The 124,605-nt window shown below is 40.2% G+C and overlaps 11 protein-coding genes and 2 long non-coding RNA genes across 17 annotated transcripts in view; 5 read left to right on the forward strand and 8 right to left on the reverse strand.

The window, feature by feature from the left end:
- LOC119908704 (cytochrome P450 2K1-like) overlaps positions 1-997 on the forward strand; it is a 4,066-nt gene extending 3,069 nt beyond the window's left edge. Inside the window, exon 9 of the mRNA XM_038726544.1 lies at positions 1-997. This exon is cut by the window's left edge and continues 223 nt beyond it. The gene's annotated coding sequence lies outside the window, so the exon portion shown is untranslated.
- Positions 998-7,037: 6,040 nt separating this feature from the next.
- Positions 7,038-14,633, reverse strand: LOC119908717. Of its 2 annotated transcripts, none has more exons than XM_038726565.1 (7): positions 14,513-14,633; positions 12,233-12,547; positions 9,801-10,094; positions 9,481-9,606; positions 9,180-9,205; positions 8,424-8,492; positions 7,038-7,584 (listed from the first exon to the last, which is right to left on the reverse strand). In XM_038726565.1, exons 1-7 carry the CDS (start codon positions 14,556-14,558, stop codon positions 7,540-7,542), a joined length of 921 nt encoding a protein of 306 aa, XP_038582493.1. In that variant the 5' UTR covers positions 14,559-14,633; the 3' UTR covers positions 7,038-7,539. The 2 variants fall into 2 exon arrangements, with proteins under 2 accessions (XP_038582493.1, XP_038582494.1); XM_038726566.1 differs by having other exon boundaries at positions 12,233-12,544; positions 14,513-14,631.
- A 7,609-nt stretch (positions 14,634-22,242) lies between these two features.
- Positions 22,243-23,205, forward strand: LOC119908749. The gene is made up of 2 exons (XR_005445332.1): positions 22,243-22,300; positions 22,380-23,205. It is a non-coding gene; the product is annotated as an uncharacterized LOC119908749 (long non-coding RNA).
- A 703-nt stretch (positions 23,206-23,908) lies between these two features.
- LOC119908720 lies at positions 23,909-26,769 on the reverse strand. The gene is made up of 5 exons (XM_038726570.1): positions 25,950-26,769; positions 24,867-25,190; positions 24,496-24,606; positions 24,351-24,382; positions 23,909-24,220 (listed from the first exon to the last, which is right to left on the reverse strand). Exons 1-5 carry the CDS (start codon positions 26,308-26,310, stop codon positions 24,152-24,154), a joined length of 897 nt encoding a protein of 298 aa, XP_038582498.1. The 5' UTR covers positions 26,311-26,769; the 3' UTR covers positions 23,909-24,151.
- Positions 26,770-31,976: 5,207 nt separating this feature from the next.
- On the reverse strand, positions 31,977-34,229 carry LOC119908757. The gene is made up of 2 exons (XR_005445340.1): positions 34,146-34,229; positions 31,977-32,491 (listed from the first exon to the last, which is right to left on the reverse strand). It is a non-coding gene; the product is annotated as an uncharacterized LOC119908757 (long non-coding RNA).
- An 893-nt stretch (positions 34,230-35,122) lies between these two features.
- Positions 35,123-51,176, reverse strand: LOC119908719 (butyrophilin subfamily 3 member A1-like). 2 transcript variants are annotated; one of them, XM_038726569.1, is made up of 6 exons: positions 51,060-51,176; positions 50,015-50,326; positions 38,243-38,575; positions 37,830-37,943; positions 37,705-37,736; positions 35,123-37,572 (listed from the first exon to the last, which is right to left on the reverse strand). In XM_038726569.1, the coding sequence occupies exons 1-6, from the start codon at positions 51,103-51,105 to the stop codon at positions 37,501-37,503; spliced, it is 909 nt and encodes a 302-aa protein (XP_038582497.1). In that variant the 5' UTR covers positions 51,106-51,176; the 3' UTR covers positions 35,123-37,500. The 2 variants fall into 2 exon arrangements, with proteins under 2 accessions (XP_038582497.1, XP_038582496.1); XM_038726568.1 differs by having other exon boundaries at positions 50,015-50,329.
- Positions 51,177-60,503: 9,327 nt separating this feature from the next.
- Positions 60,504-66,527, reverse strand: LOC119908724. The gene is made up of 6 exons (XM_038726575.1): positions 66,332-66,527; positions 62,993-63,307; positions 61,681-61,977; positions 61,092-61,202; positions 60,967-60,998; positions 60,504-60,840 (listed from the first exon to the last, which is right to left on the reverse strand). Exons 1-6 carry the CDS (start codon positions 66,375-66,377, stop codon positions 60,772-60,774), a joined length of 870 nt encoding a protein of 289 aa, XP_038582503.1. The 5' UTR covers positions 66,378-66,527; the 3' UTR covers positions 60,504-60,771.
- Positions 66,528-68,013: 1,486 nt separating this feature from the next.
- Positions 68,014-71,845, reverse strand: LOC119908725. The gene is made up of 6 exons (XM_038726576.1): positions 71,749-71,845; positions 71,112-71,426; positions 70,445-70,741; positions 69,883-69,975; positions 69,759-69,790; positions 68,014-69,629 (listed from the first exon to the last, which is right to left on the reverse strand). Exons 1-6 carry the CDS (start codon positions 71,792-71,794, stop codon positions 69,561-69,563), a joined length of 852 nt encoding a protein of 283 aa, XP_038582504.1. The 5' UTR covers positions 71,795-71,845; the 3' UTR covers positions 68,014-69,560.
- An 8,861-nt stretch (positions 71,846-80,706) lies between these two features.
- Positions 80,707-97,767, reverse strand: flvcr1 (FLVCR heme transporter 1). Its single transcript, XM_038726538.1, has 10 exons — positions 96,728-97,767; positions 96,264-96,408; positions 93,024-93,164; positions 89,137-89,204; positions 88,079-88,182; positions 86,854-86,964; positions 83,833-83,938; positions 83,599-83,710; positions 83,440-83,507; positions 80,707-81,303 (listed from the first exon to the last, which is right to left on the reverse strand). The coding sequence occupies exons 1-10, from the start codon at positions 97,436-97,438 to the stop codon at positions 81,205-81,207; spliced, it is 1,665 nt and encodes a 554-aa protein (XP_038582466.1). The 5' UTR covers positions 97,439-97,767; the 3' UTR covers positions 80,707-81,204.
- Positions 97,768-99,872: 2,105 nt separating this feature from the next.
- On the forward strand, positions 99,873-101,174 carry LOC119908741 (spermatogenesis-associated protein 45-like). The gene is made up of 2 exons (XM_038726597.1): positions 99,873-100,369; positions 101,037-101,174. The coding sequence occupies exons 1-2, from the start codon at positions 100,129-100,131 to the stop codon at positions 101,054-101,056; spliced, it is 261 nt and encodes an 86-aa protein (XP_038582525.1). The 5' UTR covers positions 99,873-100,128; the 3' UTR covers positions 101,057-101,174.
- tatdn3 (TatD DNase domain containing 3) lies at positions 101,120-109,812 on the reverse strand. 2 transcript variants are annotated; one of them, XM_038726579.1, is made up of 10 exons: positions 109,652-109,811; positions 109,313-109,345; positions 108,460-108,533; positions 107,815-107,899; positions 107,077-107,139; positions 104,939-105,048; positions 103,448-103,503; positions 103,246-103,358; positions 102,055-102,135; positions 101,120-101,946 (listed from the first exon to the last, which is right to left on the reverse strand). In XM_038726579.1, the coding sequence occupies exons 1-10, from the start codon at positions 109,706-109,708 to the stop codon at positions 101,812-101,814; spliced, it is 807 nt and encodes a 268-aa protein (XP_038582507.1). In that variant the 5' UTR covers positions 109,709-109,811; the 3' UTR covers positions 101,120-101,811. The 2 variants fall into 2 exon arrangements, with proteins under 2 accessions (XP_038582507.1, XP_038582508.1); XM_038726580.1 differs by having other exon boundaries at positions 101,813-101,946; positions 102,059-102,135; positions 109,652-109,812.
- Positions 109,813-109,875: 63 nt separating this feature from the next.
- nsl1 (NSL1 component of MIS12 kinetochore complex) lies at positions 109,876-115,548 on the forward strand. 2 transcript variants are annotated; one of them, XM_038726582.1, is made up of 6 exons: positions 109,876-110,101; positions 112,271-112,343; positions 112,447-112,577; positions 112,909-112,963; positions 114,457-114,524; positions 114,640-115,548. In XM_038726582.1, the coding sequence occupies exons 1-6, from the start codon at positions 109,913-109,915 to the stop codon at positions 114,886-114,888; spliced, it is 765 nt and encodes a 254-aa protein (XP_038582510.1). In that variant the 5' UTR covers positions 109,876-109,912; the 3' UTR covers positions 114,889-115,548. The 2 variants fall into 2 exon arrangements, with proteins under 2 accessions (XP_038582510.1, XP_038582509.1); XM_038726581.1 differs by having other exon boundaries at positions 109,877-110,101; positions 112,444-112,577.
- Positions 115,549-116,131: 583 nt separating this feature from the next.
- On the forward strand, positions 116,132-120,010 carry batf3 (basic leucine zipper transcription factor, ATF-like 3). The gene is made up of 4 exons (XM_038726596.1): positions 116,132-116,326; positions 116,717-116,821; positions 119,121-119,165; positions 119,456-120,010. Exons 1-4 carry the CDS (start codon positions 116,255-116,257, stop codon positions 119,597-119,599), a joined length of 366 nt encoding a protein of 121 aa, XP_038582524.1. The 5' UTR covers positions 116,132-116,254; the 3' UTR covers positions 119,600-120,010.
- Positions 120,011-124,605: the final 4,595 nt, after the last annotated feature.

Below are 124,605 nucleotides of genomic sequence, written 5' to 3' on the forward strand. Positions count from 1 at the left end.
CTTTGTATCTTATGTACTTTGTATCTTGTTACTTTACATTTTACTGAGTATATTCTTCTTAATATATAAAGTTAAATGTGAAATTCCCAGAATACAACGCAGAAACTGTTCAACATTTTGGAAATACTCTTATTTGCTTTCTTTCTGAGACAAAGATTGGAAAAAGATACCACTGTATCATGACAGTGCAGAGCTCGAGTCAGAAGATGGTTAGCATAGCTTGGATTAAACACTAAAAGCACAAAGAAACAGCTTGTCTAGCTCTGTCAAAACTATATATACTATGTTGACTTAAAAATTGAGAATAGTTGAGAGCTGGAAGCTTGTTGTGGAGTTGTTCTTCCCTCCAAATGACAAAAAAGTAATGCATCTTAGCCTACACAATTTAAATCAAGGCTTGACAGTGCAATAGCATCAATTGTCAACTGGCAGACAAATCTGTTCCCTGCTATGTGTCCTGCATAGATACTCTGATCAGGACACGTAATGTTGTTGTTTAATGTTCAATATGTTTACACAACAAAAACATTACATGTCAGTCAGTACATGACTTAATTTCATCATAATGTTTTTGTTTAAATATATTAAGCATTGAATGACAACATTATTTACATCAAATGATGCCTAAATGAGCTGAATGTAATTTCTTCATTTACCACATTTCAAAAGAGGCAGAGTGGCAGCCCAAACAAATGCTGGTAAAAAAGTTAAATTCAAAACCGGCTTACAATGATAGAATACTAGTCTATGAATAAATTTAACTTGGTTTGTAAAACATGGCAGAACCAAAAAGATGGAAGATAGTGAGTGAATGCAGAAACATACAGAATTTGGCTGTGACTTCTTATATTGATAATATGTAAAGTATGTGAAGCTTACTGTAAAGTCACTTAATACCAGATATGCCATTGTAGAAAGGTCAACACAGGGATAATATTATATTATTATAGTCGACAGGGCTTGAAATATGACCTAAAATAAACTGGTGGACTTTGGAGTGTTTTTCTTTTCTTTTTGTAATGATTCTCTACTTGCTGGTAGCATTTCTCATTTGCATACTGCCAACATTTTTCACACAGTCCTGCTGAATAATACAACCTATCTGTTGGCACTTTCATGACACAGAAATATAGAAGATCAATCACATAATAGACAACACTTGCTAACTTCCTCTCAAAATATAAAAATAATCATGTAGACTCATAATGATGTAAAAGTATATGTTAATAATGCATAAAAAATAACAATCATCAAATCAACCCCTTTTCAAAAAGCTTTAAAATAGTATTTATATGATCATGCCTCCCATTGGTCCTAATATGACAGTTGAAGAAAAGGTATATGACAGATAGAATGACCCTTTGTGTGTCGGTGGTTGTGTCGTCAGAGTTGGATTCTGACAAGCTTCACATTCACTGATTAATATAGACAAAACAAAAAAAAAGCAAAGGTACATTGCATAATTTTAACTTCACATTATATGTTTATTAGTAGAGGTCAAAATAAACTGGTAAAAACTACAAATGTTGTTTTTGATCCAGAAAGCTTTGTTGGAATAACTTCCGGTAGCGAAAACACATGGCAAACAGCCAACTGGTGGCAAAGTGAAGAGAACATAACGTTGATCACATATAGATCAAAGATCATTTAGATGCAGCTGAAAACATTACAAGGACACTGATAACACTTCAAAAAATGTTAATTATTACTTTTTGTTTAACACAATAAAATGTACGATACACAATTTGCACAATAATCTTAGGAAGAGTACATTTGTTTAATGTCTTGTGTTTTATAATGAGTTTGTGTTTTTTTTTATTTACTGGTTATAAAAAGTATCTGAAAGTTTCAGAGCTACTTGCACTGATGAAAGCAACAGGAAAAATGATGTAAGAGCTCTGGCACAACAGGAAGGAACATGAAACTGCCTCTTCTTCATTTTTTAAAACTGCAACACAAGACACATCTCAGCTGCTCACATGCAATGATTGGCATGTTTATTTATAATATCACACGTTGGAGAGTCCCAGTGTGCAAAAGGACAAAAAAAGTCATGTGCAGCTAAATTATAATTTTACAAAATATAAATAGCACAGTACAAGTACTCACCACCCTAACTAACCACACAATGGATGACCAGAATAACATAACTGCTAACTTTGGGCAGTCATTCTCAAAGTGTAAAGTAAATAACAATTCCAGGTTTATTACATCAAATGGTTGTGTAAAGTACAGTGGCTAACTCTGCCAGGTTTTATGATATAACTTTCATTTTGCAGTGATTACATTATTAACATGTATGGAGAAACACAGCAATGTCTCTGCCTGGCTTCCAGTATTTACATCCTGTAGTGGCATACTGTAGAAACTTTTGATGGAGGTTGTGTCTGCACACATGTGCACTGTTCTAATAGCCTACTAAAAATGTCTCAGTTATCAGTGCAGAGCAGCATGATTCTCTTTTAGCAGTTACCTGTTCAACAAACACCTGCACATGAATAATTATAGGTTACTGTATGTCCTGCTCAGAGGAACAGGATCATTTCTACTGGCACAATGCTGCTATTATCTGCATTTATATGTATTGATTCTGATTGGGAATTCTTTAGTGAATAGCCCAGAATATGATCATGTTGTCTTGGGATTTATTAGGCTAAATGTTTCAGGGAAATTTAAATGATGTAAGTTGAGGCTCAGTTTCAGGCTTTCAGTTTATTTCCTCTTCTGATATCCTTTAACATTAGTGTAGAGTTTAAAAAGTTAAAACAAAGCTGACATTTTTTACCTAATGAATTTCTGTTTTCTTTAAAATATAAACTGCTGGATTTTAGGCCAGATGATTGCATCAGAATGTTGATTAAACCATTGTTTGTATCCTCTTTGTAATGTGAAGAAAACTGACACGTACCTCTTTGTTTAAGGACGGTTTTGTTTTAACTGTTTCATTGACATTTAAGATAGGGTGTCAACCATCTGTAGACAAGCCCTGTTGTTCTCTATGATTAGTTTAGAGCAAAAGACTGTTTATTCCTGTAGATTGAAGGGGGGTTTCACGTCTGGGATCGGTGCTCTTTTGCCTGATCAAAGGTAACCCTGAATACAATAATGGTACACCCTTCCTAATTGGGTGACGAAGAAACCAACCAAACCACCAATGACTATGGACTTAAGCCATGTGGAGGAAAAAGGACCCGCCCACATACCTGGTGGATATAAACAACTCATTTTGTGAGAATCGGGACTGAAAGGTGTAAATCTGAAAGGAGAACCAACTTTTCAGTCCACTGCAGTGTTGTTTGTTTGTTCTGCCATCTCTTTATTCACTCATTTTTGTAATTAAATCTTTTGTTAATTTTGATTTGGACCTGCAGCCTCTCCTTTCTCAAGCCTACTGCACAGGCCTACATTTAATTTATGCAAGTCACATCACTGGTCACCGATTGATCACTGCCTTCCATCATATCAATCCGATGTTTTTTTTAGCGCAGCGGCTCTCATTCATACTTTCATCAGCTGATTTTACTCGCGGAGCCTCCGGCTGCTTTCATCAGATGCAATAGTTGAGGTCGGCTGGACGAGCGGATTTATTTTCCTTTGCTTGTTTCATTACAGACTAGTTAGTGACTTGTCCGATAACATGTTTTATTGGCGTCTATTTGGACTAAACACAGGAATGACCAGCCTCACATGAGACTGAATAGAAATTGTCTCCATAATAAAGGTTGATGGGAGAAATAAAAGAAAGACTAATAAATAAATAAAGTTGTGTGGGGGGCTTTTGTTGTTCAGACCTACAATGAACAGTGAATCATAAAACAAATCAAATATAGCCTAACTCTTTGCAGTGATGCACTTGTATAGCCTACATTATGTTATCTGTCATAATGGATCAGATCAGTCTGATCAGCTGCAGCGTCCAATCAATATAACGGCAACTCAATAAGGGGGGCTGTCGGTCAGTAAAAGACTTCCGCGAAGGATGCATTAGTGTATCTTCGCTCATAGCTCCTCAGAGATCGCTCCTCGATCCTCGCTCCTCTGGGTGCAAATTAGAGCCTTGGGACGGTCTGCAAGATGGTGGAGTGGAACAACTTCCGGTTCAAGCGAGGAGCGAGGAAACGACAAGAGACTTGAGAAGCAACCACAGACAGCACACAGTACAGAGGCCCAACACCAAGACCTCTCGTGGCCGTCACAATGGTGATCACCTTAATGCTTTATGGGGCATATGGATTGTAGGATATAGCGTTAATATATACGGTCTAAGGATTGTACTGATTATAAAGCTGTTTAAGGCAAAGTTGCAACTTTGGGTTATATAAATAAAAATGAGTTGACAATCTTAAGGTACAAAACAAAGAAAACAAAAGAAAAAATTTTACTTAACTACGGATTTAAAAAAAGGACACATTCCAGCTAAAAAAAATCAGCATTTTTAGGCACATCTTGGCACAAACAGTTGATTTTACCATGATAATCAATAGACAGATGCTTAAAAACCTTCTTCAGATAGGTGGCCTGTCATCTTTATTCTTTTATCAACAGACTGTTAAGCAGGGACAATCTTGATCTTGATATGTTCAAGGATACTCAGATTTCACCTTTGAAATGCATGACACAAATCAAGCATAGCGTTCGTTCAGGCAGCCAACGAAGTCAAGCTCAGCTCTTTCCAGCATATCAGCAGATGGCAGACAACTTCAGCAGCACCTCAGCTGACAGCTCAGCTGATTCCTCTCTTAGCATTTACTGTCAAATTGCATACAAGGTGCCTATTTAAGCTGCTGTAGCGTACCTGCCTGTCCTCGCTGCTTCCTATGCAAAAGCTCAAAACCCACCGCCACCGCAGCTCCACCTGTCAGGCTGTATCTGATAGCGATGCACAACAATTATTGATCCGATAAGTATTGGCCGATCGGGCACATCTCATTATCAGAAGCATACTGGGGAATGAATTTTTCAGAATAGAATCAAACATGCTAACATGCGCCGCCGCATTGTTGCGCTCTTGGCGTCATTTTGCTTTGTGCTGAAAGAGCCACACGGACACAGTTCAGGCAGTTAGCTCCTGTGCTCCTTCTCTCTGTCTCTGCGTGATTCACTGCAGGGAACAATGTGCAGATTGAATCTACATGGCAATCTAAGCTTAGCAGTTAGACTACAGACAGCTTTTATTTAGCTCGTTGTACATCTAGCTTTGCCAAGCTAGTGTTAGCGCGGTGTGCTTTTAAACATAGAGGATGAGAAATATGGACAGTGCGGATCAAATAACTTCTTCCAGATGTTATGCTCGTTTAAAGGATGTATCGACAAAGTTGTCTTTTTCTCTTGAGGTTTTGTTGCACATACTGCGTGGTGAGGGTGGCTGTCGTCAACTCGAGTAGCTTGGAGTTACCTTCACTTCAACATGTCCACGACCTATCTCTGCGCTTGCCACTGTTTGTGCTTGTGAGCCCACATGTGTGTTCATGTGCGGGAGGCAACACAAAGCAGCGGAGGCTGCAGCCTGTTAATAAACAGTATGGTCTTTTACGGTTCGGTACGGTTTAACACCATGCTTCAGTGCCCATCTAGCATCTGATTAAAAATGTAAATCGCAAATGCCTGCTCTGTTCTGTACAGGGGTTCTTTACTGCTGGGTGTGTTGAAGGAGCAGTGGACACATGCCTTTGGTGAGACCCAGGTTCAACTCCCACTGTGACACCCACCAATGTGTCCCTGAGTAAGACACTTAACCCCTAGTTGCTCCAGAGACGTGCAACCTCTGACATAAAATAGCAATTGTTTTCGATGAAAGCGTCAGCTAAATGAAAAACTGTAAATGTAATGCTGCTCTCTGCCTTGGGATTTCCATGGATGGGCAGGGAGGTACTCTCCGTACCCTAATGGTTTTTCCACATAGGCATGTGGAAGGGCAGAGAGGTGTGCTCTCCCCGCCTCATGGCTTTCCGCGTAGGCGCGGATGGGCAGGGAGATCCCAGAACAGAGCCATACCGCCAAATATAACTACAATGCCGCAATATCTGTCTTTGATGTCTTTGATGAAAGTTGTCCTGACTGAATTATGTATATTCACATCATCAAATTTCCCAGTGTCATATTTGCTTGATTGTCTTCTTGATTTAATTTTCCTACAACAGAGCTTATAGATGCATTGCATTTTAACAGCTGACTCTCAAATGTTGGATGTCACAGTATCATTGAACTCACCACCAAGGAGATTCAAAATGGCCCCTGTTTCCAGTTGCATTGTAACTTAACCAAAATTATAATTTTTATATGCTATTAAGAGTTAAAAGTTAAAGAGTTAAGAGTTATCTAGATCAGTGGTTTCCAACCTGGGGTCCCTACAACCCTCTAGGCGGTACCAAAGATCACAGTGGGTGCCCAAAGCTTTATCTGGTTTGAGGTTGTCAAAAAGCTTTGATTTGCACATAATAATTTATACAAAAAAATGTATACCATTACTACTACTTAGTAGGCCAAACTTTGGTGACCTCTCAACCTGTGATCCTTGCTGTCCATCAGTTTCATCAGGTCATCTAGCTGCTAGCCAGCTCATCCCCGTTTTTTTTTCCTGCAGCCAGAGCATCACATATATGACATATGATTGGTGCTGATGACGCCTCAGCCTCACCAATCAAAAAGAAAGAGTTACCTTAACTTTGGTTTTATTAAAGGACAGGACAAGTCTCGGCCAGAATGAGGTGAGAAGCTAGCTAATGACAGCATGAAGCCAAGCAAAATTAAACGATACTAAGAGGCAAAACACAGGGAGACTGTTGGTGAAGGCCAGGACTTCTCGGGGAGGGAGGGTGCTAAGAAAAAAAAAGACTGGGAACCACCAGATAATAGTCACTTTGGTTTGCACTCTGTAGAAGAATGGAAACCATGTAGATGCCCTGTGAATCAGCAAACAGTGATGTAAAGCATATGTAATGCAGTTTTGATTGCTTTTAATCACTGCAAGATTTAGAGAATAATGTGACGAGTTAGAATAAGAATAAAAAATAAAAACATACAACACAACGAAGAACAATATCTATTCAAATCTTTTACTAGATATCATAGCAGTGCTTATGTAATATAACACACATTTACAACAAAATAAAATGTCTCAACTGGCAAAATAACATTAAAACAATAAGTTAGGTTTACTCCCATAAAACCCAAAATGGGGGTACAAATAAAATTTGCTATCACAGTAAAGTTTGAACATTAAGGGTGCGATTCTGTTTACTGAACATCTGGACTTGACTGAAATATTTGGAAAAACTCAAACACAAGAAGACTGTAAAGCACTGCAGCTTTTTCTTTGCTTATGAAGATGCAATCTATAGCAGTAACAACTTATAAGTTCACCTGAGCAACAGAAACAGTCCAACAGAAACTCAAAACAACTACTCAACGTAGGTGCAAATCCATCTGTCCACTGCACAACAAAACAGAAAACACTTTAATACGACATTATGAGAAGTCCTCTAATTTCTTTTGATTTTCTGACATAGCTGTAGCTGGGATCATTGTCTGCTTCTGTCTTCACTGGAGTCTGATTGCAGAATAAGTCACCTCCTCCACCTCGACCTGCGTAACAATAACCGGAGAGCTGTCTATTTTCTGTTGGTTTATATTTACATCAGGACAGTATTTGAATAAAAAAGTTTTTCAGGGACTTGGCAAAAGTATATGGACACCTAAACAAACTCATACACCCATGTTGGACATCTTATAAAATCATGGGCACTAATACGTTACCCAGTTCATCTTAAAGGTGTTGAATGGGGCTGAGGTCAGAGATCTGTGCAGGCTATTCAAGTTCTTATACTGGGAAAAAACTGGGAAATTATTTCTTTATGCTGGCTATGCAAAAGGCCATTTTCATGCTGAAACAATAGCCAAAAAAAATGTAAACATGCATTTGTCTGAAATAAATGTTTAGGCTGTAGATTTCGATTTAACAAAAATGCAGGTACATCTCAAAAAATTTTAACATCGTGAAAAAGTTGGCTTTCTTCTGTAATTTAATTTAAAAAGTGAAGCTTTCATCTTAATTTATTACACATAGTGAAATATTTCAAGCTTTTAATAAAAATAATAAAAATGATTACGGCTTACAGCTCATGGAAATCAAAACTACTGTATCTCAAATTGTTAGAATTTTAGAATAAAGAATTTATAATACAAAAATGTCAGCTAATTAACCCAGAACACCTGCAAAGGTTTCCTGAGCTTTTAATCTCTCAGTCTGGTTCTGGTGTTCACAATGAACTTTTCAACGATATTTAAAACACATACTTTTGACCATATTTGCACATTATCAGTTAATAGAATACACGATTGTACTCCAAAGCAAATTCAAGATTAAGTCATAACTGAAGTATAAAAACCAAGCTGAGTAAATACAGGTGTATAAAGTCACTCACCTTTTTCTCCAGAGAGGCCTGCTGATTATGGCTAACAGTCACATACGTCAGATTGCTCTCCAGCTCATCCTGATTGAAAACAGCACAGTGGGTTATAAAATACAACAGAGAGTACACACTATTGGCCTGGACAGTATTTATCACATGTGGTAGTGTTTCTCAACCTTACATTAAAATGCATATAAGCACAACTTAACTTCGCTTTTATAGAGCAGTCTCTACATGAAATACAGTTTCTTGCCAACAGTGGCAGCAGTGAGCACAGACATTCATCACTGTAATTTGCCATTTTGGATTTTACATGAACTTAACTGGGTTTAATAGAATTCACCTGAATTCGCCTGAACTGTTTATTGTTACTTTATGTACATCAACATCAGTGAGAAATCCTGGATTAATATGTAATGGAAATTTATGAGAATGAAATGCCAGTGATGGTGCTATAGCCGTTCAGGACGAGGATACATAACTGCAAAAAAATAACTGCAAAGCAAATACGTGGATTTACTTCACTAAAAGGAAGTAAATATGCAGATTGCAATTGATTTCAATCAAACTAAAGCATGATTATAAATGCAAGTTAGTAATCTACGGGGTGAGGAAAGGGAAACACATCGCGTCATTTACTGTTTGTCATCAGTGGAAAAATGTTGTAACAGAGGTGCATTAAATATTGTAAACATATGTATGTTTTGGAAGTAATTCAATTGATATTTATCTAGTGACTGTGTCACATACAACATATGTTTTACTCACAGGCTGTTGGATTGGTTTTTGAACATCTGGAACAAAAGATAAAATTTCTAAGATTAGTCTTCCAGCACTGTATCATCATTCATCAAGTACATCCCATATAATACGTGGAGTGAAAACCAGTAAACCCACATTTTAGTCAGAAATCCAAAACAGAAATACCATGTACTGGCATTTTAAAATGAATAGTTGTCTTTACACTGTTAAATAATTTCACCATCAAATCTCATTTAATATTTAACCCATAACGTGTATCCCGTGTATAAAATTTTAACTAATACTGTTTTTGCTCTGTTTTACTGACCCTCTGTCACTTTTGCCTCTTTGACTCTCTTCCTGTATTTTATGAAAACAGCAGCGATGATAACCAGCACTACCACCATCCCGACCACTGCACCAATTATGATGTAGGGCTGATCAGGTGAAGGATCTGTGGTCAGAGGATACCAGTTAGCCAAACAAATGAAATTCATAACAAAATATGCAATCAACTTGTTTAATGACTCATTACTTGATTACAAGTGACTTACAGGATTTAAATGTAAATAATCAGTACAGTCGGTCAAATTTAGACTTTTATGTTATCTTAATTTGACTGTTCTGGCATATCTCCTCTTATCCTACCTGTGAAGACAGGTGTGTAGTCAGCCTCTATCTCTACATTGTTCTCCTTAACAAACTGGCAGGTGTATCTCCTGTTGTGGCCACTCTGACGTTTCACAGACAGAAAGGAAACACAGTTCTTCTGTCCGAGGAGCTTGTACCCGACACCTTCACCAAGCAACACAGTTCCTGTCTCATCCATCCAGCGGATGCTGTTCTGTTCACAAGGAGGGAGGTCGCTGTATCTCAACAGAGAGCACTCTAATGTGATGTTACCGTCCCTCTTTGGATCAGCGTCTGGTGGTGATGGAGAGACTGAGAGAAAACAAGTGAACACTATTAACTCAGCAAAAAAAATGTTTTACGCCTGCAGGAAAGTCACGGACTTTACTACAGAACCCTGACAAGTTTTTCTGTTCATCTTCTGTGATCATTGTTCTGCAGAGTTAATAAAATCAAGGAAGATTGAACCACATAGAATCAAGACATTTCAGTGGCATTTCAACAAGCCAATGAATAAATAAAATGAAAAAAGGAAACCTGTGACGATAATTTATCATCAAAGTGATATGGTATAATGGTATATCATGTCATCATCATTTATCATGTTATGGTTAAAGTTGTTATTGTTAGTTGCAGCAGTTACAGTACAGTACTTTTCTTATTTCTTATTTTTCATTTGCAAAATGTCATTCTAACAACAGCAGCAGTTATTATACACATGATCTGAGGAAGGTTTGTGTCTGTGCATCTGTCATTCAACTACTCCCCTTTTCAGGGCTTTTACAAAAACACATGGAAAATGAGAGAAAATTAAAAATGTCCTTGTGTTGTCCTGTTAAATTATTTACATTATATGCTTGGTTATGTTGCTGCAGGACTGTGAACACACCCCGAGAGTCACGTCATATGGTAGCACAGGTTGGATGACATTAATTTAAGAAACCAAAACTCAAAGTTGTATTGTCATCCAAATGTAAAATAATTGTCACTGCTGGCTGGTAACTGTGTTAAGTATATAGATAATGTTTTTTTCTCAACTGGTTTTAAACGTTTGAATAATGTTAAGTTGGTTAACATGTTCGGTTCAGTTGCTGAAGTTGGCTTTTTACTTTTATTTACCATACTAGCATTGTCTCTTCAAATGCAATTACGGTAAAATGGACACTAAACGGTACCTTTAGCGTCAAATAACTACGCTTTGTCACCCTTTCTCAAATCGGGCTCAGCTCACAGTGGGTTGTCATTGGCTTTGTTAGTAAATGGGCTAACATGTGATGTAATAAACTGATTTATACCACAGCTGTGTTTATGTTCTTATTGTGACACATTCTTTAGAAAATCAATTAACTTATATATTTGCACACCTATGAAATAGTCCCAGTCTTTGACCTTATTACACTTGCATATCAATACACCAAGTTTGTTGGTAAAGTTTAAATAAAGTGTGGCGTCGACAGACGTACAGAGAGCAACATGTTGAAACAGTACTGTAACACTGCATTTGGGATTTCAAGGACCACAGTGTTGACTTGGCTCTGAATTATCATGCGATTTGGACAAAAAGAAAGAGTTAAAAGTCCACTTCCTGTGTCCCCTATGTGGCACTAGAGACCACCTGCAAATTACACATTGTGTCCCAATAGAGGAATTTTGGATCATACTGTGAAAATGTAAGTTGCGTGATGATTGTCACAAAGAGCTTACTTCCTGTTGCCAGTAAGTGGCACTTTGACTATAAATTAATATTGGCATGAAGATGTGTTCAGGGCGGGGCTGTTATCAACCATACAGCTTGGTACAGATTTGAGCATGTACAGTAAAGTTACGACTTCCTCTTTAATGACGAATCATTGACGACATGTCACGAACATGTTATTGGATTAAACTCACAGATAGCACAATTTTTCATTGTTAATGCCTTTAGATTGCACCGTGAAAATCTAAACGTTTTGGGCCCTAAAAGTACAATGACAATAAAAGAAGTTATATGAATGCAAATCAGACTTTCATAGAGAGGAACATATTTCATTTCATTTCATTTCATTTATTCATTTAAGGACAGTGCACATTAATAAACATTTCTGTAAATGTGCCAGTGTTAGCCAGCAGGCTAATTTTCAACTGTAGTCCATTATATTAGTGTATGATGTGATCTCTGTCTGTCATACCAGCTAGATTATCACTGAAAATGTCCTGGAAAAGAGTGGGAACCCTGAACCGGTAAAATCATCTCTGCCCACCGTAATCACCAAACTAACATATCACCCTGCTCGCTCACTGGCTGGGTTTGGGAGACTCCCAAGTAGCATTGCAAGTAGACAATGGACAGGAAAAAAGGAGCAGGCTGCAGCTGGAATGAGGCTGAACATAGTACAGTGCAACATTTTTGTGCCAAAAAGCAGAATAACCTCTTGATAATCTCAGTGAATTTTAAATGAAATGAGACTCACTTGTCAGAACACTGAGATGTACAAATGAGTCATGATCAGAGTGCGTCCCGTGCCGACAAGTGTAGAGACCAGCATCCTCAGCAGTGATGTTGTAAATGACCAGAGAGCATCTTTTGTCCAGATCCCGCCTGGCGGCTTGGGGTGAGGTCTGCAGAACTTTTCCATTCGCAACCTCACTGAAAGTTTCAGATAAATCTCTGCTGTAAAGCCATGAAACACTGGAGCATGTTGTGTCAGAGGATGATGCAGTGGCACAGGGCAGAATGACATCATGTCCAGCTATTTTGTAGAAAGTGGGTTCTCCATAGATGCCTGCTGAAAAGAAAAGAATACCTGTTGTGTTAAAATCATCTGCATGGAGACTAAACACTTAACTTGAGGATTGTATTTGATTGTAAGAAAAAAAGATTGTTCAGTTCTGGACAGGAATTTTACATTTACACATAGAGGAAACATGTCACCCTCTGCCATCTAGTGGTTTTGTTTATAAGAGAGATCTATTTTCATGTACACTCACCTAAAGGATTATTAGGAACACCTGTTCAATTTCTCATTAATGCAATTATCTAATCAATCAATCACATGGCAGTTGCTTCAATGCATTTAGGGGTGTGGTCCTGGTCAAGACAATCTCCTGAACTCCAAACTGAATGTCAGAATGGGAAAGAAAGGTGATTTAAGCAATTTTGAGCGTGTCATGGTTGTTGGTGCCAGACGGGCCGGTCTGAGTATTTCACAATCTGCTCAGTTACTGGGATTTTCACGCACAACCATTTCTAGGGTTTACAAAGAATGGTGTGAAAAGGGAAAAACATCCAGTATGCGGCAGTCCTGTGGGCGAAAATGCCTTGTTGATGCTAGAGGTCAGAGGAGAATGGGCCGACTGATTCAAGCTGATAGAAGAGCAACTTTGACTGAAATAACCACTCGTTACAACCGAGGTATGCAGCAAAGCATTTGTGAAGCCACAACACGCACAACCTTGAGGCGGATGGGCTACAACAGCAGAAGACCCCACCGGGTACCACTCATCTCCACTACAAATAGGAAAAAGAGGCTACAATTTGCAAGAGCTCACCAAAATTGGACAGTTGAAGACTGGAAAAATGTTGCCTGGTCTGATGAGTCTCGATTTCTGTTGAGACATTCAGATGGTAGAGTCAGAATTTGGCGTAAACAGAATGAGAACATGGATCCATCATGCCTTGTTACCACTGTGCAGGCTGGTGGTGGTGGTGTAATGGTGTGGGGGATGTTTTCTTGGCACACTTTAGGCCCCTTAGTGCCAATTGGGCATCGTTTAAATGCCACGGCCTACCTGAGCATTGTTTCTGACCATGTCCATCCCTTTATGGCCACCATGTACCCATCCTCTGATGGCTACTTCCAGCAGGATTATGCACCATGTCACAAAGCTCGAATCATTTCAAATTGGTTTCTTGAACATGACGATGAGTTCACTGTACTAAAATGTCCCCCCACAGTCACCAGATCTCAACCTAATAGAGCATCTTTGGGATGTGGTGGAACGGGAGCTTCGTGCCCCGGATGTGCATCCCACAAATCTCCATCAACTGCAAGATGCTATCCTATATATGGGCCAACATTTCTAAAGAATGCTTTCAGCACCTTGTTGAATCAATGCCACGTAGAATTAAGGCAGTTCTGAAGGCGAAAGGGATCAAACACAGTATTAGTATGGTGTTCCTAATAATCCTTTAGGTGAGTGTATGTTTCACTTAATTAGTGAACCTCTGGCTCTTTGGGATAACACCTACCTCTACTGTTGAAACCACAAAAAAAACCACACAAACTTGATCAGAATAAACAACGATTGATTCAGATCAAATAAAATCCGCCGATCTGTTATTACCATTTTTCCTTATCCCGTTTTGTTTTGTGTGCATTTGTATTATTTATCTGCACTGATTACTAACTGCATCAGGTTATCATGTAAACACTTACATATTCTGTTAAGAGTTTAAAGAAACCACACAGAGAACAGAGTCTTGTCTGTCCTTCTGTATGTCTGTAAATCTGCACATTGAAAAAATATACCTAAAAATAAGTGATTCATAATTACAATCCTGCTCTTGTCTCACATGTTTATTAGAGGCTACAAGGTTATCAAAGTTTATCAAAGTGGTTTATAAAGCAGGAAATGTGTGGCGTGTTTCTGGTTCATTTTATGACACAAGCTTTTATCTAAAAGTAGCTAATGAAAAAGTGACATTTCTGTAAAATTGTTATTAACATTTTAATAAGAAAACAGATCTTTACCTTCAAACTGAAGCACAAAAATAAGGATAATTTCCAGTAGAGACATTCTGTGTCCATTCCCTGTCGGCAGATGGACGGGTCGTGAGACTCTTCTGCTGCACGTCTGTATGTAATGGTGCTGTTTCCCCTTTGTGGTTGATCTAAAATAACTTGAGAAACAAAACCAACCAGCCATCCTGTCATCAGTTCCAGAGAGTCAGAGTTTCATCACTTCTATGAACCACCTAAATCGACTGCACGAAACAAGAAGAAGATACTTGTGTTACACAAACTACACTTGTCAATTACACACAAACTCCATTTTAATCCTTTTTTTAGCTGATGATAGTTCCTTTATGTATGTATCATGTTAAAATACATAATTAATTAATCCTGGTTTATTCCACTGAAACAAAATTAACTTTCTAGGATGTTGCTCACAGGACAGAGTATGTACTCAGAGTACTCTGTCATTTCGGTGGCGTAATCAAAAGGAAGTGATATTTCTGGTAAGAAACCAAAAAACAGAATTACAAGACTACTTGTTAACTGTGCAGTCCTTAATGCTCAATTACCATTTATTGCTCAGACCTGATGTTTATTATTGACATTATTGTTAAAATGTGGCCCATATCACACTGAAACTGTCCACAGCCTGCAAGTAACCCGCATGCGCAGAAAAATGCTGTCACGCGTAAGTAAACAAGGAGCCACAGAGGTTATCTCTGGTTAGCTTTTACTTTCTAACCCTCCCAATTTTCACTACAGACTCGTGTATTTCATCATCCTCTCCAGGTTTCCTCACGGGGTTACATTTCTCCTGATTTCTGACAAATGTTCACAACTTTCTTTCACTTTCATATGAGGTCCAAATCAGATACAGGTCCGATATCTTCAAATGCGATCTCATCTCCTTATTTACTTGAAAAAATATCTTTATTAGCAAAGACAATGAACAATCACAAGAGTCGTCATTAATACAAATACAGACAAAAATGCCTCTGGGCGTGGCAGGGCTGAAATCATGAATGAAACTACTCCAATCCTATTGGCGGTAGCGTGTGACGGCGTAACTAGAGGTGTATATAAAAGCACGCCGGCACACCAGACACATTAGCTTTTTTCTATTCAGCAGGCACTCTGGCATGTTCGAGACTACTCAGGAAAAAAAAAAGCAACCACGAGAGGAAGTTTTCTTACCTGGAAGGAGAAGCAGAGGAGATGGCAGTTCAGGCAGTGTGTTTTTCCATGCTCGCACTACATCACTACATCCCATAGTGTCGTCACCGACGCAGTGTCTCGTTCCCCTTCTCGGGGAACAAGGGTTACATACGTAACCCGAGACGTTTTATGTCACTTTCCTGGCAGTGTGGGCGTGCCTATCTCTGGCTACTCACACAGCTGGTCGTATCATCAATCCAGCTGTATTTAAGGAGTCAGCCACACATCCAGTCACCGCTGGATGTATTATGAATCATCTTTGGAGAGCAGCCCTGGAAACTCAGTCCCAGAACTCAACTCACTCTGCTCATGTCTCCCGTAAGACAGTGTGTGGACCTCCACTCTCCAAGCCTGTCAGCCAGCCACCCTCTCGATCTGCCAGCACCACAATTTACTCTTTGTCAAATAAACCGTTGAAAGAAGTCTCTCTTGTCCGATCTGCTTCTGGGTTCCCCTCTGAATCCTGACAAAAAGTTTGAAGGAATGTAGTTGTTAGTGAGAGTGGGGTGCCACACTGACCTCGGAGTCAGGCAGGTTAGAGTCCAAGCATCCAGGGCACCCCACATTCCCCACAGAGCTTAAAGGACCCAAGACCACATGCCCCATCACAGGGGAGAACGGCAGAGAGTCGCATTGGGGAGCTTTCGCAGCCACGGAGCAAGGAGCAAGACCACGGGAGAACCAGGGGAAACAGCCCCCGGCCCAGCCAGAGGCCACCCCCCAAGTGCAGGAAGAACCAGTGGCACCCGGGCACAGTGAAAGTGGTGGACTGACAGAAAGACAAAGACATCCCTACAGCTATGCAGCTAGCGTGGCTAAACACAACATTGTCCTGTTGTGTTTCCCGACAAAGCGTGATCTAATACAATGATTCCCAAAGTGTGGTGCGTGAGCTGCCTCTAGGGGGTGCGTGACAGGAAAAATTTAATGGTGGTGTGGTGTAACAACTACTACAGCAAATATTTTGTATTGGAATTTCTCATGAAATAAAAAAGTTGAATTGAAAACTTTCCTTTGTAAGTTTAATTTAAAACTAAAAACGTTATTATTAATAGTTAGCTCATGGGGAATGGCTACTCGCACACCTCTGTCCCTCTCCCTCTCTCTCATACTGAGCCACCTGCACTGGACTAACAAATCCTTATACGGATCTTCTTTTAGTCTATGTTATCTGTTTATGAGGCTATAACAGGGTGCAATTTGTAAGAAAACAGCAGAGGGAATTTTTGAAACGTTTTCTTTTTGTCATGAAAATTCCCTTCACTGAATATTTTTATCATTATCATCCAAGGTTCACATTTTTTCAAGTCTGTCTTAAGACAATGCTCACATGCACAAATGTACACTTAAACAGTTTTTACGCTGCTGTAATCATTCCTCCGGTCCATACTTGCAGTGAAGAGATCCCTTCCTAATGTACACTCAAGGCTGAAGATAATTTGAGGCTTCAGGAGTTTGAATTAGACAAATAAAGTGAGTATCAACCAAACTAACAGTCTTTTTTGGTACAAAATGTTGCTCTTTTGTGTTACTATCCCTCCACCAGCTCAGTTTTATACAAAGAACATTGTAACTTAGGAAGTTACCTGCTTAATATGTCTGAGACTGCTTCAGCATCATATTAGCTTCAGTTTAACTTCAGAATGCATTTCTGAACAGATTGAGGACTGTGGATTTCTTGGCTACAAAAAACTGTTTCAGTGTACATATGGGCATGTAAATGTTGTAATGAAATAGACTTGAAAGTCAGTTACTTAACTCCTGCTGTGCACCTGCAGTAAAAATGTGGTGTCTGTAGCCATATGCTGTATTAGCAAAACCTTGTCACACTCACATGATCAATACTCAGTCAATCACATGAGTGCTGATCGTTGCAAAGGCAAAATAAATTGTCTTATTGTACGGAAGTGGTGTCAGCTCTGGTTCTTCCGGTACCTGGGTTTCCTGCAGGTTCCTCCCACACTGCAAAGACAGAAATCAACATTTCATGCAAATGTGAAAACAAGTGTGAATGGTTGTCAAAAAAGCTCAACTGGTTTGGGGTATTAAGTAAGCTCATGACGCTCTTCTACAGCTCCATGGTAGTCAGTCATCCCTTTGTATTTTATTAGGTTACAACATACAGTCACAGTGTAAGATAATTTGTGTTAAACTGTTTGATCTCACGTTTTCCGTAAGAGAGTAATTTCAGATCTTATTTCAGTGTCCCATATATGTAACTGCTGGGGTGTATTTTCTTTAACCAATGAAGGTTGGATTGAATGAGAATGGGTAAACACACTTGGTTTTATGTTGCCATCTAATGTTTTCATGTAATTTATAATGTATTATGTACCTTAGTCTGTGAGTCAAGTCTGTGTGTTGTATGTTTTGCCCGGCTGCTAAAACTAATTTACTTTCAGAGATAAAGTTAAAGTGAAAATGTTAAAAAAAAAAATTTTTAAATGGTGCCTGGAAATACAAGAAAATAACCAACAATGGTCATCCAGATTACGATTAAAATATTGCTAAAGGGGGCTGCATGGTGGTGCAGTGGTGCAGTGGTTAGCACTGTCACCGCACAGCAAGAAGGTTGTGGGTTCAAACCCCTGTTGCCCCGGCCTTTCTGTGTGGAGTTTGCATGTTCTCCCCGTGTCATGGATAGAATAGATTCCATTATGACGAAGCATTGGAGTCTAAACATCTGATGGATTAGTTGTTCTGGGTTAAGGCCAGCTAAAGATGACCTTAAAGGGAAACCTACAGGCACAAGGGGAAAGACAGAAACATAAAAAGGATCAAAAGATGTCTTGCTTCAGATTTTGTGTTGGCATTTGACATGTTCACATGTTGGTGACTGTGTCTCCTCAGTCAGGCTCAATAAACCATGCTATGTTTAGTCTTCATCAGTCTCTAAAACTTCTTCCCACCTGAACCTACAATATTTTTTTAACAAGCTCCAGATAAAACCTCTTGAATGTCTGGATCTTTCTGGATCAGCTGAAGAGTCTTAACAGACTTTTTTCGAGCAGCCTGATAATAAGGAATTGCAGTAATCCAGCCTAGAAGTAACAAATGCATGGACTAGTTTTTCTGCATCATTTTTTCAGGATGTTCATGATTTTCGCAATATTACGTAGGTGAAAAAAGCCGGTCCTTGAAATTAGCTTAATGTGAGACTTAAACGACATGTCCTGATCAAAGATAACTCCAAGATTCCTCACAGTGGTGCTGGAGGCCAGGGCGATCCCATCAAGGGAAACTATATCTTTAGATAATGCATCATGGAGGTGCTTAGGCCCCAGAACAATAACTTCAGTTTTATCTGAGTTTAACATTAGAAAATTACAGGTCATCCAGGTTTTAACATCCTGAAGGCACATTTGAAGTTTAGCTAACTGATGAGTTTCATCTGGCTTGATCGATAGATATAACTGAGTATCATCTGCATAACAATGAAAGCTTATGGAATGTTTCCTGATAATATTGCCTAAAGGAAGCATATACAGTGGGTACGGAAAGTATTCAGACCCCTTTAAATTTTTCACTCTTTGTTTCATTGCAGCCATTTTCCAAAAATCAAAAAAGTTCATTTTATTTCTCAGTAATGTACACTCAGCACCCCATCTTGACAGAAAAAAACAGAAATGTAGAAATTTTTGCAAATTTATTAAAAAAGAAAAACTGAGATATCACATGGTCATAAGTATTCAGACCCTTTGCTCAGTATTTAGTAGAAGCACCCTTTTGATCTAATACAGCCATGAGTCGTTTTGGGAAAGATGCAACAAGTTTTTCACATCTGGATTTGGGTATCCTCTGCCATTCCTCCTTGCAGATCCTCTCCAGTTCTGTCAGGTTGGATGGTAAACGTTGGTGGACAGCCATTTTCAGGTCTCTCCAGAGATGCTCAATTGGGTTTAAGTCAGGGCTCTGGCTGGGCCATTCAAGAACAGCCACGGAGTTGTTGTGAAGCCACTCCTTCGTTATTTTAGCGGTGTGCTCTCATTGTCTTGTTGAAAGGTAAACCTTCGGCCCAGTCTGAGGTCCAGAGCACTCTGGAAAAGGTTTTCGTCCAGGATATCCCTGTACTTGGCCGCATTCATCTTTCCCTCGATTGCAACCAGTCGTCCTGTCCCTGCAGCTGAAAAACACCCCCACAGCATGATGCTGCCACCACCATGCTTCACTGTTGAGACTGTATTGGACAGGTGATGAGCAGTGCCTGGTTTTCTCCACACATACCGCTTAGAATTAAGGCCAAAAAGTTCTATCTTGGTCTCATCAGACCAGAGGATCTTATTTATCACCCTCTTGGAGTCCTTCAGGTGTTTTTTAGCAAACTCCATGCGGGCTTTCATGTGTCTTGCACTGAGGAGAGGCTTCCGTCGGGCCACTCTGCCATAAAGCCCCGACTGGTGGATTGCTGCAGTGATGGTTGACTTACTACAACTTTCTCCCATCTCCCGACTGCATCTCTGGAGCTTCTTCTTTACCTCTCTCACCAAGGCTCTTCTCCCCCGATAGCTCAGTTTGGCCGGACGGCCAGCTCTAGGAAGGGTTCTGGTCGTCCCAAACGTCTTCCATTTGAGGATTATGGAGGCCACTGTGCTCTTAGGAACCTTAAGTGCAGCAGAAATTTTTTTGTAACCTTGGCCAGATCTGTGCCTTGCCACAATTCTGTCTCTGAGCTCTTCAGGCAGTTCCTTTGACCTCATGATTCTCATTTGCTCTGACATGCACTGTGAGCTGTAAGGTCTTATATAGACAGGTGTGTGGCTTTCCTAATCAAGTCCAATCAGTATAATCAAACACAGCTGGACTCAAATGAAGGTGTAGAACCATCTCAAGGATGATCAGAAGAAATAGACAGCACCTGAGTTAAATATGTGTCACGGCAAAGGGTCTGAATACTTGACCATGACCATGTGATATTTCAGTTTTTCTTTTTTAATAAATTTGCAAAAATTTCTACATTTCTGTTTTTTTATGTCAAGATGAGGTGCTGAGTGTACATTACTGAGAAATAAAATGAACTTTTTTGATTTTTGGAAAATGGCTGCAATGAAACAAAGAGTGAAAAATTTAAAGGGGTCTGAATACTTTCCGTACCCACTGTATAAAGTGAAGAGGATTGGTCCGAGGGCAGATCCTTGAGGAACTCCATGACTAACTTTGGCATGCATGGAGGACTCATCGTTAACATGTACAAACTGAAATCGATTTGATAAATAGGACTTAAACCAGCTTAGAGCGGTTCCTTTAATGCCAATGAAATGGTCCAGTCTCTGCAATAGGATCTGATGGTCAATGGTATCAAATGCAGCACTAAGATCTAATAAAACCAGTACAGAGACAAGTATTTGTCTGATGCAATAAGGAGGTCGTCAGTAATTTTCACCAGTGCTGTCTCTGTGCTATGATGAGCTCTAAATCCTGACTGAAAATCCTCAAATAAACTATTGCTCTGTAGAAAGTCACACAGCTGTTTAGCAACTGCTTTCTCCAGAACCTTAGAGAGAAATGGAAGGTTAGATATAGGTCTATAGTTGGCTAAAACATCCGGATCAAGTTTGGGCTTTTTCAGAAGAGGTTTAATTACAGCTACTTTAAAGTACTGTGGTACATAGCCTGTTGATAAAGATAGATTGATGATATCTAGTATAGAGGTGCTGACTAGGGGTAAAACATCTTTAAGCAACCTAGTCAGGATGGGGTCTAAGAGGCAGGTTGATGGTTTAGATGAAGAAATTATTGAAGTTAGTTGGTAAAGATTGAGGGAAGCAAAACAGTCTAAACATATATCTGGTTCTACAGCTGTTTCTAAGGTTCCTGAGTTAAGAGATAAGTTGGTGCCAGTTGAGGGCAGGTCTTGGTGAATTTTGTCTCTAATAACTAGAATTTTATCATTAAAGAAGCTCATGAAGTCGTAACTACTGAGAGCTATGGGAATACTTGGCTCAATAGAGCTGTGACTCTCTGTCAGCCTGGCTACAGTGCTGAAAGGAAACCTGGGGTTGTTCCTATTCCTATTTTATGGTATCATTGTTAACATAATAGCAGTTCATTGTAACACAACGTATCCTGTCACTTGAGATATGTTGTGTTGCAATACAAATGTGCACAACAGGAGTACTTTGTTTACATTGGCCTTCCAGACAAAAGAGTGAAATAAGGTTACATGAAGTCTTTTTCTACATGTTAAAACATATAAAGGCCTCTGCAATATTTATGAACATGTATGTTTTTTTATTTATAAAGGGTGTTAGTTATGGTGGTTTAAAGAAGCCACACGCAGATGAATTATTTCTTCAAGACAAACTCTTTAGCAGCCTATCTGGTTTTAACTGCAAAGTTCAGATGGTTACAAACGGACTACAGCTGTTATTACACATAAAGTAAATATAGTGAAGGATCTAAAAACCTACATTTTATGTGATAGGCAGGCTTTTTGCCTAGTAAGGCCATGGGCGGCTATAGCCTCTCAGTGAAGCTCCACCCCCCTGTCTCTAGAAGCAGGCACACACCTGTGCCGCTTTGGGAGTTGATTTATCGAGCGCACCCAGGATCTCTCTGTAGGCATTGTGTCCCAGTGTGGCTAGAGAGCAGGTATGTTTTGTAGGAGTTATGAGTCAAGGCTGACAATGTTTTTAACTTGTGAACATGTTTTAATTTGTTTTAATCACAGGTATTTTAAGTCACCTGTTGTCCAGACCTCATCAGCTGAATAGCCTGTTGTGCTAAAGGTTCACCACAGAGAAGGAAGTGGTTAACGCTGAGGTAAAAAGATTTTGTCTAATAGTTATGCAAGTTTACTAGTTAAGCGAGGTGGAGTCAGAGCTGGGTTGACTACTTACTGCATTGTGTGAGGTAAATATTGTCAGGTATTTAGCAAGTATGTTTTGGCAGTATGTGTTAAGACAACGGAACTAATTAAATTCTTGTAATTTTAGGGTTGTATAGCCATTGCTGTTTTGCCTGCCTGATCAACTGCTGCTATTTGTGTTTGAATTGTTATGTCTATTTTATGAGAATTGTTACAGGATGGGCCCCTGTGAATGTGATTGCCAACTGCCGGGGTCTGCTAGGGGTGTGGCGGTTGTCCCTGTTTTTGGCTGTACGATTTTCCTCAGCTTCTAAGCCATTCCCCCCACCCCCCACCCCCTTTTTAGTGTTCTGCCAGACAGACAGGGTGGTGGATTGTGGGAACCCCTTTCCCCTTCAATGCATGTGGTGGTGGGTATGACAGCTGAGTGTGCATGCTTTACTTAGTTTTATTGTGACATTTGTGTGTGTCTTGCTGTGTCTAGGTGGCTGCGTGCCGGTGTGAGTGGTGTCAAAGCACCTGGGTGGCCCACAGGTAACCCCGCACCGGCAGGTCTGGTCCCTGTAGATGCTGAGGCGTTTTTAACAATGTGCTTTTATCCCTTAGCATCTCTGGCAGTATTGGCATCCACATCTTATTTGTTTTTATTGTTGTGCTTGTGCAGCGAATAAAATTGCCCAAAGCCTGATCTTTTTAATTGTTTAAATAAATCTTCCTTCTGGTCGAAACTCACGTCTTTGAACTTTATTAATTGTGGGAAACCCATGGCAATTGGGGAGTGACTATTTGGGGATTTGAACCCCTCACTATTTGACTTGGTTACTTATAACTTAAATTAATGTATCTTTCAAAGGAGATGGCCAATCTGTTAGCACTCAGCTATAGAGTATACAGTCAGATGCACAAAAATAGCTAGACACACATGATGGACTTGAATACTGATAGGTCTGACATCAGACGATCAACATGTATCTGATTTATAAAAAAAAAAAACTTAAATGTGACATTTGTCACATTTAACAAAAATAACAGGAGCACATTCACTGAAAATCACTTAAAATTCAGTTAATCCATTTATGTGGCTTCTTTATTACAAAAACACTTACAAGCATTCTTAACACCTTTTATAAAAAATAGGCAAATAGTTGCCTACAGTATTTAGACATCCAGCAGACCATTTGAGTTGTGTTTCCATCCACCTGATGAATGTGTCCAACATCCACTCTTTTAGCTGTTTGCTATCCACCAACTCTTGAGAAAAATATCTTGCTCTTTAGCTGATAAATGTGTTCTGTCTTTCTGCTGTTTGGTGCTAAACTGTTAGCTAAATCAGACTAAACAGAGCTGTATAAATGCAAAGCATGTGATATCACATTTTTACAATACAAGTAGTCATTTGTTCCTTTTATTAATCTAAAAACACTGACATTGTGAATGTTTTCTCACCTTAAGCTACAGAACATCTGCTTGTTGGTGGCATGAAAACAGATCGACAGAAATTCTTTACATTTAAAGAGTAAAAAGAACAAGCAAAGTATCTTAAACATAAAACAATTTTAACTCAAAGCTTCGATCACTCAGGAAAAATGATATTTGACTTTGTGGTGAGTTTAAGTTGGTGTGGAAGTTGTCGATCACTGCAGTCTAGTAGCAGCAGAATGTGCATTCACATTTTCATACTGGACTTCTGCATCATTATTTACCTGTGAAATAAAGCACAACAAACATATTCTGAAAAAAAAAAAAAACTGTTTCAAGAGAACAAACTGTTGATGTTTCTACCAGAGAGTAAAAAGTGAGTTAATTTTTCATAATAGTTATTTTTAAACTCACATTGTTCTCATTTTCCAGTGGATTTGTTTTCCCTGGGGGAAAAAATGAAAAATACCATTATACAAAATACCATTACAATTCTAAGGTTCCTGATAAATTATTTACATTAACCAGTTCTACTAAACAATGGTCTGAATTTCCTCACCTCTGTCTCTGATGACTTGAACTGTGATTACAATCATCAGGATCAGTCCTGCAATTCTCAGAGTCAACAAGACGTAGCTCAGAGGAGACCAATCTGTGGAATCTGTTGAACCTGGTTTACAAAAAAAGTCACTTAATAAATAAGAACAATGTTTAAAGCTGGGACAGGCATTATTTGTTATATTTGTTGAAATTATCTTTAAATATCATCAATAAATCAAATGCTATAAATGAAAAAATCGGGTATCTGTGGCTGTGACAGGACTGTAATAAGCATGGGCAATCATTTAATTTTGGTACCTGCTCATTGCTCATGAACGTGTGTTTTAGATTGTTTTCAATTAAATACTTCCAAAAATCTAGCGGTCTTACCTGAATTTGAAATTCCTGGCTGATTGCCTGTGAAGAAAGGTGTGTAGTCAGCCTCTATCTCTACATTGTTCTCCTTATGAACATACTGGCAGGTGTATGTCCTGTTATGGCCACTCTGACGTTTCACAGTCAGAACAGAAACACAGTTCTTCTGTCCGAGGAGCTTGTATGCGACATCTTCACCAAGCATCACAGTTCCTGTCTCGTTCACCCAGCGGATGCTGTTCTGTTGACATGGAGGGAGGTCGCTGTATCTCAACAGAGAGCACTCTAATGTGATGTTACCGTCACTCATTGGATCAGCGTCTGGAGGAGATGGAGAGACTGAGGAAAAATAATTGATAGCTGTTAAGTCAGCATCAAAAATATTTAGCATCTGCAGGAAAGTCAGTGACTTTACTACAAAACTAAATTTTTCTAATCTTTGGTGATCATTGTTCTGCTGAGTGAAAATATTGAGGAGAACTGAACCAGATTGAATCAAGACCTTTCAGTTTGGTTCTCTACAAGCCAAATGAGTGAATAAAATGAAAAAAGAAATCCTGTGAAGAATATTTATCAGCAAACGGTAATGTTAGTCGCTGCATACTGGGGGAGGGTTTCAGGAATGAAGGAGCGCTGCATCAACAATGACCAAACAGATTGGCTCCTCTCTCTTTCCCTGAGCCCCGTCCACTCTACCTACGCTCATTCACTGAGAGGGTCTCTCATGTTAAGGGCCATCCCAAACCAGTGAGGCATTCAGATCCATGTGAAATGTGTGCTCATGGACATCTTCCCTTGAATGGAAGGGTTGTCCCCATAAAGCCTGGATGAATGATGGCTTTTGTTTCCTCCTTAATGTGGAGTGTCTTTTACAGGAAAAGACAACAGTGTTAATTACGCTCCTCTAATAATAGGGAGAATTTAAACAAGTAATCTCTGCCTACCATAATCACCAAACATATAACAGCAAGTAGATAGCAGACAGGAAAAAGGGGGTAGCCTACAGCTGGAATGAGGCTGAGCTTAACACGGTGCAACATTTTTGTGCCAAAAGCAGAATTCCCACTTGATAGTCTCTTTCATGGAAATGAGACTCACTTGTCAGAACCTTGAGATGTGTTGCTAGATCCTTATCAAAGTCCATCCCCTGCCGGCAGGTGTAGAGACCAGCATCTTCAGCAGTGATGTTTTTAATGTCAAGAGAGCACTTACTGTCCACACTCAGCCTGGCAGCTCGGGCTGAGGTCTGCCAAACACTTCCATTTACAACATCATAGAAAGTCAGAGATGGTCCTCTGTTGTAAAACCATGAAACACTGGAGCATGTTGTGTTAGAGGATGATACACTGGAACAGGGCAGAATAGCATCATCTCCAGGTCTTTTGTAGAAATTGTGTTTTTCAAGGTTGCCTGCTGGAAAGAAAAGAATACATGTTCTGTTAGAAAGAAAACACAACATTTAAAATCATTATTATCTCTAAAAAGAAACAAAAGAGTTTTTTTTTTTTTTACATTTGCAACCACAGGGAGCTCAGGGGTGTGGTGGCATACATTATGGTGGAGATGTATTTATTTATGTAAAGGAAAGCCAAATGGATGGAGCGAGACAGTCCCAAACGTTTTGGTTTATGTCATTCTCTTGCTAATTTGCAGCTGACTGTTAAACATTTGTTTGCCAATCTCTCTCTCTCTCTCTCTCTCTCTCTTTCTCTCCCCCTTAACTTCCCCATCATGTCCCTTCTGTCTATGGATAACTGCTACAATGGGTGGAAATGGAATTAGCGCCAACAGTTATGTTTACAACCTCGAAAATCAAGCAAGCTAAGACACTAAACCAAGTGACGTGATTTATTGATCTCCTCTGATCCATTTCAGTACTGTGGACAGCGCCTAAATACACATAAGCCCAGCTGTGCTGCTTAGGGGAATTACACACCAAAAGCATTAAACTACTTCCCTTGTGCCACTCTAAATGCAGGCATGCTGAGTAGGGGTCAGTTGTCCTGTTTCTCCAATCAGGAACAAGTTACAAATCACCTGATCCACTCTGCACATGCTCAGTTAGTTCGACTTCCACATGTGAAGAAGTAGCACTATGTGGCAGGGACAGCCATTTTATTTTTGTTACAGGATTGCCAGCTTTTTAGTTAAACTGATCAAACTTCATTCAAGTTTATTGTGTGTCTATGTTGATGTCTTTTGTGCAAGTTGTTAGTGCTAATGTTTCAGCTGTAAGCTGTAAGGTAAGCTAGTTCATGGTTACTAGAGTCTGGGTTGGTTGTAACAAGATTCTGGGTTGGTTCTGACAACAAAGAAAATGTTTAGCTGTATTTATGTGTTTTCTTTGAATTTCAGTATGTGTCGACACACACAGTGATGTTTAATTGTTTCATTATTAGGTTCAAATGTTAGTAAAAGACTATAAAGACTATAGACTGGGTCCTGGCCTGCACTCCAGGAGTGCATGTGTGAAGCAAACCTATAATGTTATGAAAAATAACATTCGGAAATACTGTTTCATAAGCACTTGTGCTGGGGCACCACACGAGGCCTTCGGGACGCCTTAGGTATGGTTTTAATAATTACAATTATTTACTAGTGATCAGTTAATTGATAATTATTTTGAATCAGTTTAATCAATCAGTCAATCAGTCTCATTTCAAAGTTGTGAATCATCCTGGATTTAAAGAGTACACACACAGTTCCTGTGATTAAGGTGAAATTATTAATTAATTTATTAAACTGAATACAAAGTGAGGTTAAATATATCAACATAAAAACAATGATGATTAAACAACCAGGATGTAATCAATGAGAATAATGGAGTTCAATGAGAATTTAGTTTAGTCTATTGTGGGAAAGAATCTGATTCTAAGGGAGCAAGATAACTAATGAACTAAATTTGGCTAGGAGTTTTAGGCTAAAAGAACTAAGGATTAAAGGCTAAAGGATTAAAAATAAAGAACATCACCTTGACCACAGAATGTAGTTTGTTTGTCTTACTGCTTGTTGGTTTCTCAGCCGGTTGATGTTCGGACGGCCCCACGACTAGTTAGCGCTTAGGTCCTTGGCGTCCACAGTTTCAGCAGCTTAGCACGACAGGACCAGCTTTTTACTAGCAGGCTTGTCCTGGGGGTCCGTCCTAGCCGGCTTGTTGTTGAAGAAAACTTGCAGTGATAGGCTGTTACAGCTAGTGTAAGTAGCCCACGTGGCTGGGTCCGAACTTTGGTGGGAGTGGCGAAAGTTAATTCGACTGAAATAAAGCTTAAAAGGGAATGGTCTGATAACTCTTAACAAACAAAACAAGACAAAGTAAATTCAACAAAGGTTCGCGGGAATATGGCTAAGTAAGTTCCTGGAAGACAAAGAAAATTTCACGGACAATACAACTACTATACTAACTATACTAAGTAACTTCAAGATTATTTAATTCAAACAAGGTAATAAGGCAAGTTTATAAGGAGACAATTTGTTCACACAAAGGTATTTGAGGCTGTGCCTTCCCTGGTGTCTGGCTTTCCTCACCGGTTTCACAACTGGGTGTGAAAAGTGATAGGGTCTTTGATGTTTTGAAGTAACTGAAAGGAGAACATTGTTACCATGGTTACCCTGCCCTTTTGGTCTTGGGGAGTGTCTGTGTGTGGGGGGGTCAGTTTAGAGTCCTGATAGCCTAGTTCAGGATGAGGTTAGTCTCTGGTCAAGGTTAATATCGTCATTTTAACAGTCATGCATAGAGTCTGTTATCTCAACTTCACCGGACGTGGTAGGTTTTATGGTCGAAACTTCCCAAACAGCACTTGGGAGTGGATCAAACCTTTCACCCCCTCCTTTGGGGTACTTCAGCTGTCTGTTGAGGGTTGATATCTCAACCCCCCCTCTTTCTCTCAGGGTGAGAGAAAGAGAGACTCTGGATTCTTCCTTTTTGGTATAAAATAGTGCTTGACAACGATTAGAATTTTTAATCGCGATTAATTGCATGTTTTTCTTGCGATTATTAATTTAATAATGAATTCTAAAGTAGTGCAATTTTAATTTAAATGTACTGCTATATACACAAAACTGTAATAACATGTGGTTTGCAAACACTTTAAACAAATAAGGTGCTTTTTACCAGCAGTATTCCCTTTACACAGTAGCAATAAAATATTTCTTGTAAATCCCAATTTAAATATTTATATAATCAAATCAAATATTAAACCAAAGCTATTTGCCACTGCCAGGGCTTTACCTTTTATCTAGCTTGTTAAAACAAGTTACCATCAGAATCCAGTTTTCTTGTTGTTTTTTTCTGAACAGGTGTCAGCATCAGGTATCTTTTATCAGGGAGCAGCAGAAACAGTCTGTTCAGTAGGGTTTTGACGATGTCTACAAAACTACATTGAAACATCGGGATGGACGATGGCAAGGGGCATTAACAAGCAAGCGGCTCACCTGCTGCCGTGATAACGGATCGCAGAATATGGAACATATGGTAAAAAGATGACAGCGTAGTCTGCTGAAGCCTCCCTCCACTGCTTGTTTGGGTGGCTGATTTGCAGGCTGATCAACATCCCGCCCCTCCTGTGACCCATGGTTTGACTGTATGTGTATTCAGAGCCAGTGAGCGAGGGACTTTCAAGCTAACAATAATAAAATAAAAACTGCGTTAAGGGCACCTTAACACCAGCCCCAGTATAAAATAATTGAACCAACACTGGTTGGTTTATCACCGCGGTGATGGTGCAAGACAAACAAGCACAAACACACACACTAATATTCTGCTGGTGCACATTTTGATAGTATTACGTATGTCACTACTATGACTGACATTAACTAAGATACTTGGAACCCCCCGACACACACACGTCAATTATGTAAAAAATAAATTAAGTATTATTATAAAAATCTTTCAATATCATGTTGTTCTCATCCTTCTTATCACAAGTTTAAGCTTAAGTTTAAGAAAGCTGAATTCCCATGCAAAGTTCTCGTCAGCTTTTACAGAGGAACAACATCCTGAGCATCAGTGATATCGGTGAGGTGAGGTGTCCACGCAGAGCCCAAAGGATACTAAAGGACAGTACTGGCCCAGCCACAGCCTGTTCACTCCGCTGCCTTCTGAGAAGAGAGATAAAGTTTCTGATGATGCACCACCAGACTGCAGAGCAGCTTTTCCCCGAGGCCGTGAGACTTTTAAACTCACATTCATCCTCAGCGCTGCTCCATTAAATATAGTTTATTTCGGTTTACCTTTTTATGTATGATTGCTTTTGTATTACTGTAAATTGTCTGTTACGTAGCAGAAATTAGTCACATGCTTAATTTTATTTTACAACCTGTTATAATGTGACAAGTAAACTTACCTTCTACCTTCTTCGGTATGTTACGATTAACCAGGGGCGCCGCACAAAAATCTGGACCCTGTACATGAGCATTCTCTATGGGCCCCTCCCACATCCACGGCTTCTAACAGTGCAAATTTCACATTTCTGTAAAATTATGATTAACATCTACATAAGAAACCAGAGTGTTACCTTCAAACTCAAACTGAAGGACAAAAATAAGGATTAATTCCAGTAGAGACATTTTGCGTCCATTCCCTGTTGAACTCCGCAGATGGATGGACGTGAGGCTTCTCTGCCGCAGGTCTGTAAGTGATGGTACTTCCTCTTTGTGGTTAACCTTTTAGTGAAAATACCTTGAGAAAGACCAACACCAACCACCCAGTTCCAGAGAGTTACAGTTACATCACTCTTATGCCCCCTCTAAACCAACTGCACACAGCAAGAAGAGTAAACTTCTGTTTCACAAACTGCTCTGCACTTTAATTTTTTTTTTTTTTAGCAGGGATCTCTGTAGCAACAGAGAAACAAAAATGTTGTAATTTCCACTATATTTTTGGTAAGAAACCAAATACATAACAACAAGACTAAGGTTAGCTATGCTAGCAGCTCTGGGAGAGATTAATGCTAAAATATCTCAGTCTAGCATGTTAGCATGCTATAATTTACTCATTACACAAACTGCAGTTTGATGATGACACTAGATGAAAGTTAAGGTATCGCTAAAGTTATGAAAAAAATATCCCAAGAGAATAATCCATTCAGTAGGCGTCACCCAAAGCAGCCTCATGGTGACACTTTAGGAAAAGTGAGGGGATCAAAGTCACAGGTTCATCCTCTGGCCACCATAAGTATCTGTACTTATCTCATGTCATGATAATCTGTCCAGTGTGGTGTTGACATTTCAGTCAAGACCAAAACTGTGGCCTGACTGACAGACAGACAGACAGAGCCATCCTTAGAGCGATGCAGCTATCATGGCTAGAAACAATATCATCATGTCAGCTAGTTCGTGTTTCCTGACAAAACATGATCTAAATGTATTAGCGTTAGATTTAGGTATGTATTTTCCCTTGACTAAAGATGTAATTTAAAACATCAAATATGCATTAATATTACTTGGGATGTGATGTCATATGATTTATTTATCTATCTTGTATTAATTTATGTCTTTTAATAGTTTTGAAATTTAACCAAATTGGAGGTTTGCAGAGCTCTCACATTTAAAAAGATTACATCCTGAAGTACAGTATGTTTCATCTTTTTTTTGAGTAAGCTGGTGAGAGACAGGTACAATGCAACACACAATATAAATGGACCAACAGGTCATAGCTGGATGTACATCTCTTTCTGACATTTTGGAAGGTTTTCATTTCATTATTAGTATTATGTTTAAAGTAAGACTTAAGACTAAGTGTTAAAGCATGTCTGTCTGTCTTAAAACAATGCTCACTTGCACAAATGTGCACTAAAACAGTTTTAGGTTGCCGATGTAGGATTTTTGAGGCCGATACTCATACCGATACAGACTTTTGAGGGGGAAAATTCACAGATGCTCATAATGTGGCCTCTATAATGAATTTTTGATCTTGAATTAAAATACACTTTTCGACTTGTACATTATGGAGATTGTGCTCCAATTCTATGACAATGCAAAGGTACTCAGAAGGTTGCTTTCTTAAACTAATAACACACAACTAATGCACAACTTAAGAAAACATCTAAAACATCTTTAAAAACATTTTGGATGGTAATTAACATGATCAATTTACAGTAGCTGACAAACATCACATTAGCCTGGATTAGTTAAAACACATTTTAATATCACAATACATATTTATGACTAAATAAGAAACAATGAAAGGTAGATTTGGAAAAATCAATCATTAGGTATTATTCATAAAGAGAACAGACTTAAAATCAGACTTAGAATCAGACTTAAGACACAACACTGTCGATTCAGATGTTACAATACTGCCGTTTTTGGACAGAAGGGAACGATCTGGAATACCTGGAGGTCATTGCTGACTTCATGGTGTGAGCGTAACCAACTTCACAGTAATGCCAGCAAGACAAAGTAGATTGTGGTAGACTTACTTCAATGGTGAACATCCAGGGTTTGGATATTGATATGGTGGGAACATAATAGTACCTGGGTGTTCAACAATAAACGGGACTGGTCCAACAACATGTCCTGTACAAGAAGGGCCAAAGTCGTCTTCATCTGTTGAGGAGACTGAGGTCCTTTGGTGTGTTCAGGACACTGTTAAAATCTTTCTATGACACTGTGGTGTCATCTGCAGTCTTCCGTGCAGTAGTCTGTTGGGGAGCAGGAAGCACAGGGATCTAAAAAGACTCAATAAACTGGTTAAGAGGGCTGGTTATGTCCTGGACTGCCCTTAGCGGAGGTGGGTGAGAGGAGGATGTTAGCCATGCTGATGTCAATCATGGACACTTCTCACCCCCTGCATGAGACTGTAAGGACCCTGAGCTGCTGCTTCAGCAATAGACTGCTGCACCCACAGTGCAAGAAGTAGGGCCGGTATTTCATTCCAGCTGCTGTCAGACTCTTTCAAAAGCAAAGACATAATGCTGTAACTTTTTTGCATTATTTTATTCCTGCACTGTGCAATTGCACATTCAAATATTTTACCTGTACTGTATATCCACACCCCCATATTTTATGCCAGTATTATACTGCTGTATATATTCTGCCCTGTGCAATTAAATGTATTTCTACTCAGTGCAACTACTTCCTGCTGCAACCTCTGCAATATTTCAGATCAATCACATGCCTTAAATATTTCACTTCATGTATAATGAGACTAAGATTTGTGAAAGTTTCACTTTCTGAAATATTATTACTGAAAAAATTTACTTTTTCACACTATTCAAATTTTCTGAGATGCATCTGTAGTTGATATGATTATTGTTTTGATTATTATTAAGACTAAGGCTCAGTCACACCATTAACAACAGCTAAGGTTTTTGCTGAATAGACGTAATGTCAGTGAGTTACATCATTAAATCACATCTGTTGATGGTGTGGTTTTTGCTAGTGAACGAATACTGACATCAGACTATCAACAAATGTAGCTGAGAAAATAAATAGTATAAAACAGTTTAGTTTCACAAAAATCAAATGGAGAACCGGAGCACAATCACTGAAAATCATTTGAATTTCAGTTAATCCATTAATGTGGCAGAAAAAGATGAAAGACACCTCTGACACCTTATAGAGCAGAGAAAATACAATGCCTACAGTATTTACACATCCAGTAGGTCAGCATCATATTTGAGTTGTGTTTCCAGGTTCTTTTTGCTGTTTTGGTCTCCACTAATGCTTGAAAAAAATATCTTGCTGCTAAATGTTTTGTCTGTCTGCTGTTAGGTGCTGAGTAGTTTACAGTTGAGCTGCCAGCTACTGCTGGAATCAGGGTGGATGAGAGCAGAAAAATGCCATAAAACCTAAACTATTAGCTAAATCAGGATGAAAAGAGCTGCATGCAAAGTTTGTGATATTTCTCAGTCTCTGCTTGTAGTTGGCATGAAAACAGTTGGACAGAAATTCTGTACATTTAAGTCGTAAAAACAACAAGCAATGTATCCTAAACATAAAACAATCATATTAACTCAAAGCTTCGATCACTCAGGAAAAATTACTGTGATGATATCTGACTTTGTGGTGAGCTGAAGTTGGTGTGGAATCTGTCAATCACCGCAGTCTAGTAGCAGCAGGATGTGCTTTTACGTTTTCATACTGGACTTTGTCTGCATCATTATTCACCTGTTGATGTTTCTACCAGAGAGTAAAAAGTTTCATCTTTCATTTTTCAAATCATAATAGTTATTTTTAAACTCACATTGTTCTCATTATCAAGTGCTTTTGTGTTCCCTGGAAAACCTCATTACAATACTAAAGGTATGATTTACATTAACCAGTTCTACCAAAGGATGGTCTGAATTTCCTCACCTCTGGATCTGATGACAAGAACTGTGAATACAATCATTACGATCAGTCCCGCTATTTGCTGAGTCCACATGACGTAGCTCAGAGGATGCCAACCTGTGGAATCTGTTGAACATGGTTTAGAAATAAACATTGTTACGACCCCTCCCCCTTCCTGCTTCCTTTTCCTGCAGGAGGCTGCAGGCAGGGAGGCTGATTGGGCTGGGCAATCACCTGTGAAGCTCTACCTTCAGAGCTTATTTAGCCAGGACTGATCAGTCTTTTGTCTCTCTCCTCTTAGGCTGACGTCCTACCGGGTTTGTCTTGTGTTTCTTCTTTGGTTAATCCTGACAACACACACATACAACTGATAGTCATACTTTGCCACACCACATATTATTGGTGATCATTTGATTCTTCTTTTACTTTTATAATAAATCATACCATTGGCTTTCAAACCTATTGTGTCTCACCTCCTTTTTGTCACGGGCTAAGAGTTGGCTTGTGGCAACATGTAAATCATGTAAATAAGTACAATGTTTAAAACTGTTTTGTTTAATTTGTTGAAATTATCTACATCATCACTTAATCAAATGCTCTGACACAAAAATTAAAAAAAGAATTGCATAAAAATGTGTAGTGACTTTATAGAGAAGCCTGAAAGGAGCGGGTTGGATGTTTTTTTCAGTTGGTTACTTTCATTTACATTTACTCATTTGGCAGCCGCTTTTATCCAAAGTGACTTACATTTGAGGAACAACATACAAACATCAATAGAGCATCAAATACAGCTGACAATACATACTAGTAAGAGCAGCATTAAGTACTAGTAAGAGCTCATAGTACATATCACATCAATGGGGTAAATACCTAGGGAAGGAAGTAAGAGTTGTTGGAGCAGTTTCTGTCTCATCCTCATCTCAACAGAGAGCACTTTAATGTGACTTTTCTGTGTTTCTTTAGACCAGCGTCTGGCGGAGATAGAGAGACTGAGCCAACCGTTGTCTTTGAAAAATTTATTTAACAAAAGAGAATAAACAGATAAGTACTAAAACACATAAACAGCTGTCCACAGACCTCGTAAAAGTAATGATAATAATAGAACATACATAAAAAATTAAATGTAAGAGGACACAGTTTTCTGCCATAACAAAAATAATACTTGTTCTGTTAGAAATAACACAATACATGTATAACCATCTGCATGTAGAGTGAACACTTATCATGAGGATTGTATGTTATTTTATTCTTACTTTTACAACTACATGGAGGTAACATGCCCCCCTCCGCCATCAAGTGGTTGTGTTTATAAGAGAGATCCATTTTTATTTCTGTCTCAGTTACTTAGTTACTTAGTTAGTGATAACACTAACTTCTACTATTGAAACAGCAAAAAAACAAAAAAAACACCACACAGTTGATCAGAGTAAACAAAACTTGATTTTGATCAAATAAAAATCTGCAGATCTGTCATTGCCTTTGTTTTGTGTGCATTTGTATTATTTATCTTCGCTGTATGTACTAACTGCATCAAGTTATAATGTAAATACTTACATATTCTGTTACACAGGTGGAGTTTAAAGAAACCACACAGAGAACAGAGAGAGACACAGACCATTTGATCATTACCTTGTACATGTTGTTTTGCACATGTGTCTGTATGCACTGAAAAAAATACTTAAAAATAATTGATTCATAATTGCAATCCTGTTCTTGTCTCACACGTTTACTAGAGGCTAGAAAGGTTATCAAAGTTTATCTAAGTGGTTTATAAAGCAGATAATTTGTGGCTTGTTCCTCTATGTGGTTGACCTATAGTTAAAATCTTTTTAAAAAGTCAGAAAATAACTTGAGAAACAACACCAACCACCCAGCCTGTCATCAGTTCCAGAGAGTTAGAGTTGCATCACTTCTATGCACCCTCTAAAATGCACACAACAACAAGAAACTTGTTTCACAAACTGCACTTGTCAATTACACACAGATTCCATTTTAATCATTTTTTTAGCTGGATGGTGGTGCGTTTTGGTATCATCCAAAAGAGTTTTTTTAACTTATGATGTTAAAATATTAAATTTTTTATAATTTAATTAATTCACCCCAGTTAATTCTGGGATCTATGTCGCTCACAGGACAAAGTAGGCTAATGGAAACTCACTTCCACTCATTTGTCATTTTGGTGGTGTAACCAAAAGAAGAAGTGGCATTTTTGTTAAGAAACCAAAAACAGAATAACAAGTCTAAGACTTCTACAGCCATGCTAGCAGCTCTGTTACACTGTACTTCGGCAAAGTGGTGCTTTAGATCCGATTGTTTTGATTGACAGTTCACATTATTGTTCAAACGTGGCCCATATCTGACTGAAGTGTGAGCTGTCCACAGCCTGCAAGTGACCCTCCAAAAGCTTGCTTACAGTTGCTTGATGATCAGCATGTTTTTGTCTGATGGATAATCCATTAAAAGGGTGTCCTCGTGCAACTAGCCTACTTGAGTATATGGATAGACGACAAATTTTTATTCACTGGACATATTGATAATCTAGTTAGGATGTTCGAAGTGATGACTGACTTTATTTTAGAAAAAAGTCTAACCGCCACTAAAAGCAAAAATAGAAGAAGGTCAGCAGCAGACTGAAAAAAGGAGATTTATGCCGGGATGTTTACAATAAAACTCCTGGAGCTAGTCCACAAGTACTGAGATTGTTATGATGTCTCATTAAAATCATAACCTCCTCGCATGTTGCTATGTTTACGATGTTCAAATTCGAAGGTTGTCAAGGATGATGATCCGGTGTCAGAGAGGGATGATCTGGCCCCTAGTGGATTCACGTTTAATCCTCCAGGTACATGTAAAGTACGCAGGCAAGTATGTGAACAATGCCGTTTGTGTCGCCTATGCCTGTCTACACCTACGCATTGTTAAAAAGCAAGTATGTCGGGGGCTTTATTGTGTCACAGTCTAAGCAAACAACATTGTCATAAATGGCTGCGTAGGACCCAAAACGTCAGGGGGCGCCGCAACAGAAAGTTTTCGACTCAGAGCGAATCAACTCCACCCAGCTGAAGCGACACAGGTGATAGTAATCATGTGCACCTCGTCACAGTTTGTGACGGGTGGTAACAAACAGTAATTTGTTCCTTTATTAATCTAAAAACAATGATGAAATTATGAATCTTTTACCATCTGAAGCTACAGAACATCTGCTTGTTGTTAGTATGAAAACAGTTTGAAAGAAATTCCTCACATTTAAAGAGTAAAAAAAACAAGTAATGAAGCCTAAACATAAAACAATCCTTTTAACTCAAAGCTTCAATCATTAATGTAAAATGAAATGATATTTGACTCTGTGGTGAGTTTAAGTTGGTGTGGAAGTTGTCGATCACTGCAGTCTAGTAGCAGCAGGATGTGCTTTTACATTTTCATACTGGACTTTCTCTGAATCATAATCTACCTGTGAAATAAAACACAACAAATGAGATTCGGAAAAAACTATTTAAAGGGAACAAACTGTTGATGTTTCTACCAGAGAGTAAAAAATTTCATCTTTAATTTTTGAAATCATAATAAAAATTTTTTAACTCACACTGTTGTCATTATCAAGTGGTTTTGTGTTCCCTGGAAAAGAAATAATGACAAAGTAGCATTATAATACTAATGGTATGATTTACGTTAACCACTTCCACCAAAGGATGGTCTGAATTTCCTCACCTCTGTATCTAATGACAAGAACTGTGATTACAATCATTACGATCAGTCCCGCAATTTGCAGAGTCAACATGACGTAGCTCAGAGGAGACCAACCTGTGGAAACTGTTGAGAAATCTGTTCAGAAATAAACATGTCAGTTAATAAATAAGTACAATATTTAAAGCTGTGGTAGGCAATTTACATTTATGTTATACTGTGTTGAAATTATCTTTACATCGTCAATAAATCAAATGCTCTGACAAAAAATGAAAAAACATCCAGTATCTGTGGCTGTCGTGGGACTATAATAAGCATGACTGACTCCCTGCCCTTGCAGGACTAAATAACAATAGTGTTAAAAAGTTTCCTTTTCTGAAAATATTCGATCTTGAAACCAAGAGGCTTTGTATCTGGTGGGCTGCATATTATCTTACCTGAATCTGACTTTTCTGTCTGATTGTCTCTTATCCTACGCGTGAAGACAGGTGTGTAGTCAGCCTCTATCTCTACATTGTTCTCCTTAACAAACTGGCAGGTGTATCTCCTGTTGTGGCCACTCTGATGTTTCACAGACAGAAAGGAAACACAGTTCTTCTGTCCGAGGAGCTTGTATCCGACACCTTCACCAAGCAACACAGTTCCTGTCTCATCCATCCAGCGGATGCTGTTCTGTTCACAAGGAGGGAGGTCGCTGTATCTCAACAGAGAGCACTCTAATGTGATGTTACCGTCCCTCTTTGGATCAGCGTCTGGTGGTGATGGAGAGACTGAGAGAAAACAAGTGAACACTATTAACTCAGCAAAAAAATGTTTGACGCCTGCAGGAAAGTCACTAAAGTTTACTACAGAACCCTGACAAGTTTTTCTGTTCATCTTCTGTGATCATTGTTCTGCAGAGTTAAAAAAATGAAGGAAGACTGAACCACATAGAATCAAGACATTTCAGTGGCATTTCAACAAGCCAATGAATAAATAAAATGAAAAAAGGAAACCTGTGACGATAATTTATCATCAAACTGATATGGCAACACTGCAAGCAACAATGACCAATCACATAAGCTGAGCCCCATCCACTCTACCTACGCTTACTTACTGAGACCTTCCAAAACTAGGAGTTCAATGTGAAATGTGGCCCATGGACAATGTCTCCCATTAAATCTAAGGGGTGTCCTCATCATGCCTGAATGAATGATGGCTGTTGTTTCCTCCTTTACGTGGAGCGCTTTCACACTGAGTGTCTGAGTGAAGGAACGGGTTGGGAAAGGACAACGATGTTAACTGGAAAGCTGTTGACCAATTTTCCATTCATGGAAACCACATGGAAAATGAGAGAAAATTAAAAATGTCCTTGTGTTGTTAAATTATTTACATTATATGCTTGGTTATGTTGCAGCAGGATTGTGAACACACCCCCGAGTCACGTCATATGGTAGCACAGGTTGGATGACATTAATTTAAGAAACCAAAACTCAAAGTTATATTAAAGCTGCAAGCAGCGTTGGGCGGGCCCTCGCACTTGTAGCACGTCCGGGCGTGAGCCGGCTGAGTTACATATTCTGGAGCTCTGCCGGTGCGGCTGTGAATTTCCTACGCGGTTCCGACGCCGCATGAAGGTGTTATATGTCACTTCCTGTGTCCCCTATGTGGAGCTACATAGCACTTGCCGCTATGAATATAAATCGGTATTGGCGTGTAGATGTCTGCGGGGTGGGAGAGTTATCAAGCACGTAAAGTTTGTTTCAGATGTGAGCATGTACACTGAACAATAATGTACACAAACAATAAAATAAATTCCTTTTATATTTCCCTGCCTTGTTGTTTATGTGTACATACAGAGGGAGAATGTGAGAACAGCACACATTTCATCGTTACTGTGTGTTAGAGCATGTGAGAACAGTGGATACTTTTAATACAGCCCACACCCCTAATACTGTGTAACTATAACAAGTAGAGAACAGAAGAAAAAGATGTTCTTTCTTTACAACTGTCTGCATAGCTCATTCATATTGTGTAATGAATGAAAATAAATAGGCCTACTAGGCTCCTCTCTACTTTGACATTTAAGATTAGCTTGTTTGATCCACCTTCATACACATGTGACATTACTGTACAACTTGAGAAAGGTGAGTTGTTTTCTGCTCCAGCCTGCCTAAAAGAAAAGCGTTTTTGGGATTAAATGGACTTTATTAGCTGCTGCAGTGCAGGATGAACTCAGAATAGACCCATTTCTCACCTTATTATTCTAAATCATGCAACGAAGAAGAAGAAATGCATAATAAATCCTGGGACAAAATCTGTCCACAAATACTGTACAGCATGTAGTCTAATGAACAAGACTTGTGTTATAGCTGACTTGGGCAGTGAAATGTTTAATTTTCTTAATTCATGTGGTCATAGTTGTCCACAACTCAAATCAGAATATAAGAAGAAATGTTTTATACCACCTCAAGAAGGCTTCCTATCAGAAAGGTAGGAAGGTATTTCAAATGTACAACTGCAGTACTTAAATCTACGCATGTAACAGGTTTTATACTTCCTGTGAGTATAATCCAATCAATCTTATTTTCATACTGTATATCCGTTGTGTAATTTGATAAATTGTGTCGTATGTGGTGCTCGCATCTCAGAGAAGACTCTGACTGCAACATGCGTCTTTGTAAAGAGAGAAACAGACAGAAAAAGTCTCTAACTCTGCCTGTCAGCTCGCTCTGCTCCGTTAAAACTGAATTTACCATACAGAATTGAATACGAGTGCACTCCAGATTTAGCTGCAGCCAGCTGACCGTGTGCTTCTCCCTATACCGCAGTTCCCCTTCGAGGGAACTCGAACTGCGTCGGTTACGACACTATGGGAACGCCTCTAGGCGAAGCAGGTCTGAACGTGAATGAAATCACTCCAATCCTATTGGCCTGTTGCTAGAACGGTAAGGTGTGACGGAATAACCGGAGGAGTATAAAGCACACCTGTACACACTCATCATTAGCTTTTTTTATTCAGCAGGCGCTCTGTATGTTGTTTGAAGAAAGCTCCAGTCCTACAAGCAGTATGTCTTACCTGAAGAAGAAGTCTACCAGCATGTCCGGCAACCAGATGTACAGAAGGTGTGTTTTTTCTTGCCCTCGGTACATCACGGATGGAGATTCTCATGAGATGTGTCTCTCATGTTTGGGGATGGAGCACGCACGGGCAGCTCTCGAGGGGGCTGCCTGCGCCCGTTGCGAAGCCCTTTCCGTGCGGGTACTGAGGTACAGCATGGCTCTCTTTTCCGAGTATGGCCGGATGTGCTTTCCCCGTGGTGCGGGCCCTGCGGCCGCTGAGGCGGCCCGGCGGCTTCACTCATGGGTTCACAGCGTGATCTGTCGGAGGATTTCGGGACGGCTTTTTCCCGACCTTCATCCGCTGGCTCCGACGCTTCCTTTCCTCGTTCGGGAGCCCGTTCTCGGCTTCTCCCGCTCGCGGTTTTGGATCCGGAGGCGCTGCAGCAATCCGACTCCGAGGAGGCGGACGTGCTCAGCGCAGTCGACGATGACTTCCGGGTGTCGGGGCGGCGTCATCTGGCCGCGCCCGACTATGATGTGCTGCTGGAGGTGGTGACTAGAGCCGTGGCTAAGCTCAACATCAACTGGCCACGGGAGGAGCAGACACCACAGGCTAGTGGTAGCTTGATGAAAGGTTTCTTAAGCACCACACGCCACCTCCACGCCGGTCTCTGCCATTCTTTCCTGATTTACATGATGAACTGAGTAAATCATGGGGCAGACCCTTCTCTACATGGCTTTCCACACCCCGATCACTGAACTACAGTAATGTGATGGGGGTTAGGGACCGTGGTTATGGGAGGATGCCTCGGGTGGAGGATGAGCTTGCGAGCTATCTCTCCCCTCGACTTGCATCCTCCCTGGAGAAGCCGGCGTTACCATCCAAACCATGTCGCACCACATCCACGCTTGTGGGGAAGGCGTACATGCCAGCGGGCCAGGCAGGTGCGAGCTTGCACACCACGGTGCTTCAAGCCTACCAAGCCAACCTGCTACAGGAGATGGTTCAGAGGGGGGGTCCCTCCGAGGAAGATCTGGCGGAGCTTCGCAGAACCACGAAGCGTTAGACGCAGTGCGAAGCGTTCCGCCAGTACCTCCCTCGCCGGTCTGGACCCAAGGCAGCTGAGGCTGCCAGGCGTAGGTCCCTTCCCTCTACGAGCTCCTACGGAGAGGAGGGAAGCAGAGTGTCGCTTCTCGGGGGCCCCCCGAGGAGCTGGGGCAGCGAGACGGCGCTCTCACCCTCAGCCGTCTGAGAGACGTGATCTGAGGACCGTCATCCAGTCCCGACGGAGCTCAGGGAAGACCGGGGTAGGGGAGTCTTTCTCCCCTCCCGCACCCCCCCCACCCCCCCGGAGGCCGACCGAGGTCCCCTCCGCCGTGGCAACAGGTGATGTTATCCCGCCGTTTACACGTTCAGGACGCACCTGCCACCATCGAGTCCGCACCGTACTGCCTGCCCCGAGGGTCTGCAGACGGACGGCATCCCGACTCACTCACCGTGGATCTTCGGCGGCTCCCCCCTGCCGTTCTGGGGCTTCAGGGGTCCACCAGAAGATCACACGAGACACCGACCACCAGCCCCGAGGGGCTGGTTCCGTTGGCAGACTTTGCAGACGCTTGGCGGAGCCTGACGAACATTTCTCCGCGGGTCCTGCGCACTGCCATAGATGGGTATCGACTACAGTTCATAGCCCGCCCTCCAAATTCAACAGAAGAGAGGGGGTGGTTTGGACTGTGGTCCGCCCGGAGCAAGGTCCGGTGTTGGGACAGGAAGTTTGTACTCTGCTGAGGAAAGGGGCCGTGGAACGTGTCTCCCCCCCAGACAGAGACTTCATAGTCCCCAAGAAGGACGGAGGGCTGCGTGCCCTATTTTGGATCTGCGGGTTCTAACCGGTCTCTGAGGAGATTCAGGTTAAAGATGCTCATCATCCCCGCCACCGTGACGCACATCCAATCTGAGGATTGGTTCGTCACGATAGATCTAAAGGACGCCTATTTCTAGGTCTCCATCCGTCCTTCTCACAGGAAGTTCCTGAGGTTTGCCTTCGGGGGTGTGGCTTACCAGTATCGGGTTCTTCCATTCGGCCTGGCACTTCCCCTAGCACATTCACCAAGTGTATGGATGCAGCACTGGCCCCGCTGAGGCTCCGGGGCATCCGGATTTCAACTTCATCGACGACTGGCTCATCCTAGCCCAGTCTCGAGAGTTGGCGGTTCGGCATAGAGATGTCGTTCTGGCTCGTCTGCGGCGTTTAGGGCTGAGGCTCAACGCAAAGAAGAGCGTGCTGGCCCCACCCAACGGGCTACGTTCCTAGGGGTTGCATGGGATTCGACAACGATGCGGGCACAATTGTCTCCGGCACGTGTCGACACCATATTGGCTGCCGTGAAAGGGGTGAAGTTAGGCCACGCCATCACTATGAAACACTTTCAACGAGTGTTGGGTCTCCTGGCGGCTGCGTCCAGCGTAATACCATCTGGACTGCTGCACATGAGACCCCTGCAGTGGTGGCTAAGGAACAAGGGTTTTTCCCCGAGGGGAATCCTCTCCGTCTGGTTTGGGTTACGCGCAAGTGTCTTCGTTCCCTATCAGTTTGGAAGGAAACTTGGTTCCTGTCCCAGGGGCCCGTGCTGGGAGGGTCTTGTCGCCGGCTGGTTATTTCGACAGACGCCTCCCTCACGGGCTGGGGCGCGGTCATGGACGGCCGCTTTGCAAGGGGATCCTGGCAGGTGCATCGATCCGAGTGGCATATCAACTGTCTCGAGATGTTGGCGGTGTTCCAGGCTCTAAGGAGTTTCCTGCCCGATCTCCAAGGCCACCACGTCCTGGTTCGTTCCGAAGAGAACAACACAGCGGTGGTGGCCTATCTGAATCACCAGGGCGTTCTGCGCTCGCGCCCTCTGGACAGACTGGCGCGTCAGATCCTCCTGTGGTCCCAGCAGAGGTTACTATCGCTCAGGGCGATGTATCTCCGCAGACGCAGAATCAAGGAGCAGACCTGCTGTCGAGGCAGGGGCTGAGGCCCGGGGAATGGAGACTTCACCCCGAAGTGGTGGAGCTCTTGTGCGAAGAGTTCGGCCCCATAGACGTGGATCTGTTTGCATCTCAAGAGACTACGCACTGCCTGCTATGGTTTCTCTCGTTCCTCCAGCCCCGTTGGGTCTGGACGCCATGGTACATTCGTGGCCGAGGCTACGTCTGTACGCTTTTCCCCCAGTCGCTCTGCTCCCGGGGTTCTGGAGCGGGTCCGCCAGGACTATGTCGGCCTACTGCTCGTAGCCCCGTTCTGGCCAACCCGGGTGTGGTTCTCGGACATCATGTCGCTCCTGGACGGCCCGCCGTGGCGGGTCCCTCTGAGGAGAGACCTGCTGTCCCAGGCGCAGGGCCGGGTTCTTCACCCTTGCCCCGCCATATGGCGACTGTGGGTCTGGCCCCTGAGGGGGCACAGTACCTAGAGGCGGGTCTAACAGCCGGAGCAGTCGAGACCCTCCTGAGCTCCAGGGCCCCGTCCACACGGAGGATGTACGGCCTGAAGTGGAGTGTTTTCTCCACTTGGTGTAGGGAGCGGTCGGTGGACCCTGTTACCTGCCCGGTGGTTCAGGTACTTGAGTTCCTCCAGGACCGGTTCTCTGCTGGTCTTTCCCCTTCCACCCTCAAGGTGTACGTGGCAGCTATTTCATCTTTCCACACCCCTCTGAGGGAGGGGTTCTTGGGGAAACTTCCCTTGGTTGTACTTTTCCTCCGTGGTGCCCGGAGGATGAGACCTGCGACTCGGTCCAAGGTTCCCACTTGGGATCTGGCAGTGGTTCTTGGGGCGTTGGCTGAGGCCCCCTTCAAACCCCTGGAGTCAGCTGAGGCTAAGCACTTGACCCTCAAGATGGCCTTTCTCCTTGCTATCACCTCTCTAAGGAGGGTGGGGGAGCTCCAAGCGCTTTCGGTTTCCCCGCAAAGCCTGGAGTTTGCCCCGGGGAATATTAGGGCTATCCTGCACCCTCATTCAGGATACATCCCTAAAGTGCCTTCTTGTGCGGCAGGGTCCACAGTGCTGCAGGCATTTCATCCTCCACCTCATGTGACGGCGGAGGACGGGAGACTTCATCTGCTCTGCCCTGTCAGAGCACTGAGTATTTACACTCTGAGGTCCTCCCGTTGGAGGAAGGCTGACCAGCTGCTAGTGTGTTTTGGGTCTCCCAGGGCCGGGCTCCCTGCATCCAAACATACTATTAGCAACTGGATTGTTCAGACTATTTCCCTGGCCTATCAGGTGCGCGGTTTGCCTTCACCTGTGGCTGTGAGGGCTCATTCTACCAGAGGCAAGGCGGCCTCTCGAGCCCTCCTTTCCGGGGCCTCTTGCAGGATGTTGTTTAGCGGCTGGCTGTGCCACTCCGCACACATTCATTCGGTTTTACAGTCTTGACCTTCCTTCGGCACCTGGCACTCGTGCGCTCTCCTCTTAGTAGTGCCACTTTATTGCACACAGGGGCAGGCGGGGTTTTCGGCACGGTTTAGTGGGTATCTCGTTCCCATAGTGTCGTAACCGACGCAGTTCGAGTTCCCTCGAAGGGGAACGTCTCGGGTTACGTATGTAACCCTGGTTCCCCGAGAAGGGGAACGAGAGACTGCGTCGGCCCGCCGCACCTCTCTCCCCGCCTGAAGCGCCTGCTTCATAGTTTAAGCTAATGATGAGTGTGTACAGGTGTGCTTTATACTCCTCCGGTTATTCCGTCACACCTTACCGTTCTAGCAACAGGCCAATAGGATTGGAGTGATTTCATTCACGTTCAGACCTGCTTCGCCTAGAGGCGTTCCCATAGTGTCGTAACCGACGCAGTCTCTCGTTCCCCTTCTCGGGGAACCAGGGTTACATACGTAACCCGAGACGTTCTGTGTCCATGCATGCAGCAAACTGAAAGCACTGTCTGTCAGAGCGTCTACGTGAAAAGAGAAGGAAAACATTGCTGGTAGTATTGTCTTCAGAGTTGTCAAACACCTCAGCGCACTGAAGGAAGCCATCTGACTGTGTGAGGGGCAAGATCGTTGATGTCTGCAGGCAGAGTAGGAGCTCTCCTGTCTGACTGGTCCACCACTAGGAGAGAAGAAGACCCCTTGAGACACAGCCCCTCCTCATTTGCATAATGAGGCAGAAATGCATACAAAAATTTAAAAAAGACAGGCAGAAATAAATACCATGGGTGAAAATAAATAAGGTAAATAAATACAAAGGAAGAATAAAACAGACAAAAATATTAAAACACACACATAAATAAATACATTAAAAAATTAGTAATAAATAAAGTTGAATAAACAAATAAGGTAATTATAACAAAGGTGAATAAGTAAAGGCACTAATTAAAATATATACATTTATGTCTCCTTGTATAATTTAATTACTACCTACATTTATTTATTTACTTAATTTTTTTGTGTATTTAATTGGATGCTTATTTATTTATTGAGCATTTATTTATTTCTGTATTTATTTCTGACTGTGTCAGGATCGGTCCTCCATAGCGGGGTGGGAGAGTTATCAAGCACGTAAAGTTTGGTTCAGATGTGAGCATGTACACTGAAGTTACAACAACTTCCGTGTCATGGCGAAGAGCTGATCTTTGACGCCACGCCACGGACACGTCCATTGACGAAAACTTGCAAATAGCACAACTTTTCATCTTCAATGCCTTTAGAAGGCACAGCACAAATTTGAGGTCGGTCGGACTAAATCCCTAGGAGGAGTTCGTTAAAGTACGAAGTGTGTAAATCATCCAAAATTTGACGTAAAATTCAAAATGGCCGACTTCCTGTTGATTTTAGGGCATCGCTCCAAGAGGCTTTTTTGTGCGTCTGGACAAGATACACGTACCACAGAAAATTCGTGCACGTAGGTAAAACGTGCGGCGGGGGCTGCTTCGTTAAAAGTCACTTCCTGTTGCCAGCAGGTGGCGCTATGACTGTGGGTGAATGTCAGCATGTACATGTGTTCAGGGCGGGACTCTCATCCTACATGTACAGTTTGGTCCAGATGTGAGCATGTACACTGAAGTTACGACAACTTCCGTGTCATGGCGAAGAGCTGATCTTTGACGCCACGCCACGGACACGCCCATTGACGAAAACTTGCAAATAGCACAACTTTTCATCTTCAATGCCTTTAGAAGGCACAGCACAAATTTGAGGTCGGTCGGACTAAATCCCTAGGAGGAGTTCGTTAAAGTACGAAGTGTGTAAATCATCCAAAATTTGACGTAAAATTCAAAATGGCCGACTTCCTGTTGGGTTTAGGCTATGGCTCCAAGAGACTTTTTTGTGCGTCTGGACAAGATACACGTACCACAGAAAATTCGTGCACGTAGGTGAAACGTGCGGCGGGGGCTGCTTCGTTAAAGGTCACTTTCTGTTGCCAGCAGGTGGCGCTATGACTGTGGGTGAATGTCGGCATGTACATGTGTTCAGGGCGGGACTCTCATCCTACATGTACAGTTTGGTCCGGATGTGAGCATGTACACTGAAGTTACAACAACTTCCTGTTTCATTGCGAATCATCGACGCCACGGACACGCCCATTGACGAAAACGCGCAAATAGCACAACTTTTCATCGTCAATGCCTTTAGAAGGCACAGCACAAATTTGACGTCGATCCGACTAAATCCCTAGGAGGAGTTCGTTAAAGTACGAAGTGTGTAAATCATCCAAAAATGGCCGTAAAATTCAAAATGGCCGACTTCCTGTTGACTTTAGGCTATGGGTTCTTGAGGCTTTTTTGTGCGTCTTGATACGATACATGTCCCCAGAAAATTTCGTACATGTAGGTTGAACGTGAACGAGGGGCTAATCATTTCCAATTTTCGAGGTGGCGCTAGCGAGTCATTTTGCCACGCCCATGTGCGAAACTTGTAGAATACGAAATTTTTCACCGGTTCTGACATGTTTGCAAATTTTGGTGAGTTTTCGAGTATGTTTAGGCCATGTCATTTGGGCCTACTTTGCAGAAAAAAAAAAAAAAAATATATATATATATATATATATATATATATATATATATATATAATCCGAGCAAATTCAATAGGGACCTCGCACGGTCGTGCTCGGGCCCTAAAAAAAAAATAAATAAATAAAATAATCCGAGCAAATTCAATAGGGACCTCACACGGTCGTGCTCGGGCCCTAATTATCGTCCAAAGGTAAAAAATGAGTCACTGCTGGCTGGTAACTGTGTTAAGTATATAGATAATGTTTTTTTCTCAACTGGTTTTAAACGTTTGAATAATGTTAAGTTGGTTAACATGTTCGGTCCAGTTGCTGAAGTTGGCTTTTTACTTTTTATTTACCTTGCTACTATTGTCTCTTCAAATACAATTATGGTAAAATGGACCATAACATAACACGAAACTTTTGAGCCGTACCTCCAACACATTCTCATCTCAATGCGTCAATGTCTGTCCCTGTAAAGGTACTCTTCAGTGCCCGTATGTAGCTAGCGCTAGCTAACTAGCACTTCCGGAGAGACACTAAATAACTACGCTTTGTCACCCTTTCTCAAATCGGGCTCAGCTCACAGTGGGTGTGTGAGATAACCCTAACCTTTCGTTAGTAAAGGGGCTAACATGTGATGTAATAAACTGATTTATACCACAGATTGGTTTATGTTCCGATTGTGACGCGTTCTTTAGAAAATCAATTAACCTATATATTTGCACACCTATGAAATAGTCCCAGTCTTTGACCTTATTACACTTGCATATCAATACACCAAGTTTGTTTAAGTTTAAAATAGTTTAAATAAAGTGTGACGTTGTGACAGTGGGCCGACAGACGTACAGAGAGCAACATGTTGAAACAGTACCGTAACACTGCATTTGGGATTTCAAGGACCACAGTGTTGACTTGGCTCTGAATTATCATGCGATTTGGACAAAAAGAAAGAGTTAAAAGTCCACTTCCTGTGTCCCCTATGTGGCACTAGAGACCACCTGCTAATTACACATTGTGTCCTAATAGAGGAATTTTGGATCATACTGTGAAAATGTAAGTTGCGTGATGATTGTCACAAAGAGCTTACTTCCTGTTGCCAGTAAGTGGCACTTTGACTATAAATTAATATTGGCATGAAGATGTGTTCAGGGCGGGGCTGTTATCAACCATATACAGCTTGGTACAGATTTGAGCATGTACAGTAAAGTTACGACTTCCTCTTTAATGACAAATCATCGATTTTTGACACCATGTCACGAACATGTTATTGGATTAAACTCACAGATAGCACAGTTTTTCATTGTTAATGCCTTTAGATTGCAGCATGAAAATCTAAAGGTTTCGGGCCCTAAAAGTACAATGACAATAAGTTATAGAATGCAAGTCTTTAAAATCAGACTTTCATAGAGAGGAACATATTAGTGTATGATGTGATCTCTGTCTGTCATACCAGCTAGATTATCACTGAAAATATCCTGGAAAAGTGTCACGATCGTGGTGTGGAGGCAGGTTGGAGGACCCAAACAGGTGAGTGGCTGAATAACAGAAATCCAAAAGTACAGGGAGAGGAGACGAGACGAGACAGGCTGGTTACAGGCAGGCAGCGAGTACACGCACAACAGACGGGGGGGTAACATGAACAATGACCGGACAAGGACAAGACAGAAACACCAGGTATATATACACAGGGACTAACGAGCAGGGCGGGAGCAACACAGGTGAAAGACATGAGGGTAACGAGGCACAGGTAGGTAGAGAGAGAGAGAGAGAGAGAGAGAGCAGGGGAAAACAGAGACAGACATGCAGAGGGATCACTGGGGTAACAGACATGACAAGGGTTACCGAACACTAGATGAAAGACAAGACAGACCCCCAAAACCCAACAGACCAAAATAACACTAACTAAACACAAAAGTGCAACACCAAGGATGGCCAACCGGCAGAGCGTGACAAAAAGAGTGGGAACCCTGAACCGGTAAAATCATCTCTGCCCACCGTAATCACCAAACTAACATATCACCCTGCTCGCTCACTGGCTGGGTTTGGGAGACTCCCAGCAAGTAGACAGTGGACAAGAAAAAAGGAGTAGGCTGCAGCTGGAATGAGGCTGAACATAGTACAGTGCAACATTTTTATGCCAAAAAGCAGAATAACCTCTTGATAATCTCAGTGAGTTTTAAATGAAATGAGACTCACTTGTCAGAACACTGAGATGTACAAATGAGTCATGATCAGAGTTCGTCCCGTGCCGACAAATGTAGAGACCAGCATCCTCAGCAGTGATGTTGTAAATGACCAGAGAGCATCTTTTGTCCAGACTCAGCCTGGCGGCTCGGGGTGAGGTCTGCTGAACTTTTCCATTCACAACCTCATTGAAAGTTTCAGATAAATCTCTGCTGTAAAGCCATGAAACACTGGAGCATGTTGTGTTAGAGGATGATGCAGTGGCACAGGGCAGAATGACATCATGTCCAGCTATTTTGTAGAAAGTGGGTTCTCCAAAGATGCCTGCTGAAAAGAAAAGAATACATGTTGTGTTAAAATCATCTGCATGGAGACTAAACACTTAACTTGAGGATTGTATTTGATTGTAGGAAAAAAGATTGTTCAGTTCTGAACAGGGATTTTACATTTACACAGAGAGGAAACATGTCACCCTCTGCCATCTAGTGGTTTTGTTTATAAGAGAGATCTATTTTCATGTATGTTTCACTTAATCAGTGAACCTCTGGCTCTTTGGGAAAACACCTACCTCTACTGTTGAAACCACAAAAAAACTTGATCAGAATAAACAACGACTGATTCAGATCAAATAAAATCTGCATATCTGTTATTACCTTTTTTCCTTATCCCGTTTTGTTTTGTGTGCATTTGTATTATTTATCTGCACTGATTATTAACTGCATCAGGTTATCATGTAAACACTTACATATTCTGTTAAGAGTTTAAAGAAACCACACAGAGAACAGAGTCTTGTCTGTCCTTCTGTATGTCTGTAAATCTGCACATTGAAAAAATATACCTAAAAATAACTGATTCATAATTACAATCCTGCTCTTGTCTCACATGTTTATTAGAGGCTACAAAGGTTATCACAGTTTATCAAAGTGGTTTATAAAGCAGGAAATGTGTGGCGTGTTTCTGGTAGCATTTTATGACACAAGCTTTTATCTAATAGTAGCTAATGAAAAAGTGACATTTCTGTAAAATTTAACATTTAAATAAGAGAACAGATCTTTACCTTCAAACTGAAGCACAAAAATAAGGATTAATTCCAGTAGAGACATTCTGTGTCCATTCCCTGTCGGCAGATGAACGGGTCGTGAGACTCTTCTGCTGCAGGTCTGTATGTAATGGTGCTGTTTCCCCTTTGTGGTTGATCTAAAATAACTTGAGAAACAAAACCAACCAGCCATCCTGTCATCAGTTCCAGAGAGTCAGAGTTTCATCACTTCTATGAATCACTTCTACCTAAATCGACTGCACGAAACAAGAAGAAAATACTTGTGTTACACAAACTACACTTGTCAATTACACACAAACTCCATTTTAATCCTTTTTTTAGCTGATGATAGTTCCTTTATGTATGTATCATGTTAAAATACATAATTAATTAATCCTGGTTTATTCCACTGAAACAAAATTAACTTTCTAGGATGTTGCTCACAGGACAGAGTATGTACTCAGAGTACTCTGTCATTTCGGTGGCGTAATCAAAAGGAAGTGATATTTCTGGTAAGAAACCAAAAAACAGAATAACAAGACTACTTGTTAACTGTGCAGTCCTTAATGCTCAATTACCATTTATTGCTCAGACCTGATGTTTATTATTGACATTATTGTTAAAATGTGGCCCATATCAGACTGAAGCTTAAACTGTCCACGGCCTGCAAGTAACCCGCATGCGCAGAAAAATGCTGTCAGGCATAAGTAAACAAGGAGCCACAGAGTTTATCTCTGGTTAGCTTTTACTTTCTAACCCTCACAATTTTCACTACAGACTCCTGTATTTCATCATCCTCTCCAGGTTTCAGGTTTCTCACGGGGTGACAATTCCCCTGATTTCTGACAAATGTTCACAATTTTCTTTCACTTTGTCCTCTTTATTATGTATTTAATTATGCATGTGCATATACTTGTCACCTGGCCGGACATGTGGGCGGAAATGGGAGTGGGGTTTGGAGGGCTGCAGTGTGATTGACAATCCCCTACAATCCCACCGCAGCCCTCCAAACCAAAACCGGATCAACCCACACAGCGCCCAGAGACCCCCACCCCTAGTAGCCAGGGCACCCCGCAACCCCCCAAAGTGCAAAGGACCCCAGACGGCATGTCCCGGGGGAAGCTGCGTCCCGCCCCGAGGAAGAACCGCAGAAAGCCGTTCTGGGAAGCTCCCCGCCGCCAGGGAGCAATAACATGGAAGTGGAGGGTTGCGGTGGGATTGTAGGGTGATTGTCTATGCATATTGATGCATTGTGTTTTTTTTGTTTTTGTTCTTTTCCCCTTCCCTGTGCAGGGTCTCTGGATGGCTGCTGGGCGTTTGGTTTGTGCATTGGAGTCCGGGGGAGGTATTTCCTCGTTGGCTTGGAGGGACCAGTTTGCGTCCCTGGTTTGCTTCGTTGGCCTCAGATCCATGCTTCCCCATTTCTCTGTCAGCCATTTGTTGGACCCCTCTGGATACTGAAGTATAAAATTATTTTTCGGGATGTGCAGTGTGGGTGCCTGGAGTTCTCGGCCCTTGATGGGTGGCTAGGTTGGTGGTGCCTTGCAGCTGAGCTAGTTGATTTTGCCTTGTTGCTGGTTTGGCTGGTGTTGCACGGCGGCCTGGGGGCATGCTGTGCATGGGGGATGTCGGCTGGCGCGGGCGGCCTTAGTTTTTCCGACGGTTGAGGGGATGGCGGACTTTTACTGGCGGGTGGACGGTGGCCTATGCGACGCATTTGCTGCCGGGCTGGGACTTGCTGCTGGTGTTTCTCTCTGCTGGCTTTCGCTGTCGTGTTCTGCCGCTCGCTCTCTCTCATTTGCCCGACCTCGCACGCGGTATTTGCGGGGGGCTGCCGGTCATTTGGTGTCGCCGTGGTCGCGCAATGCGCACGTTGGGCTTGTCACTTGCGCATTGATGTTGGTGATTGCATGGCGTTTTGGTTGTTCGCTGTGCCGCCATATGGGTGGAGCACTGGTCTCTGTTGTGTGCGCACCGCGGTCGGTCCGGGCGCTGCTCTTCTGCGAGCTATGCCTCATGCGTTCCGTCGGCATTGCGTTTTGGATGGTCATTATTATCTTTTGGTTGGGTCGAGGTCTTACGCGTTTGTGTTGCGGTGCATCTGGGAATCATATTTATATATATTTTTGGATTTATTTAATTTTTTTTTTCTTTCTCCCACCCCTATTGGCTACTGGGGTTCTTGCCTGCCTGTTGCTGGGGTAGGTGTGGCACAGTCGTGGCGTCCCACTCTCACTAACACCTACATTCTTTAACAGGCTTATGCGCACACACATGTGTACACACACACACAGACACATTCACCCACACACACACACACAGTCTCACACATAGACACAAACAAATTTAGGTTGTCCCTGGTAGAATTATTCCTGCTTTTCTTTGACTTACTTATTTAAATTAAATGTTTCAGCTCTCATGGCTGTGCTGTGTTGCTTATTTATTGTGCGCGACTGTTTCTTGTTTTCATTTTTCTCTTGGTTGTCTTACTATGTCAGCTGTTTATTGATGCTGTTCAGCTGGTTGTCTTTTACTATTATTATTACTAGCGTTATTTTTTGTTTGTTTGTTTTTGTTTGTGTCTGTTTGTTTGTTGTTGTTTTTCTCCTCCCCAAGCCCCCCTCTCTGTTCTATTGCAGGTTTCATTGCTTTCTGCAATTGGTGTTTCCCTCTGCTATTCCCTGTTGTCCCCACCTTCCATCCCCCTTCTCTTGCAGGTGTTGTCCTTTCTCTGTGCTGTCTGTTTGTGCCCCCCCCATCCCCGTGTCTGCCCCCCTGTCCGGCCCGGTGACAAATCAATACATAATTAAATAACCAACGAAGGTTAAAGTCAAGGGCAACTGGACTTGGTTGAAGATACTGGAAGATGTTTCATCCCTCATCCAAAGGACTTCTTCAGTTCTGACTGACTGGCAGGGAAACTCTATTTAACCTCAGTGGGATCGTTTGCCAGGGTCATCGATACTGCTGGTTCGTTAGTGTTCCTTGTTGCTGTGACGACAGTCGTAACAGTCGTTAGGACTACCTGTGGCCAAGACTGAACGACCATCATTGGTATCTTCACCTGAGGTCAATAGGTTACGTTTGTTGAGTTTCCTGGGAAGTGATGAAAGGACTGCATTGTAAGTGGGGGATAAGTGGTGGCGTAGACCCCCTCCCCTGTTCAATGACGGCTTCTCAACCCTGGTGTAGATGCTTCCTTGACATCTCTTTCAAACCATCCATCTTCTCTGTCTAAAATGTGCACCTGGTGGTCCTCAAACGAGTGTCCTCTGTCCTTCAGATGTAAGTAGACTGCAGAGTCTTGACCTGAGGAGTTGGCCCTTCTGTGTTGAGCCATGCGTTTGTGTAGTGGTTGTTTAGTCTCCCCAATATACAGGTCTGTGCATTCCTCACTGCATTGGACCGCATACACTAGATTGCTTTTCTTGTGTTTGGGTGTGCGGTCTTTGGGGTGTACCAGCATCTGTCTTAGTGTGTTCTTGGGTTTAAAAAACACAGGGATGTTGTTTTTGTTGAGTTTCTCTGATACTCCAGACACGTATGGAATCACAATGTTGTTGCGTTTGACCTTATTTTCTTCATCCCCTGTAGTTTTGTTCTTCTTGGATCTTGTGGCTGTTTTCACAAAGGTCCATTTACGGTATCCACAGGCTGTAAGCGCCCCCTTCAGGTGGTTCTGTTCCTTCTCTCTGGCTTGGGCGCTTGTTGGTATGTTTTCCGCTCTGTGGTGCAGTGTTCTCATGACCCCTAGCTTGTGCTCCAGTGGGTGGTGTGAATTGAAGAGTAGGTATTGGTCTGTGTGTGTGGGTTTTCTGTAAACACCAATCTGCAGGCTCCTGTCCTCTTCAGTGCGTACAGCGCAGTCCAGGAAGGCCAAACTGGACTGCTGAAGATAATTTGAGGCTTCAGTAGTAATTCAGTAGTGAATTAGACAAATAAAGTGAGTATCAACCAAACTAACAGTCTTTTTTGGTACAAAATGTTGCTCTTTGTGTTGCTATCCCTCCACCAGCTTAGTTTAGAAAGAAAGTTAGTAATTTTGTACCAAGAACACTGTAACTTAGGAAGTTACCTGCTTAATGTGTCTGAGACTGCTTCAGCATCATATTAGCTTCAGTTTAACTTCAGAATGCATTTCTGAACAGATTGAGGACTGTGGATTTCTTGGCTACAAAAAACTATTTCAGTGTACAAATGGGCATGTAAATGTTGTAATGAAATAGACTTGTGGAAAACTGTGGACCTACAGTGTCCGTTAACTTAACTCCTGCTGTGCAGCTGCATTAAAAAAGATGATCTTCATCAGGACTGTGTGGGTAAAGTTTAATCAGATTTGACTGACAAATCTTCGAAGGATGTTCTACAGTCCCATTCAGTCATTAAGGATCACATCATTGAACAGGTTTAGTGTTACAAACGTCTGGGTACTATAATTGACATTCAGTTACAACACAGTGGCAAAAATGCACTTCCTCCGGAAGCTCGACTGGTTTGGGGTTTGTAGTAAGCTCATGACACTCTTCTACAGCTCCATGGTAGTCAGTCTTCACTTTGTATTTTATTAGGTTGCAACATAGTCAAAGTGGCCAGTAAGATCATTGCTGTTAAACTGCTGATCTGGCTCTCATTTTCCGTAAGAGAGTAATTTCAGATGCTTGAATCTTTTCACAGTGTCCTCCAGGGGTGATTCTAGGATCAGACCATTACGGGTGCTCAGCCCCCAATGAGAGTGTAGCATGCATACCTTGCAAAAGTGTTCACTAATCGGTAGTGATTATAAGTATAAGTAGGCCTACTAGAGAGGAGCATGTGCAGAGCAAAGCGAGTGAGTCAAGGGTGTCACTCTGTGTTGAAAAGTGGTGGGGACATAAGGGCTCAGATTTGGGGCATGATGATGCATTTGGGTCAGGAGACATGACGATGCATGAGAACAAGATAAGAAGATTTTTAGTACTATTTAGTCTTAAATGTCTTTTTTTATATAAAGGGAAAACTATATTGCATTGCATGTTTTTTATTGTGCAAATAAACCTTTCTCAAAGCATTTTCATTTGTTAGTTGACATTTCATGGTGCAAGCTATTTTTCAGAACAAATGCTTTCAAAAAGTGATGAGGTCAAGATCAGCCATTTCAAAATGTAGTGGGGTGTAAATGATACCTATGGGGCAGTGGACCGGTTAGGGTCAGACAGCAGTGTGGAGCTGTGTGCTGTTTACTCCCTCAGAGGAGGGAGGGTGTTAAAAGTACTTCCTTATTTGAATGTTCAGTTTTGTGTTTTCAGTTAAATCTTGTTACATGCTTGCTTTCTATATAGTTTTCGTTGCTGATATAGTTAGTTGTTGCTGATGGAGTTTATTTTGGTTGCACAGCAGGGGCAATTTTTAGGGTTAAATTCCATCTAAGCACCCCTAAAAAGTAATACAAAAATGTATTATTATTTAATGAAAAAAAATGTTTTGTCCTCTAATGTTAGATTTTGGAAAAGCAAGAGAAGGGACAACCAATCAGCCTACAGTTTCATATGGCTTTTCTTATATTAATCGGATTTAATGTCCCTAAATACAGCATCGGAACGCCGTTTGTGTGTCTGTCAGTCTGGGCCAAACTAGTACTTTCACTATTGAGCGGGGATACGAGCCCCTCCCAACTTGGACTGATCCTCGTTTTTGCTGAATTCTGATTGGCACAATGATCAGAGGAGTTTACTTTCTATCAGGGGCGAGTTTAATCCAAAACCTTTTGCACCGGTTTGCTACATTTTGGCGGGGCTGAACTCATCCCAGGTTTGTGTGAGAAATCCGACAGAGAAGGTAAATACATTAATCATATAGGCAAGGCAAGTTTATTTGTATAGCACATTTCAACAACAAGGTAATTCAAAGTGCTTTACATAAAACATAAAAGCAACAGGAAAAAAAATAAATAAGTTTTAAAAGTTTTATACTGAAATTATTACTGATAGGTATATAAATATGTATATATATATTTCCGGTCAGGGCCGGGGGGATTCCAGGTGGACCCTTAGGCAAGGTCCTTAATGCTACCAGCCTACCTCAGGCATGAGTGAAACCGCAAATACAAGAGCCATACCAGCTCGGACGTTGCCTGGGTTGACGAGGTCCGCATCAGGTGTTAGGGAACCAGGGCAACCTAATGACAAATGGGCTAGTGGAACAAGAGACTATGGGATATATGGATGCTTCGAAACCCATCATCAACACTGACAAAGAAACAACTCCTAGCTCAGTGTTCTAACATCCGCAAACAGCAACTGCTATCACAACTAGAGATTGATGAGGTACAACAAATATGCTACAGCAAGGGGTAGCCAGGACGACAGGTCAATGTTATCATCATCATCATCCCCACACTCAGAGATTGGGTCCCAAGCCCCAATAACAACAAGCCCTTACGGCACAGAATCACTCAACATAAGGGCGACTGACCTGCGATTGAAGATCATAACCAAGCTGGACTCCCAAATACAATGACCAAGATTGCCAAGGCTAAGTGACAAAGTACCCTCTGAAAGTCTGCTAGAAGATGTGAATGCAGCACTACATACTATCCCTAAAAAATGCCATAACCGAGACCAAAGAGCTGATGTACGCCACAGCAACAGTGATCCTAGAGATGCTTGGCTATAAGATGAACACCACAAGCCACAAAGAGCATTACCCCCCATGGAGAAGAAGGCTAGAGGTCAAGATCAAGGCAACACGAAGAGGAAGAGGTTAGTCAGCTCTTAGAGCTGCAGAAAGGTGCAAGGAAGGGCCTTCCTAAGAAATACAACAAGCTGTCGATACCTGAGGGTCTGGAGACTGCCAAACAAAGACTTACCGCTCTGGCTACCCGCCTAAAGAGATACATGGGAGAAGCAGAAGCCAGGAGAATAAACCGGATCCAAAGTGTACTCTCAGTGGCAGGGTAATAACACAAGATCAGAAGAACAAGAACAAGAACATGTGGGAGAAAGGGGCATCCCATGGAATCCCATCCCATGTGTTCTTAGATCCCGTGGATCTAAGAACAGATCACAGCAATCTCCCAGAACAAGAACCAGTAACCATTACAACGGCAGACATCCAAGAAAGAGTGGCAGGTATGAAGAGCTGGACAGCGTCAGGCCCTGACATGATCCACACCTACTGGCCGAAGAAACTAACTGCACTCCATGAACGCCTGGCAGCACAAATGAACCAAATGCTGATGGATTGGACCCACCCAGAATGGTTAACCCAAGGACGGACAGTCCTCATCATGAAGGACCCCTAGAAGGGAACAATCCCATCCAACTATCAGCCAATAACCTGCCTCTGTACAACATGGAAGCTCCTGTCAGGCATCATAGCGGCTAAGATGAGTAAGCACATGGCTCAATACATGCTCAATACATGAGTGCTTCAGCACCCCTAAAAATGGTCTATAATCGCCCTTGGTGTCCTAAGTGTCCAAGATTAACAGGGTGAATAATTATTTTGTCTATCAGGCCATAAATACTCGTAATGACTCAGCAGAAGAGTTTCCCATAACTATTTGCGAGTGATGCTGTTTTTTAACCAATGAAGGGTGGATTGAATGATAATGGCTAAACATACTCTAGGTTTTATGTTGTCACCTGTTTAATTTAATTTATAATGTATTATGTATAGTCTGTGTGTCTCTGTATGTGTTACTTGGCTGCAATACTAATTTCCCCTCAGAGACAAAGTGGAAATTTTAAAATGGTGCCTGGCAACAAAAGCAAACTACCATCAGATTCTGTTGAAAATAAGTCTGATTTGTGCATGGAAATGCATTTTAACTATTTAAATCAGTGAGAAGAGCACAGAGAAAACAACCCTGACATAAATCTCTCATGTGAAACAACCAAAACTCTTTGAACTTTGTCAGAAAGTAGTGTGTTCATGCATGATCCCATCGTTCATAGTAAGAAGCTGATTGAGAAAACAGGTTTTCTTTAAAGATACAGTATATAACCTTTCGGCATTAAAATGCCTAAAAACGACTACACATATGTAATGTGTTTTCTTGAGTTACATTATCCCCAATGTTTCCAACAATTTTCACACCCAGAAGCTGTCAGAAATGTACTTTTTATCCAGTTTTGAGACACATTTTGATGTTACATTTTTTAGATGTTGGTTGTTTTTAGCTATATATTTTAAAGAGGTCATTTTCTTCTCATTTTCAGGTACAAAATCTTATTTAGGGGTTTTACCAGAACAGGTTTTTTGTCATACTGCACATTGCCGCAGCTCCTCTTTTCACCCTGTGTTAAACACTCCGTTTTAGCTATGCAGCGATGCATCTTGCCTCTACAAGATCTTTGTTGAGAGTTGCACATGCACTAGTTCCTAGTTACTACTAGCCAATCAGAAGCAGAGTAGGGCGGGCCGTGAGAAGCCCGTAAACACTGCTTCGGTTCAGTTAGCTCCCTCCCAATCACACTTTCATTCAAGCTTACATTAAAAGTCTTTTATCATGTACATAAAAAGGGGTTTTCTAGCATGTAAAGAAAGAGGCAAGGCAGCTTTTCCTCTACTGTGCAGGCAAGAGACTGACGGCCACTTCAGGTAGGCTCCGTGCCCCATGATTAACGACAAATGGACACCCACGATGCTCCGAAAGGACGGTCCAACCCTACAGGAAGTAGGGTGGGTGCTTACCTTCCTGCTTCCTGTTTAACCAATACCTGCCATCTACCGACCCCGTCCACTCCTGTCAATTAACACAGAAATGGCTCTCTAACCCCATGCTGCCACATATTATTATTATTATTATTATTATTATTATAAGAAACTTGTTAAAAGACTCAGTCACACCATAAACAACAGTAAATGTTGTTGCTGAATACAAGGAATGTCAATGAGTTACTTTGCTAATGCATTAGTCAACATATAGCTGTCAAATCATTCGCTATAGCTACACAATAACTGTCATAATGTATCTTTCAAAGGAGGTGACCACTCTATGATGGCATATTGTATACAGTCACACAGTCATGCTGAACTTGAATACTGATAATCTGACATCAGACTATCAACAAATGTGTCTGAGAAAAAATGAAAAACTAACTACTATTAAAATAAAACATGGGGAAGCACATTCACTGAAAATCTTTTAAAATTCAGTTAATCCATTTATGTGGCTTCTTTTAGAGCAGGGCAAATACTTGCCTACAATATTTACACATCCAGCAGACGAGCATTTCATTCAAGTTGTGTTTCCGTGTAACATTCACTCTTCTTTTAGCTGTTTGCTCTCCACCAACTCATGAGAAAAATATCTTGCTCTTTAGCTGCTAAATGTTCCGCTTCTGTCTACTATTTGGTGCTGAGGAGTTTACAGTAGAGCTGCCTGCTACTGCTGGAAGAGAGCAGAAAAATGAAATAAAACCAAAACTATTAGCTAAACCAGGCTAAAAAGAGCTGTATGAATGCAAAGTTTGTGATATGTGTCATTACAGCTGTAATTTATTTCCTTTATTAATCTGGAAACACTGATTAAATTATAAATATTTTACGATCTGAAACTACACAACAACATGCCGTCAACAACTCATGGAACGGCATGGAAACAGTTTGACAGAAATGATTTAGTCATAAAAAGAAAAAACAATGCATCATAAACATAAAACAATTTAACTCTAAGCTTTCATCATGTAAAATGACTGTGATGATATTTGACTTTGTGGTGAGATGAAGTTGGTGTGGAAGTTGTCGATCACTGCAGTCTAGTAGCAGCAGGATGTGCTTTTACATTTTCATACTGGACTTCTGCATCACTATTCACCTGTGAAATAAAACATTATGAGATTATGAAAAAAAACTAAAGGGAACAAACAGTTGATGTTTCTACCAGAGAGTAAAAAGTTTCATCTTTCATTTTTTAAATTATAATAGTTATTTTTAAACTCACATTGTTCTCATTATCAAGTGGTTTTGTGTTCCCTGGACAAAAAAATATGACAAATTACCATTACAGTTCTGAATAAATGATTTACATTAATCAGTTCTTTCAAACGATGTTCTGAATTTCCTCACCTCTGTATCTGAAGAAAAGAACTGTGATTACAATCATTAGGATGAGTACTGCAATCCGTAGAGTCAACATGACGTAGCTCAGAGGAGACCAACCTGTGGAAACTTTTGAACCTGGTTTAGAAACAAAAAGTCACTTAATAAATAAGTACATTGTTTAAATTTGGGACAGGCATTTCTTTGTTTTTAGTTGTTCAAATAATCTTCACATCATTAATAAATCAAACACTCTGACACAAAAATGAAAAACATCTGGGATCTGTGTCCGTCACAGGACTGTAATAAGCATGACTGGCTGGCCTACCTGTGCACACTCTGCCTGTGAACTCATTGCTCACCACAACCTGAAGGGAGAGGGTGGGATTCTTTCAGTTGGAATCTTTCAAATACTAGCTGTCTCATGCTAGTTTCTCCAACTCTACCTACCCTGCAGGACTGAATAACAATGATATTACAATTGTTCCTTTTGTGAAAATATTTGATCTCCAACATCTGAAACTTTGAGAAACCAAGAGGCAAAGCTTTGTATCTGGTGGGCTGCATATTATCTTATGTAAATGTGTCTGTTCTGGCTGATCGTCTCTTATCCTACCTGTGAAGAAAGGTGTGTAGTCAGCCTCTATCTCTACATTGTTCTTCTTATCAACAACCTGGCAGGTGTATCTCCTGTTGTGGCCACTCTGACGCTTCACAGTCAAAACAGAAACACAGTTCTTCTGTCTGAGGAGCTTGTATCCGACACCTTCACCAAGCAACACAGTTCCTGTCTCATCTACCCAGCGGATGCTGTTCTGTTGACATGGAGGGAGGTCGCTGTATCTCAACAGAGAGCACTCTAATGTGATGTTACCGTCCCTCTTTGGATCAGCATCTGGTGGAGATGGAGAGACTGGGAGAAAACAAGGGATAACTGTAAACTCAGCATAACTTTAAGACTCTGACAAGTTTCTGTTCATCTTCTGTTGTCTTTCAGTTTCAATGAGTTAAAATACAATAACTTAAAAATATGAAGGAGGACTGTAATGTAAATGTAATTAAGGCCTTTCAGTAGAAATTCAACAAGCCAATTGACTAAATAAAATGATAAAAGGAAAACCTTTATTTATCCGCAAACTAATATGCCAGTCATTGTAAACTGAGGTGGAGATACGTCTTCATGAATGAAGGCGCAGTAGGATGGAGGACTGCCACAGTCAATAATGAAGATGGAAATAAGAAAATGCTCATTAAATAAATAAACATCCTATTAAATGCACCAAGAATACAATAAATGAAGGCATTAATTAAATCATACATTGAGACATAAATTGACATTTCTCTATTTATTTGCTTCTTTATTTATTCACATTTGTATTAATTACCTTATGTATTTGTTTTCCTTCATAATCTTCAACTTTACTTATTATTTTTCAAATGCATTTATTTATACGCATCTGTACGCAGGATAAGCGGTTGGCGATGGATAGATTTAGTCATGCGTTTGTTTAATATTTTTGTCTGTATTATTTTTCCTTTGCATTTTCTACCCCATTTATTTCCTCAGTGGTATTTATTTCTGTATGCAAATGAGGGGGTCTGTGTCTCAAGGGGCCAATGTGGTGAATAGGCCTGAGCTAGATCAACACTGAAAATGTCCTGGAAAGCTCCTGGAAAAAAGATCTCTAGAGAAAAGTGAGAAGCCTGAACCAATAAATTCATCTCTTCCCACCTTAATCACCAAACTGACATATCACCCTGCTCGCTCACTGGCTGGGTTTGGGAGACTCCCAGCAAGTAGACATAGGACAGGAAAAAATGAGTACAGCTGGAATGAGGCTAAGCTTAGAACAGTGCAACGTTTTTGTGCCAAAAAGCAGAATAACCTCTTGATAATCTCAATGAGTTTTCATGGACATGAGACTCACTTGTCAGAACATTGAGCTGTACATGTATATCATTATTAGGGGTCCTCCCCTGCCAGCAGGTGTAGCGACCAGCATCCTCAGCAGTGATGTTGTTAATGACCAGAGAGCATCTGGCGTCCAGACTCAGCCTGGCAGCTCGGGCTGAGGTCTGCTCAACTTTTCCATTCACAACCTCATTGAAAGTCTGAGATAATACTCTTCTGTAAAACCATATAACACTGGAGCATGTTGTGTCAGAGGATGATGTAAGGGCACAGGGCACAATGACATCATGTCCAGGTCTTTTATAGAGAGTGGTTTCTCCAAGGATGCCTGCTGGAAAGAAAAGACATGTCTGGTTAGAAATGACACGTTACACATAAAATCATCTGCATGGAGACTCAACACTTAACATGAGGGTTGTATTTAATTGTATTCTCTAAAAGGAAGCATAAAATATTGTTCAGTTCTGAACTGGGATTTTACATTTGCAAGCAAGGAACATGTCCCCCTCCACCATGTAGTGCTTGTGTTTATAAGAGAGAGTGATTTTCATTTATATCTCAATTAATAATTAGTGAATTGTGGATAACTGAATTTTAAATGATTTTCAGTGAATGTGCTTCCCCATGTTTTATTTCAATAGTAGTTAGTGTTTCATTTTTTCTCAGACAAATTTGTTGATAGTCTGATGTCAGATTATCAGTATTCAAGTTCAGCATGACTGTGTGACTGTATACAATATGCCATAATAGAGTGGTCACCTCCTTTGAAAGATACATTATGACAGTTATTGTGTAGCTATAGCGAATGATTTGACAGCTATATGTTGACTAATGCATTAGCAAAGTAACTCATTGACATTCCTTGTATTCAGCAATTAACTGTTGTTTATGGTGTGAGTCTTTTAACAAGTTTCTTATAATAATAATAATAATAATAAAATCTTTACCTCTACTATTGAAACTACAGCAACAAAAACACACACAGAGTAGATCAGAATAAACAAAAGTTGACCCACATCAAATAAAATCTGCTGAACTTATGTCATTGCCTTTGTTTTGTGTTCACTTGTATTATTTATCTGTATTTTATGTAACTGCATCAAGTTATAATTGTAGCATGACTACATTGATCTAATAAATTTATGAGAATTAATACCAAATTATTAATTTTAATATTCAGAAAATATTAATTCATAAATCTCTCGTGGGGCGCCACCCGAGATTCCATTCGCCCAGGGTCTCGGGATTCCCTGAGTATGGCTAATAATTAGACAATTATTCACTAGTGATCAGTTAGTTAACAATCGCTAAATTATCTTTAATCAGTCAGTCAGTCTCATATCGAAGGGGTAAATTCTCACGGCAGGGACTTGGAGATAGGCAATACACGTGAAAGGGCCCGGCATCAGTGGGAGCAGTGTAATTTAGCTCAAAGCATAAAGCTTAAAAAGAACTTGGTCGTTCTTGAATTAAACTAGTGTGAATTAACGGTCTGATAATTTTTAACAAAACAAAATAAAATAAAATAAAACGCAAGTAAAGTTGCTGGAAACGAGGGAAAAATCTATGTCGCGGCACTTCGCGTGTGTGGCTTGAATACGAACAAAGGGTCTTCGTTGCGCCGGGCCGAACTGCTCAGGGCGTTGCTGGGTCAGGGAGCAGTTGGAGAGAAAAGGAACAAGCCGAGGGCAAAAGAGAGTGAGACAGCGTGTGTTGCTGCCTTTGTCTGTTGGGGCGTGGTTCCCAGAGGGCAGTCCTTTATTCGCCTGAGAGAGGGCTTGTTTCCGCTTTCCAGAGAGACCGTCTTTCTTTAGACATATTAAAAGTTAAAATATCTATTTGCGAGTATTGTAATCAAATATCTTCCCACAATCAAACCTTAATTGTCAAACGGGTATACCGTTCTTAGTTTTAAGTATTTGATAAAAAGACAACAAAAAAACAATTGTCAGTAGTTCAACCTTCAACCTTAAAGTTAGCCTTTCAGAATCACAGATGAGAGGAACTTAATTAGCTTTCTGGATATATTGGCTGTTACGCGTTCTAAGAATATAAGCAAGATACACGAATGGGATCAGATTATGGACAAGATAAATACAGAGTGACATTTATACATTAAATTGCATTTCAGACAATGGCCTGTAATACTTATTTTGTCCACTTGGAAGAGCTCGGGTTACATGACGATAGCTTTGATTCACCCTAAAACAACCTTCAGCTTTAGTTATTTAGTCAATTTAGTTATTTTATTATTAAAGTCAAGCTGGAAAATTACTCTAGTAGTATAGCATGACATTTCTTTATTATCATTTCTAAAGGAAGTGTCAGAAAGTGTTGTGAACAAGTGAAGAAAGCATTGGTTACAACATAGAATGAATAAAGGTCCAGGATCCTTGCTGAAAATTAAAACACTGCAAAATTAACTTGTTTAGATTCTTTTCAACAACAAATAACACCAACATGGTAACATAACTACTCAAATGGAGTGGAGAGACCTAATCAAGCAACTAACAAGGTAATGCTTTGGGTTTTGAGGAGACAGTACTCTTTTGTTTACACAAAGGAGTTCAGGGCTGTCCTGGAGTTCCTCCCAAATTTACATCTGGCTGTGAAAAGGAGAATATCCTTTGATGTGAGGTAATTAAACAAAGAGGAAGGTCAGTTGCCATGGTCACGTGTGTGGGGGGCTGTTCAGTTCAGGAGAAAGCTAATCTCTGGTGCGTGTTTCTTTGTCATTTTAACAGTCAGGCAGCGCGTTATCTGGCTGCAGCATCAGAGGTGGCAAGTTTTATGATCGAACTGCCCAGAAACAGCACTTAGGGAATGCGACCTTTCAACCCCACTCCTTTGGGTCGCTTCAGCTGTCTGTTGAGGGTTGATATCCCAAACCCCCTCCTCCTTCTCTCACAGAGAGAGAGAGATTTGAGTCTCCAAATTATTTGATATAAAATGCACAAATCCACACTGTTTCTACACTACATAATGTAAATGCTTAGTTATTCTGTCACATGTGAAGTTTAAAGAAACCACACAGAGAACAGTGAGAGAACAGACCATTTCATCATTACTTTTCTGTCCTTCTGTGTGTACATCTGTGCACATGTGTCTATACGCATTGAAAAACATAAACCTAAAAATAACTGATTCATAATTGCAATCCTGCTCTTGTCTCACACGTTTATTAGAGGCTACAAAGGTTATCAAAATTTATCAAAGTGGTTTATAAAGCAGGAAATGTGTGGCGTGTTCCTGGTAGCATTTTTTAACACAAACCTTTATCTAATAGTAGCTGATTTAAAAGTTCACTTTTGTGTTAAATTGTGATTAACATTAAAATAAGTAAACAGAGCTTTACCTTCAAACTGAAGCACGAAAATAAGGATTAATTCCAGTAGAGACATTCTGTGTCTATTCCCTGTCGGCAGATGGACGGGTTGTGAGACTTCTCTGCTGCAGGTCTGTATGTGATTGTGCTGTTTCCTCTGTGTCCACTTTCCTCTTTGACCTATTGTTAAAATAACTTGAGAAACAACGCCAACCACCCATCCTGTCTTCAGTTACAGAGAGTCAGATTTGCATCACTTCTATGCACATCCTAAATCGACTGCACGAAACAGGAAGAAGAAATTTGTGTTTCACAAACTGCACTTGACAATTACACACATTCCATTTTAATCCTTTTTTTTTAACTTGATGGTGGTGCGTTTTGGTATCATCCAAAGGAGTTTGTTTAACATATAATTTTAAAATATATAATTAATTTATCACAGTTCATTCCACTGAAATAAAATTAACTTGACAGAGCAATGGAAATGTAATTTACACTCTCTCATTTCGGTGGCGTAATCAAAAGGAAGTGATATTTCTAGTAAGAAATCAAAAAACTGAATAACAAGACTAAGATTCTACAGCCATGCTAGCAGCTCACACTGTACTTTGGCAAAGTGGTGCTTTAGATTTTGTTGATTGACAGTTCACATTATTGTTTAAACGTGGCCCATTTCAGACTGTGATTGTGTGGACTGTCCACGGCTAGCAGGTGACCCGCATGCGCAGAAGAATGATACAATGCTACACGCTTAAATAGGGGTTTTTTGTTTGTAAATTTGCATTTGTGTATGTGATCATTTATTCAGAAACAATTTAAAAATGATTAATAAAAAATGGTCGCAGTGTTGCTTTTCATTACTGAAAACCCCAACAAGGACATTCTGCCAGCACAAGCTGAAACCTGAAAACATATAATCATTTATAAATGGACAGACGTCCTCCTTAAATTGCCAAATTGCCAAATTGCCAATTGTACAATGCCAAAACAAATGTCATGCCATTTCTGTATAAGTCTCACAGAAGGTACAGTTAGGATCAATGTCATTTTTAAACCTCGCCATGCAATGATTCATAGGCTAAAATCTGTGAATAATGTTAAAGGATAGGCTACCTTGTTAATAAGCAGCCTAAGTATTTATGGAGCAACATCCACATTTTTCTCCAGCACAGATCATTGACAAACTGGTTCCAGTAAAAAGTGGCTTATGGTTTATCACTGAAAAGTGGTGGGGACATAAGGGCTCATATTAGGCATGTGCAATACACTTTTAGCTCAGGAGACCTGATGAAACACAATATTAGGTTCATGTGAACAAAACCAGAAGATATTTCAACACTATTATGAAGAAATATTCAAAGCTGAAATATATGAGTGTCCTCCGCCAGAACATTTTGAGCAATAAACACTCGTAAACAATTAGTGTCGAAATGTCTTGAGTTATATAAAGGGAAACACAAAAATCAGGCAACAGGTGACATTTCAAAATATAAAATATAGTTGGAATATAATGCAGTAAGTTTGTTTTTAGCTTAAGTTACTTTTTTTGGACAATGCACATTTGTTTCTTTTATATTTAAATTGCATTGCATGTTTTATTATTGTAGAAAAAAAAACTTCCTCAAAGCAATTTCATTTATTTATTTATGTATGTATCGTTGCAAGCTATTTTTCAGAAAATTTTTAACAAATGCTTTCAAAAAGGGATAGAGACAAAATTAGCTGTTTCAAAAACTGGTGGCCACATATCCCCAGCATCCCCAGTGTAAATGACACCATTGATACTATATCTTGTTGGAGCAAAGCGCGTATGTCCCTATTGTTGTTACATGGACGGGAAGAGAAGCAGACCCTGTGGTGTGTTCCATTTGACATGGGAAGTTGGAATTTCCAAGTTCAAAGTCGGAAATTTCAAAGGGAATGCATCAACTGCATTGTGCAAACTCCTTGCAATGCATGGCAGACAGGAATGCCCGGAAACTTATTTCCTTATTGGACTAATTTATGATACTCGAATAAGACACTCACAAGTTTCTGAACATGTATGTTTTTTTGAAGATGAATTCCTTCATCAAGTCAAACTCTTCAGCAACCTCTCTGGTTTTAACTGCAAAGTTCAGATGGTGTCAGACTGACTACAGCTGTTATCACACATAAATATACTGAAGGGTCTAAAAATATAAATTATATGCAGTATATGTTTCAACAGGAGTAAAATGTGTCCTCTGGATACTTTGATGATCGTTTGTTGCTAGAAAACTCACAACATGGTGCCAACATTTTTTGACGCCTCCATGTGACAGTAACAGCAGCAGGCAGTATACAATAAGGTGTACCTCAGGATACCAGAACTGTGAATTTTTAAATCTGTCACTACCAAATAGTTTGTAATTTTTCCTCACTCCCTTTCTCTTCTCTAAAGAGGCCGCAGAGGATGATAATGTGGCAACTTGTAGTTAGTTCACTCATGCTGAAACTGAATACTGATGATCAACAAATGTATCTGAGAAAAAATAAACTAGTTTAACAGCAGCACTATCATTGAAAATAATTTAATATTCAATTAATTCATTTATGTGGCTTCTTTGAGGCAGAAAAACATTCAAGATGAAAAACACATCGGACATGTTAATAACCCCTTATGGAGCAGAGCAAATAGTTGCCTACAATATTTACACATCCAGCAGATGAGCATCCCACTCGAGCAGTGTTTCCATCCACCTGATCAAGTCCAACATTCACTCTTCTTTAAGCTGTTTTGTTCACCAATTCCTGAGAAAAATATCTGGCTCGTTAGCTGCTAAATGTTCTCTGTCTGCTGTTTGGTGCTGAGCAGGTAGTTTACAATAAAGCTGCCTGCTACTGCTGGAAACAGGGTTGATGAGAGCAAAAGTGCCATAAAACCTAAACTGATTGCTAAATCAGGCTTAAAAAAGCTGTATAAAAGCAAAGTTTGCGATATTTCTTGGTATTTCTTGGCTGTCAACATTTTTACAATACAAGCAGTCAATTGTTCTTTAATTAATCTCATAGGCACTAATTAAATTATTAATATCTTACCATTTGAAACTACTGAACATCTGCTTGTTGTTGCCATGAAAACTGTTTGACAGAAATTCTTTACATGTAAGTCATAAAAAGAACAATCAATGCATCATAAACATAAAACAATTTAACTCAAAGCTTTCATCACTCATGTAAAATGACTGTGATGATATTTGACTTTGTGAGATGAAGTTGGTGTGGAAGTTGTCGATCACTGCAGTCTAGTAGCAGCAGGATGTGCTTTTACATTTTCATACTGGACTTCTGCATCACTATTCACCTGTGAAATAAAACATTATGAGATTATGAAAAAAAACTATTTAAAGGGAACAAACTGTTGATGTTTCTACCAGACAGTAAAAAGTTTCATCTTTCATTTTTAAATTATAATAGTTATTTTTAAACTCACATTGTTCTCATTATCAAGTGGTTTTGTGTTCCCTGGACAAAAAATATGAAAAATTACCATTACAGGTCTGAATATAGGATATACATTTACCAGTTCTATCAAATGATGGTCTGAATTTGCTCACCTCTGTCTCTGAAGACAAGAACTGTGATTCTAATCATTAGGATCAGTACTGCAATTCGCAGAGTCAACATGATGTAACTCAGAGGAGACCAATCTGTGGGATATGTTGAACATGAACATGTCAGTTAATAAATAATTCTCATTTCTAAAGCTTGGATAGGCAATTATTTCTTATATTTGTTGAAATTAGCTTTACGTCATCAATAAATAAAATACTCTGACACATAAATGAAATTTATGTGCCGTCGGGGATTAATGAAGTATTTCTGATTCTGATTCTAATCAGCTGGCCTACCTGCCTGTCGACACACACGCACTCTGCCTGTGCACTCATTGCGCATGAAAATGTTTTTTGGGGGAAGTGCCTTTAAAGAGAAGTGGGTAAGATTTTTTTGTTGGTTACTTTCAAAATCTAGCTGTCTCTTGCTAGTTTCTTTACCTCATCTTTAGTAAATAACAATAGTGTTATTTTCCTTTTGTGACAATACTTGATCTCCAACATTTTGAAACTTTGAGAAACCAAGAGGTGAGAGACTTTTCTGGCAGATTTCCTCTTATCCCACCTGTGAAGACAGATGTGTAGTCAGCCCCAATTTCTACATTGTTATTCTTATCAACAACTTGGCAGGTGTATCTCCTGTTGTGGCCACTCTGACGTTTCACAGTCAGAACAGAAACACAGTCCTTCTGTCCGAGGAACTTATACCCGACATCTTCACCAAGCAGCACAGTTCCTGTCTCATTCACCCAGCGGATGCTGTTTTGTTGACAAGGAGGGAGTTCAATGTATTTCAACAGAGAGCACTCTAATGTGATTTCACCATCCCTCTTTGCATCAGCGTCTGGTGGAGATGAAGAGACTGAGAAAAAACAAGTCATAACGGTTAACTCAGCATCAAAAATATCAGGCAACTCCCTTAGCCTTGTCCACTCTATCTATACTCATTCACTGAGAGGGTCCCTCATGTTAAGGGCTGTCCCAAACCAGTGAGGCATTCAGTTCAGTCTAAAATGTATGCTCATAGACATCTTCCCTTGAATGGAAGGGGTGTCCCCATAATGCCTGGATGAATTATGGCTGTTGCTTTCTCCTTGGGTTTGGGAGACTCGCAGCAAGTAGATAGTGGACAGGAAAAAGGGAGTACAGCTTCGCACAGCGCAACATTTTAGTGCCAAAAGCAGAATTCCCACTCAAGAATCTTAATAAGTTTTCACAGAAATTAGACTCACTTGACAGAACACTGAGATGTGTTCTTACATCCTGATTAGAGTTCCTCCCCTGTCGACAGGTGTAGAGACCAGCATCCTCAGCAGTGATGCTGGTAATAACCAGAGAGCACTTAGTGTCTAGATCCAGCCTGGCAGCTCGGGCTGAGGCCTTAATAACATTTCCATGCAAAATCTCAGAAAAAGTGTGAGACACATCTCTGTTGTAAAGCCATGAAACACTAGAGCATGTTGTGTTAGAGGATGATGCACGGGCACAGGGCAGGATGGCATCATGTCCAGTTATTTTGTAGAGAGTGGTTTCTCCAAAGATGCCTGCTGGAAAGAAAAGAATACATGTTCTGCCTTTGGTGTGAGAGACCCTCAATCCCCCACTGTGACCCATCCACCAATGTGTCCCTGAGCAAGACACTTAACCCCTAGTTGCTCCAGAGACGTGCATGACATGTATAGCAATTGTAAGTCGCTTTGGATAAAAGCGTCAGCTAAATGAATAAATGTAAATGTAGAAATTACACATTATATAAAAAACCACCTGCATAGAGGCTGGATAATTTTTTCTAGGCCGTAATATACAACAGAAGTTTACATTTTGTATATAATCAACACTTATATAACAAAAGACAATCAAAGCACTTACCTTTGAACTGAAACACAAAAATGAGGGTTAATTTGAGTAGAGCCATTCTTCTTCTGTTCTCTGGAAACAGGCGGTTTTCTGTAATGCTTTTTGTCTCTGGTACAGAGACAAAGAGCGTAAACGTTGAGTGTAAACGATGAAGACATTTCCTTTTTGTGGTTGAGTTCCTCAATAAAAACTATTTGTAAAGCACATCAGTCATTACCCAGCCTGTCATAAATATCCAACCAACACGGGAAAGTTCATTTCTGTAGGTGTACACCCTTCAAACAGCACCATTTGTTTAATCTCCACATAACATGGGAACACAACAAGTCAAGGAAATACATATATTTTTTCTGGTATTGAATGTTGACATATCAAAACAGCAAATTGGGCTGCATCTCTCATTGACCTCCTAAGTCACAAGATCGCTGACGTAATTGCTGACGTAATCTGCACTCTGCACATGCGTTGGCGTCTTTAGCTACCTATCGGAAGCTCCGTCTTAAACCGGACTCTTATCCACTCTTTTTCGTTACATTTTTTATATCCTTTTTATTTAACTTTAACTTAAGTTTTACGTGGGTTAAGGATTTTAGTCATCCGACATGGATTTTAATCTAGATGACCGTAGAAATGCGATCAACGCTACTGACCACAACAAAGCTCCGGTGACTATGCTAGCTGAGATAACTCTGCCCCATGAGGACTGCACACTCCTTAAGAAAGCGAACAAGAAGATTGCTGACCTTACGGAAGACATCCAACGACTTTCAGAGGAACTCAAAGAGAAAGATTCCCTGCTGACTGGCTTTATGGATGTGGCTTCAGTACAAGCCAAACAGATTGTTTCTCTTAGCGCAACCGCTAACATCCAGGACACCGTGTTATGGGACCCCTCTAGCCTTCCCAGGCTTTCATCCTGCTCGACTCCGAAGCATCAGTCATCCTGGGCTGAGGTGGAGGTCCGTGGCTGCAAGAGAGGCTCAGATGGTGCTGCCTCTCCTCCGCACATCGGCCTCTCCAACCGCTATGCAGCCCTGTCTGACGACACTCCGGTCCATCCGGCGGATGCACCTGCGGCTTCGAGTCTCCCTGATACGGATCTCTTTCGGCGGACAGTGCCTGCCGACACTGTTGCATCTCCTTCACCGGCTACATCTAGCATTATGCCCCACTGGTTAGATGTAACTGGACATGATGCCATCTTGCCCTGTGCCAGTGCATCATCCTCTAACACAACATGCTCTAGTGTTTCATGGCTTTACAACAGAGATGTGTCTCACACTTTCTCTGAGATTTTGCATGGAAATGTTATTAAGCTGCCAGGCTGGATCTAGACACTAAGTGCTCTCTGGTTATTACCAGCATCACTGCTGAGGATGCTGGTCTCTACACCTGTCGACAGGGGAGGAACTCTAATCAGGATGTAAGAACACATCTCAGTGTTCTGTCAAGTGAGTCTAATTTCTGTGAAAACTTATTAAGATTCTTGAGTGGGAATTCTGCTTTTGGCACTAAAATGTTGCGCTGTGCGAAGCTGTACTCCCTTTTTCCTGTCCACTATCTACTTGCTGCGAGTCTCCCAAACCCAAGGAGAAAGCAACAGCCATAATTCATCCAGGCATTATGGGGACACCCCTTCCATTCAAGGGAAGATGTCTATGAGCACACATTTTAGACTGAATTGACCGCCGGTCTGCCGCTGGGCCTGATCGGCGGCCGTCATCTCGGTCAAAAACCTTTGCTTCCCGACTCAGACGCTCCGGAGGCCGTCTCTACCCTGCACCGTCGGGTAGCCCTTCTCTCAGGTCTGTTACTGCTACTCCAACACAACACTCGGCAGCTCACACACTCCATCCTCAGTCCGCACGCAGTGTTGAAGCAGATTCTGCTCAGTCCTGCTCTGGAACCCCACAACCGGCATCTCCTCGTCCTCTTTTCTCCCCAACCACACTAATAATTGGTGACTCCATAACCAGAAACATCCATTTCTTTAACGCTACCACTCACTGCTTCCCCGGTGCCACCACGGCTGACATTTTAAAAAAACTCCAGGACCTGATGCCGTCGCTCCCGTCCTCCATCACAAGAGTGATGGTCCATGTCGGAACAAATGACACAGCTCTTCAGCAGTCTGAGCTGACAAAATCAGATTTTAACCGTCTTTTTAACTTTTTAAAGCAGTGTGGAAAGTCCGTTTTTATCTCTGGTCCCATTCCCACAGTTGGTCGCGGTGCTGGCCGCTTCAGTAGACTCCTTGGCCTCCACGACTGGCTCCAGTCCGCCTGCAGGGCTCATCGTGTGTGTTATGTGGATAATTTTAATATTTTCTGGCAAAGAATGTCTCTTTTTAAGACAGACGGACTTCACCCAAACAAACGGGGCTCAGAAATGTTAGCTGCGCACATGCAGCATGTGGTGCGGTCCACACATGACTTACGTGAATGACTAATCATTCATGCTGCACACCTGGACACACCACCGCTCACTGAACAGATCTCTGCCTCATTGCCACAAACAACTGTTTCCACCTGCTGGCATGTAAAGCTGTCTGCTCCCAGCGCTGTTCCACAGACTAGTATTCCTGTCATCATCATGCTCAGACCAGTAAACCGAAATGTGCACATCCCAAACAGAAATATTAGTAATCTCTTAAGGACAACTGCACCAACTCCAGCACCCAGAACAAACTCATTTAAAATGGCTCTCTTCAATGTGAGATCTCTCTCAAGTAAGACTTTTATCTTAAATGATTTTATCTTGTCTGCAAATCTAAATTTTATGTTTTTAACTGAATTGGTTACCTGGTTGCAAATAAATGACTATTGCCAGCTAGCTGAACTGTGTCCGCCTCAATATGATTGTTTTAGTCAACCGAGTGGTCGTGGTGGTGGGCTAGTGAGCGTGTACAGGAAATATTTAAAATGTCATCAAGTACGCTGTGATGAATTTAACTCCTTTGAAGTTCTCACTCTTAAACTTGGAGGGCTGCAACCTATCATATTTGTTATAATTTATCACCCCCCAAACCCGCCTGGAGGATTTTTATCAGAACTTCCTGAATTTTTATCTACTCTGGTTTTAAATTATGACAGAATTGTGACAATTTTAATATTCATGTTGATGACCCCACCAATGTTAATGCAACTGACTTTTTAAATATGGCCACTTCTTTTAACTTCAAACAACATGTCAAAGGGCAAACCCATAACCGTGGTCATACACTGGACATGGTTTTTACCCTGGGTGTCAGCATTTCCTCTGTGGAATTAGTGGACATGACCATATCTGACCACAGATGTATTGTTTTTAGCTGCGATTCGCCTGTTACTCATGCCGCCTCACCAAGCTCTGTGTGTTCTCGCATCTTTAATGAACAAAGTGTTTCAAAGTTTTGCGCATTCTTTCAGAGCCAAAGCCAACACCTGTCTGATTCCAACAGCAACAATCTGGTCGATCACTTCAATCATATCTGCTTGTCGTCACGAAATATTACTGCTCCTCTAAAGGTTAGGCCTACGTCTAAAGCTAGTAAGCAACCCTGGATAAATGACAAACAAAATATTTTTCATCCTACCTGTCAAATAGGAAGTTTTGCGTGTCTGTAAACAACTATGTCTCCTCGTTCTGTCCAGTTAAATATGGTGTGCCTCAGGGGTCGGTCTTAAGACCCATTTTGTTTTCCTTGTATCTGCTTCCCCTTGGACATATTAACCATAAACATGGCATTTCCTTTCATATTTATGCTGATGACACACAAATATACTTGCCCGTCAGATCCACAGACCCTGGAATGCTGAGTTCACTCAACAACTGCCTTTGTGAAGTTAAAAAATGGATGTCAAATAATTTCTTCCAACTGAACCCAGACAAAACAGAAATCCTGGTCATCGGGTCCCAGCAGATGGCAAATCAAATACTGCCATCTGCTTGTTCCCTAGTAAATCACATTAAGGGAAAGAACCTTGGTGTTTGGTTTGATAGTAATTTAAATTTCGAGCAGCACACCACAAAGCTTGTTCAATCATGTATTTATCAACTTAGAAATATAGCAAAAAGACCAGTCTATAGGAGAGCCTTTCCCGATCTTATTTGACTTTTTTTTATCCCTTTTATTTTATTGTATTTTACAAATTTTATATTTATCTTAAATGTGTATTTTAGTCTTTTCAGTGTTTTCATGCTTTTATCTTGTATTGTTTTTGTATTATTGTCTCTTGGGTATTATTGTCTTTACACTTTGTAACTTGTTTTTGAAAAGTGCTCTACAAATAAAGATTATTATTATCATTACTGTTCAGACAATCGTTACACAATCACCTGTGTCTAAGCTACAAAAGGCATAATGAAACATTTACAGCAATTTAATTTCTTCAATTACAGTACAATTCCATATTTTTTAACAAGTTCCAGGTAAACAGATCTGAGAAATTGACTAAAATATAAAGAATGAAACCTGGGGTAACTTTATTTTTCCAAACCACACATGTAGCTGCTTCCACTATTTTGGCATAATTTTTACTGTTAGTTCTCTGTCATTCTCAGATAAAAAAACCTTGTAGCTCAAAATTATATCTCAAAAATGTAAAAACTTTGAAGAAGAACTGGACAAAATAATGCATTATTTGGCAATATCCAAAAGACTTAAAGACATTTTTATGAGTGGTTAAGAATGTGCCTCAATTCATGAAGAAGCACATATTCCTATCTTCAAAATTTCCGGTGTCATTTTTAGTTACTAGATAAAGTGTTTTTGAACAAAGTTCAAAAAGAAATTTGTGTTTGCGTTGAAAAGACAAAGACAGATAAAATGCTTTAATTGTGATTTTACTCAGTGTCAGTCTTTTTATTTTCAACAGAAATGTACAGAGTAATGTCATCTGCATACAATGTGAACATCCGACCATGTATGAATTAAAAATCCAACAACAGCTTCACAGAAGAATAACATTGAGATACATTCCTGCAGGGAGATCCTGGGATGGGCTCTGCCAAATAATTCATGTCCCCCTATGTATCCTGCTTAGTGGTCTGTTGCAGAATCAAGTGGGAATATGGGAATTGAAGAGAGCAGTTTATGTTGCTTGCTACTACGTTTCTCAGATTCCCTCTCTGTAGCAAGTGTGTTGCATCTTCAGTGTGTGAGTCCTGTGACAGATGCCTTTACTGTAAGTCCTTTTGTTCAAACAGAGACAAATTCTACCCATCAACAGAATAAAAGGTTTAAAAGGATAACCAGACTGTGTTTACTGCAGGATGGAGATGGCGTAAAATATGCTTAAGCAAACATTACCGTTAATAGTAATTTTTCCAAATGAAATGTCTGACACCTTGAATTCTCAGACCAGAGAACCATATATTATTAATCTTTTTATAATACTCCTCAGTGCTATTTGCTGTAGTGTATTCACAGAGATTAATAAATAGACAAATAAATTATACTGTTTGACCATATGTCAGACTTTTGTGCTCTATAAAAGTTACGGTTATAAAAAATTTGAGAAAGACAATGACATGTTAGGTCTTCATTTGCTAAGTACCAGAAAATAATTATAAAAATAAAGAATAATAATAATAAGTAATAAATATTTTCAACCAGAAATAAGTGAAACAGATGACTTAACAGTGGTTTGGAGAAACGTGGCCATGTTAAAGGTATTTTGAAAAGTAAAGTGTATCATACAACAAACTAAGTAAAATACCTCTCTGCTGATGTTGTACAGTTAACACTGATTAATATTCTCAAGCCTCCTTTGACACATAGAGAGGTGTGATAAAACTAAACATTTCCTAAAATAATATGTAATTGCCAAATGCCATTTATTAATAAACAGTTGATGATTGTAAAAGCTGAAGATGCTAACATGAAGCTGAAGATGATTACGTGCCATTTGAAAAGCTGCTATTCATTGAAAAATAAAAGCCAAAATAAAGAAAGAAAATGAAAGAAAATCCTGGTTTGTTCGTGTGTTTTTTTTTATTTTAAATAAAAATAAAACTATATACAAAAAGATTTCAAACCTTAAAAATGTTATCTGTTCTCTCAAGTGAAAGTCAAATAAACAATTTAAAACACATCAATGTAGTCTGGGGGTAATGGTGCTTTCAGACCAAAAGCGAAGGAGCGTTTGGGGTGGTGAGTTTACATACAAAGCCAATGCAAAGACGCGTAGAGCCGCGATTTCCTGTCAGGTGGCACAAAGCGACGCGAAGGGGGCGGGGGCGGGGGCGGGGGCGGGGGCATGAAGAGTTGAATATTTTCAACTCAAGAGAGAAAGTTGCATGATGCTGAGTCGCGATAGCCTATCAGCGTTGAGATTGTTCGTACGTCACTGACGGCTTCAGAGCGATGTGTGCTGACAGACCTGACAAAGCATGAATTCATATGTTTAACAAATCTGCATCATGTTGTAGTTATTTCGCCATCAGTTTAATCCGTTTATTGCAATTTAATCACAGCAAAATATTTACTTTGGGTTCATACAGCTGTAGTAATGGCAAGTTGTTTTAATTCACGTTATCGCTTTAAAATCGCCTTCTCGCGTTGTGTGTGAACACTTGCAGCGAATGTACTCATGCAAGGAAAGCGTCGTGAGGAGAAAATTCACGTTTGGTCTGAATGCCGCATACCTGTAAGACTTGACTGGAAGTAAGCTAAATGACAGTTAATTACATATTTTGCCTCTATTTTGAAACAGTAAACGTTGGCAACATTCATTCACACTTGAAAAATGTATACTTACACTAAACCAGAATTCCTTCTACAAGTCAAACTTTATATGACAAATGAATAGATGTTGCACAAAGAATTGAACACTTTTGTGCTTCCCTTGTCCACCCTGCTTGCATTGTTATTACCACAGAGATTCCTCAAGATAGCGCTCTCCTTCTTTCATGTGTCAACATCTCAGTGTGATAACAGACAACAGTCAGCATTAAAAACAATTAAAAACCAAGAATTTGAAATCATGTACTTGAGTATAAAAGTTGAAATTGTGCAATTTTCTTTTTGTGCACTGAACTCAGAACATGTTCACATTCTGTTTGGTCCTTTGTGGTTTGTGTAGGAAAACGCTGCAGCACTGTTGTGATGTCATGAAGCCACTGTACACTGTACAGGCATTTTTTTACTACTGCAGAATGTTATTTCTCTAATGCCATAATCTTCTTTAAACCTGTTAGAGTTAGGGCTGGGCGATCTGGCCAAAAATGTTATCCTGATGAAAACATTTCATATTATTCGATAAATGTCAAATGATTATTTCTTTCAAGTTTAAAGGCTGATTTTTGCTCCTGAGAGAAAATTGAAGAAACCAGATGGTTAATATGTAGTTAAACTTTTCTTTATGGTCAGAATGTGACAAACACTTCATGCCAAACAGTGGCTCACTTCACAAGTCTGAGTTAGAACATTTAAAACTACTATCTTTTTCAACAAATATGATTAGTTCATCTTTAATAGAAAAGGTGCTAATTTGTTTGTGATTCAAATGAATCAAAGCAAATATTTGACAATATATTGAACATTTATTATATTGTTATTGAGGAAAATGATGTTGCGATAATTATTATTATTGTTTTATTGCCCAGCCCTAGTTAGAGCCAATTAAGGGGTGTCGTCAAAACAAGTCTAACCTTCCTCCATCAAGGTCTTGCTAGCACTTATTATGATGGACTCGTTTTTACATTAAGATTTGGACTTATTATATAATAAATTAAAACATACATTTACTTTCACTATTACAATTACATGAATCATAAGCATAGAGTTTTGATTCTTCATGTCAGTTATGTCAGTGCCCGTTCATAGCAAGTCAACTTTCCTCCTCCTTCCCTACACCTCCTTTTTCCCAGTGTGGTGGTGAGTTAAGGGAAAGAAAATAGGGAAAATGCGCAGGCATGCATCCCTGGAATCTGATACCAAAATGCAATTCTTCTAAACATTTCACTCTTTTGCCTTGTCGTTTGTCATGAATGGAAGGACTTGCCATCCCGGGTTTACTGTACGGGGTAGGCTTTCATGTACTTTTGTAATTGTCTAGCACTCCCAGGACTTGTCATATCATTTGTGACAAAGTCTGTCTATTATTATGCAGACTAAAACAAACCATGCTAAATGATTTGCATCTGCCTGTTTACTGTGCGTGCAGCATTGTATTCAAATATTCATGGTTTATGCCTCCGATGTAGAGGTCCTCTTCGATAATTAACATAAGTGTTGTGTGTAAAGAGAAAATCCAGTGAAACAATATCAGCAACATTTACAGTGTGTTTCATGTCAGTCTAGAGCATGAGAGGATAATTCAAGTAAACTCAGGAAATGTTGCCCTGTGCAGTAGCTGCTGTACAAAGCCAAACAAAATGGCTCACTAGTTCTTCCTCCCAGACACCTGAAGACTCCAAACAAAGAACTCCTGCTGTGATGAATCAAGAATCACAGAAGGATTTTGTTTCTTTCAACTACAGGGAGGCTTGTGATGGTGATCTAGGAATTGAAAGCTTGTTTTACCAGCCTGTTTTCCATTGAAACTGGATTTACAAACAGTAACCGAAGTAGAGCAGCATGCTTCACCTACAGTAAAAATAACACTTCTTCTACATGTCATTGCTGCCTTTTTTATCGCAAACTACCTTTCAGGATGAAACCCAATGTTCTGACAATTGGAGGCAATGCTTCTTCTATGCAAGTGTTTTGGAGCACAACCCATTTTACAGAAACTTCCGAACTCTCAGATCCAGTTGGTGATTAGAATGAGGACCCAATTTACGAAAAAAACAACAACTAACAGATGAGTTCCTAAGTCAATGTTCCTATCCTAACTTAAAAGTGTATAACACAATAAGCTATCCACACGTTGACATTTCTGTGTGGTGTTAGCTAACTTGTTTTATCTGTATGGCTCCTCTTTTATTGCTTTTACACAACCGATGAAATTTCAGCGGGTGAAACTTATTCACTGAGAGGGCTATCTCATAGCACACACCCTTTATTTCATCTTTAGATTTCTCTACAGATGTTACCAACAGCTCTAACTCATTTGTCTTTAAGACAAGTCCCTGTTGTTGTTTTTGCTCTGTTTTTGTATGTTTCAGCGAGAAAAAGCAACAGTTATGAAATTGTTTAGCTGTGAGATTAGGTAACATACAGATAAGGTGATAAGTAATGTTGGATTTAGTTAAATTTTTCTAAGACTAGGAAGTTTCTGTAACAGGGCTCCTGGATCCTCCTGCAGAGGAGCTCTGAAGGAGTCAAGCAGCTCGGGGGGAGCGCTGTGCCTTGTTGGTCACCCACCTGCCACTGTAGATTGTGGCTGTGCCTGATTAGACTTGGCTCACACTCAGAGCCAGAGATTATGCTTGGCAATATAAAATCAAGTGCACCTTCAGGTACTTCACATAGCCAACATGTCCGTCTCCCGTGACAGCAAGGAGACTTTCTTAGTTCTCCTGCGATCCTGTGATTTGGCAGGGTCACAGTGAGGTTTCACGGGAGAAGCTGATCGAGGTTTCCATCTTGGCTGTGTTGGTTTTCTTTCCTGAAGTGCAGTCACCAGGACACTCAGAAGGAAGCTAGGAGAAAGAATGATGGAGAAAATGTAGATGGCCATCAGCAAAACTTCCTCAAGCATTTGTTGCAGTTTAGAAGTGCCAGGGATGAATTAGACCAATTAGACAAATTATAATAGAGTACCCTCCGCTTTGATGAAGCTAATGGGGTGCTAATTAATGTGAGTCTGATTAGACAAATGCACCCCTCGCTGGGCTGTTATTGGTATTTGCTTCCAATTTTGCTTAAAATTTTCAAGAAACTCAGTTTCTAAATATATGACAGAGAAAAACCGGGCATGTATTTGTGCAATCATTCATTTTTTATGTACGATACATGGTTGTTAACACACCTTGTTATCAACAAGGTTATCAACAAGGTGTGGGAGTTGTTGATAACTTCTTGTTATCGACAACATGTGGTGGAGTTTAGGGGTGTGACAAGTCCTGTTATCATTTAAACCTTCACGTATTGGCCTGGTATTCATCAGACAGAGTTGAATCAATTTGCAAGTCAATGTTTCCAGATTTCTGTCTTGTACTGTAGCAAAAACTGACTGTGTAAGGCCAGCAAAACAAAGCAACAAGTAAACCCTCACCAATGAGTAAGATCTGTGCCACCTTTTCACTCGCAATTATTGCACCATCAATATTTTTTATGTTAGCAAAGTATCACGAGTACTTGTAGGGGAAAGATGTTGCAGGGAAACCAACCAGCAGAGACTTATCGCCAGACTGCAGTTTTTCTTCGCTCTGTGCCACGTTTTACCATCGTTAATCTCATTTTATTGGTTTACACTCACAACTCTCAAAGTTAGAGATTAGCTGGTGAAAACAGTAGAGCATTTAGCATCTAAAGTGGGAGATATTTTCCTCAGAGCTAAAAGAGAGCAAGTATTTGGACCTACTCTGGTGACACAAACACAATAATTTGTTTGCACTGCACCCAAGTGGCCAAAACATCATCTCAGTCTACCACAGTGTCTTTCTTTATATTACCACCAGATGCCGCCAAATAAAAACAAAATGAAAGTCCTTGTGAAATGAGGCAGTGCTTGTGGCCACAATCACATTTAAAAGTTGGACAAAACTTACTAAGTTATTTCATTGGATTTATTTTCAGACGCCACATTTCACAAGTAAAAAAATCAGAAGAAATACATCTCAAAACATAAATTCAGGAATAAAGAGTTCTGCGGATAAATGTTGAAAAAATGTAATTCATAATTCATCTTGCAAAACTTGATTGTGGGTTCCTGAGGGAAGCTAAAGATTAGGTTGTAGACCTCTGAATTAAGGATGAAGCGGAAAGAGAGGATGGGCTTGATGATTTGCCTTCTCTGAAGGGCACTTCAGCAGTGACTCAGCAGGATGGCGGGGACATAGTCTGATTGAAGAGTCCAGATTCAGATTTAATAGCTTAATCAGCCGGTGAAGAGGTCAGAATCAAGAAGAGAAAGGATTTTATAGCTGTGTCTGTTTAGAGGACAATTTGTAGAGAGAGACTTAATGTCCAAACTAACAAAAAGACTCTGTTCAGGGAATCTAGAGAAAGATTCAAGAATCTGTCTCACCATAAGGTCACTCAATGGGACGCCAGAAGGAGGAAAAATAATGAACAAAGAGACACTCAGACTAAATGCTTTCCTCTCCTAAAGGGCACTCCACAGGAACCCAGCTGACAGAGAGGAAGGGAGATGGAAAGGAGAAGGAAATGATGGAATAAAGTATGAGAAAATAAGGATTTGTTTTATTTCAAATTACAGCAGGCCCTCATTTGTTCAAATCCATCATCCAGAGGATCAACAAATATACAAAAACACTAAAAGAAAAGAACAAGTAAAAAACTGCTTGCTAATTTGGCTCAAAGCAACTACAATCACATTCCATCAAGGTCCTACTGAGTAATAATAACTTGTTCCTGGTGGATGAGATCTTAAAATCTATACGTCTAATCTAACGTAATTTTCTTGAAACCTGAACTCAAATAAGTGTCAGCTGCTCAAAGAAGAATACTGCATATACAGATAAACATTCCACAGCTGACTTATGTAAAATGGCCAAAGAAAGTGATCTACTGTTAACCTTTGGGTGTTTGTTGGGTACAAGAAGGCAGGCATCACCATTACTGTGTTTTTGTGTGTGTTTTTGTGCACTTACTGCTTGCAGGTGGCTGCTATCTGCTCCCATGTTGACATTGTGTCTTTTCAGTTCTGACTTAATAAAGGCTGAAACATGAAACAAGGAAACATTACCTTTCTAATACTTGGTTTGACATGCACAACTGAACACACACATATTCACACACACACAGCTTACCAGTGAGCAGTATTCCCAGGAAGATCCAGACGCAGAGGAAGATATTTCCAGTCAATGGATTGTGGTCTGTGGTCAGTTTGCCCTGAATCAGAGTGAAAATTATCCCAAATATCTGCAGGCGCACACACACACACACACACACACACACACACACACACAAATGCATGATTAATTAATATCAAAGCAGTACTACATATAGTGCTTAAAAGACACTTCTGAGGAATTTTATGATACCTGAGCAAAAGCATTGAGGAGTCCTGACGATGTTCCTTCAGACTCTGGGTAAGTGATCTCCACTCCAAACTCAAACCCCAGAGGCAGGTAACCCGTCATGAAAAACCTGAGACACAGACGTGAGACAGGAGCACAGAGTTTAGAGACTAAATAAAGTCCAATAATAATGTGTTCAGCTTAAAAATGGGTTTATAGCCTCTAAGAACGAAAAAAAACTTCTTAAAGATCCAAAATAGTTCAAAATATTAAGGTTAATATTAATATAAATAAGATTAATCCAACAAATCGCAGGTTGCATCTTGTCATATACATATTTTAATTTATTTGAAACATCTACACACTGCCTGCTAACTGCGGGTCTGCTGGAATTAAATTAAAGCCGTAGATTGTTACCTTTCACTGCACTGTAACGTCCGTTTATGTCTTTCTTTGTTTTTAGATTTTCAGTGCCCTGATTCTACACTGCGCTGTAACTTTTACTGTCCTGTTGTACTGTTTTTATAATGTGTTTTATTTTTTCAATTTCCCTGTGTTGCTTTTATGTCTGATGTAAAGCACTTTGAATTGCCTTGCTGCTGAAATGTGCTATACAAATAAACTTGCCTTGCCTTGCTTCATGCCTACAGTATTGTGTAGAGAGTAAAACTGCACGGTGATGCAGCCTAAAGGTCAGATAAAGATACAGCTGCCAGTTTCAATCCCAGTCGTCTGGAAACGTCCTGTCTTTAGCTTGTTTTAGCAGTTCTATGATCAAGAATTAAAAATCTTCTAATTCTAAATTATTAAAATTTTATGGTGGTTTTATGAACGTTTATGATTGGTTAGTGGCTGTTAAACTTCAAAAGTATGCTGAGTCGGGTGATGAAACATTTTCACTACCACTGAGTGTGCCCCCTGTTTCTCCCTATAGCAAACAAGTAAATATATAAATGTGACTTTGTTGAGTGATAATTTACTCTAACAATTTTTAGTTTAGTTACTCTTTATTAAAATTTGTGGCTACTTGTTCAGATCTTCCACTGAACTGAAACTTTTTTGTACTCCTCTGTTTCTTCGGTTTTATTCCATTTTAGCTTATGGATATATTTTACATGTATATTTTCCTTTTGTCTTCTTTTGCATCTTTTCTTAATTTTTGTAACTGTAACACAACATCTTAGCATGTGTAAAAAGAAATACGTATTATTTTACAATTTTAACACTCTTATATAATTAATCAAAATACATATTGTAGGAGTTGTAGACTGACCCCTGCTGTTATTATTCATGAAGTATATCTGTATTTCAATGCATTGCACTTCACTGTTGGCCAGGATGTTGATTAGTGCCTCCTTGTGAGAACAAGGTTCCCAGTTTAATAGTTAGTTTATTGCTCATGCTCTCTCTCTTGCTCTCCAGCTCCCTCTTCTCTCCTGCAGGCACACTGCCGGTCATGTGAGGACAGCATCGTCCTTAGTTTCCCTTTTGTTCTTTTATGCACTGGACCCTACACACCATCTCATCTCTCATGCACACCTTATATTTCTCATTCCACTGGTAGTTTCCACGCCTTGTTAATTGGCTTTTGTTAAATAAATTACTTTTGTTAAACTGTTGAAATGGTTGAGAGACAGTGGGTACGGAAAGTATTCAGACCCCTTTACATTTTTCACTCTGTTTCATTGCAGCCATTTTCCAAAAATCAAAAAAGTTCATTTTATTTCTCATTAATGTACACTCAGCACCCCATCTTGACAGAAAAAAACAGAAATGTAGAAATTTTTGCTAGAGATTCTTATTTCTCATAGTCTTTCATGTGTTCTTTGGCAAACTCTACACAGGCTTTCACATGTCTTGCACTGAGGAAAAGCTTCCGTCGGGCCACTCTGCCATAAAGCCACTACTGGTGGAGGGCTGCAGTGATTTTTGATTTTGTGGAACTTTCTCCCATCTCTCTACTGCATCTCTGGAGCTCAGCCACAGTGATCTTTGGGCTCTTCTCCCACAATTGCTCAGTTTGGCTGGACAGCCAGGTCTAGGAAGAGTTCTGGTCGTCCCAAACTTCTTCCATTTGAGGATTATGGAGGCCACTGTGCTCTTAGGAACCTTGAGTGCTGCAGAAATTGTTTTGTAACCTTGGCCAGATCTGTGCCTTGCCACAATTCTGTCTCTGAGCTCTTCAGGCAGTTCCTTTGACCTCATGATTCTCATTTGCTCTGACATGCACTGTGAGCTGTAAGGTCTTATATAGACAGGTGTGTGGCTTTCCTAATCAAGTCCAATCAGTATAATCAAACACAGCTGGACTCAAATGAAGGTGTAGAACCATCTCAAGGAGGATCAGAAGAAATAGACAGCACCTGAGTTAAATATGAGTGTCACGGCAAAGGGTCTGAATACTTATGACCATGTGATATTTCAGTTTTTCTTTTTTAATAAATTTGCAAAAATTTCTACATTTCTGTTTTTTTCTGTCAAGATGGGGTGCTGAGTTTACATTACTGAGAGATAAAATGAACTTTCTTGATTTTTGGAAAATGGCTGCAATGAAACAAAGAGTGAAAAATTTAAAGGAGTCTGAATACTTTCCGTACCCACTGTATTTGTAATTCCTCACCTCTGCAGATACAAACTGCACTGTACAAGCACACAGCTGTTTTACCATGATTATATACGGGTACTGTAGGGATCTCCGTGTGAAGGTCAGTGCTGTTAATGGACATAAAGTGTGAGGGAGGGAACGAGTTATGCAGACTGTGCAATGTCATCTGTCTTTATGAGCCCTCTGACACAACTGGAGATGGTTTGCAAGGATAACCTGTAACGTGTATCATTATATGATACTGTGCAGCCAACAACTCAAACTTTTTTAATTTGATCTATATAATATGATATAACATATATAATATAAATATATTATAAAATTGTAAAAAAAAAAAAAAAACAGTGCAGCACTTAGATATATATTTAACAACAAATACTGTACACTATACAAATGTAATGTAACTAGATGTATTATTTAGCAAACCAGGCCCGTCGTACCCGAGGATTCCAGCAGTGAAGAAGACCAGGTAGATGTTGTTGAGGTTCAGAGTAAAGGTGAAGACCACCATGCCCACAAACGACAGGATATACACGATCAGAGTCGTCGTCCTGTAAAACAGCAGCACAAACTCGTCAGAGACACTCGGTTTTTTGATTACTTTGATTGACAGCATTTTCTTCCCCAATCAGTGTTTTTGTTACTTCTGTAATCATCCTCTGCATGTGAAACTAACTCCTGATTCGTTTTCTTCCCACTTGATTCCCACACACAGACATGAGCTAGACCAGATGAAAAAAACAAAAAAAAACACATCCTCAGTTCATTTTCACTTTCCAAAGAGCGTTATCAACGGGCGCAAACCAAATTGCCTCTGGATTTAATTGAAGCGGTTGCGATTGGCCCGATCTGATTTTGGGTGGGTAAAAATTTGCCGGAGCAAATGAAACATGAGCTTCTCACAAACCAGACTGATCTGTTTGATTTGTCTCACAAAAGGGTCAACAACTAATGTATTACACTATAAGGCCCCATTTATATCAACATACCTGTCTGGGCCTGTTTTTCAAGGGTTGGGCCTCTTAGTTTGAGTGACGAGACATGTCAATGCTACTTCGAACAATGACATATTAACAACTTTGTGGCAACAGTTTATGGAAGACCATGTACTAACATCAGTGGCCAGTAGCCTGCAGGCAGGGGTCTAATCTTTAAGTGTCCACATACCATGGAAGACATTACAGCATTATGGAGATGTGCAATAGTAAAGTATTATATAATGACCCCTGCTGTTATTGTCCAGCAATGTCTTTGCATTTCAATGCTTAGCATTTGATTGCTGGGCAGATGTTGATTACCGCTTCATGATGACACCCAGGCCCGGTGTTCCCAGGATAACAAAGCGAGGTCTGATTTCTCATGGTTTTCTCTCTCTCTCTTTCTCTGTCTGCTCACTCACCTTCTCACTCTTCTCTCCTAAAGGGACACTGCCGGTCGTGTGAGGACGTTACACTCTCTCGTCCAGCATGCACACCTTACACTACTGATTCCACACGCCACACCTTTTTAATGTTTACATATGTATTTCATTTATTAGCTTTTGTTAAATAAATTTGTCACGGGCCACACTGTGACACTGCACACAAGAAAAACAACTAAATTACAAAAAAAGTCTATCTATCACAAAATGAACAGGTGGGAAAAGCTTGTGTACGCGTTGCCTACTTGTACATCTTTGTGTGGTCCAGCCACAGGCCACAGAGGATGGAGCCGACCATTCCAGCGATAACCAGAGTCAAACCAATTCTTCCAGCATTCAACTCCTGATTCTGAGGAAAGGAAAGGAGAGGAGAGGAGAGGAGAGGAGATGTTATTATAGCCTCAATGGAAACAAACAGCTGATTTAAAGGCTTCTGTGTGCCTTTAAACTCATCAAATCTGAACAGAGATACAAAGCCTCTCCTTACAGGTGGACTATAAGCCAGTCACATGTTTTGTTATACTGTATATGGGAGGGTGTTGTTAGCTGGGGGGAGTAAGGAATTTATGGTGTTTCTGGTAAGAGAGATCTATTAAGTCATCTGATGGTTCAGCTCAGAGAGTTTTATAAGTTCATGCAAGGGTGAACATATCTCAGTGTTTGTGTGTGTGTGTGTGTGTGTGTGTTTGTGTGTGTGTGTGTGCACTGACAGTGTTATGGTGGGCAGCAGGCATGCGTGAAAACAGCTAATGAACTCAGACAATAAGCTCATGTCTCATCACAGCCATCAGAAGTTTCTTTGTTCTTTTCTCTCTCTGTCTCTCTTTCTTTCCATACACTTTTATGTACATTTTAAACATGAATAGGAACACCAGAACTAAAAAACAACAACCAGCTAAATGGAAATAATGTTTTAAGCGTGGTTGAGGTGGAAAAGTCGGTGTGCTGATAAAGATCTGCGATAGATTTTTCCGTTATTATGTTGTTTGACCTGCTTTGTATCTTGTATATTGTAGCGTATTCTGTTAGAACAGAATAACAGCTAGGGGAGCTAAAATTAAGTTTTTGGCCAAATATTTAAAATAATCTAAACAATCTAAAATCGGACACTGAGACAATCAGGAGGCAAGAGACCTGAACCCATTATTATTTCTTTGAACTACTGATAGCAACCTGTTCAGACTCAGTGGTAATGTCCCAGTCATAGATATCCTGTACATAATGTAATAGTTGTAATGAGTGTCCTCCCTTAAAACTCACGTGAAAAAGACAGCAGTGAGTGCAAAAAAGCTGCTGGTTTTACCTCATAGTGGGCCAAGATCATCTGGTTGAGAAGTGTTGAAACGGAGTAGAAGGAACCGGTCATTATACCTGCAGACAGACAGAAACAAAGAAGCAGGGCAATGTGCAATTAGTTTTAGCAGCTCTGTCTTGACTCCTTTCAGCTTAGAATTGAATTTGTCCATGATGAATATGTCTGGGTTTGGTTTTGATATTTTTAAATCTAATGCAAAAATAGGCACATGCCCAAACCACAATAGGAACACTGCAGGGAAAAGATGAGATTTACTGTAGAAACTATGTTCCTTAAGGTCACTGTTTTCTAACAACAAGGACGACTGTGTGTTCAGCTGCCGTGACTGTGAGTGTGTGTGCATCCCTGATTGGTGCTTACCGAGTTAGAGTCACCATTAGGGGTGGGTATCGAGAACCGGTTCCAAGTTGGAACAGTTACAAAAAACACAGATGAGCTGACGTTCACCTTTTACGCTGAAGGTAAACAAATGATGTCTATAAATGATTCCAATATTTTTGTTTTTTGTCCCCAGAAATGCCCCTCTAGTACAGAAACTCCTTTCACTTTAGCCATGAAAGTAAAGATGAGCAAAAAGGAAGAAGGCCACAGAGCGCTGACAAGATTTATGTTGAAGGTGTCAGAAACAAGATTTGATAAGAACCGGATTTGATTCGTAGAATAGTAATCATGATGAAATTGAAATGATACCCAACCCTATTATGCATGCAGGTCAAATGTGTATGACACTGGCCTAATCCTCTTCTTTAAGTTGGCCTGTCACATGCAGAAGAAAACAGAACCATGCAGTCTGGAATGTGCCCGGCTGAATGAGAACATAAAAGTCAGCTTGACACAGTGTGACATTTCAGCCTCATTCAGTTGCTATTCCCTAATTTTGGCTCTCCAGGGCAAATGTTCACTTTCTGGATTGTTATGTGAGGATTGTGAGCGTTGTTTTAGAGGCTTGAAGGATTTGAAGGTTGACAGATTAGGTTAAAAACTTAACACCTTAATCTTGGGTCCTGCCCTGTTTGGATAAACGAGTAGTGGCAATAGATGAATGCAATACAAGTAAATAAATTGCTGTGGTTACTGCAGTATAAATTAATGTACGGTAGTTGTACTAATGGAATATGTACAAATACTCAAATATGTAGTGGTATAGCTGAAGTAATATTAGTAATAGTAGCAGCAGTAACAGAAGTAATAGCTAGGGATGCACGATATTGGATTTTGGCCGGTAACGATATTTACCGTACCTTTTTATTATTTCACTGAAGAGAACACTAAGTCTCTCCTGTATTATTTATACCATATTACTCATTTGTTGTAGAAACAGATCTTAAACAAGATAAATAACGTTTGATTCTACAAAAATTATAATTTTACAAATGTAAACATTGACATTCACCCCTGACAAAAAAGTAAATAATTTCACTTGGGGGAGGATTATATGCCAGTGCACTTTCTCTTCACTTCATTTTATTTTTATGTAAAACTGTAACAACCAAGCTCCATATATTTTCTGAGCTGCAAACTGCAGCAAACTCCTCAGCATGTAAAATGTTTTATTTTAGACGAGAGATGGCAAGCGTTTAAAATGTCCTGAAATCTTCCTCCTGTGACCAGGCTGCAGCCTCTGCTGCTGTCTGTGTGTGTCAGCTCCTACACACACACTGCGGCCAGCAGAGATCACGGCCGCGGTGGTGACGGTGAAGTGAAGATAACATATTAGCTCCAAAATACTCAGTTGATGACAGCTACACTTGTTACTGTAAGTACGTGCAATAAAACCATCACGAGTAAAAAGACAATACTTTATCAGTACATCTGTTAAACGAGCATAAACACGTAGAAAGCGTTATTTTAATCTGCCCTGTCTACAGTCTCTCATCCTCTATGTGTTATATAAGCCCAGCTAACGTTGGCTTGGCTATTAGCCACATGTACAAACCAGCTAAATTGAAAACTGTCTGTAGTCTAACTTGTCAGTTTAGTTTGTCATGTAGCTTAAAACTTGGCACATTGTTATCTGCAGTGAATCAGCCAGATGAACAGCTGAACAGCTACTCGATGTGTGTTTTCAGTTGTTTTAATATAGACGGAGATCAACTCTGATACGCAGTTAAAATGCTGCTGTGGACTGAGAAGATCGTATTCGTTATAAAACGGTTTAAAAAACTGTAGTAGTGTGGATGAAGCCTCACATTACCCCACTCCTCTCTCCACTCCTCTCATGTCAATCCTCCAGTTTTCCCCGGGATTATCCCGTATTTTCCCGTTCTCACCTGGTATCCTCCCAGTTTTCCTGTAAATCTCCCCTATCTTTAACCTTTTTAAAATCAAATAAAAACCTGCCGGCCTTATTTAAAATGTTTGCTACCTCTGGTAAAGCCGGTGGCAGTAGGCCTATGTAAAAGATGTAGACTGCTTCTTAAATTTTAATGTCACGTTTATTACATGACTTAAATAATTATAATAAAAACAGACCCAATCACTTATTTTCGCCTGAAAACATTTTTTACTTGCTAACCCTCCTGTTTTTTCACAGCACTAATAGCTCACAGCAGTTTAATGTTACGGTAGTTGGGTGATGGAAGCTGCTGACAGACGTAACTGTAGATTTATTCTGAAACAGTGTGGCAGTTCTAGTGAACGGTCCAAATTTTAATCTAGTTCATCACTTCTAAATATTCTCTAAAATCACGTAACGTTACAGCAGCTAACGCTGCCCGTTGCTAAATTAGCCACAAAGCTAATGCCGTGTTTATCAGTGAGCCGTTAAACTATAGTTTCTGGTGTATTCTAAATACATCTGTGAGCTGCCTGTCTGCAGTTAGTCGGCTTGTCTGAAATTATTAAACCAGAGCGGACATCTAAATAAACGTGAGCTGAACAAGAAAATAACACGACTTCCTGCAGCTCAGGCTCTTTTTGTGACGTTGTAGATGTGAAACGCTGTCAGAGCCGTAACGGCTCTGGTTATAGTTATAACGTTAGTTAAATGAAATCTCAAAGTTGCAAGTCCTCATTGTAGAGTCATGTTGTATTAGATGCATTCAACAGCCGCTCACTGTATCATAGACGGCATGATTTAGACAGATGATGAGGTTTCTCGTAGCTTTGGTCAGAAGAGTGCTGGTAAAGGGATAAACTAGATGTGAATATGCTACATTGGAATTATGGCAGATTATGTGTAAAGTGAAATATACATGCTTATTCTCTCTCTGTTTACAGATGGCTGAAAAAGTTGCACATTCCAGCAACAAATATTTATTGATGTGCAATAGTTTACATGTTCACTTTTTGAGACTGTGATCTATTTTATTAACATAATCCATTTAGGAAAAGGTTTTATAGCCCACATACATAGCAGCTTTCAATATTGGCCTGTTCTAAGTGTAGTTTATACAGTAAAGGGGTCTGGTACTATTACTACTACTTCTACTATCCAAATCATTCTCTAAATCTAAATATCAGATCATAAATTAGCTCTTTTTCACTTTAGCATCACCCCCAAAAACCCATATCGTTCGGGCTCTAGTAGTGATGATAATAATCTTAGTAGACAGGTAGTAGTAGTAATAGTAGTAGGAGCAGAAGGATTATAGTAGTATTTATAGTGAACATTTTAATGTTAGAATTAGCAGTAGAAATAAAGAAGTAAGTAAGTGGTTGTAGTATCTATAGACCTTATCTCTCTTCCAGGAGCGTTGAGCCAAGAGAAGAACTGTCAGGGCTCATTAACTGCTGATTCTTGACCTCCTGACTATAGTTTGCATATATGTTCTGATGATAATCCAGGAATTGAGACATACCATAGTCACACCCAGTCATAGAAAGTTACTCTCTGGATCTAACAGTCCATAAATCTGATGGTGTTTCACACTTACCGTAGCTGATGAGCAGGAGGACAAATGCTTTATTCTTTATCAGGTTGATGATGGACTGTTTATAGGAGTAATCTTCAGGAGGAGAGTCTGGTAGGACAGCCTGGGCATGACTGGGAGAGAGGCGAGGGCGATCCTTTATGACTGCAGAATAAACAGAAAAAGTCCAGTTTGGGTTAGCTCGCAAATCCACTTGTTAAAAACAGAGATACATACACATGCACCGAATGTTCTTGCACTTTCGGTGTTTGGCCTAATACATCAAAAGGCCGAAGAAATTTTACTGAACAATTACGTTGACATGTTGGCAGTGTGGAAGCATTTTAAAGTGTCTGAGAAAGATGCAAAAATGGCCATTTGCAGACACACTTCTGCTGAATTGTCTCCTAGCACATCCACACTATCGGTGTGGTCTGACCCACTTCGAGAGTTTTCTGTCACTCGTTTGTAGCCGCACCTACATTTGGAGCGCACACATATTCAAGCCTTTGTGGTAAATCTACTGAAATGGACCAAACGTGAATACCACAATCTAAGAAAATGAGGTTTTAGGTTGCAGAAATGTGGGAGCCCACAAGAAGCCCAGCAGGGTTCCTTGAGGAACTCCAATAAGCTTAAATGTAAAATAACAAACACTGAACCCATAGAAATGTTTCAATCCTTTTATTTCTGCCTGATTTATTGTACTTTTTTTAAATCAATATGTTATCACTGAATGCCTACTACATTTGCATGACCAGCTTCAAGTCTTCCCTACATTATTGCTTGCCGTCCGTTTTTGTCCGCCTCACTGTATTTGAAATGGGACCAAATATCTAATCGCCTCTTTCTCCCTAGCATGTTGTGTGCACCACCAGAGTTCGCATCCTCCACAGTAACTATAGTAACGTTTTCCTCGTGCACCAGGCCATTGCCCCGGTTGGCCAGCATTTAAAGCACAGGAAGAAAAAAAATAACCCTGAATGAACACACTGGTCAAGTGAAAATTCTCCTCATTATACTGAGAAAAAGAAAGAGAGATTTTATTAACGTTTCTATGTTATGAATTACATTTTAGTCTCATAATTTTTCATCAACAATAGGCCTATTGCATGTCAAGATAGTCACAGTCAGTTTTTAAGTACATTGTCGCCGTCTCGTCATCGTTTCGCTTTAGTCATGGAAAAAAAAGGTCGTTGAAGAATATACAGGACATACAATATATTGGACAATGAAACTGAAACACCTGGTTTTAGACCACAATAATTTATTAGTATGGTGTAGGGCCTCCTTTTGTGGCCAATACAGCGTCAATTCGTCTTGGGAATGACATATACAAGTCCTGCACAGTGGTCAGAGGGATTTTAAGCCATTCTTCTTGCAGGATAGTGGCCAGGTCACGACGTGATGCTGGTGGAGGAAAATGTTTCCTGACTCGCTCCTCCAAAACACCCCAAAGTGGCTCAATAATATTTAGATCTGGTGACTGTGCAGGCCATGGGAGATGTTCAACTTCACTTTCATGTTCATCAAACCAATCTTTCACCAGTCTTGCTGTGTGTATTGGTGCATTGTCATCCTGATACACGGCACCTCCTTCAGGATACAATGTTTGAACCATTGGATGCACATGGTCCTCCAGAATGGTTCGGTAGTCCTTGGCAGTGACGCGCCCATCTAGCACAAGTATGGGGCCAAGGGAATGCCATGATATGGCAGCCCAAACCATCACTGATCCACCCCCATGCTTCACTCTGGGCATGCAACAGTCTGGGTGGTACGCTTCTTTGGGGCTTCTCCACACCGTAACTCTCCCGGATGTGGGGAAAACAGTAAAGGCGGACTCATCAGAGAACAATACATGTTTCACATTGTCCACATCCCAAGATTTGCGCTCCTTGCACCATTGAAACCGACGTTTGGCATTGGCACGAGTGACCAAAGGTTTGGCTATAGCAGCCCGGCTGTGTATATTGACCCTGTGGAGCTCCCGACGGACAGTTTTGGTGGAAACAGGAGAGTTGAGGTGCACATTTAATTCTGCCGTGATTTGGGCAGATTTATGTTTTTTGGATACAATCCGGGTTAACACCCGAACATCCCTTTCAGACAGCTTCCTCTTGCGTCCACAGTTAATCCTGTTGGATGTGGTTCGTCCTTCTTGGTGGTATGCTGACATTACCCTGGATACCGTGGCTCTTGATACATCACAAAGACTTGCTGTCTTGGTCACAGATGCGCCAGCAAGACGTGCACCAACAATTTGTCCTCTTTTGAACTCTGGTATGTCACCCATAATGTTGTGTGCATTGCAATATTTTGAGCAAAACTGTGCTCTTACCCTGCTAATTGGACCTTCACAGTCTGCTCTTATTGGTTCAATGTGCAATTAATGAAGATTGGCCACCAGGCTGGTCCAATTTAGCCATGAAACCTCCCACACTAAAATGAGAGGCGTCTCAGTTTCATTGTCCAACCCCTGTATTTTGTTAAGTTCCATCTGACGAAAGTAGCACTGGGCTAGGTTATATCAGATATGACCTAAATACACCTGAAGATACTAGGAGCCTCTCATTCTTATCCTTTAAATGTAAGTAAACTGCTGCTATTAACTTAACTACAATGTGAAATATTCAAAAGACACAAAATGTGCTTGAAATGAGTAGTCCAACACACATCATGCCTACTTTTATTATGGTCAAAGTTACATAATCAGTGTGTGACACAGTACCTAGGGTGTGGACTGATCATTCTCTCCTGAAACTCTGACATCTGATTCTTTGACACTGTTTCAACTGTATATGTTTACATACAGCTTCATGACTGTTTAAAGCCAGAGTTTAGGTCTAATATGAGAATGCTGTATTATTTAATCCTCTCTAAGCACCACTATCCCCAACCCTTTTCTTTTCCTACACGATATATAGTTAACATGCATAAAACTCTAACCCAGGCCATTTCTTAACCTAAATATAATCCTATTCTAATCTTAATCCTATACTATAAATCCTAATCCTGAACTGGTCACTTACAGGTGTAAAGAGCAGCGACCCACTATGGAGGATTTCTGGAATATTTCCATCCTTGTGAGAACACACACGCGTTCAACTGTGGTCACCTCACAACTTTGAGATAACTGAACCACAATCCATCAGCTACGAGAAAAGATGGCGTGTAGTATGTACATATACTACAGGCCTATGCTACCTTCATAAACTCCCAAGATGCTGGGCAGCATGTGTGTGTGTGTGATGTGTAGCCTACCTATAACTGTGAGGATGAAGAGGCACGTGGAGACAGCGGCGGTACCGTAGAACATGATGCTGATGTTGTGACCAGTCAGTTTAACGTCCTCAGGTGTGTTGGGAACCAAAACTGGAGGCAACAGGAAGCCTATGGCTACTCCCAACTAGTGAGAGAGACACAGAGAGAAATGTTGTTATTATAAATTATACATTTGTTGATAAACCCATTGTGTTCCTATTATTATGTATCATATATATATCATGTTCTATTCTAGTGTGTTGAAAGTATATTTTAATTAATTATTTTCTGCTTAATCATAATCTATTGCAGTGTCTATTTGTGGGCTACTTCTTTCCAGTCAGTGTTTTCTCAATATCATTAATTGCAGCTATAAATCCTATATTTTATTTAATTATATTCTATCAGCTATATATTTCTATAATAAAATATAGCCTATCAATGATCGTAGCCTACACACTGACCTGGTTCCCGAGCACGGCTGTGGCGCACGCAGTAGAAACCTCCCGCGGTCCGAACCACACCGAGGCGATGCGGGACGGCAGGCCGAGGATGAACACCTGCGCCACGGAGCAGATGACTTGCGCGGTGACGGTGACGCCAAACCGCTCGGGGCTCACGCTGGCGCACTTGAGCCAAGCGCCGACGCAGTTGAGGCCGGCGCCTAGCAGGGCCGTGAGCCGCAGACCTTTCCAGTCCAGCAGCCAAGTGGCCGGGAATATGAGCGGCACGTAGACGACCATGTAGACGATGGAGAGCCAGTCCACCTTGTCGTTAGTCACCCCGTAGTACTGAGTGAACACGTTGGTGATGATGCTGTACTGGATCCACTGGAAGGCGTTCACCAAAGAGTACAGGCTGAAAACCGCGAGCACGGCGAACCGGCGCAGATACAGTTTCGTCTCCAGCTTCTTCCCTTCCTCCTCCTCCGCCTCTCCTCCTCCTCCGTTCGGCAGCATCGCCTCTCTTTCATCCGGAGGCACCTCCTTCTCCTGCTCCAGCGCCCGGTCTGTCTCTGTCAGCCCAGACCCGCAAGTCGGCGCGGCTCCGTATGTGGACTCCGCACATCGTACCGCTGCACCGTCCGGGTCGGAGTTCTTCCTGACCACCGTGATGTCGTCAGGTGCGCCAGGATCCACGCGCAGATGCTCCTGCACGAGCTCACCGGCGACCATAATGCGTGTTAAACAGCCTACTTTGTCTTCCTTTGAGTGCGAGAGATGGAAACTACGGGCGAGTCAAGAAAGGAGGAAACGCAAAAAAAGAGCGGTTTCCTCATTCGGTTACATGCGAATACGAAAAGATGCTTTGACATTTAACATAAAAGACTAGAATATGAACCGCACTGAGACGAGATACATTTTACAACCGTACTTTAACACGCACAACATAGACTATTGTATCCTATCCCCGCTTGTATCTTGATTCTCTTCTCTGGCTTCTCTGAACCAGCATGCTGCCGTCCTCCCGGCTTGCTTGTCTCTCTCTCTCTCCCTGGTTGCCTCTATAGGTCGCTCTATCTTTTGTTAAGCCTACGCTGACACACAGCCTTCCGATGCCGATGAGCCAATAGTAGAGCTGATGTAGGCTCCTACTGCCCGGGTGGATAGACTATGCAAACGGTGACTAAGAAGCACCAGGAAGCTACGGTCCCATGATGCAACAGTGTGCTACAGTAGACTTTCAGCGTGTTGGCCTATTATCACCCATAACACTGACCTATTATAGGAGGTAAATATTAATAATAATTAAGTTTAATTACTAAATTGCCCTGTGTTCACGTTTATGTTCATTGAAATGTTCATAGACCATTTAATGAAAGATTCACTATCTAGGCCTATTTCTATTTTAGGCCTAAAAAAAATGTCCCAGTATACATTAAATATGTGTTTCCTCTTAGTTTAAGCTCATACCCATATAAGATATGATCAGCTAAAAGCTGACATGTAAATGTAAAAACAATCAAAAAAATAATGAAACAAATCCATGAAAATAACAAATGAAATAGAAACCCCTGTGCTCCTGGTCAGGTCCCTTTCAGACCTGTAATGTATGTGCTTGGTCTAAATCCTCTAATCAGCCTGTCCATATGTTTATGCCCTTATCTGTTCTAATCCCTATCTTGTCCCAGTGGGACTCCACTGCAGCAGGCAGAGGTACAAGTCTGATCCCGTCAGCCAATTCACAAATATTATACACAGATTTCACTGTTTCATATTTATTTAATATATATACAAACAGCATATGTATACATTATTATAGACCTTGTGGACTTAAACATGGTCAATTTTCAAGTTTGTTGCACCAAACACACCGCAAAAGTGCAGTCAGTCTCACATCAAAATGTGTAATGCACAAAACATTTTAATTTCGCAATAACTATTCTAAGATTGTGAGATGTTTGCAGAGGGGAGGCGGGTGGTGGTGGTGCTGGTGGGTCTATTGGCCTGCGTCCTCGTCATGTGACTGCAAAGTTTCTTTTTCTGAAAAAAAAAACAAATGACATTACATTTTATTCTCAGCATAAATTGCAATATTTTAACTTAAATTCTACATTTAAAATGCCCTTTGAAAACATTTGTAGCAAGAAATGTGTCTGTGTTTGTTCAGTGAATATAGGCCTATATGATCTTTAGTTTGTCAGTTATAAGATTATTTCAGGTCTAGCCAGTAAACTATTGCAATGCAGAGTTTATTGTTGCTATGGACACTTTAATTGCTGCAACCATATAGCTTGCATGCTGTTTCCTTGTCTTTGAGGTGTGTAGTTATCGGAGCTGTTATGTTATTTGATGTAGGCTAACTGTTCGACTCATAGCGCCAATTCAAAACAAGTTATCTCACTGTACTTTTCATAAAGAGCAGGTCTAGACCGTAGGCCTACTCTTTGTAATATTATTTACAGAAACCCAATAATCCCCACCGTGAGCAAACACTTGCGTGACAGTGGCAATGAAAAACTCCCTTTTATCAGGTAGAAACCTCGAGCACAATCTAAACCCAGGGGAGGGCGGCCAACTGCTAAGGAGAGGAGAGGGACGAGAAAGCACAAAACTACAGGAGAGGGAAGATGTCGAGGTAGTAATATTCACTAGTGGGTTAAGAATGCATACCAATGGAGGGAGAGAGGAGCTCAGTCCCCCGGCAGTCTAGGCCTGTAGCAGCATGATGGGTCAGGACTCCACTGAGTCATCCCAAACTAAGGGCTTTATCAAAGAGAAAAGTCGTAAGCCTACTCTTAAATGTGGAGATGGTGTCTGCCTCCTGGCCATGTAAACATTTCAGACTCCATGGCTCTGGATCTTGTCTCAGTGTTATATTAATATCAAATCCAATATTCTGAATGAAAAGTCCAAAGAAGGACATCAAAAAGTTTCAATGAACGGATATAAATCTTTCAACTTAGTAAGTAGCAACAGAATAATCTTTACAGTGTTGTTCTGCTGAGGCCACAATAAATGTGACTTTCTATGGTTGGACAGGAGAAGAGTGAGCTCTCACTCCGTCTCTATTTTCAGGTATCAAGAGAGAAAGAATTTTCTCTCAGTGGAAAGTGTGATGAATCCTGCCACTTTTGCAAGTGACTGACACACACACACACACACACACACAATATCACACGGGTAAAAGTTTCTCAAAGGTCCAACTTTTGAAAAGACACCAAGAAACTTTGTAGATGCTACCCATGTGTGTTAGCTATCGACAGAGTAACTCATCTCCTCAAACATAAAAGATCTTTGGCACACAGGAGGCTTCATCAGGTTTCCCGTTGCCATGGAGAAACACACTGAATACACTTGGATGATTGTTGATAGAAGAAAATACCCCCAAAACACAGCCTGATAAAGATTAAAAAAAAGAAACAATGTCCGAACCTGAAGAGCGGGCTCTCCTGGAGCTGAACCTGCGGAGGGAGACATGGTGTCAGGTGGAGATGAACCCCCGGCAGTCCTGGGAGAGGACCCAGAGGAGACATTACCGGAGTCACCTGCGGACCAGCCCGGTCCTGGTCACCGCTCTGACCGCCGGACCGCAGCGCAGGGCGGCCTGCAGAGAGGGGCCGCCCCCCGCCAAGCTCGCCGAGAGAAGGCACTTCGAAGAGAGCTGTGAGAAGGCTTGTTTGAAGATTTTACTGAAATAATTTTGTAAACATGTCTCCATGGGAAGTTGCAACGTGTGTTGTTTATCGCATTTTCTGTCAATTTCTACAATATTTCCATAATTAATAGGCACTTCTGACGGCCTCGATGGAGGTATTGCCCAAAATCAACTATAGTCCTATACAGCATTCCCACAGGGACTCCAACCAGATATTTCACACATTTATAGATTGTCATTTTATAGGCTTATCATTATTTCATGCACTATTCATGATGGAACTCAAAGCCATGCTGAGATATTTGTTTAGATCCTTTAGAAGTGGGGAGACTGTATTTCTTTTAATTAGCCTAAGCTAATAAGAGGAAAACTAATGAGAGAGATGTTTGAAGTTAGAGTAGTTATGCAATACACAAATTATTTACTGGATGACCTTCAAAATAACACTGTTTCTGCATTCAGGTGGCTGTATTGCAGGTGGCTGTCAATTCCTGGCTCTCAGTACTTGTTTCAATGCAGAAAAATATAATAAAAAACATAATAATGATGATAATAATGCACCACTTAGAATACAAAACATTGAAATGTTTTCAGATTATCTTGATGGTTTATGTCATTATACTAGATTAACAAAACAATCAACTAGTCTGTAATGGCTCTTTTCTTCTCTTCCAGATAAATCACACTTGGTGTAGACGGCTGCAGCCTGACAAGACTGTGCACAACCTAATACAACAAATACACCTGGGACCTGAACACAACTTTCAGTTTTTTATTTCCACAAACAGAGAACAGAATACATCATAATACAACATCCATCTATCATTCGCTGGTCATCACAGTTGAGTTCAAGGTCTTATAAGTTTTGCTCTTTGCCTTGAAGATTTGCATTTTTTTTCCCACCTATCGCCTGTTTAGTTAAAAATTAACTAGTATGTATGTTGCTGTGAAATTTGACTTAATGTCTAACTTTGTTCCAGATTGAAAGATTTCAGCCACTACTGTCATAATAAAAAAATGACATTTGGCAACCACTGATGATCAAGATGAATCTTAATGAGTCTTTAGTTCTTGATGTTTCTTTTGGAGCCACTAACAGGTCAAAAGTTCCACATGTGCGACACCTCAAAAACTAATGACAAAACTGTCAGCCCAAGCTGTTCATCGATCTAAATGCTAATATAGCATGCTAACATGATATCATTAGAAACATCATGTGATACAAATGTTTGTTAGCAGGCTAAGATTAGTATGAAGCCCATAACACAGCTGAGCAGCAGAGCCTGGTAAAGTGATGAAATGAAAGTGTGGAGCTAAACCTGATAAGCCGACCCCGACAGAGCATAAATCCTCTACTTTAAGTTTCATCATGCGCCGCCATCAGGCCAAACCTTACACTTCAGAAACGTGTATATGTGAGTGTTAGCACCTTTTTATATAAAGTCTATGGTTAGCACCTGTTAGCCTTGGGGAAAAGTCTGTATGCATTTTGTGCGGTGACGAGCTGAACAGTTTGTGGCGACAGACCTTTGACGTTAGCGATGTACCGGCAGGACACAACAATGTTACTGGGCTCATTCCTCACCTGAGAGATATAAGGGAACAGGAAGAGATGAAATAAAAACATTTGCAGAGGAGATGCTGCTGTGTTACAGTGTCTAAACATGATGAATTTTGATCATTTGAAACTTACATGCCTGTTGAGCCCCAGTGCAGGAGAGTCAGTTTCAAGACAGATGTGTTCCAGTGGGATCTGCTTGATCAGTTTGTCTCTCTGTATGACAGTATTAAAACTAACGTTACACACTCTGTTATCCTTATTATAATTCAACTAAAGTAACTTACGCAACTAAAGTCAGGACAGCAGATTCACTCTCCATCTTCCACTACAGGTGACATTGTTTTCTTCTCATCTTTAATTTAGGAATGGTGGAATATTGTTTAGACATTGTGTCTTTGAGCTTTGCCCTCCTTGCTTTTGAGTCATTTACCACTGTTAAACATGAGACTATATTTTTAATAGATACACTATTAAAAATGAATGCTATGTGAATTATTTGTGACAGCATGTTAATGAAATCAACAGCACAATTGTAATACAGTGGTGAAAACACAAACTTCCTTCATCAAAACACAATACTTTTTACTATACTATACATTTCAAGGAAAATATTTTGTGGTACTGCTAACGCAATTAATATTACTACCGCTAATATTGCTATTACTACCATAGGTACATATAAAGTGTACTTATACTACTGCTACTATCACAACACAAGCACTTCCAAGATGTTAACTGGTTAAACTACAACACTACTGTTACAAAACCTCTATTTCTACTGCTACGACAAGTACAACAACTTCTACTACTACTAGTAGTAGTACTATGAGTAATACCTCTCTAACAATAGCTATTTTAGTTCTACTCTCTAACCAATTGGTTAAAAAACTAGCACTGTCACTAAAACTATAACTTATAACGTTTCTATTACTTTCAATCACACTATTCATTTACACAGCATCTCCTACAGTACTGTTAATAAATAGTATGTATTCTATTGGGTGTTTTTTTACCCAGAGTGCATAGTGTCCGTGAGATCCTACTATACTTGTATGCTATACATACAACTGTATGTTTTATATGACTGCAGATGAGTCAAAGTTCAGTTAACGCTTTATGGATTTAGCAAAAATGCAGACAAAGTTGTACTTTGTACACATGCAACAGCTGATCGCTCATATGGGATCAAAGACCATTCTGATGATGATGTATTCACTCATTTGGGTGCATTCACACATATTAACTTCAGTCATTTTTGGTTACATAAAGTGTACATCCGTTTCAAAATGATCATACCCATGAAAGATGTGAAATTATACCAACCTCTTGGTTCCTGCAGACAGCAGGTGGAAAGGAGAAGAGGTATCCAGCCTTCACACCTTCCAGAGCTACCGATGGCTTCCCCGCAAAGTTATGAAGCAGAGCTCGACTGATACCTGACGGAAAAATCAGAAAAATTGGGACATCAAAATGTCTGTTTTGCAGCCATGTAAAAGTACATGACAGAATGAAGCGGGACACCCACCGTGTTCTCTCATTGTCGCTATTGTGACCTTAGCAGCTGATCGTGAGTGGACGTTTCTGTGCAGAAAACAGGAAGTACGAAGTGTCATCATCATCACGGCAGTCAGTGAGATTTGAAAGTAGAAATTGGGTGGATTTTAAGAAGTAATTTGTGAAATTTGGGGAGTATAATTTTTACTTTAATCTGTTATCATTATTTTGTTTTTCCACTCTATGCCTTTGTCCGATGGCCCGGTGGTGGCTTTAAGTTTTTTCCAGTGAGAAACATGCGACGGAGGTAAAATGCGAAGCACAAACGTGGCATTTATTGTCTTCCATACAGACAAGATGAGACACCAACCAGCAACAAACTTACAGTGAAAGCAACTAGCTACCTTATATACACTCCCTCCTGCAGGTAATTAAGTGGGTAAAAGTACTTAGGTATTTATATAAATACAAATTTCTATCAACAAATCAATCACATACACTCAAAATAATCACATAAATCAGCATTCTTGAGGTCCCCCGACTCAGCTTCAAGGTTTACTCCTGTTACTGTTACTCTTAAGCAGGTGCTTGGGCCTACCGCACTCTTTTGCCTCCGCCCCCTGCTGAGCAAGTACTACCATTGTTTGCTTTATCTGTTTAAACTAATTTGATAACTAACTGGAATGGAGTACAATCACTCAATACTATGTTGTGAACCTTGACTATTACTGATTGAGATTTCTTTACACACAGGCAGGATGGCCAAACCCCCCTGCGCCTCCCCAACCCCCCACTCGCAGCAAAGAAGGCCACCAAACATCTAAAAACTCAAATAAACAACAAAAACAAGAATGTGTATGGCTCCTGGCTTTATCAATAATCCCCACCTAAACACTCAGTTAACTATTTCAGGTACCCCTGGTCTCCATTACAGCCTCTCATGACACTCAGTCACTCACGCATCCCTTGTGGACAATGAGTGCTTGAAAATGACCATGTTTGCTGAGTGGTGGCAGCACATTTTCTAATCACGCGCTTCTATGCAAACAAGATTCAAATAAAGTCAAACCAAGCTCTTGGTTCAGCAGCAGGACAATCAATGAAAACGTACAACTGCAGGCTGTATCCAACTTGATGACTGAGCCTGTAGAGACTGCACTGTGGGACTTTTCATGTGTATGGTGTTTACGTGGCTACAGCTATCTTTTTTAGAAACTGAACCTCCTCTGTGTGCTGAATGTGATGATGACTTCAGCTGCTGCTGCCATTTATTCTTATTAACTATTGTGCTAAAATAAACCTATTGCATTTCACACACACACAAAGCAGCCACTGAAAAGGGCTCAGGTTAAAAAATTAATAAGAAGCACTGATGTATCAAAAGAATATTACAATGAACATAATCACTACATTTAAGTGGACTGAAATAGTTCGTATTCTAGTCTCGTGTGGTATATTGTCTTGAAGGATTTAATATCCAGCTACGGTTCAACTGTATATTATTCTCTTCTGTTGTGCTCACACAGGTAGGTCCAGCTCCTTGGCGATGTTGAGCTGTTTAATGAAGACATTCATCTGGTCATCTCGGTCCTGCTGAGTGGGAGCACACCACGGTGTGAAGTCTAAACCAATCTGGAAACAAAAGTAGACAACGCTATTACTCATCATATCTCACATTGTTAGCGTATCATAGGAGCCCTACTGTAGTTGTCATTTTCTTGTAAAATTCTTGTAAAGTTTTACCTTTATTAAACCGACAAGGTGTTCAAATGTTCCAGTACAGAAGAAGAAACTCAATTATCTTAGATTGTGGAAGATAAAGTTCAAGAATATGTTTTGTCTTTTTTAAAAGCTGAAACATGTTTTGTTAATTGCAAATCAAATGCAAGTCTTTAAAGGACCATTTGGGTATTTATAAACCTGGGCCTTATGTTCACATATTTTGGTGGCAAACCGGCTGCAGTGGCTGCAATGTTTTCCTTCGGGGGAATTACGCCTGTCAAAATCACATCCACAAAAAGTGCTTCTCTTTACCACCAACAGGCTCATACTGCGATACCAGTTGTCTGACAACATAATGGAAAGCATCCCTACGAGAAACTCCTGGTGACACCTTTTGACTAAGAAGTCTCGCTCAAGGATTCTTCTCACTCTGAAATCTGGTGCCTGAAATGGCTGCCAACTGAAGCCATCTGGTGTACAGCTAGTGTACGCAACTTTTTGATCATTAAAATGTGAAAATTTTGCTTTAAAATGTGTATTTGTATAAAACTAAGACCAGGCCCTTCCAATAACAATTAAAAAGGCATGGTAAGCTATCCAACGGCTAGTGCTGTCTTTATTTTTGATTTTGTTGGATCATTTTTATTTTATTTTTAAAAGGTCAGAACTTCAGACTTTAATGTTTTTACTTTCTAGCCTTGTGTCAAATCAAGACTTTTGGTGTCACGTTTCAGAAGTTAAGTTCCACTTAAGTGAAGTCAGTTTTATTATGTAGCCCAAAATCACAAATTTGCCTCAAAGGTCTTTACAATCTGTCAAGTCTGAAGTCGTCATTTTATGACAGACATTTGACTGAAGTCCAAGTCTCGAGTCTACTGCTCAGTTTAGGAGGAAAGAGAACTTGTCAGAACATTTGCAGGTAAAATGCATGTGAAAAAAAGTGGTTATAGAGTCATACATTAATTAAAATGTGTCACTTCCAATGTGCGGAGCATGGGGTGGACCTCGCCGTGCTTGCAACCTGATAACAGTTATGGAAACAGGAGTGTGGGATTGTTGACTTAGACCCTGGTGCCTGAAATCTGCTCGGGCAAACACACACATTCCCCAACACGGGGATCTACAGCATTAGAGAGGTGTGTGATTGTGTAAGCGCATGACTGTGACTGTGTTCATTAACTTTTCCTAATAAGAAAGATTAGTAAGTATGTAAGTAAAGTGAATATTGTACCTTTCACAGAGCAAGGTCACAAAGTGCTTTACAGGAGAAAAATATTAGAAGACAATGGAAATAGTAAAGAAACAACAATAAAACATAAACCGGAAGAAATTAGGTTGGCAAAGTAAGAAGCCCTCACATCCTTAATTGTGTTGCTAAACTCTGTTAAAAAGGACTTCGTAATAAATTGTGAAGCTTTTATGACATTTACGCCGGAAACAACAAATGGTGTCATTTGGGACGAGCGTGCTCGAGTCAAAAGCTGCCGAAAACTTCTCAGCTGAGAAGCAATTTGAAAACAATTTACATGTTTATTGGGCACATAATCTAAATTAAAAAACAGGTTGAACAAAACACTTTTGTGGTCAGTAACATGCAGCTGCTCAGAACAAATGCAGTCAACATTTAAAACAAAAAATTATGTCCATGGTATGAACCCTAATGTCACGGTTTTGGTCTGAGGGCCTGTTTTTTTGGGTCTGTGTGTTTCAGCTTGTTTCCTGTTTAGTTTGAAATTGTCTTGTAGAAAGTAAAGCAGATACTAATTTGAAATAGGTTGGTAGAGGTTTGAAAAAGGCTTAGTTAAAGAGTGGCATATGGAGGCAGATGGACTAAAGTTAGTTAAGGTCAGGGTAAGCGGCTAGGTAATGTCTTATGTCAGTGTTGGTCCAACTGGTATATAGTACAAACTTGTGTGAGTATGTATGCGAGTAGTCTACCTCTCCTATAGCGATGAGGCGTTCTCTGTGTTTGTAGAACTGTGGCAAGGCGGCATCCAGGTCCTGTGGAAAATACATCTCCATTAAGAGCTGCAAGATAGATTTAGTTTAATTTAAACACCGCCACTGTAACCCCACAGTAGTTATTTAACCATCAACATATGACAGGTATGTAGAAAGTTCATCACAGAGGGTCTGGAGAGGGTCAGATTTGCACATTACTTTAATGTTAACTTCAAACAAGCTGATCGACTTTCTGATTTTACCACTTTAGATTAGATTAGGCATTAGATTTCCACCAGTGTCTATAACCTGTGTCATTGCCGGCTGAAGCCATCTACTGCACCGATTCCTAAACTTTTTTTTTTGTCATTTCAACCCAAAAATATATAAAAATAGGATACAGTTTGAAAAATACTAAAATTACTCTTTAAAAAGAACGTATATCATTTTACTAGTGAGGAACTTTGGCCTTATGGGAAATGACCTATCAGCAAGATAAAAGACATTATTATAACAAAGCTTTCTATTGTTGTACCTAAGTTACTGTATAAGAAATGTTGTATACATTTTTGTACTTTCAATACCACTTTCTAGAAGAAATAAACACACCTTCATCTAGGCCTCAGAAACATACCCTCCCTCGCTCTGTCTCATAGATGAGTTACACTACACACTGCACATTTTCTCCGAATCTGTCAAGTAAAACAATGGATGAGGTGCAGAATGTTTTGCTACCTGAGGTTTCACGCTGCGCTGCTCGGGGCCCCCGTCGCCCTGCAGCGGATGGATACCAAAACACGGAGCAACAACATCTGGATAACTGTGAGAAAATAATTTGACAGGAACATCCTGAACAATAAACACAATGCTATCCAGCTGACAGCAGATGTATGGGACAATGTAAACAGTTTTATTCTTTACAATGTGTAACTTTGACTTCAGTGAGCACGTATATTTACACAAGATCTGAAAGTTACTGTTACCCTGGCGTTGATCTGCAAAACATATAACAGACTACAAAAATACAAAATAACATGTTTATGTATATGGGGTCGGTGGATCACACAGAAAATGTGTGCATTATACATGAATATCTGTTTTTGAAATTTACCTTAAACACATATTTTTTTATTCATTTTTGATGAATTAATTATTTGAATCATTTATTGTGGTAATTTATTTGAATTTGCACAAATCTGTAATTCGAATTTCTTCCCCCTGATTTTATTTCATTATCATTTCAAAACTTCCCCTTTATATTATCAAAATGTGTTTTTAAAAGAAACAAAATCTTTTTTTTTTTTATTTACTAAATCAGTCCTTCCTGCTTTAATACAGTATGTTCTAGGAGTGACTATATAACATAGAGGACATACAGACCGCTCCTGCAGCTGCAGAACTCTGGCAAACTCTCCGACTTCTTCTGTAACTGCAACCAGAGTCTTTACCCCAGCCTACACACACACACACACACACACAGCTCTTTTCCTTCAGAGATTAATAACATCAGTCTTACCACATACATCATTATTAAACAATCTATTTGAGTAACAATAACAAACACCAATCAGCCATAACATCATGACCACTGACAGGGGAAGGTGATTATCTCAGTGCCAAGGCAGCTGTCAGTGGGTGGGATATATTATGGAACAAATGAACCCTGTGTCCTCATAGTTCATTTGATAGAAGTAGGAAACACGTGACTTTGACAAGGGCCAAATTGTGATGGCTAGACGACTGGGTCAGAGCATCTCCAAACCGGTCTGCAGTGATCAGCACCTATTAGAAGGATGGAAAGCCGGTGAACCGGAGACAGGGCCATGGATGGCCAAGGCTCACTGATGCATGTGGGGAGCGAAAGCTGGCCCACGCGGTCCGATCCAAACAGACAAGCTACTGTAGGTCAAACTGCTGAAAAAATTGATGCTGGTTCTGATAGAAAGGTGTCAAAACATACAGTGCATTCACAGTGGAGTCCACGCCTCAACGGGCCATGGCTGTTTTGGTGGTCATAATGTTATGGGTGATCGGTAAATATTTACAACTGTGTGGTTTTCAGCCATATTGCTCAGTTATACTATAGAGTCTGTAAATCATAAGGTTTAGCCAGCAGCAAACTTAAATTCCCTTTAACATTATCTGTTCCTTTCAGACTGCTTTCATAAAGTTACTGAATAGAAGTGTGTTCTTTGTGAACTGCCATTGTGTTGTACATATTCTGATTACTCACCTCTGTGGTCCTCTGGATCACATCCCTCAGATCCTACAAATAAAAAAATACCGTTTATTTATATGTTTGTTTGTAAACTGATAAGACACAAGTGAAATAATCAAAAACTGAAAAACAGGATAACTAACAACTGCAATTAGACTGTAAATGATAGCATTGAGTGTAACCTTAAGTTAATTTACTTACATACAGATTTTATAATTTAAAAAAGGACTATTGGTGATTTACACAGTTTAACTTCCAAGTAGACTAAGTTACAACTGGTGTAACGTTAACAGTTAACTTTACTGTTAAAAAGGGTGAAATACATATTGTTTAGTTACGTTACTTACTGCCTACCTCTTCAAACTCACGGGCTGCTATATGACAGTGACAGTCAACGAAGCCATGCTCCATTAAAAATTCAAAAAATAAGCGCAAACTATTTTTAAAGCTGCACCATTTAGCAATTTTTAGCAATCTTCCGGTGCTTGGCTAACACAGCTAAGCGGAACACGATGCCGGAGTTGTTCCGGGGCTAACATTGGCAGTCGGACCAGGAAGCTTCACATTTAAATTCCGGTTTGAGTCAAAAAATTATAAACACAGTTGGCGGTAAAGATGGAGCATGTAGAGAGTGAACCCTTACCCAGCGATGAAACAAATCAGGAATACAGAGTCCAAGTAACGTCGAAGAAAGAAGTAATCATGCAAATAAATAAATACAAAGATATTTTGAAGACAGCTCTCGACGGACAGCCGGAAGTTGCAGAGGAGACGAAGCAAGTTTTACTGCAGGAGCTGCTGGCGGTGGGTCTGATTGTTCGCATCTTGTTGTCATCTTATTAACTGTTATCAAACTATTCGAGTAGCAGTAGACCGACGAGTGTTGTTTTAGCAAGACTTTCTTTACGTTACGACAACTGCGCAAAGTTCTGTCGTTTCTCTGTGCGACAAAGAGAATCCCACACCGAACCCAATGCGAAAAATCTTGTATTTAATGTTTACGTTGCTGTCAACATACACACACGCCAGCAAAAACACAATTAAAGGCAATTAAAACATTTATTAGGATCAATAGATGATTTCGGCTTAAAGGTGATAGATGCAGCACTTTATTTGACAACAGTCTCTACTTTGAATTTCCGGCAAACCAGTTGATTTGTTTAGGTAAAAACGCATCAGTTAAAATCTACCTAATAAGAGATTTAGTTTTATCGTTATGTTCCTGTTTGGTTTCCTGATCGCATGTCGTATTGAGGTTAAGAGGTTATACTAGAAGCTGGCATTTTATATGTGAAGACAAGAAAACTAGATTAACAAAGGTATCAAATGAGTTTCATTGTCCCTCTGTAATGCCTGGAAGAAACATCCTTTCACCACAAAACACAATAAGAAGTATTAAGATAGAAAACATGATGTGTCCCACAAGCATGAAAGTAGAATACATAACTGGTAGTACAACAGTTGTTTTACAGTTAACCAAGCAGCACACTAAACTCAGACAGCTAGTATAATGGCTTGCCTAATCAACACTAAACACTCACATTACAAACAACACATTAAAATAGCTGTAAGAAACTGAGTTCCTACATTGTGAACAGTTTAAAGTTTAGTTGATATAATTACTTCAAAGTTTGAGTTTTGAAAATGTAAAACCAAATGAGTGAAGTTCACTGATCTTGAGAAAAGAAGTTCAATAATTGTAAGATATTAATTTTTATCAACAACCATTCAGTCAGTCAACAGACAAACTAGCTTCCCATTTCCATTTCCTGTGTTTCTCAGAGTCACTTATACCTGCTCCAGCAGCTGCTCCTGTTGAAGAAATTTACTCTCCTTCATGCACGTTTTCTTTAAACTACTAAAAAGAGGGTCTTTAGAGAGTTTTAACCCTCAAACAATGCATGTTAGGAAGACTGCTAATTAACTTATCATGTTTCTGTAGGCACGTTTACATTAGAGATCTACTGTAGCTCTTTATTACCAGCATGTCTCTAAGGTCCTCTGATCATGGTGTGTGGCTCCTAAACTTTGTAGCTCTCTCCCTTTGGACTTTAGATCTGTTGACACCTTTTAAAAAAGCAGCTCAAGACCCACATATTTAGACAAGCCTTAATATAATTTTCTATTTACTCTTATTTTTTATTTATCTCTATTTTATGGTGATTTATTCTTCCCGAAGTCTTTGTTTATGTCTGTATCGGCTGCTTTATTTCTTTTATGAAGCACATTGTGACGTTCTGCTCTTGAAATGTGCTCTTTAAATAAAGTTACTTACTTACTTACTTACTTAATTACTTAATTACTTAAATTAACATGTTCAATTCCAAACAGCAAAAGTAGTAGTGGTACAGAAAAGTACTACTTCTAGACTACTAATAATAATTGTAGCAGCGGGTTTTGAGCAGGAATATGGGGGCAACAGGCGATTTGCAACCACAGATCCAGACTCCAGTTAAAATACCGCAGCTTTTACATGGAATAAATTAATAAAACTTATTATATTAACAGCAATTTTTTATGATTTCTTGATTCTGCAGAATTCCTGAATGATGTTTTTGCACTGTACAGATAGATAATGGTGCATCCAAGGCTTGGGGAGTAGATAAAAGATGGCTGTCGATATTTACTGGGTCGCATATCTGACAAATGTCACAATAATGTATTAGTGTCAGTTAAACAACTTTGCCAATCTGTAACTATTTTGATAATCAATTAATTGAGCAGGTTGTTTGTTTGTATTTAACAAAACCGCCAAATGTTCTTTAATTCCAACCTTTTAGTTGTGTGAATGTGCTGTTTTTCTTTGTCTGATGTTAACCGGAATATCTCAAAACAAAATATTGATTGGAGAAAATGATCCCAATTTGCATCAATTAAAAAAACAATAATGCTTAGTTGAAGGCCGAGAAACAATGCAGCTGTATTATGGACACCTTGTTTGATGTGAACTGAACTCTGTTTGTATGTGCACAGAACTTTGAGGCGGCTGTTCAGGACAACGTGTTGGTGAACGGACAGTCTTGGGAGGCGGCTCCTGACGTTGAAGGTGCCACTTAAATCCGTAACCAGCAAAACATGTTGTCATAAATTCATGTTGTGTAAAATAAAGCTTAAGTTTCTCGTCCTTCCACCACTTACACACTCAGCAGAGGATGAGGCTGTTGATCTGGAAAGCCAGCTGGATGACACCATTGTTGGTACCACCAGGAGGCGTAGTACTTACCCAAGAAAGATCCTGCCTCACGTGGTTCAGTCCCTCAAAGCTGAACGTAAACTCATGGTGGGTGTCACAGTATCTTTGTCTGTGTTTATGTCTGATAATGTGCAGTAAAGTGTGTGGGTGGTCTCTGTTTCACACAGCTGAGTGGGAGGAAAACTGCCCTTTACCACAACATAATTTCACAGGTTGATGTTGAGACAAATGACTGATCAAGTTTACACACATTGTGAGTTAATATTTAGATAAAACGGAAAATAAAATAATATGAATTACACAATGCTGAGTGACAAAAACCTATATATGTATTTGATCAATACAGGCTTAATTATCACTGAAAGGAAACCCAGAGCTGATGTGTCCACTTTTCTGACATCTGCGGTTTGTTTTTCAGGGGCTGTACGAGCTTGCACTCAAACCTCAAGAGGTGGTTAAAGATCCCGATCAAGGTTGTTACCTCTAATCATTTATACACACACATTTTTAATTTCAGTGTTCTCTGGTGTTCGGAAAAGATACTCGAGGACAAACATATTTGAGAGTTAAATGTTCTAGCAGTGATGTCTTTGATCTGTTGACGTTATCTAACTATTGTCACTATTATATATAAAATAGTTTACACTTTATTTCTGGAGCTCCAATCAGAAAATATTGTGCACGCATCAATAAGTTCACCTTGTCAGTGTCAGGAGACTATGGAGCCAAGGTTGTGGATAAAAATGTAGCCCCTGTCTGTGGATACATCATAATGTGGTTTATCTGCAGAGTGTCATTGGGAGTTTGTGTATGTGTAATACTTCACCTTTTGTGCGAGTGCATGTGCATCTTGTTTATAGTCCGTTGTCTTTTTTTAAGCACTGTACAACTTGAGCCATTTGTTTCGAAAATGGGTTCATTACTCAAGGCTTCAGTTACAGTGGCCTCTTGTGGCAAGGCTGAAGTCAAATTAGGCAAGCTAGTTGGTGGACAAGGAGGCTTATATTTACATATATACTACATGCACGCACGCACGCACGCACCTCAATGAGCAGTGTTGGAGAAATTAGTTTACTTTTCTAGAAGAGACCTTCAGCTGTGAAGAATCTTTGCTTTGATCGCCCTTGGATTTAAAGTATCTTTGGAAATTCTTTGCTGCACACACATTAAGACTGAATATCATGTTGTATTTAAAGGGGACCTATTATGCTTTTTCATATTTTCTGGCATTTCTATAATTTTACATGTTAGATGTTCATGTTAAACATGACAAAAGCTTCAAATAATAATAATAATAATAATAAAGTCTTTAAAAGAAATCCCTGTTAGCCAAAACCTCAGATATCCCCGTGTTCTGAATGTTCTGTTTTAAACTGTTTTTTTCTACTAAAATCTCGGTATGATGTCTGTCTGTCAGAGAAGACAGTGGGCTTTGGAGGGGGGAGGGCTTAAAGAGACAGGAACATCTGGAGCTTGTTTTAGATCGAGGCTGAAATGAGGGCCTGAATGATGAGCCATTATAAGATAGAAAATGCCTTCTTTTTTTTTTTTACTTTGAATCATGCAAAACTGCCACAGAGGAGTCACAGAACTACAATATAGGACTGGAAATGCAGTATAATAGGTCTCCTTTAAATAATATAACCAAAAAATTATAATTGATGATTGTGTGTTGTGTAATTAAGCAGCGAGTACTGCGAAAATATGGCATAGGTTGGGTGTACTTTTGTAACAATGGCAAGGAGTAATTGCGTGGGATGGGGTGCCAATGAATCACCTGATTGGTTCGCGGTCCAATCAGGTGATTCGTTCAGGAAATGAAGCAGTTGCTGCTTTGGACGTCATAAGTCACGTGATTTTTGAACATAGAACCACTGATTTTTGTGTTGTGCGGTGGTTCTGTGTTCAGGGTATGACGCACATATCGAAGTGTAACAATTCTGTTCTTCTGTGTGTGTTTCACCAGAGAGCATCATGAACGATTTGTCAGCAGCAGCTCCTGGGATGGTGAAACAGGCCATCCAGGTCATAAAGGTAACGCACACTTTAACGCACCAGGCCTGCGTTGGCTACTGCAAATATACATTATATAGATGGATTTATATATGCTTTACCGACACAGGTTTTTTTTTTTTTTTTTCTTCTGTAGTCAATCAACACTCTGCAGAAACAAGCTGAAGGCCTCTGTGAGGTCCTCAACATGAAGCCGAGTCACGCCACTCTGGAGATCCACAGAGAAGTGTTTGGTGTTAACGGCCAATCAGACGCTCCCTTGCCTCCTGTGACTGGAGCTACGAGGAGCAGGCAGCCGATCAAGAGAGCCGTAGAGGAAGCAGCAGCCACAGACTGCTATGTGTCGCCTAAGAAGAAACCTGTTGGAGAGGACACGCCAGAATGAGCCCTCCTCCAGCCAATACCACCAGAATAATTAAGATGGTGTGATATTATGGACTAATGTGGTTTTTTTTCTGCACAGTTTTGTTTCTCAGCTCTTTAAAAGAATATAACCCAGTGGTTGCATATGAAATGACTCTTGAGGTTTATTAATTTTCAACATAGGGAAAGAGTTTTTCTTTCAATACTATGACATTAATATGATTCCCTATACATTCCAAACCACAAGAGAGAAGACAGAGTTTCTGCTGAAAGAAATAATCCACTACAGTGAAGTCCAAACAGATGTTTCAGGGAAATGTGGAACAGGGTTACGTCTGAGATAGGTTCTCCAACTGACGAGCGGACACAAAACTGGTTGCTTGAGCTTCCATTTGCGTGGTTTTTTTCTGTGGTGTGCAGCAACCCCCTTCTTTCTTTTTGATTCTCTTCATATTGCATTCACCAGCAGCCGACTGAATTACACCACTGGGCAGGTGAGGATTTTTCTTATTGCACACACCAGTGTGTCACAGTTAATGTGAATGTAATTTGCCCTTGAAATCGCAGAGAGTTTCGCAATTGATAACGCCATCTGAATTAAGTAATAATCTTTAGTGCCAAACTGAATCAGATGAAGTCATAAAAAAGACAATTGAATCCTGTTCTTATCCGGCTCATATTTACTTTATTTGTACTTTATGACAGCTTAAATGTCTTTTTAAATATTTAAAGATATCCTGTTGGTTTATGTTTGTTTCTGTATGGTTACTTTAAAAACATTTACTGGTACATTAAAGTTGTTGTTTTTTACAACATGCACACTGTTATGTACCCCTTTTTAAAGAATGAGTCTGGCAGTCTATAATTTCGTTTGTCCATCTCTCAACAATGTCTGACCTGTCTGCATGTCTCTGCCCCAAGCCCATTTGTACCTACTCAAAATGTTGCTCAAACAGGAGGAAGTAGTGCATTTGTTGGGGACTATTTTTAGCCATGGATTAATACACAGTTGCTTTATAACTACAGCAGCAGGATGGTGTATTTGGTATTCAGTCAGAATAAACTAAAGTGCCCTGTGATCAGCGTAATGAAGGAATATGTCGCCCAGTTAAACGATGTGCATCAATGTGTTGATGACCGAAACCATAAATGTTCTGGTCAACTGTGGCCCCTCAGTCATGTGACTTATGTGAATTGCCCTCCCTGCTTCTTCTAAAACAGCAGTGAAATTGAAAAGTGAAAAGAAAGCTGAAGTGAAACCGCAGCCTGTTTTCTGTCTGGTTTGTTTTCAGTGGACTGTGCCCAGTTCACAAATAACGCTTTATTTTCAGACGGAGACAAGTGTCTCCTGTTTTTCTCTCTTTAATGCACGCTTTAAAAAATCTGTGATGTCAGACTGTGATTCTTCCTGCCATCATCAGAACAACAGCACGAATAACCACCTCTGTGAAGGATGTGAGGTAAGATCGCACTAACATGCTCTTATTACAACTTTAATGTGTTATCATCAGGGAAATGCTTGCTCCTAATGCAGCCTGCTCCCTGTCGCAGAGGGAGGTCAGATATCAAGAGATGAGAGGTTTAAAGCAACATCTTCTGGTGATCTTTTTTAGTAACGCTAGGGCTCATAATCAAGTAGGGTTTGTGTCTGACAAAGAGGAGTATGTTGACAAAGTGTTGTGTGTGTCTGCGCAGATTTAATATGAATGCATTGCTGCCAAATGAAAATGATATCTGGTTGCAATAAAGCATACAAAACATGTTTTAAAATATATTGGTCTAAGGTTAAACTACAGACGTGTGACTTGGCGAGTGGATGGATAGAAGACTGAATTTATCTGTTGTCTAAGGGTTCAGAAGATGGAGGCAGGAGGCTGAAGAGGAGAGAGAAGAACAGAGTTGCAGCCCAGAAGAGCCGGAAGAGGCAAACACAGAGAGCGGACCTTCTGCATGAGGTGTGTGCGTGAGCATGCTCGTGTACTTCCACCTTTGTAAGGACTAATTGCAGACCTTTTTCTGTTCCTCACTGCCAGACAAAGACTGTTTATTAGGGTTAAGGTCAGAATTAGGTTTAGGTTAAAAATACTACTACTTGTATGTATTGTCATAAATTGTGGGTTGTCAAAGGAGATATTTTACAGTTTTTCACAATTGCTAAGATGTTTAAGATGTTCCATCCATTTTCTCAAAACTTTTAACACAAAACCTAATCTTTAAACCACATTCACAAAACCCCTGACTCTTCTGGCAAAATCAAACAATCCACTCAAAACCAAGTAATTTATGTGCAAAATCAAACAATGCTTTCAAAACATAACACAGCCAGTCAATATGAAAAACTCTACAGAGCATTCTTTAGACACTATATCAAAAAAATTGAGAACACAGCATCCAGGGCATGTAGTTACAGAAAATGTTTTTTTGCATATAGGAACCACATAGAACCTATTTTAAAAAAGTATAGTAATCACAACCAAGTAATACAGTATTGATTATCTGTATATTCAGCATTTGCATATAAATACTACTGTACTGTAAGCCCAAAGAACAAAGAAAACTCTTCTTTTTTTTAAAGCAGGGCTCATTTTGTCAAAACACTACACACAATTCACACAACTATTCACACAAGTAGCAGAACAACTCAGATAGTTTGCAAAATGAAACACTTCATTCAAAAATATACAAGAATTTATAAAAACCCGATTTTGTCACAGTGTAGCACAGACACAGTTCAAGTGATCTCATTCTGTTTGAACCAGTTAAACACTGCTATGCTCAATCTAAAACACACTTAAAATTCCTACTTTTTAAATGAAATAGTCTGGATCTGACTTTTCAGATAGTATTGGATATATTGACTAAACACAGCACACACAGTACTGCATACTGATATGATTTATTTTCAGCAAAACCATTTGTGGAAAGCATGAACAAGAAGGTGTGGCATTCTAGACGGCAATGTCTTGACATCGCAAAGACGAGACTTTGTGTTAGATTTTTGTGTCTGAAGTAGCCTGCGTGTGTTTAGTATTTTGCAAATCACTGTGTCTAGTGTTTTGCAAAAGGTGTGAGGCTGAGAATGTGCTTATAGTTGTGCAGATCTGGGCTGTAGTTTTACTCCCTGAGTGTAAGGTTTCACTGACAGTGTGTTATATAATATTTTAGTGTGTAAGCAATTGTAAAAAAAAAAAACTGTAATGCACAGCACATTACAAAAGTCAAGTCAATCACGTCTTTGTGCTTGATCTGGCCAGAAGACTTCGTCCACATCACATGCAACCTTGTCCCTTGCCAAGCAAAGGAGGAAAACCCTCTGATCTCTCTCTGCTGGATGCAGCCTTACTGTAACAACACTCCACACCTATCTCACCACAGGCCAATTCCATTGCCCGTAAGAGATTTTCGTAGTAAATGAATTTCGGTCATAGTCCTTCCACCACCTGGCAGATAAAAAATCCTTTATCGGATTTAAGTAAGAGCTGTATGGTTGAAGGTGAACATTTATAAATCACTGGTTGGTGGTTGATGTTGAACCGCTTGCTTAGTGAAAGCACAGTGAAAGCTGATGATCCTTCTGCTCACGCTCAAACACAATATACCAAAGACCACCCAGAAAAGTAAGAAGATGTTCAGTGTTACATGGCCCCAAGGTTGAATGACAGTAGAGAACCTGTCCCTTACTTATAGCCTGGTCAAAGGGTGACATTGCCACTACGCTGGCCAGGGACTTGCCCGCATATTGGTTTGATCACATCGTTAGAAACAAGTGAGCAGAATTATGAGTTGTTGTGTGTAAAAGATGACTGTGTTGTAGTTTTGTTTAACTTTTGCCGTATTTATTTACCATTTTGCAAGACAAGTGCATCACAGTGCAAAATAAGTTTTAATGAGTGAGAATGTGTTTAGAGTTTTGCCAAAAGAGTGACTGATTCTACAAATGGGTTTAGGCCACTGAGCATTTGGTTCAGAGAATGGGGTTGTATTGTATTGGTCGGGCTACACCTCAACCACAATGCGAGATAACCCGGATGATATTATATGGGATTATTTTCTCAAACTAAGAACCTCTGCAGAGACACAGAAGACACTTTGCAAGTGTTTTCGCTGTCCACATGTCCCCAAGTGCATATGTCACAAGTATATCTGCACTAAATATAAAATTCAACTCTCTAAAACGTACATTCACTCATCATTTCCACCTCTTCATGTTCTCTTCGTCTCTTCTCCCTTTCTTTCTCCTCTCCTCTCTTCCAGGCCTGTGAGCTTTTGGAGCAGAGGAACAGAAAGCTGAGGAGAGAGGTATCTATAATATGCGCTGTACTAAAAGCATTCATCATGGATGTTATTTCTTTGTGCTATAATTAGATTACGTCGCCATGTTCTTGCTGTGTGTGCTTCTGCAGTCACCACTCTCTGCTTCATTAGTGTAGCCTACACTTTATCTATAAGGATACACAACAAATCTCTACTTTATCTATGAACAAGCATTAAAACAGCAGTTAAAAACATAAGAAAGAGGCAAAGACAATCAAGTATAGACAACGATTACAACAAATAAGTAAATCTCTGCTTGTTTTTTTTGTCTGCAGGTGGATTCTCTGTCTGAGGAGCAGCGTCTGCTGACCGAGGCTCTCAGGACCCATGAGCCCTTCTGTACCGTCATGCACTGCTCCTTTGCCTCCTCCACCTCGTGCAGCCTGCAGCCTGACGTCATGGCAGCCCGGTCCGTCTGAAGCGAGCGATATCTGTTTCTGATCAGTGATCAAAGTAACTTGTTGTCTGAAGCCATAGCCATAGTGTAACACACCAGTGAACCACTAGAGGGCGCTGTTCACCACAATCAGAGACAAAGTGGTGATTCAACTGGTGTGAGGTGCTGCTGAACTCTGGTGGCAGTCACAGGGAAGAGTGTCATCTGGTGGTTGCTCATGTCATTACTCATACACGTTTGACTCAACACAAGAGGATTAGGAGGTTAAAAGAGTCAAACATTAAGTTCAAACTGTTGAATGTTATTCTCCATCTACTAGTCCTGTTATTCTATTAAGTTTTTCTGTGCTGTAGGCTATGAGTGCATGACTTTCATTCTAGTCAAAAATGTAACAAAGAACCAAATACATACATTAAAATAAAACCAAAGTCAATCAATTTGTGTGATGTTATCATCTTTATATGTTTAAATTGCCTTACACGTTTTCCTATTGTGCAAATAAACCTTTCTCGAGGTTTGTTCTTGTTGCAAGCTATTTAACAAATGCTTTCAAAAAGTGATGGGGACAAAATCATCCATTTCAAAAAGCGTCCCCAGTGTAAACGACACCTATGCTACTCACAACGAATAAGTAAACAAGTTGAGGGAATTAAGTACCATTTGTTTACAAGAAACAAAATGATTCTTACGCATACTGGAACATATAAGTGGTTTCCACCCATTACACATTTTCATTCTTCCCTTGTGGAAAAAGTACAACAGAATCACTACAGAAAACAAGTTTATGTAGGTGTGACTGTAAAGTGATATATAGAAATGTGTTGTTCATTATTCATAAATTTGATATGTAGATTTCCATAAGAAAAACTGCAGTGTTGACTGAAGAGCAATAGCAACAAAGAGGAGACTTTTGCGTGCCGGACGTATTTGCTTACTTCCTTTGTAAAGGGTCTACAAATTGTGAGTATATTATTGTTAATAAATAATGTATTTATTTATAATAAATCATTCATAAGCCATTAAGAACATTTGCGTTTCCAGATTGTAAAACATCCGGTAGACTAGATGATTTATCATAAACGAGAAACCCATCAGCCTTTACTAAGCTTGTAAATCTTCACTTAGGTTGGTTTGAAGTTTCAAAAACTATTTCACTGTATCAAAAACAACCCCAAAAAACATTTATACACATTTCCATGAGATTCAGCCTAACATATGTATATATCTGTATGAAAACTGTGGAAGTTCTTTTAAAATCCAAAATAAATGTATGTGAATTTGAACTGTTTGCTGCTCAGCATACATTTGTAAGATGACCTGGTCACTGTCTTTGAGATGTTAATGAAATGCAGACCTTATTTAATTAAATATAATAAAAATTATTCTTATATTGCCAATTCGTAACAGAATCTTGTTGCACTTTTCATTTGGAGCATAATCTTATTAATATTATTGCTGGTTAAGTAGAAAATTCATCACTAATAAGAGGTTTTCTCTGAATCTACACCACTTATGGAAGTAATTGCTGTCAAAGTCAGACTCTGTTTTTTTGCCAAGTATGTTTTCACGTACAAAGGATTTGCTTTGGTATTTTGGTGGATAAGAGAAAGGGGAAAAAAGTACTCCAATGCCAAGAATCATATATGTAAAACATGTATCATAGCATATTGCATAAAGTCTTTCTACAAAAACCAAAGTGAGTAAGTCAGCATTGTGGTAAGTGATGTATAACTTCAAAAAAAATAAAAAAGTGTCCTGGGATTTGTCCGCCAACAAATGAAGGTCTTCTGGAATATTACATCATTTTACTGAAGATTTTGAGGTCATTTCCAGCCACAGACACGTCAGAGTGGATCTATAGGCTGTTCACCTGCATCAGAATAGAAACTTGTGGTTTGGTTACGTTGGAGGACACTCAGTGAATGTAACAGTTCCCTTATTTGACCGCAGTCGCATCAAACGTAATTGCCACAGGGTTTCTCTTTAAATGTTTCCTTCCTTATCCATGTTAAAGTGAATGAAAAGTTGATCTGTATGCAAAAGATGCTGACGCAAACCAACTGTGGCGAAGTGGAACTGAACCATTTCACCGCTGCTGGACAGACAGTTATTCTTCCAAAGCCCTTTTATAGGTTCTTGCAAGACATTTTAGAGGAACAATAATAGATGTGTGGCGTAGGAATGAGACATGGTGGAAGACATAGTGGCTGCATGGAAATCCTGCTGTAACTACTAATAAACAAATGAATAATAGTTTTTCAAATTAAATAATAATAATAAAACAAGTGCTACATGTGATGCAGAAAATCACTTCTTGTCCAAATTAGTGCATACTTTTAAATAAATGTTTTGGGGAAACAGCAAAAGAAAAAAACAGCACACAAAGAGATTCTTAATTATAACAATATAAAGCTAATTGTGCTTTGTTGCTGAGTAACACAGTTTAGTGCTGTGGATGAACTGGACTTGCCTACTCAGAGCCCTGACCTCATCTTCATCCAGCACCTTTGGAATGAACTGGAACACCTGATCACTCAACATCAGAGGCAAAGCCCTGCAGCAAGTTCAACATCTGGTGGAAAGACTGAAACCAGCAGAGTGGAGGCTGTTAGCTGTTAGCAGCTGTATGTTGTTACCCGACTTTGTGCTTCTCATGTATTAACATCACTTTCAAGTCACAAAGCCAATCAGACGTTTCTCAGAAAGATAAACATTCCTGGCTCGGTTCCAGCCAGAGACCCTTGATGCATGTCGTACTCTCTCCCATACTGTATTTCATGTCTCTACCTACATGGTAAACTGTCTAATAAAGGCACTGTCTCTAAAAAGATATATATTGTACCTGGCAATGTTTGAAAACCCCAGAAAGCTCTCAAACAAACCGAACTGCTGTTCTGAAGGTCTTTCCAGAATCCAGAAGACTTCTAACCTTCTGAATGACGTCACCTGTTACTTAATGTGCACCTGGTATGCAGGAAAAATGTAATCACGAGAAAGAAAAGGTTAAAATACTCGTAAAAGTGTCAGCACTGAGTTTGTCAGAGTCACACTGTTTATTTGAGATGAAATGTTGTGTCTCTAATAAACATTTGGATTAATAAATATTCCGTCCATTTTTCCCTTTCCCAAGTTGCGTAGATGACATACTGTATTTACTTTCTCAACTTGTACATGTTTTGAAAATAGCAGTGTCTTCTCATGTGGCATAACACAGAAACAAAAGCTAAACTAAACTGTACAAAATGAACTTTTTTTTAGTTTTATAATCAGTTAAATGTGGCTGTATTAAAGTTACTTTATTTTGTATTTTCATATGTAAAACATTGTTCATCTTGTGTTGTACCAAACAAGCAATACATTATGTAATTCCAGACTCCCTGGATTAGGAGTTACAAATTGGGAAACCAAGAGCTTTTTAAAATTCTGGAAATATTTTGGACCATCAGTAAGTTTTGTTAGAGGGCTTTCTTTGTTTTTCAAAGATCATCTGGTATTTACACTGAGATGTTCATCAATCACATATGGGTGAGCAGCTGATGGGTGGGGCTTTACATCACAGGTGAAGTGTCAAACTCCACCCACATGGTTCTCCAAGCAGAATTAAACAAACGCAGAGCATTTGGAAATAGTACTCGGTTTTGCTTGTTCAACCGCCCAGACTTCCGGAGGAAACTGGCAGTGCAGTCACTGTGGAACTGAGCTCAGATCAGTTTCTAAATAAGCTCCAAAATCACCACGCTCACAACAACACTGGTCGCCTAGCAAGCCAGGAAATACTATATAGTTCTTGGCAGGTTTTACAGAGGAGCAATAGAAAGCATCCTGATTTGATATTGGTGAGGTGCCTGCAGAGCCCGAAGGATACTAAAGGACAGTACCCACCCAGCCACAGCCTGATCACCCTGATGCCTTCTGGGAAGAGATATAGAAGTTTCTGCTGCTGCACCACCAGACTGCAGAGCAGCTTTTTCCCCTAAGCTATCAAACTTTTAAACTCTAATTCATCCTCAGCACTGCTCCAGTGATGGTAATTTATTTCTGTTTGCCATTTTTCATAATTGATTCTTTATTAATGTATAAGATAAGATAAGAAAACTTTATTGTCTGTCACAAGTGACAGAAATTTGTCTTTGACAAGACAGGCTCAAAAGACATAAAAACACATATAAATAAAACATAGATACACTGAAGACAATTTAGCCACATTATTTGTACAGACATGTGCAGAATACAAAACTGTGATATGTTCTATATGTGATTGTTATATATATATATATATATATATATATATATATATATATGTGTGTGTGTGTGTGTATATATATATAGTCTGCTATGTAGCAGAAGGGAGTTACAAAACTCAACTTCACTCTGTAACTTGTTATATTGTGACAATAAACCTACCTACCTACTACTGGGGCAGGAAGCAACCCGCCACAGAGCAGTTCTGAGGAATGTGATAGAAAGCCTGCACAGACACATGCATCCTTCTGCTGTACATAAACAAAACATGACCCAAACATGTGCAGAAATACATGTACACACACATATATTCACAAATACACACCTGCCATTCAACACCACACACTTATGAAAATGCCAAAACTCATACATACAACCTGGACTGCCATGTGCAGCATTTATCCTTAGCACTACACACACAAATATTCACACTTGACTTCTGGTGAAATCTTGATTCAGTTCTTGGTAATTTCTCAGTTAGAAAATTAAATTGTAAAAGTAAAAACGTCAGAGAATGAGGGCATGAGATAACATCATTTACTTTTTAGGCTGCGTTCAGACAGAGCTCAGTGGGTGGAGAGAAGGCATGTTGCTTCAGGTGGTTAGAACAGAATTGGCCGTGGCCAAGATCTGGTAACACTGAGTCCCCCTCATTGTAGTTCCCAACATAAATGTCTAAGTGATGTTTCTAAGCCTTCTTCACACTGTCAGACCTAAAAATCCAGAGGAGAAATGCTGAAGTTGTTCCTCTCTTGCAACAGACTTGTGGGCAATTTTGCCCTCAAG

The sequence above is a fragment of the Micropterus salmoides genome, unplaced genomic scaffold (assembly GCF_014851395.1).
Source record: "Micropterus salmoides isolate LMB-PRFRI ecotype aquatic unplaced genomic scaffold, ASM1485139v1 Ms_hic_scaffold_18, whole genome shotgun sequence".
Lineage (NCBI taxonomy): Eukaryota > Metazoa > Chordata > Actinopteri > Centrarchiformes > Centrarchidae > Micropterus > Micropterus salmoides.

Coding starts and splice junctions, on each gene's coding strand:
- LOC119908725 (XM_038726576.1), bottom strand. CDS start 71,794: ATGGCTCTACTCAAATTAACCCTCATTTTTGTGTTTCAGTTCAAAG. Junction 70,742..71,111: donor ACATCTCAGTGTTCTGTCAA/GTGAGTCTAATT, acceptor GTTTTTTCTCAG/TCTCTTCATCTCCACCAGAC. Junction 69,976..70,444: donor CTACACATCTGTCTTCACAG/GTGGGATAAGAG, acceptor CATATCCCACAG/ATTGGTCTCCTCTGAGTTAC.
- LOC119908719 (XM_038726568.1), bottom strand. CDS start 51,105: ATGTCTCTACTGGAATTAATCCTTATTTTTGTGCTTCAGTTTGAAG. Junction 50,330..51,059: donor TTTTGTGCTTCAGTTTGAAG/GTAAAGATCTGT, acceptor TTTTCTTTTCAG/CAGGCATCTTTGGAGAACCC. Junction 37,573..37,704: donor CACTTGATAATGACAACAGT/GTGAGTTAAAAA, acceptor TTTATTTCACAG/GTAGATTATGATTCAGAGAA.
- tatdn3 (XM_038726579.1), bottom strand. CDS start 109,708: ATGGAGCATGGCTTCGTTGACTGTCACTGTCATATAGCAGCCCGTGAG. Junction 109,346..109,651: donor CAGCCCGTGAGTTTGAAGAG/GTAGGCAGTAAG, acceptor TTTTATTTGTAG/GATCTGAGGGATGTGATCCA. Junction 102,136..103,245: donor CTGTCTGCAGGAACCAAGAG/GTTGGTATAATT, acceptor ACTGTCATACAG/AGAGACAAACTGATCAAGCA.
- flvcr1 (XM_038726538.1), bottom strand. CDS start 97,438: ATGGTCGCCGGTGAGCTCGTGCAGGAGCATCTGCGCGTGGATCCTGGC. Junction 89,205..93,023: donor CCTCCTGCTCATCAGCTACG/GTAAGTGTGAAA, acceptor GTCTGTCTGCAG/GTATAATGACCGGTTCCTTC. Junction 86,965..88,078: donor GACCACACAAAGATGTACAA/GTAGGCAACGCG, acceptor GCTGTTTTACAG/GACGACGACTCTGATCGTGT.
- LOC119908717 (XM_038726565.1), bottom strand. CDS start 14,558: ATGTCTCTACTGGAAATTATCCTTATTTTTGTGCTTCAGTTTGAAG. Junction 12,548..14,512: donor TTTTGTGCTTCAGTTTGAAG/GTAAAGATCTGT, acceptor TTTTCTTTTCAG/CAGGCATCTATGGAGAACCC. Junction 8,493..9,179: donor AAAAACCAATCCAACAGCCT/GTGAGTAAAACA, acceptor GTTTTCAATCAG/GATGAGCTGGAGAGCAATCT.
- nsl1 (XM_038726581.1), top strand. CDS start 109,913: ATGGAGCATGTAGAGAGTGAACCCTTACCCAGCGATGAAACAAATCAG. Junction 110,102..112,270: donor TACTGCAGGAGCTGCTGGCG/GTGGGTCTGATT, acceptor GTATGTGCACAG/AACTTTGAGGCGGCTGTTCA. Junction 112,578..112,908: donor AAGCTGAACGTAAACTCATG/GTGGGTGTCACA, acceptor TTTGTTTTTCAG/GGGCTGTACGAGCTTGCACT.
- batf3 (XM_038726596.1), top strand. CDS start 116,255: ATGTCAGACTGTGATTCTTCCTGCCATCATCAGAACAACAGCACGAAT. Junction 116,327..116,716: donor ACCTCTGTGAAGGATGTGAG/GTAAGATCGCAC, acceptor CTGTTGTCTAAG/GGTTCAGAAGATGGAGGCAG. Junction 119,166..119,455: donor ACAGAAAGCTGAGGAGAGAG/GTATCTATAATA, acceptor TTTTGTCTGCAG/GTGGATTCTCTGTCTGAGGA.
- LOC119908741 (XM_038726597.1), top strand. CDS start 100,129: ATGTCCGAACCTGAAGAGCGGGCTCTCCTGGAGCTGAACCTGCGGAGG. Junction 100,370..101,036: donor AAGGCACTTCGAAGAGAGCT/GTGAGAAGGCTT, acceptor CTTCTCTTCCAG/ATAAATCACACTTGGTGTAG.
- LOC119908724 (XM_038726575.1), bottom strand. CDS start 66,377: ATGTCTCTACTGGAATTAATCCTTATTTTCGTGCTTCAGTTTGAAG. Junction 63,308..66,331: donor TTTCGTGCTTCAGTTTGAAG/GTAAAGCTCTGT, acceptor TTTTCTTTCCAG/CAGGCATCCTTGGAGAAACC. Junction 61,978..62,992: donor ACAGCTCAATGTTCTGACAA/GTGAGTCTCATG, acceptor GTTTTCTCCCAG/TCTCTCCATCTCCACCAGAT.
- LOC119908720 (XM_038726570.1), bottom strand. CDS start 26,310: ATGTTGTGTTTTCTTTCTAACAGAACATGTATTCTTTTCTTTCCAGCA. Junction 25,191..25,949: donor ACATCTCAAGGTTCTGACAA/GTGAGTCTCATT, acceptor ATTTTTCCTCAG/TCTCTCCATCTCCTCCAGAC. Junction 24,607..24,866: donor GCCAGGAATTTCAAATTCAG/GTAAGACCGCTA, acceptor TTTGTAAACCAG/GTTCAACAGATTCCACAGAT.